Source organism: Pinus tabuliformis, chromosome 4_2 (genome assembly GCF_031772625.1).
Source record: "Pinus tabuliformis cultivar Carrire ecotype Pingquan chromosome 4_2, CPIR1, whole genome shotgun sequence".
In the NCBI taxonomy this organism is placed as follows: domain Eukaryota; kingdom Viridiplantae; phylum Streptophyta; class Pinopsida; order Pinales; family Pinaceae; genus Pinus; species Pinus tabuliformis.
This window is the reverse complement of record NC_142304.1, coordinates 7,660,449-7,804,627: the sequence shown is the minus strand read 5'-3', so window position 1 is coordinate 7,804,627 and position 144,179 is coordinate 7,660,449. Positions and strand designations below refer to the sequence as shown.

Sequence of the window (144,179 nt, the reverse complement as noted above, 5' to 3'; positions counted from 1 at the left end):
TTTTCCTACAAAGACTTCATTGATTCATTTTTCCATCCAGTTATGAATATGCTAACCAGTAGCCATCAGCCTAGAATCAGTCAAGAGATCAAAAGAGTTTTATAGTTGGAAAAGAACAGTAAAGTGGTAGACTGGTATTTATACCAGAACCACACAGAAATAAGGATATATGTATGCCAACTTGCCCCCTACAAACTGCCCAAATACCTCCCTATGAGGATATTTGCACTAGAATACTTTAGGCAGATAATAAACTTTGATGAAGTAAATTTCCTATCAGCTGGGAAGAAGACCTAGTTCAAAATGAAAAATAAATTGGGCCCCTTCATTTGTAATACTAGGGAAGCCGGACCAGAAGTAGATAAGATTCTACAACAGATGAAATTTAAGAACAATTTTATGTGGCAATATGCCCTCAAGGAGTCATAAATAAACTAAGGCTCAAGGTAAAATTGGGTCCTTTCATACATCATCCCAGGCCATACATTGAGAGATTTGCTAACTAGTCTGAGTGGTTGGAAAACACTTTGATAGAAATGGACAATACTATAGTTGATGTAGAGAATACATTAATTGATGTAGAAAAACATATTGATACAAGTTCCTTCTTGCAGGTTCCAGAACTAGGAGAAAAAATGAACATTCCTCCTCTTTTATAGACTCCAACAAATGAAGACAAAAATACAAAGAGAACCAGGGAAGAAGGTTCTAGTTCAGCCATGGAAACCACAAATGAATAGTTTGAGATCAGTTATAGGAAGAGGCCCAAGCTTAATCCTGTAACTGAACAAGAAGACACCATTGACTCAGTGGAAATCACTGACACTGATACAATGGTGGAAAGGAGCAAAGGAACAACAGCCTCAAGAGAAACACACCAGCCCTCAACATCAAACACTCAACTTATTGAGAGACAACTCAGCATGGAGGTCTCTTCATTCACCAGGCCTGTGGATAAAGAGAAGGATATCAAAGATAGATATAAGGAAATTAAGTTGAGGAATGAGAAATTGAAGGCTGAGACTTATGCCCAATACTTCAAGCAGACACCTGCAAATAAAAATAGGTTGATGTCAACCTTTGACATCAAAACAGGAAAAATGTAGATGTCATTCATGCAACCTACAGTCCAGCAACCAAGATCATCAGCTAACTATACGAAAACAAATTTTGAAGTTTTGGATAGGGATGTCCATCCCATTGACCAAATTGAGTTTCACAAGTAGGCAGGTGAGATGATCTATTCCACCTTGACAGGTAAAGCTATGACTGCACACAAGCTGCAAAGTTCATTAGATAATATCACTGCACAGTATAAGCTATAAAAGGCATCCTCATAGGCCAAAGATAACATAATCAAGTCACTAGAAGACTTGGTGATTGAGTTGGGAAATGATCCCAATGATATCAAGGCTGCTAAGAAGTTGATAAAGAAAAAGAATGAGGACATTGCTGCTCTCAAAAATCAACTCAAATTGCCTCATTCAGAGTACCCACAGAGACAAGAGGTCTTAGAAAGCCAAACACATTAGGAGGAAATGATGGACCATGTTTTACAACTTAATGATCAACTGAAGGAAATGGAAAAGGAGTTGGACAACTTGATATAGTAAACAAGCTAGCCTTGAGACTTCCCCAACCACTATTATTCCAACAGTCACCACAACAGTACCATCCACCTTGGCAGCTTCATTGGCTCCTACAACTCCATTAGCTACAAAACTACCAGTTTCCACATCATCTACATCAGCAATAGGTTCGACATCAGCAGTAGCCCATCCAGGTGATGAGGCTAGTAAATTGGTCAAGGCAATGGAAGATATGTCCATTCAGACCACATAGATAAACAACCTTAAGGAAAAGATAACTAGTTTAGAGAATGATAACAAGCTTTCACAGATTATGCACAAAGAAGAAGTACAAAAGTCAACCATGATGAATGAGAAGATGAAGATCTTGGAGAAAGAGATAACGTTAAAGGAGCCACTTGGCCAAGCTAAGGAACAATTATGGGACAATATCATTGACTCTGTCAATGATATTTGGCCATCCATTCAAGTAATTTTTGAAAAAAGTGACTTAGTGAAAGAGGCTACAGAATCCATTCAAAGAGTTAAGTTTGAACTGGGAGACATGCTAGAGGAAGCCACTAGAATAAGTCATTTCCTTAACTCCAAAAAAAAATATGAATTGCAGGAGCTAGACATAGCTAACAGGACAGGCACCAAATTGGAGGTTAAAAAGGTGCCCACCAAGAGGAATTTTATGTTAAACCTTGACGACAAATGCCAAACCATGCATCTGGCTATAGACAGGTTCATGGTAAAGTTTGAGGTTTTAAGGTAGAAAGGTTCACCTAATCCCTTGGTGATAAATGATAAATTGATGCCACAGGAAGACTACAACAGAAGAATCAGAGAGGTGGCCAGAGATCAGGTAAATAATTCTTTTATGAAGGGAATGCTTACTAGAAAGGTTCTATATCGGACCTTTGAGAACTCATTTTACCTCCAGCATGAGGTAAAGCACCTTTTTGTGAACAGACCCACTTTTTCCAAGTATATAAAAGCAGGTGAAATTTACAGGAAGATGGTAAATATTCAATTACCAGATGCAGACACGTGGGAGAATTTGAATGACTTGCTATAAAAATGCACAGTCAAAATGTAAAAATACACAGTAAAGGTGAAAACAACCCAGTGAAAGGAAAGTGACAGATCATCCAGGTGAAAGAATATCAGGTAAAGTGTATCAGTTGAGAAAGGTCAAAGTATAAAGAATAACCAACGTGAATACCAACAGCAAGGCAGAGAATAAATAACAAAATATCAGAGCATAAAGACATCACAATTAAATAAATAGGGAAATCATACAACAGTTGAACATCTGTCTCTATCTTCTTGCATGAAGATGTTTCTTTCTCCTATATTAATTCCCAAGACAGATTGGGATATTTTGTAAACTATTTTTGTATAAATACTTCATAATTCGAAGTATTGAAGGTGGATTGCTATACATTTGTAGAGTTGTATTGATCAGAAACCTGAGGGTTATTGTACCAATTTTTCAAGTCAGTAGACTGGACTAAGTAAAAAAGAGATTGCATTATAGGATTCATGTGTTGAGCTATTACAATGAAGTATTTACTTTGTCAAATTTGTTATTTTCTTATGTATCTCACAAACTTACATGTTATCTAAAGTGAATGAATTAACTAGAAATTTATTTCATAATTTGTTTAAGTACACTCTATCTTGAACAGTTAATCATTTCTATGTTTTCTTCTGATATCCGGATCTGAGAATCCTTAATTTCTCTCCCATCCTGGTTGACCTCTTTCACTTCTTTCAAAATCCGGTCTAAGGAACCCTTAATTTCTCCTTTGATCCGATTGAAAACCACTTCGCCATCCAACCTTAAGATTTGAAATAACTCAGCTACCTTGCCCTGTAAACACTATTTTTAGAACTTGATCTAGTCTTGTTTGCTTGAAATTTGACCCCATAGTCCAATGGTAAAAGACATCCCTCTATCCATCTAAGTAAGTGATCCCACCACCAAATCAAATCAAAATCCAAGTACAATCATAACTAGTCTAAAATCAATTAACTAAACAAAGTTACATCATAAAGAGAGAGCCCTCTCTAAGCATTAGGAAGGATAGATCCTAATCTCCAAAGTAGGTTTGTGGTTACCTCTATCATTTCTTTCTCAAGCAACTCAAAAGAAATTTTGGAGTGATAACATACACTTCATGGTAGTGTCTCAGCTCATGATAATGAAAGCACTTGATCTTTGAAAAGTATTTCCTCCTACTGCCCTGACTAGAATCCCCTTTGGATTGGGATTTATTCCCTTTCCTTTTATTTTCCTTTCCAACCAAGGCACATTTCTCCTCATTGTCATGCTCGGATGAGGTTCCATCTCTAGTACTCCACCTTATCTCTTCTTGTACCAAACCTGACCACAGTCGTTCCCAATTTGGTAGCTTCTCCCTTCCATTTACTGAATCTTGTTTGTTGTGCCAGCTCTTGGGAATGCCTAGAAGTGCTAGGCTTACTATGTCATCTTCTACAACTATAATACCAACACTCCCAAGTTCATCACAACATTGGGTGAACTTGTTTAGGTATTGTAGTATTGTGTCACCCTTTTCCATATTAATCTTATGAAGCTTTCCTTCAGTGCCAGCTTCCTGTGGTCATTGTTGTTCTGAAACAAGTATGTTAAGGTTCGCCACATTTCATATGTAGTCTCTTTACCATGGATATTTGAGACAATAAGATATCGAACTCCCTCCAATATGATCCTCATCACCTTTGCTACACACTTCTTCCATTATGCTAGATCTTGAGCATCAGATTCTTCAGAATATCATTATATATGAATTCCTTAAACCCATTATCTTCCAATGCTACCTCCATCCTATCCTTCCGAGAAATATAATTCGAGATACAATCAAGGGCATACTCGAGTCTTAGTCCATAGAAAGAGATCTTGCTAGCTTTGAAGAATGATCTTGCAAATTCGATTCACCTCCAAATACAACTTCGAATTCTTCTCTCCTATTGTGATTCCTTCTTTGATACCATGTAGAAATTCCTTGTAGATTAAAATTGATTATGTAATTTACTAAAATAAAAGACTTGAATCTACTCTACTCATCGGTAGAAAGCAATTAATCGATCTCGAAATCAAAAAATAATCACGAGACAAGATTCAACTCAGAGATATATCTGGGGGAAAGAAATTTCTCAAAATCCCTTACTATATGTATTGCATTAATCAAAGAATCTAGATGAAAACAATATGCTCTACTCAACCTTAAGCTTAACATGCACAAGTATTTTTTATCCTCTGCTTGACGGAATACATTTGGCCAATACTTAGCCAAATTTCCAAGCCCCTAAGCTCCTATTTCCTTCCGTTGCTTCTCAAGGAATTAGCTAGGAAATTCCTCATCCAAAACTACGCAATCCGTATAGACCCTTCTCTAACTGCATGCATCGCCTGTACAACTTGGATAATTATACAACTCATAGTACACTGCCCTTGAAATCCAGTCTCAATTGGGTATCTCAAATTTTGTACATGCATGAATTAATTTAGGTTGATTGATCAGTTAACTAGTTAAACATTGAAGTTGCACCCCACTGCTAGACCTCCAACTAGTTCCTCCAACCATTGGAACTAGTTTAAGTGACCATACCTCAATTTAACTGAATTAAATTGCTACAACTAAAATTAACTCAACCTAGGCTCCTAAAATTTAGGAATCACTGTACACAACTCAAGTTCTCCCTCTGACTCAAATTAACTAAGCTAAATTACTCATAATAACTCAGTTAACTCATTCAAGTTGTCTGTTGATGTGGAATTTCAATTTCTCCTAATTTCATTAAGTATAAAATTAAATTAGGAATTTCTTTCTGAATTTTCAACATTTACGAATAAGTGATCCATTGTCATACAAACTAAGGAAATGTAAAGGCCCACAATAATCAAAGTGTAGCTAAGATCTAATTGTTTCACTTATTGGTATCCTATCAGTATCCAAATGGGACATATGTCTAATACATTAAACAAAATGTGATTGTGTAATTGTTATACTTGTTGGTAAGATGTCCTCACTACAATTGGGAAAACATGTTCAGTACATTAAACAAAATCTTTGGTTTCCCTAATAAATATTCCAAAACATACAACTTGCAGTCACATTCAATTATATTAATTGTCTTTCATCACTTTAACTATTGTCATGACTCGAGATATGTGCATATATCTGTTGAAATAAGGAATTGTTGGGGAGGGATGAATTAGTAATTAAGAAACTATTATCTTCTTCTTATTATTCTTACAGTCCCTTTTTATATTATTTTACTTGTGAGAGAATTCATTCATAAAAACAATGAACCAACAATATTTCAAACACATGTGTTCAAACAACAATCACATGAGCAACACACATTTGACACAATGTTTTTCACATGGAAACCGAGAGGGAAAAACACCCCAATTTTGTTGTTTGTTTATGATGTAAATCAAGCACCCAATTAATTACATCAATTTGTTTGTGAGCACCCACTCACAGGAGGCATCGACCCCCTTTGGTTAGCAAGCACCAACTTTCCAAGAGGCACTAACCCCTTTAGTATGCAGGAACCAACCTAATATTGCCATTGTTCTACTATTTCATACGATTTTCAAACTGAAAACAGAGGCATACAATCATACAAGTAAAATACGAACAATGACTGCTTGCAGATTCAACTTCTGCACTCTATCTTTTGTGCTCACTTGTAGCAGGTATTTTTTGCTACTCACAACAAGACTTCCCTGCACTCTTCCTTCTCTATCAATGGCTCTCCACTAAATTCTCTTCAGCACTACCTTTTCAATTCTCCATACAACCCTCATGTTTCTCTTGTTGTTTTACACAGTTTCCTCCCAAGTGCTTCAACCTCTCTATCTTGATGCACTTCTCTCACAGATCAACACCCTCAAACATTTGCTCAATTCTCCCATCTTCTCAATTGCAGGAGATGGTTTTGTTTCACTGAGGCACTCTATGCAAGGAAGTCTCTGTTGTATGTACTTTAGCTTCCTACTGTACTTAGGCATGTCTTCCCTTTCCGCTGTTGCATCTCCTGATAGTTTATTGTCATAGAGAAAGATCAGAAATAGACCTTTCATTTCTTTATCATCTGATGGTGTATAGCTCCATGTTGAGAAATTAATTCTCATGTGACCTGCACACTCCTCCGAGAGTCTCATTCTCATTTATCGTTTCGCATATCTTTGATAGTTCATAGAGTTGACTCCTCTACTCTCATTTATCACTACCATTCATGCACGTGAAGCAGTCGATTGATTCCTTCATTATCCCAAATTCATCTCTACCACAAATGTTGTCCTTGATTTCTTGTTACAGAGTCTTCTGTAGGTTTATCCCCTTTCAACTACCAACTCCTCTGTGCCTGCATTCAATTTCACAGCTGCCGACCCATACATCCTTTAACTCTTTGTACTTCCTTATTAGAGAAACTCCATATTGTAACTTCATAGTGGTGCAATGTTACAATACTTCTCAGTCTCGGTGTCTTTAGCTCCTCTGACGCTGAGCTCCTTGAGAATTTCTCCTCCATGGGACTGAGAGTTGTGACCTGCAACTTAGATTTTAGGTGCTAAGGCGTTTTGTTCCTACCGAGGGCCAATCTTCCTTTTCTACTGCTTTGCGCCCTTGGTTCTCTAAATTTTCATGACCAAGAGACAACACAATATCAGAAGCCCCCTCCATCGTAACTTTTCCAAAAACCATATGTTCCAAAGTTACAAGGTCTTAATCCTCCGATATGCCAACCTCCGATATGACGTCATCACTCCATGTGGCATCTTTATAGCGATGACATGTGTCACCCGAATCTGGCACATTAGGGCACCCAATATCGTTGAATCAGCCTGCAATGTGTCCTATCATATTGCAACATCATCCTGACGTCATATGACATTGTAGCTTATCAGAGCCAATCTGATGCCACCATGTGTCCTACTAGAGGAGAGAGAAGAGGGTCTGTCAACCCTTAGTTTTGAAACTAGATTCTTTGTTTATGTTCTTCGACATTCCTCTACAGTTTTAGTACTACCAGAATTGTTGGATATCGTAACTTCTTAGAATACCTCAATTAAGAAGTTATAATATCTGAAAGTCTTGGTACTCTGATATTTTGATATTCCGATACCTCAGTGCTTCTGATATCTCGTTGTTCTGACCTCCGATGTGCCACCTTCTCTAATTCTTTGATGTTCTGGTATCTAATATGTCGATGTCTCGATCTCCTAGGTTCCAATATCCAATATGCCTGATATTTTGATCTCCCATGTCATATTCTCTGATATGTCGATGTGCTGACCTCCGATATCCGGATATTTGATATGCCTGATATTCCTTCCTTCGTAAGGCTTCAAATCCATGAACTTCAGCAAACCATATCTTTTGAACCAGGAATCCATTTTTGAACTTTTGCATATCATTGGAAAACTCTTCTAGAGCAATTTCCATTCGATAGGATCTTATTTAGGCTTTGAGTCCTTTTTCTACCTGGAGATGGTTGCAAATATCTCTTCTCCTTGACTCTTCTACTTTGTGCTAGCACAAATGAACTCTCAACCACCATGGTAATCATTTTATGGCTTCTTCAGTAAGCTTGTTAATGGGATAATTCTCCACATGAAGCTTGTAGATACCATGGAATTCCATTTGGTCCATCATTGTAATCATCATTTTCTTGCTTCTTTAATAAGCCTGCTACTATGATGATTTTCTACAAAGCACTCCAACAATGATGGTATTCCTCCCAAACACCCAATCATCATGTTGACTCTTGTTTTACACCAATGCCAACACTTACACAACCACCCATACACCATCAAATGTCTAACAATCTCCCCCTTTGGCATTGTTGGCAACACAATAAGATCCCCCTCATGCTAGGCATGGTATACTCCGATGACAATCTTCTTCCCCTTTGACATCAGTACCAAATAATACTTCTCGAGCACTCCCCTTGAACCATTGCAGCCTACTCTCCCATGAGTTCCACATGTTGAGTAGCTACCACCACCTACCAAACTGAAGTCATTTGGAGGGAGGAACCACAACTCCTATCTGCTTCCTGAGATATTAAAATGGTTCTCTTGCGAGTGGCTTGGTAAAGATATATTCTAGTTGCTCTTTAGTGGATACATATTCAAGTCTTACAATGCTGGCTGCAACTTATTCCCTCGAGAAATGGAACTTGATATGAATATGCATAGTCTTTGAGTGCATGAATGGACTTTTGGAGAAGTTGATGGCTCTTGTGTTGTCACACATTATTGAAATGGGATCAGTAAGCTCTACTTGTATATCTTTCAAGGTTTTCTTCATCCATAGAATCTGCATACAACAGGTAGCAACAACAATATACTAGGCTTCAGTAGTCGAAAGAAAAATGGAGACTTGTTTCTTGCTAACCCATGACACCATGCATTTTCCTAAGAAGAAGGATACACTAGAAGTACTCTTCCTTTCATCAAGGCTTCCAGACCAATCTACATCCGTGTAGGCCTTCAATTTGAAATTTTCGCTCTTATCATACCACAGTCCATATTATGATGTACCTTGAAGATATTTGAAAATCCTCTTCACATAAACAACATGACTCTCTCGTGGAAAGGCTTGAAATTTGGCCACAATCCCCACTTCTTTCATGATGTCTAGCCTTGATGCTGTCATATACAATAAGCTTCCTATCATTGACCTGCATTAATTTTGATTTACAGGAGTTGCTCCACCTTCTTTGCACAATTTGTAGCCTGTAGTCATGGGTGTGCTAACTGGTTTGAAATCTTCCAAACCAATTTCTTTAGAGTTTCCTTGACATATTTGGATTGGGATATAAACACTCCTTGTGGAGACTGAGTAATTTTCATACCTAGGAATAAGGACAGTTCTCCCATCATAGACATTTCAAACTCATTTTGCATACATTTTTCAAATTGATGCCCCAACTGTTCCATATCGCTACCAAATATTATATCATCCACATACACAACTACTATCAGTAGATGGTCACCCTCATATTTTACATAAAGGTTACTATCATTTGTGAATTTATTAAACCCTTGTTCCTGAAGGTACTTATCTAGCCTTTCGTACCAAGCTCTGGGGACCTCTTTTAATCCATATAGGCCCTTCTTTAGTTTTCAGATGAGCCCTTCATCAGAGGTGAGTAGAAATCCTTATGACTGCTCAGTGTAAACTTCTTCTAAATCTCCATTGAGAAATGCAGACTTCACATCCATCTGATATAACTTTATATTCTTATGGATGGCAAGAGAAAGAAATATCCTCCTTCCATTTGAGCTATGGGTGTAAAGGTTTCTTCAAAATCTACCCCTTCTCTTTGGGAATACCCTTTGCAGACCAAACGAGCTTTGTTCTTAATTACTTGACCCTGTTCATTTAGTTTTTTCTTGAAAACCCATTTGGTTCTAATAACATTTTTCTCTCTCAACCTTAGGACAAGATCCCACGCATCATTCTTTTTAATTTTGTCAAGCTATTCATTCATAGATCTCACCCAGAACGTGTCTTCACTTGCTTGAAAGAGGTTCTTGGGTTCTATCTATGATAACAGGTCAAAATTTGCATAACTTGTACTGCCAACAAGTTTCCTTTTGGTTTGGACACCATGTCTTTGATCTCAAAGAATATGAATCTCAGGATGTTCCTTGTATACATACTTGGAGGGTGTCTTTGGCCTTGGAGTCATGCCTGCTTCCTCACCTTCACTGTCTGAATTTGTTTCATTCGTATTAGTGGACCTCAAATATGAACTTTCTTCATCATCTGAGTTCATATTACTTTTAGAGGATTCAGGTTGTGAACCTACTTCATCTACTATTATGTCGATGCAATCCTCAATATTCTTTGTCCACTTTTTGAAACACTTATATACTTTTCTTCAAATAGGGTACTCGAGCAATGTCCCTTTGTCAATGTGTGAATCAAACTTTACAAGATTATTGCCATTCATTTTAATGGATCACTTGCTTCCAAACACCTTGAGGTGTTTAACTGATGAATGTATTCCCTTCCATAACTCATAGGGATTTTTATCACTATTAGACCTGAGTTGAGTTCTTTTTGAAAGATATATTGTTGCCTATGTTGCTTCTCCCCAAAAGTTGTGAGCCACTCCTGCTTCATCCAACATTGCTCTGGCCATTTCCTAGATTGCTATTTTCTTCCTCTCTACTACTCCAATTTGATGAGGAGTTCTAACTACTAAGTTTTGCCTCCTTATACCATGATCTTTATAGAATTCCTAAAATTCTCTTGAGGTGTACTCTCCCCCTCTGTTTGATCTTAAGCATTTTATCTTTAAGTCTTTCTCATTTTCTACTTGAGCTTTAAACTTCTTGAAATGCTTGAATGCTTCTAATTTTTCTTTTAAGAGGACAATCCAAGTGGCCCTGGTGAAATCATCAATGAGCAACATGAAATACCTCTCTCCTTTTGAGGTTTTTTCTCTAGTTGGGCCACAAATGTCTATGTGAATGAGCTCCAGAGGTCTAGATGAGGAGAACTCTTTTGACTTGAAATGAGTTCTAGTATGCTTGCCAAACTGACATGACTTGCAGATTGTGTTATCAGGCTTCGATAGTCTTGGTAATCCTCTCACTACTCCCATCTTTCTTACTTTTATCAAACTGTCAAAATTCATATGCCCAAGCCTCTTGTGCCACAACCGTGCTTCACTTGTTTTTCTTAAATAGCAGTTAACCCTCAAATCGTCAAACACATATACATTATTGTGGGTTCTGATTGCTTTTCCCACTAATTTTCCATTCTTTATGTTGTGAATCTCATATTCTTTAGATCAAAAGGTTACATCGTAGCCATTATCACACATTTGGCTAACACTAAGCAGATTGTGCTTGAGACCTTCTACATACAACACATTTTGTGCTTCTCTTTTTGCATCAAGACTGACTACACCTTTACCTTTGATTCTTACTGGAGCATTGTTTCCAATGGTGACATTGCTTCCTCTTTCCTTTTCTTTAAGTGACGAAAATTTTCTTTTGTCCCTAGTCATATGTTTGGAACAACTACTATCCACATACCATTTTTTTTTCTTTATTGTGAGTTGATAAGGCGAGTCCACACTGCATGCTCTTTTTAGTATTTTGTTTCCAGCTCTCTTTATCCTTTTGGATAGTTATCTATCTGAAATTTTGGGACTTATATAGATATTCAGATCTACATTTGCACTCACTGGCTTTGTGCCCAAAATTATTACATTTGAAGCATTCTACTTCACTTAGTAAGGGAGAGAAGACATTCTAATTTCTGAGAGATGAGTGTTGAGATTTGGAAATCCGATGCATATTATATCTGATATTTTCATCTCTTTCAACTTTGATCCTTCTACAATCAATATCTTTATGTCCAAAGACATGACACTTATAATAGTGACCATAAAAAATTAGGCATGCCTATTGTTGAAAGCATTATGAGATTGTGCAGGAAAATTCCTTGATCGTTTGATTGATTGGTTTATTCTCCATTGACAATCTCCTATTTTCCCTCCTTCTATTTTTTCTTCATTAATTTGTTCATGAAGCTTCTTCCCATGGCTCTGTGGTTCTTCGAATCCTGCAGAGTTGAAGTTTATCTTCCCCATAGAAGATTCTTGTTTCTTAGAGTATCCCAGGCCATTTTTTATTCATGAAGGCCTTTAACTATTTAGGATTTTATCTAGTCTCCTTGTCCCTTCAGAAAATATTTCATTTAAGCCCTTCTCAATTGTTGTTCTCTCAATATCGGTTCTCAGAGAGACAACCTCCGCTTCAAGACTCTGGCAGTTCTCTTCCCATTCTTGGATCAAATCTTGAAGAACCTCTTCTCTTCATTTAGCCTCCTCCAGTTTACCTTCAAAGACAAAATATCATCTTTGCATGTACGTGAGATCGTTTCCCTTTCTAACTTGAGTGGCTCCTATTTCAACTACGTGTTCTCCTCTTCTAGTCTCTCACAGTTTCCTTGTTTTTCTTCCAGTAGAAGGACTAGACTATCTTTTCTCTTGATAGATTCTTCAAGATTTTCTTTTTGATAGGAAAACTCCTCATTGTTAGAGTTATACATACCTTCCTCTGCACATTGTAACTGTTCCTTCAACTGCTTATTCTTCTTCCTTACTTTCTTTAACTCGTCAAGGGCACTAATGTGTTCCCCTTCAAGGTCCACTACTCCTTCTTCTTCCTCTTCAAAATCCATAATACCTTGTTTCTTGGAGTCTGTTTCGAAGGCCATAAGAAGGTACCTATCTGATTCATTATCTGATGATTTTTCATAGTTTGGCCCTGGTGATGAGTTATCCTCTTTGGAATAGGACCCATTCTCTTATAAACCTTTTTCTTCTGATGTGTCTGATACTTGTTTCCAAATTTTAGATCCTCTTCCCTTTTAGTATTTTCTTTATAAGGGAATTTGGAAGAGAAATGTACAAATCTTCCATAGTCAAAACACTTAAAGGGAAATTTCCCTTTATATTTTCTCAAGCCATGCTTTAGTTTTCTGGTTAGTTGAGCTAGATCCTAATCATATTCACAGTTGGAGCAGTCTTGAAGATAGTTTTTGCTCCTTGCAATTTCTGGATACTTTGAATGCCGCTTCCTTTAGTTTATAATTTTCTATTCCTACTCTCATCTCATAGTTTGTGAGAGTACCATGTAGCTGGTCCATCTTGAGATCATTTAAATTAGCCATCTCTTCAATAGTTGAGACTTTGGCATTAAACCTCATGGATGGATATCTTAATATTTTCTGAACAATTATCTCTTCCTTGACCTCTTCACCAAGTCCTCTATTCATATTATTCACTTCATCAACTCTAAGGAAGTATTCTACTATGCATTCATTCTCAAGCTTTCAAACCTCATTTTGAAGGTCTGAAGTTTTTCTTACTTGAATTTGTCATCTCCTTCATGACTCCGATTAAGCTTTACGCACACTTCCTTAGCAGATTTATAATGCATAACTTTTACAAGTTTTGATTGACTAAGGCCAAAGAGAATGGCAATTTTGGCTTTAGCATTGTTCCCATATAATTTTTTACCATCTGCATCAGTGGGAGGAATATCAGGAACATTGTAGTCTACTAGTACTGAAGTCCAAACATCTACTCCAAGGGACATAAGCTACACTTCCATTCTTACTTTCCAAAAGGAATAACTTGTCCCATCAAAGATTGGTTCTACTGAGTAAGCCTCTTGATCCTCTTTCCTAGACATAATTCCTTATAGATTTACCTTCCAATGATTAGATTGTTGTTGAAGGAACTTGGCTTTGATACCAATTGTTGAATTAAGGAATTGATGGGGGGGGGGGGGGGGGGTGAATCAATAATTAAGAAACTCTTATCGTCTTCTTGTTATGATTAAAGTCCATTCTTATATTCTTTTACGTGTGAGAGCATTCATTCACAAAAAAGCGAACCAACAATATTTCAAACACACATGTTCAAACAACAATCACATTAGAAGAACACATTTGCAACAATTTTTTTCATGTGGAAACCCAGAGGGAAACGAGAACCACTTGTGTTGTTTATTTATGATATAAATTAAGCACCCACTTAATTACATTTGTTTTTTTGTGAGCACCCACTCACAGGAGGCACCGACCCCCTTTGGCTAGCAGGCATTAACTTGCCAAGAGGCACCAACCTCTTCAGTGCATAGGAACCAACCTACTCTTGCCACTGTTCGACTATTTCATACAAATTTCAAACTGAAAACAGAGCATACAATCATACAAGTAAAATACCAACAATGACTGCTTGCAAATTCAAATTTTTTGCTCTCTCTTCTGTGCGCACTTGTAGAAGGTATTTTCTTGTTGCTCACAACAACACTTTCTCTACCACAAATGTTGTCCTCAATTTATTGTTAAAAAGTATTTTGTAGGTTTACCCCTTTCAACTACCAACTCCTCTCTGCCTGCATTTAATTTCAGAGTTTCTGACCCATATCTCCTTTAACTCTCTATACTTCCTTATCGGATAAACTCCATATCGTAACTTCACAGTGGTGCAATGTTACGATACTTCTCAGTCCTGAAGTATTTAGCTCCTCTAACGTTGAGCTCCTTGAGAATTTCTCCTCCATGGGACCGAGAGCTGTGACCTGCAACTTAGATTTTAGGTGCTAAGGCGTTTTGTTCTTGTCGGAGGCCAATCTTCCTTTGCTACTACTCTGCGCCCTTGGTTCTTTGGATTTTCATGATCAAGAGCCAACCCAATATCATAAGCCCCCTCCATCATAACGTTTCCAAAAACCATTTATTCCAAAGTTACGAGGCATTAATCCTTCGATATGCCAACCTCTCATTTGAAGTCATCAATCCACATGGCGTCTTTATAGCAATGACATGTGTCACCTAGATCTGCCACATTAGGGTACCTAATATCGTTGAATCAGCCAACAACATGTCTGTCGTACTACAACATCATGCTGATGTCAGATGACATTGTAGCTTATCGAAGGAAATCTTATGCCGCCATGTGTGCTACTAGAGGAGAGAGAAGAGGGCCCATCAACCCATGGTTTTATAATCGCATTCTTTGTTAATCTTCTTTGGCATTCCTCGACACTTTTAGTACTACCAAAACTTCTCGATCTCTTAGACTACCTTAGTTAAGAAGTTCTAGTATCCCAATGTCCCGATCCTCTAATATTCTGATATTCCGATACCTCAGTGCTTTCAATATCCCGTTGTTCTGACCTCCAATGTGCCACCTGCTCTAATTCTTTGATGTTTCGATATCTAATGTATCGATGTCCCGATCTACAGTGTTCTAATATCCAATATGTCTGATATGTTGATCTCTGACATCCTATTCTTTGATATGCTGATGTGCTGACCTTCAATATCCCGATATCTAATATGCCTGATATTCCTTCCTTACTAAGGCTTCAAATCCTTGAACTTCAGCAAACCATATCTTTTGATCCAGGAATCCATTTTTGAACTTCCACATATCATTGGAAAACTCTTCCAGATAACTTTGTATTGGATAGGGTCTAATGTAGCCTTTGAGTCTATTTTCTATCTCAGATATGGCTGCAAACCTCTCTGCGCCTTGACTCTTCTACTTTGTGCTTGGACAATTGAACTCTCAACCACCATGGTGATAATTTTATGGCTTATTGTGTAAGCCTACTATTTTTATGATTCTCTACATGAAGCCTACAACTACCACGAAATTCCATCTGGTCCATCATTGTAATTATCATTTTCTGGCTTCTTCAGTAAGCCTGCTACTATGATGATTTTCTAGAAAGCACTCCAACAACCATGGGATTCCTCCCAAACACCTAATCATCATGTTGATCCTTATTTTACATCAATTCCAACACTTACACAACCACCCAAACACCATCAAATGTCCAACAATATCGTTCCTTCATCACTTATAGGTGATATTGTAATTCAATTATTGAATGTAACATTTTCTTGATCGCCTTGTTTTTTTTATGTTTTTCCTCTATATGTTCTATATACAAACGTAGAAATAAAGTGTAATAAGTATATCTATACTTTTTATAGTAGAATATACATGATGATGTATGTAAAAAAATGTATTATAGAAATGAGTAATGCAAAACTAATACACATTCTTTCAAATCCATAATGCATTTATTGCGCCAAAATATCTTATGTTGGTTCCACTCCGTATTTTTGTTTCTTACATTTTTAATACACCATGACAAAGCATTGTCCATATAATTAATATAAAGTTTTGTTGTTCCCTTAATTATAATACTAGCAATTGCCCCTAAAGGTGAAAACATACACCTAAAGAATAAAAGATTTTGGAAGATCATGTTCAAAAACTAAATCACTAAATATAATAGAATAACTATTAGATAAAAGATTATTAGAAAAAAATTGAGAAAACTCTATGAGCAACATTCTATTTCAGTTGTTGCTTATTTGTTGATGGAAAATTTGTGGTTACATCATTTTATTATTCCTGGAGTAACATGATTGATGGAAAAATAGGTAGGTAAATAGGTAAATGACCACACAATTTATGCAATTGCTTATTTAATTCTCGGTGTATTGAAAGTTTCCTGGTTTATTATACTACTATGTTGGGCAAGGCAAAGAGGACAAAATGGATTATTTTTTACACTATGTCATTCACCAGTCTAGTCAATACAACTTAAAGGACAACATCAAAGAGCTAGAAAAATAATTGGCGAGGAAAAAATTGCTGGGAATTGCCAACTCATTAGTTTGGCAGAGTCTTTGCCCACCCCAACCTCGTAGAGAGACACCTTCCCTATAATTAGTAAATGTACAACAATATTGACAATAATACATTAAACTAACTTTTTAGATAAAAAATATATACTCAATGAATATGCTTCTAGGACACTCATATTATAATGTTCATATTTAAATATAAATATTTACAATAAATTATATTTATTATATTTATAATAAATATAAATATTATTATATTTATTACTATTGGAATAATAATATTTATTTTAGGTAATATAATTATGGTTTAAACTCTAATTACATGGATGGGCTAAGGATTGTTTCAGATACATTACTTTTTTTTCTTAATATTTAATATAATTAAATATTAGAATTTTATACTTATTCCAATATTTACTTCAATTAATATAATTAAATATTAGAATTTTTATATTTAACTAGAATTTTCTCCTCATTACAAAATTTATGACCTTCGTCATATGAATATAAATGTTTGACGTAGAATTAAACATCATGGTGATGTGATGTAGGAGGAGAGGAGGAGTTGTAATTGTTGTCAGCGGATCATATGGGTAAACAATTTTAGAGTCGGATTGATTGACATGTCAAAGGGGAAGTTAGGTGTCAACTGCATGCTTGAATCAAGGTGTTTCAATTGTCGTCAGCTCTTTCGGGTAAACAAATTTTGAGTTGGGTCAATTGACACGTTGAAGGGGAAACCAGGTGCCAATTGCACACTTGAATCAAGGTGTATCCATTGTCAGCGACTCATCGATGTCTGAGACTTAAAGTATTAAAAAAATCAAAGTTGTATGTTCTTTTTCCTGGATTTAGCCACTCCATTTGTGAATTGTTTGAGTTGTATGTACTTAGGCAATGTTTCACTCATGATTTGATCCCTTTTTGTGATTTTAGTCTAAATTTTTCGACTTGCGAGCAGTCTGGATTTAGATTACGCCGCCTATAATTTTTGGTAGTTTTCCGGAGTCTCATCTTGGTGATATTGTGAAAATCTACAATTTGTTTGGGATCTTGTCTTGCATTTATTTTTTCTTTTGAAAGTATGCATGTTTGAAGTGATCCTTATGTGTTCGAGTGCAATGTAAGGGGTCAGTTTGAAAAATATTTTATTTTTTCAAAGTTTTTTTGTTTTTGTTTTTTAAGGATCGATCAGGAAGCTTGAAGGGCTGTAAATTCTTGTAGATTCATGTTTATTTTTCCGTTTTATCGGGAATTTAGGAAAATATTGAGGCTTGCGAGTGTTTGCGTTAAGAATCGACTAATAAATTATTTTTGAGTTGAGAGAGAGCAAAGTAGCTCTCAAGATTGTCGAGTTTGCGATTCGTTTTCCAATTGTGAAGAAGATTCATAGTATATGAGATTGAAGGAGATATTTGGTTTGATGCTGAAGGAAATTGGAAATTAATTATGCATGAGATATCCACCTAACAACCCCATAGAATTACACAATTACAAAACCTATTTGTTGCCAGGATTCTTCAATTACACAACCTATTTGTTGCCAGGATTCTTCACTTGAAGGAAATTTGTTTATTATTCAGGACAAATGTCAAACAGAGATGAAAGTGTAAAGATTAACAAATCATTATTAATTCATTTTTTTAGAATTTTCATTCTTCTAGAATTATATATGTAGAATCAAAATGGGTGTATATTAATTTAGAGAATATCAATCCAAAATTTTAAAACTATATATATATATATATATCATTTAACAAAAATATATTAATATGGAAAACAACATTACATGTTTATACTTCGATCTTCTTTTTATTAGATTTTATTAGTTATATGAAGCCATGGTGCTACCCCCAATGTGCTCTATTCAACTCAAAATCAATCTTATTCTAAGTGCTTCTTTTCCCAATGCCCCATCCTATCACCTAACTCCTCTAGAGGCAACTGAGATAGAATGCCAAATTGCACAACGACTAACAATGGGTCGTATTAAGCCTTCATCTTCTCCATGTGTATTTCTTGCCTTCATTATTCCCAAAAATGATAATTCCAAAGGCCATCTAGTGATAAGTTACCATGCAACACTAAAAAATGATATCCCCTACTGAGGATTGAGGATTTGTTAACAAAGATAATTCGGCAACCAAGAAACTTGTACCACTTCTTGGTAAACTCATAATGGGGAAGACGACATTTAATAATTTTGTGTTTCTAAAATATGTATTTTTTCTCATTCTAACAAGTTGGGAAACTTGAAAAATGAAGGAAATATCTAAATAACATCTTGTTGTTTCCATGTAAAACAATTTGTAATCAATTTAATAAGAAGGCATCTTGCTTATAAAAATTGGTGTCTCCCTCTTAATAGAATGGTGATATTTTTTCCATGATCTTGTTCTTTATTTTTTTTGTTGTTTCATTCTATCTTGTATGATTATTAATTTTTAGATCTCAGTGGAACATAAACAATACTTCCCAATCTAGTTGGTGTGCATATTGGATATGAAAATCAAATTGATTATTAAATTTTGAAGAACTCCAATTGTACATTTGTATATAAATGCATGCAGAATAGTGTATAAAAAAGGTTAGGATAATGTAATCCCTCATCTTCTTCCTTAAATTGTTAATGTATATGTATATATAATACTTAAATTTATGAGTCAATATGTTTTGGATTTGAGTGAATAAAAGTATTAAACACAAAAAGACAAAGGTTAATAAAATAAAATTAGATATATACATTAATTAATAGAAATATCACAAGAACTACCAGAAATAATTAAAGTTGAGAAAACATATAATTTTTAAACCAAACAATAAATTGATATAAGAAGCCAAACCGATGACTTTCTTATCCCAAATATTTAGGTGGGAAATTTGGTTACATGGCTGCAAAGTGTTAAGGAAAAATATCATGCATACTTAATGTCGGTCGTATAATGGAAATTAAATCAATATTCTACCTAAAGACAAAGGTTAATAAAATAAAATTAGATATATACATTAATTAATAAAAATATCACAATAGTTACCAAAAATAAGGAAACTTGAGCAAACATATAATTTTTAAACCAAACACTAAATTAGTATAAGAGGCCAAACCGATGACTTTCTAATCCCAAATATCCAAGTGGGAAATGTGGTTACATGAATGAAAAGTGTTACGAAAAAAAGATCATACATACTTAATGTCAGGCGTATAATAGAAATTAAATTAGTACTTTACCCTTTCTCACCATGGTTGCCAATCATTTTTCCAGTTCCATGTACCCTACCATCTCACGGCACCGGAGTGGTACCTTGCATCATAATCATTTAACGGTAAACCTTGTTATTGATATTCAACATTTTTCATATGACTATTAGTATAAATTATTAAAATAAAGAAATGATTTCATATATTTGTGCATCAGGGTAATTTCAGAAGACAACAACAGATGTCATCGACATACATTGGGACAGATGTCAAATGGAGATGAAAAGGGTATACAATGCTTAGCCTGACCAATTTCAAAAAGGGACACCTTTGGTGTAACAAGTGAAGTTAAACAAGATAACTATTACAAGTTGTTCAATTAGCCCATAATACTTCTACATATAGTGGCAACCCATACTTAAACTAATGTTAATCAATTATTTGGTTGGATACACTTTGTATGTTAGCACCATTAGATGAAATCAGTGGAAAAGTACAAATTAATTATTTAAATATAAATATCCTAAAAAAAAGAAATCTTAATTAAGGCCAAAAATGTAAGTACTCACAAGCTTTGTGATCAACTATTTTCCTCCTTATCATCTTGTCTTACGTGATTAATGGACTCAATTTCATTCTTTTTTGCTACAAAACATTAAAAATTAGTGTTTCATGTAATGTAACACATCCACCCCACATTTACCCTCTTTGGAAATCCCTCCAAGTAAATGTGAATTGGAGCACCAATATTACAAGACCCGACCACCAAGCTTCAGTTATTCAAGTGGTTCGGACAACTGAGAACTGATAGACATACCATAAGGCTTACAAGACACTAAGGGACCGAAGAACCACCCCAGGTGACTAAACCTTGAGCTAAATTTATTTTTCACTTAACTTGGCCCACAACCACATGCATGAAAAGGCAAGGGTGAAATTTTATGCCTCCAACTGCATGCAAAAGCCTCCTTCCTTGCAGTTATAGCCCAAAATATTCAGTTCAAAGGGTGTAGTTCCAAGATCTAAGCCATCATTTTAGGTCAGCCTCCAAACCACTACTTGGAACTACTTATAACTTCTCAGAATGATAAATGACATAATGACAATGCTACTCATACAAAACTTGAACAATAACTTGACCTAATCAAGCCTAACCATAATAGTCATTTCATCAAGCATATGGTGAACATGTGATATACATGTCATAAATGCATATCTGATCTTAAGAGTTTGTGATCCATCTAATAGTAATTAAGAAGGTATAATTCCCTCTCATATTAGTTGTAATAACACTTGTTAGTATATGCATTAATCAATCATTCATATACTTATCAAATCCTAAACAAGTCATAGCTAGAGCACATTACAAATCCATGCTTGTAACCAACATATAACTAGATTAACCATGACAAAACAACCATCAAATCATCATAATAACAAGTACATGTGCTCGTAGATTAAAATTGGGAAATAGATCTTATTAACTTGTGCAAAATCTAACCAAGTAAGGGACTTCCACATACCACCCGACCATAGATTGTACTGAACCAAATCTTTGTTTCATCTAATCACCCCTTTTCCATACTCAAAGCATGAATGTGGGATCTCAGGACATAAACAACCATGGATTCTCGAATATTAAACCGCCTCCACCCTCAGGCTACCACGATCTCACCAAAATCAGTCAAGAGATCATGAAGCCTAAAAAATCTTAGATGCCTTAAAAAAATCCATCGTTACCTTAAGGAATTTCCGTATCTCCATCCACATTTCAAGGTTTCCTGGAGATTAAACCAACTCCACCCCCAACCCTTGGGAATTTTCTTAAGACCACCTCACCTGGTTCCAAAACCTTCCAGCAATCCAAAGCTCATCCAAAAAAGAATCCCATCAGACCATGGATATCTAGGAAATGGGAAGGCAAGGTTGAAACCATTTTCAAATCAGGGAAAACCCATGTCAATGAAAACAAATGAACCAAATGAAAAAATGCATGTACCATGCATTCACACCTCAGCTAGGAAATCACACTTGCAACCTATTACCTGCAAAATCCTCCTGGTAAAGTTGTTTGATTAAACCTTCTTTGATTCTCCTTTATTTTCCTTGTCCTTCCTTTTCTTTCGTTGCCATTCCATTGCCTTCCTTTACCCAATGCTAGAGTGCTCCAAGAATACTCTGTGTGTGCAAGAGTATGAGAGAATTAGAGAATAAAATAGAGCTCCAAAACTGAATTGACAAAAGTTGTGAACTGATTATCATAAGCCTTTTAATCATTGAGGCCTCTATTTTCTTCATTTTGCTCTATTTTATCTTCAATTTTCCTTCTCATGCAAATATATAACCCTTCATCTCCCTTTTCTCCTATTTCCATTTATTTTCGTAATTAAATGCCAGTTATGCCTCTTTCCTTTTCCAGTGCCTTTGCCAATTTCCTTAGCCATAATAAATAACAAGTGATGCCCACTATAGATTTTTTCCCAACATTCAACTTGGAATACGTGTCCCATGATCTCGGTCTTATTTTTCCTTTATTATCCTTTATTACATGAACTTTTAACCTCAGGATGTTACATATAATAAGTAAATTTGATGTAGATAAAAGAATAAAATAATGATTGCATACCTCTAGTGCACATTGTTTTTATTGTGAAGGTTCCTCCTATGATGTAATTATGTTAATTTCTTTTACCATACCTTTATACACATTTTTGACATCCCTATGGGCATGTATCGTGTTGTCCTGCATTTATCCATTAGAATTTTCATAATCTTTAGGAAAAATGAGAAGTACTATATATTTTTTAATAAATCGACATGAAAGTAAATATAGAAAAATAAAATTATTTTGGTAATTTTTGGAACATATTATAGAAAAACATGTTTAGTAATAAAACTTTTTAGATGATTCTTTTTTTTTTATTGTAAATTTTTTTCTATTGCATGTCTCGTGAGTATCATTAATAATTTATTTGGGAATGATTCATGTGGTTTATGTCAAACCTATTATTGGATGAAGTCGATTGATTTTTTTATGTCTATGTGTTCTTTCCACTATATTCCTCATAGTTTTGTAAAATAATTTACCCCTCTTGTTAATTTCCATCACCGCTTTAGATGAATTGAGGACAAAGGCATCATCATTAATATCCTTCATATTTTTTGTCTTCTTAGGATGGTATTTCATTTTCTTGCTATTGATTCCTGCATAACATTAGAAAAAGGTGAAATTGATTGATTTAAACATATTAGTCATTAATGTTTAGAAATTCATTTTTAGAAAAAATTCAAAGTAAAACTTCACATTGATTACCTTTTGATCCACCTAATTCCTCTCTTTGCAATATTTCTATAAATATTTTAGTCTCTTGTGTACTTAAATTCAAATGATATTATTTCTTCAAATTTTCACTTTTTATGACATGTACTAACCAATACATATAATTAATTCAAGCCTCTAGATAATTCAAATATATTAATTTCTTAATAAAACTTAAAGATCATGCCTTGTTCTTGTGTTGGGATGAGATACTACAGTGCTCGTTACAATAAGTTCTTTTCTTTGAATTTCCATCAATCCTCTTATATTAAAGAAACCCAAGACTCATCATTTATATAATTCATGAAATGTTTTTTTTTTACAGAAAAAGGTTATGGTGTATATAACAAAACTATACACCCCAATGCAATTGAAATATATATACACGTTGTTATATGATTATTTTGTTTTGCGAGATTGAAAACATTTTTTTACATATTTTTAAATTCACGGGGTAATATATAAAGTAGTAGATGTATTGATGCCTCTTTAAAGTATTTGTGCACTGTAACCCAACAAATTTAAAACATAACAGTGTTGGTATTTAAAAACATTATTATTTAAATTTTAAACTAATCCATGTTATTGACATAAACTTGTACATCAATGCTCTATTATTTTATAATAAGCATCACTAATGAAAAAAACTATTTTACAAAAGAATTATGATAGAAATAGGGTTTGGGATCCAATGCTATGAGTGGTCCCATTGTAATGGATACCAAACATCCCATATAGAAGTAAAAAAAACTATATAAAAAAAAAAGTTTCTTGTAAGATCATACTCAGAGGGGGGTGGCTAAATCAATGTGAGAGAAATTTAACCATTTCACAACTTTTAATGAATTAACAGTTATGTATCAATGAATCATCACCATTTTTAGCACTTCAATAAATAAAGAAGTGCATCATGAAGTTACCATATCATCAAATATACAACATCAAAATACCATCACATCAACATAAGAGATAAAATATTTTGTGTGTAATCCCATAAGGGACATAACCACAAATCTTATACTTATTATGCTTCAATTCATTACATATATTTGTAGGAATGGGCCTGCTGGAGGAAACCACCCCCAAGATATGAAAGTTGCTACTTACGGTAGGATACAACCTAATTGAGGAACCAACCTCAAAAATGTGCAAGAAATAACTCAATGTAGACTACAACATGAATGAGGCACCAACATCAATGATGAACAAGCTATGACCTACTCTAGGCTCCAATCTCGTAGGAGGCACCCACCTCCTTCTTCAACCTTTTGTGGACCTCTTTTCAAAATATTTCAAATTGGATCCACCTACCCTTCAATCAAAATAAATATCTAAAGTGAATAATATGTTGTTATCATACTATTATCCATGCCCTATCATACCATATCACATCTCTTCTTCACCATGTTCATCAATCTAGTCACATATGGCTTATCTTGAAACCTACTTATGTCATAAACTCAAAGTCCTGGAAACATGCTCATAAACCCTCAAAACATACATCAAAGATCTTCATCATCAAGAATAAGTCAATAGGGATCTTTATGCCTTCAAGGGTGTCCACCTCCTAATCCTGATCATTGTGCTTCTTCTGGATTACAATTTGGACTTAAAATGAGTCTAGAAACCCCCAAAAAACCTTTCAAAACCATAAATTAAATTAAAGGTTCTACAAATATCCCTTTTTGGTCGCGCTTCTACAAAATGATAAAATATGGTGATCAGTTCTACATAAAGTCCCTTTTCGACCTCTTAAAAATTCTACAAAATGTGAATTATAAAGAACAACAAAGAAAACTTGTTACAAATGGAAAACTTGTTACCACTGTGCTTTGTATGGCACTTAGCTGTCTTCCATGCCTGTGTCTAAAATAATAATTGAATTCTCCTTTTGTGTTAAAGTTTATATGATTTAACAAGGCTAAAATAGATGTTGCAAATCTTGGGTTGTTTATTATTTCACATGTATCCGTTCCTCCCAAACAATTAACATCATTTATTCCATTTTGTGTTTCTTTTTATAGTTGGTATGATTATTTGAATATTGTTAAATACAAACATAGCATTTCCATATATAGTATGTGCATGAACAATTATTCTTTTTTGAAACTTTAATAGCAATAACATGTTATACATCCAAAAAATTTCATGAACTCATGGGAGAATTGTACTATTCATAAATAGTTATAGACCCTTATTGTATAGTGCAACTAGTTTTTTTTAGGAATACTCCATTGACAAAGAGTTCTTTATGAAAATTGAAGGCATCCATATTTGTTGTTGTGCATGCAAACATAGTTTGTCTCATAATGACAAATTTTTAATTAGCTTTAACTTTCATAAACAACCATTGAATCATCAAAAACACATTGCATTAGGTTTATCTTTAGACATCCCCTTAGCTATAAGAAAAATATGATCGAGTAATTGTATTTTTGGATTTTCAATGGAACTAATGTAAATGTATTTCTTAATTCAACATTTATTTTATAAATTGTTGGTTGCATGTTTATTATTGGGGAAAAAATCCATGTTTCTAATAAATGTTTGATATAATGTTTGAATATACTAAATGCATTGTCTTACCAATATTATTGATGTAAAGTTCAATAGTTTTACAATCAATATTTCGATAAGTGACCTATCAATAATTTATCATTGCACCCTACTACGATGTCAAATTAAGAGATTGTGACTAAATAAACACAACTTGCAGAGTAAGTATTAGAAGCATGGCTGAATCAACCACCTATTCAATTCCCAATACCTCTAGAGTCACTAATTCAAACCTCTATAGTAACACTAGTTATTCACATGTTGGGGTAAAAGGCGATGGTATAGTGGTTGGTATGGATGATTTTTTATAGGTTACCCATGCCATGGAGGGAATTTTTCTATATGCATTCCAACAAAATGAACTATGGGATGAGATCGATATCATAAATACCTTCTTTGAAAATCTAAAATCTTCTTCCACCACCCCTTTCTTTGGAAAAGGGTCAAGGCCTACCCAACTATGGATGGAAATGTTACCGTATAACTTGAAACAAATGTATGGTATGCCAAACATATATTTCTTGACACTTTTGAGGTAACTAACCATTAAGTCCCCTAATTTTTCAAGGAATATTGTCACAAAATGAACATTGAAAATGGTTTATTTTATGCATATTTGATGACAATGTACATTTCTATAGCACACTAATCGCAAGTTACTCAAAGATAAGGTAATTATGAATGACATTATAGGAAAATTTAGCCTAAAACTGCCCATGAAATTTTCAAGTAATTTCCCTGTCATAATATGTAAACCAATCAAAATCCTTTAAATTTAAAAAGAGGTACATGTAAATATTTCTAAGGGAAAAGAAGAAAAATACCTTTTTAATTGTATTTTTGGCTTATCTCCTTATAATTTTACTCAAATTTGAATGTAGACACTCATTAGATGCGGAATTAAACTCCACATCCAATGAGTACCCATTATTATGCATAATTTTGAGAATAAAAGTTGAAGATACATTAAAAAAAGTGTTGAATACACTTTTTTAATGTATCTTATTTTGTTATTAATATGTGTCTTCTAAAAAGTATGCATAATGGGCACTCATTGGATGTGGAATTTAATTCTGCATCTTACGAGTGTCTAGACTTGAAATTTGACTAAGCCTATAAGGAGATAAGTCAAAAATACAATTAAAAAAATTAATTTTCTTCTTTTCCCTCCAAAATTCATAACTATTATTTTATTATTTTTCCTGAGGAGGCCACTTTTAGGCTGAAATTTCCTCTACTGTAATGTATTAGTTTTGCAGAGGAAAATAAAATTTTGAAAAGGTTGGGTGTTGAGCACATATCATACCATGCAATGCCCAAATGATTGTATTATATATAGAGACGAATATGTGGATAAAGAGATACATCCAAAATGTGGGCATGACAAGTAGTAGAAATAAAAAATAAAGGTCAAGGCACATGGTACTCCTCATAAGATATTAGGCCACATTTCTATAATCCAAGGATTCAAAGGCCTTTTCATAGAAAAAAATTACGTATGTTGCAAGGATAACATGCCTCACATAGAATTGAACCAGGAGTTATATTAATCCCAGCGGATTCAAAAGCCAGGAAGTAAGATCCGTATCTTGGGGGTGGGCCCCAATATCTAGAAAATTGAAATGCCATAAGAAAAGAGAATAACACACAGTAAAAAAAAAAGCACAAAGAAATGTTTTTCTTAAAACATAGAATAATTGTAAAAAATACATTATGGTGGACAATTTGTCCTTTTACAAAATGTGACTTGTTACTTATAGCCTTTTTTTGTTACAATACCACAGGTAAATTCCACGGGTGGATGTCACTTATAGTACCATGGGTAAATTACATGAGTGGATAAATACTATGAGAGTATGAATACCAAGGGTGGATGCCACTTACAATACCATGGGTAAATTCCATGGGTGGATGAATACCATGGGTCGATGCCACTTACAATACCATGTGTAAATTCCATAGGTGGACACCATTTTCCATTCAAATCATTCCTACCTCCTTAAGAAGAAATGGTCCCCATTGCATGAAGTTCCCTCCTGAGAAGCCTTTGTTGAATATGAAGAGCCACTGAAGAGAAGGGTTCTGTGTGGTTAACCCATAACCATGATGAATGAAGATCCAAGGATAGAGATACCCTATAATGATTGTGACCAACTGTGATACTAGCAGTGTGCGGCCTAGCAAATGGACTTCGATGAAGGGTGGGTTTATAGATGACCCATAACTGTGAATAAATTCTATAAGTAACAAGTCACATTTTTTAAAAGGAGAGATTGTCCACCACAATGTAGCTTTTACAATTATTCTTTGTTTTAATAAATAAAAAATGCGTGGTTTTGTTTATTGTGTGTTCTCCTCTTTTGTTCTGGAATTTCAATTTTCTATATCTTGGGGACCTCATCCCAAGATCCATATCAAAGCATATGGAGAATACATGGCCCTATAAATTCAAGAATGAATTACATAACCTATGGTCAATCATACTCATGCATGGCCTAATCATATTCCCTCCAAAATACTAGATATTATATTTGGCTAGTTGTAATGATCAATAACAATATCCTCCCATGGATCTTTGTGAAGAATGAGCATATTATATTGGCTCTTATAGTCTTGGGTAGAATATAAGTGAAGGGAATTTATGTTTACCTCCAATAATTGATGAATGAATTTATGTAATTATGGGAAGGGATGTCTATATATGATGTATCAATACCCATCCTAGTAGATAAGTCTTTTATGTTGTATTATTTATGTGTGTACATCATGCATGATTATCTAAGAATATGGGTTTTCTCTATTAACCATGTTGATTAATTTTTTTTTATATATCTAATTTTATTTGGCATACTTAATTTGGTGTGACTATATTTTAGACATTGGCATACCCTACATATAATAACATCATGATTATTGTAACAAAATTGTATCATGAATGTAGATTTTATAGACCTTATATAAATCCTAAGTGGTCCACCCACATACAAAATCCAGTGTATGATTTCCCAAGGGTATTCCTCCTTGAATGTCACTCTTATTGAATACTTGCATTTTCTTTCAGTGGTAAACTAGAGAGAACCCAAAGCCCTAAAATAGTTACATCACTATATTAGATTAGGGCATATGACACATTTAAAGAGAAGGAAAGTATGGAACTTTTTGATTCAAATGGGGAACCTATGTTTTATGGCCCTGAATTTTTTGACATCTATGTTGAAAAAATACCCATTGAGATGAAAGAAAATATGAATTTTATGAGATCCCATATAGAAAGCATCTTAATAGTTCCCACTTACTAGATCTCATGCATATATTGAAAAAATGTGATATTATCTATGGATAAGCATATAATTGAGTAAATGTGATACATTGGATACCAGGAGAGATCTTATTTCCTCAAATACCAAAAAGAAACATTAGCCAAGAAAAGAAAGTAGAGGAGAGATTGATCCCTCTTTTTATTTTAAAGAAGGTGGAATCCCATGGATATGAAGAAATATCATATTTCTATGGTGAATGATGTTATATTGGGTGTGAAGACACCTTCTTTATAAGAGCTGACTCTATGACTTTGCTTCACTTTAGAAAATAATTTGTTAGGTTTGAGATCACATGACCATCTAAACCTTATAAGGTATGTAGTTTGATACATGACTATTTTCTATATATTATGGCTAAAATATATTATGCACTCACAATGTTATGGAAAATAACTATGTGTGTGTCTATTTTGTAGTGCCATTATACTCTTCTCATGCATGGTTGTATGAAACATGAATTTCCCCAAACACTTGTGATGTGCAATATAAAATTTATCTACATTTACATGTTGGATCACATCAAATAAGATCGATATGACTACCATTCAACAATGGTGTTAAGAGATAGCTAAGATTGTTTGTATGTTTGAGAAGGAAATTTTCACAAGTTTTATGGACTTGTAAATAAATCTTATAATTCACCTATTTGATGAGGTTGAATTAACCAAGGAGCTCTCATGCCACTAGATGATATTATTAGTGAGGCACATGAAAATTTGAATGGGTTAGTTTGTCAAAGGGAAAAAATAGAGGGCTATATAGTAGAGGGGTACATAGTATATGAGTCATTCTATTATGCTAATGAGTACATCAAGCGAATTGACACAATACCAAGGGTAGTGGTTTTCAGACAACAAACATGATGAGGACAAAAAGGAAGGGAATCTACTCTAAATGAATGGAAAAAGACACATGATAAAAACTAATTCACCTGTATTTGTTCAAATTTGTATAGATCAATTGCTTACATTGAAATTGATAATATATATTTGATCTCATAATATTAATTTTAAATTATTGTGTACTTAAAAACAATTTAGAAATTGACGTCATTAATAAATTCATTCTTTAGAACATGAGTGAAACACAACCATGGGTCACATTGTATCAAGAGAAAATAAAGAAATGGGACAGTGACAAGAAAACACTTAGATGGTTGAATGTTAAAAACATGCCTTGTCCTAATCATTTAAAATAAATTACGCCAAAAATTTGTCTGAAGAGTTGGGTGCCTAACTTGATCATAAATAAATATGGCATGTTTGGTCTTCACCCATTTGGAGAATATCTGAGTTCACTAAACATAGGGATTGGGTGTATCAACTTTGTAATATTCTCTTTGAGTACCACATTCAATTTAAAATGCAACTTTGAATTGTAACATATATTATGTGTTTATTAATGCATGTATTATTAGACACATGACACCACACTTTATTTCATTTCTACAATTGAATTTGTTCTCATATATGTAAGCATATGGATGTCGTTTTGGAAATGATGATGTCAATGATGGTGACATTACAAAATATTTTGGAGTACATGTTGAGTTTGATCATTCTAATCATATTAGCCAGTGTGATCAAAATGTAATAGATGGTAAGTTGGGTTATATCAAAAAGATCCAAAAGGTCATGCAAGTGGAATTACCATCTTTTCAATGTGTTATTTTTAGTTGCAAGTGATGGGATACTTTTGACTGGAGAAACATAAGGAAGATCATGATAGTGGGAGAACATGTGTTAACTCTAAAATGTGAGTTGAAACTAAGGACACTTATATTTTCCAAAAACACTGCAACCAAGTGTTTTTTTACCTAAATGTGTTGGATGGGGATTGATAGTTCATAGTGACACATTATTTGAGATAACGTCATCCTTTTGAGAACAACAATTTTATAATGCCAAGTGAGGAATATAATTAGGGTAATGGTAGTGAAGAGTGATATGTAAATGTTTTATTTTGACATTTATGTTATCAAAAAAAATTGATCATCTAGCCATAATTTACTAGATGGATCGAAGTACACCATGTAAGGCCAATTTTACCATAGTAAAATTGCCTTCACTGGGAGAAATTACTTAATAAATGTAGGAATTTACAGGGTAAGTTCCTCAGACAGAACACCAAAAGGACACCGCTCACAACCAGATTGCAGATCAATACACCAGTATTTTGACGTGGTTAAAACCCTCAAAGAGGGAAACAGTCCACGACCTGAGCCAACGCAGCCACTTCAGGCAATTTATTAATAAAAGAATGAAAATTTACATATGTTTCTCTCATGCACGGATTACGCTACAAATGACCCTCCATGCGCTTTAAATAGAATTCATGGACCAATCGGGTGTCAAGCCACGGATCAAGTGTCGGTAATACCGAGGAGAGAATGAACCGTCGAATCACTACATATCGTGACCGTCGGATTGTAAGTTACAAAATGTACAACGGTAAAGAAACACACTTTACCTAACTCTATACCTAACTCTACACTAGACCAAGTTGTACTTAACTCTTTCCTATGTGTCGGAATATCCTAACATCCCCCCTTAAGAACAACTTGGGATAGGATTGAAGGATTTACAAATATGACACAATAGGAGAAGGAAGGAGGCACTAGAGCCTATCCCCCCTTAGTGACAACTTCCTGAACTCCAACCATAAATCAAAGTTTAGTGAACTTCGCCTCTGTGAGAGCCTTTGTGAAGATGTCTTCAACTTGATCATCTGTTGAACAATATTGCACTTCAAGAACATGGTCATGGATGAGCTTTCTGATGAAGTGCATGTGCAGTTCAATGTGTTTGCTGCACTGATGTTGGACTGGATCTTTGCATAGCTGAATGGCACTTTGATTATCACACCAAAGTGTAGTTGGATGCTGCTGCTGAAAGCCAAACTCTGACAGGATTTGACGAAGCCACAAGGCTTCCTTACTAGCTTCTACGGCACCACGATACTCTACTTCTGCTGATGAAAGAGAAATGGCAGCTTGTTTCTTACAAGCCCATGTAATAGGTCCTGAACCAAGAGTGAACACATAATCGGCAGTAGACTTCCGATCATCAGGGTCACCAGCCCAATCGGAATCAGTGAAACCAACCAATAGAGGAGATGCTTCGGCACTGTAATGAATCCCAAACTAAACTGTACCTCGAACATAACGAAGTATTCTTTTAGCTGCTTTCCACTGACTTTCACGGGGGTTTTGCATGAACCGAGCAACAAGGCCAACAGCAAAGGAAAGGTCAGGACGAGTATGAGTTAGATACAAGAGTTTTCCTACAAGTTGACGGTATAATGTAGCATCAACTTCAGGAGAAGTACAAGTGACTGAAAGTTTGACTCCAGACTGAAAGGGAGAAGGGGCTGGATTACAGTCTTCCATGTGAAAATGACGTAGAATATCACAAGCATACTTGGACTGGGAAAGGGAAATACCCTCCTTGGATTGCATGACTTGAAGACCGAGAAAATAGTGTAAGTTTCCTAAGTCTGTCATTTCAAATTTCCTTTTAAGGCTAGACTTCACATGGTTTATAAGGTTGGGATCACTACCAGTAAGGATAAGATCATCAACATAGAGAACAAGGATGATAAGAGAGTTGCCCACTTTCTTGGTGTAGACAGTATTGTCAGAATGACACCTAGAAAAGCCAGATTCTAAAAGAAAGCTATCCATTTTGGCATACCAAGCCCGAGGAGCTTGCTTGAGACCATAAAGGGATTTCTTAAGTCGACAAACAAGGCTGGAGTCTGTTTGTATGAAGCCAATGGGTTGTTCCATATAGATTTCTTCATGCAAGTCCCCATGCAAGAAGGCAGATTTAACATCCATCTGATGGACTTCCCATTTGAAAGAGGCAGCAAGGGAAAGAACAAGGCGGATAGAGTTCATTTTGGCAACAGGGGAGAAGGTTTCAGTGTAGTCAATGCCTTCAACCTGTGAAAAGCCCTTAGCAACAAGACGAGCTTTATGTTTATCAACTTTCCCATCTGGTCCATACTTGGTTCTGTAAACCCATTTGCATCTAACAAGTTTTCGTCCTTTTGGTAAAGGAACAAGATCCCATGTATCATTTGCCAATAATGAATGATATTCTTCATTCATAGCTGCTTCCCAATCTGGATGGCCTGAAGCTTCTGCAAAGGTGTCAGGATCATAATTTACTGGAGCTTGAGCCAGTAAAGAAGAGGCTCTCTCGAACTGAGAACGTGTACGTCGCTAATCTGTAGGATCACCGGTAAGATCACCTGCTGCATCTCGAGTAGCACGAACCCATTTTGGAAGCTCAGGAGCTGAAGGAGGATCCTGAGATGGTGGGGGAGGATTGTCATCCTCACTTTCATCATCTGAAGAAGAAATGTTTTCAAAAGTAGAAGAGATAGGGAGAGGTGGCACAACCGCCGGACTAGGCTCACAGGCCGATATATTTTCATCAAATTTTACATCTCTTCTAATGATAACATTTTTGGACTTAAATGGAATAAGTCTATAGCCTTTGACATCTTCAGAATATCCAACAAAAGTACATTTTTCACTCTTAGGTTCTAAAGCTTTATGTTTTTCATCTGGAATATGGGCCCACGCTTCACTTCCAAAAACACAAAAGTGACTTACATCTGGTTTGATTGAGCTCCATGCTTCTTCTGGAGTGATATTCTTTAAAGCCTTAGTAGGAGTGTGATTTATTATGTAATTTGCACAGTTAATTGCTTCTGCCCAAAAACTAAGACCAAGTCCTTTAGATTGTAGCATACAATTAGCCATTTCCTTTAAGGTGCGATTCTTCCTTTCAGCTACACCATTTTGTTGTGGAGTATATGGAACAGTATGTTGCATTTGAATTCCATTCTCAGTGCAATAGTTGATGAATGTGTTTTTAACATATTCTCCACCATTATCAGATCTTAACTTAAGAATTTGATGTCCAGATTGTTTTTCAACAAAGGCCTTGAAGGCCAAAAAAGTGTTAAATACTTCACTATTGAGTTTTAAGAAGTATACCCAAGTGCGTCTGGAGAAATCATCAATGAAAGTTAAGAAATACTTGGAGCCAGAGAATGACACAACTGGAAGTGGACCACATAAATCAATATGCACAAGCTGTAAAGGGGCTGAGGTGTGCCAAGAGGCACGTTTTTCAAAACTGTCCCGATGATGTTTTCCGAGTACACATCCGGAACAAACACCATCTCTGCAAGATACCATAGGAAGACCTGTCACCATATTTTCTTTACATAGATGCTGAAGGGAGCGATAGTTTAAGTGACCAAATCGCTCATGCCAAAGTTTGCTCACTTCATCGTTATGAGCAACAAATACTGAGGGAAGATTTGATGACCCAAAGTTGTGAAACTTATACAACCTTGTAGAATCATCAGCAATGCCAGTAGCCAAAATCTGTTTAGGATCTCTTAAGTCCTTGATTACAACATCATGAGGTGAAAATTCAACGATTTTACCTTCACCTGAATGAGTTATCTGATATACAGATAGAAGGTTGCAGGATAAGGTTGGAACACATAATACATCATTAAACTGACCATTGTCTAGATGAACAGTTCCAGTCCCTACAACATTAAGAGATCTATCATCACCAACATATATATTTTTGGTGTTACAATCATTTAAAGAAGAAAACATGGCTTTGTTTTTGGCCATGTGATAAGAAGCTCCAGAATCAATGAGCCACTCATGAGAATGAGAAGAAGAATATACATTTAATGCATAGCCAGACCGAGATGCTTGACAACCACAAGCAGAAAGTGCCATTCCTGAAGATGAAGTTGAAGTTGAAGATTGCCCCAAATGGATGTTATGCTTCTTCATTGCTGCTTCCAAGGCTTCCATCTTCTTAAAGCATTTTGATTCTAAGTGCCCATCCCGATTACAAAAATTGCAATGTCTATCAGTCTTCTTCCCTTTGTTTTTATTTGTCTTATCATTTTGTTGAAATGATTTTTCATTTTGGGGCTGAAATTGCTTAGGACCCTTGTTTGGTTTAGGACCATTCTTTTTAGGATATGACTTTTTAGGATTCTTTGAATTTGGTTGCTGTTGGGCGGCTAACGCTTTCTTGGAAGAGTTTCCAAGATTAAGAAGACCAAGGTGTAAGAGTTTTTCTTGTTCTCTTATTAAAGAATCACAAAAAGAGTCAAAGGAAGGAGGCTTGTAGTCTGTTTCTTGAGAAATGAAGGCTTCTCTTGTAGAATGGAAGGTGGAAACAAACACAGAGTAGGCTAGTCCCAACTTTGTAAGAATGGAATAGATAAGATTACTATCTTCTTTCTTAACTTTAACACCTTCCAAAATATATCTAAGGGTCTTGAACTTGGACAAGAAATCTTCAATGCAAGAAAAATTATTAGGGTCCAATGTAAGCAACTCATTTTCAAGTTGATGGGCTCTAATTTCATTTTTAATTCCAAAAATTTTATTGATTTGTTTCATTGCTTCATCAGGAGAATCAATTTCTGCAATATGGAATCTAAGATCTGGAGAAATAGACATCCCTATCAGTCCACGTGCTTGATCTTGCCTATTTTCCCATTTAGCAGCCTTATCTTCATCCTTCGGTTTTTTTTCTTGGCCTGAGGCTATTCTGAAGAGACCTTTACTTCTAAGTAGATCCTCAATGTAAGCCAACCATTGGAAGTAGTTGGTGCTGTCAAGGGTAACTTGGTATTGACTTTCCATTTCAATGGAAACTGAAGCTAAAGATGCTGAAAATAAGTATTCCAATGGATAGATCTCGAAAAATTAGGCTGGTTTAAAAAAAACGGCTCTGAAAATGGTTTCCGGATGAAGAAGTTATGGCTTTTTGAAAAAAAGTTGTTGAAGTTGCCGACGAAGTGCGGGAATGTGCGGAAATGAAAAAATCCACCCCCACAAAATGGAGACTTGAACCCAAGACCTCTACTCTCTTAAAATAGCTTTGAACCAATTGATCTATACAAAAAATTTGAGAGAGAGAGAGAGAGAGAGAGGGGAGGGGGGGGGGGGGGTGCTTTGGGTTGCATGCTTGCCTTGAGAAAGCTCTTTTTCCCTACAAAACACAAAACACAAAACCCAACACGGACATGCAAAGAAAACGAACCTTATGGCTCGAAGTTAGCTTTAGCCAAAAAACTAAATATTTTAAAAAATGAACCTTGTGGCTCAAAGTTAGCTTTGGCCGGAAACTAAATATTTTTTCTCAATGTTTCTGATTTTCCAAGATCACCCTAAGGCGCAGGGACAAGAGCATACGCATGAGAAAAAATCCTTCCTTTCTGTTTCTGATTTGCCCAGATCGCACAGAGTCACAGGGCAAAGAGCATACGCAGAAATGAAAGGTATAGATCCGGTAATAAAAAAGGCTAAATAAACCGAAACCGAAATAAACAGAGAGAAAATAACAGTAAACTGCAAATAAACACTGTATACCTCCAGATCTTAAAAATGACGCAGCTAGGGCTACCGGAAACTTTTTCGCGTGAAACGAAAGGGGTTCCTCACTGGAACAGATGCTCCGAACGCAACAGAGCAGTCCTCTCGGCTCGAAAGCAGTTAGAAACAGCAGATCTAGGAAACGGCAGTCAGATGCAGTTCTACCGGCTTCAGATTTGGATCACCAACGGACGCGGCCCTCAAATAGCTCTGATACCATGTAGGAATTTACAGGGTAAGTTCCTCAGACAGAACACCAAAAGGACACCGCTCACAACCAGATCGCAGATCAATACACCAGTATTTTGACATGGTTAAAACCCTCAAAGAGGGAAACAGTCCACGGCCTGAGCCAACGCGGCCACTTCAGGCAATTTATTAATAAAAGAATGAAAATTTACATCTGTTTCTCTCATGCACGGATTATGCTACAAATGACCCTCCGTGCGCTTTAAATAGAATTCATGGACCAATCGGGTGTCAAGCCACGGATCAAGTGTCGGTAATACCGAGGAGAGAATGAACCGTCGGATCACTACATATCGTGACCGTCGGATTGTAAGTTACAAAATGTACAACGGTAAGAAACACACTTTACCTAACTCTATACCTAACTCTACACTAGACCAAGTTGTACTTAACTCTTTCCTATGTGTCGGAATATTCTAACAATAAATCACATTTGTTAAGCAATTTATAATTAAACCCATGAAGAATAATTAAATAAATCACTATTTGTTTAATTATCTTCTATGAATAATTAAGTAAACCATTGTTTAATTAATATTCCTTGTCACATTTGACCCAATTATGAGAAATAAATAGATAAATCATTAATTATCTTATTTTTCTCTAGGAATAATTAATTAATCACTAATTAGTTATTATTCCTTGTCAAGTTTGACCAAATCCCTTAGGAATAATTAAATAAATCATTATTTGTTTATTATTCCTTAACCATATTTCTTGAGATGATAAATAAATCATTTATTTATTTATTATTTTTAAATAAAATTTTAAATACCTTTTCCCTCTAACCAAATATAATAAAATATTCCAAATGGTTATTTCTAGAATGGGGTTAATAATATTTTATTATTGCTCATTATTCGAGGATAACCTAATATTTTGTTATAAATAGAAGGGTTTTCCATTCATTATTCACTTTTGATTATTTTCATTGTTGCACTCACTGTTGTAACTCTGATTATTATCACTGTCACACACCATTTTTCTTTTCCATTTGAGTTCTCACTGAACTCAAACATTTTATTTGTTGGGTTTACACATTATAGAGGAGACAAACTCTACAAAATTTGAAGACATTTGAGGATAGCCAAGAACCCATCTCATAGAGGGGGACTGGTAACATTATTTTTTCCCTTCAAAGGTGTTGATTAATAAAATATATTCTTTATATAGCTGGTTTCCATTGGATTATTCGAGTTACTTGCTCTTATTTTACTATTCCATTTTGTTGTTTAACTATGATTGTGGCATTGATTAGGGCTTTAGAAGGTTTTGTTTCTATCATTCACTGTAGATAACCATTTCTATTGTTAGGATTGTTTTTCATCCACAGTCTAAAGTGTTTCCTTTTCATACACATTTGAGAAGAAAACACAATAACAAAATTGGCGACTCCATTGTGTTTTTAATCCTGATCCGAAAACCTAGGCGACATTCAGTTTTCATCTTAGGGTTTTTTATTTTTAGTCTCTTAATGTTGTTTCCTAGCTTTCTAACCTTAGATCAGTCAAATTTCTAACTTTCCTAAGTTTTTTGGTCTTTTCTGTAGGTCATAGGAACCAACCGCGACAGAGACAACAAATTTTTCCAAGACTTGCCGACCGAGAATCAAGGAGTAGAAATCAAACTTTTCTGCCCTAAAAGTGTGATCTAGAGGTTTAGAGTGCACTTTCTTGCGAAAAAAGTGTGATATCCCAGTAATCAGGTCAGTACCTGCGATATTAGGTTTTCTGGGATTTTTTCCGATTTGTTTCTAGGTTTTTCCGGGAGTTGTCTGCTAGGTTGGTTGACCATTGTATCAACTTGCTTAGGCCTTGATCTACTCTATTTTGCTTGTAAAACTGGAATTTAGCCTCTTTAGGGCTTCTAGTATGCTTCCACCTTTATAGGAGGAGTTTAGTTGAGTAAGAAGTTTGAGTTTTTGCAGAGCTTTCAACCATATTTTCCAGATCTGTACCTTCCTGTTTTAGATCTTCAAAGATAGGTTGTTTCCATCCAAAGTTTCATCTTAAACCTTGTTTGTTCATTTTCCTTAGGGTCCCATTGGTTGCCCTAGGTTTCACACCCATCTCCCTATCTTTTTGTAGTGATTTTCCTTTCTGGTTTTTTGTTGTTGCTGCACCACCCTCGAACAGCATAGTGTCATTTGATCCTAGTCACACAAACACTTAGATCTCTTGGCCTTTTTCATTTGTTTTCATTTGATTTCGCCACCAACTAGCACAATTTTTGTAAACCCAATTTGGGTGGGGTTTAGAAAGTTGATTTGTTGTTCATTTTCTGTTTTTAATTTTAGTTTATTTCAACAATATATTTTTTTTTTCAAACACAATCTAGGCTTAATTAATAAACACACTTGTAAACACAAGCACACCTTAAGTGAAGGGCGCTTGGTTTATGCCGCCAAGCCAAGACTTAACTTAATTAACTTATCTCCCCACAAAAATGCAAAAAAATCTTGTTGATATCCCTTCACCATTGCCGTGTCACTTGTGTCTTACCACCATTATGCCACCAAGGCATTTGTCGCGGAGACTCTTAGGCCTTCATCCCAGTTTTTTCTTGGGCATATTACTCCTCCCCGCAGGGTTCGAGTTCATAGTCCCCTGAGTTCCCATACTGACTCTTCTTCTGGTTCATCTGATTCTGAGCCTCCTTCACCGCATATCGTCATCATGTCAGGACCCATTGCAAGTGTAGGAACATAACCTGGTGTTGGCTCTGGTTTTACCCTAATCATCACATCTAGCGGAACCATCTCAGGAATCGTTCTGGCAGCTCCCATGCTACCTTTCATGGCTGGGTTAAGCCTCCCGGATTTTAGCCAGTTGATCAATGACCCCATACACCATGATGCTAGTTGGCCAGCTATGTTGAATAATCTCCCCTATGGCATTCCCAAGCTTGAGGGAAATTCCAATCATGTTCGCTCCTTCCATATGTGGTGTTCATCCAATTCCATCTGTCTTCATTTGTTCCAACACACGCTCACTGAAGATGCTGCAAAGTGGTATGTTGAATAGCCCGCTGCCTCTCATTCCACTTTTGCGACACTTACTAAAGAATTCCTCTCATAATTTTAGTTACCTCTCCGATACGACACCAGGACGAAGCTCTTGACCTCATTCTGTTAGTCCTCTGCCACCTGTCGTTCCAATCATGTCGAGGAGTGGTGTAGAAGGAGGAGCATGTGTCGTGCTTTGCCCTTCAAAGACCGTGTCTACCTTGATTGGTTTCTTAGGACTCTTTTATCGCCTATTGCCAAAGATGTTGTGTCTCATTTTCCTCAAACAGAGGAAGAGGCTCTCCAGAATTCTCTGAGATATGACTTGATTTATGCTCAATCCGGTTATGTCTATATGTTATACTAGACCTACCCCATCATGGTGGTGCCAATGCACCAGGGGCATCTCACGCCGCTGACGGTATCGTTGGAGCTATTTCACATCCTTCACCATATACTTAGCAAATTTATGGCTATCCGTAGGGGGGACCAATTCCTCTAACGCTTATGCCCCTCCTGCCAGTAATGTGTATTCAGGACAAAGCACGTCTTATGCATTTACCCATCCATGTTAGCAGATGTCTGGGACATCTAGTGCTCAATCTGTCTACCAGACTGTTGCCCCTTCACCATCTTATACCTATGCACCGTTGAGCACTCCAACCCCTCAAGCATTAGTGCTGCAACCTCCCATGCATCCTCAACCCTAGTAGCCACTACCCTCTCAAGGTCAAGTGTTTGCACAACAGAGTATGACCAATCCCCAAAATTCGAAGAAAAATAATAAGGGGAAAGGTAAAAAGGGTAACCAGGGTAATGAAGGTAATCAACCTAATGAACCCTAGGGGAACTAGCCTAACACCAACAACTAGCAATAGGGTGACCAACCCAAGCAGAACAAGGTTATTTGTACGAACAAGCCTTGTCCATGTTGTGGTGTACATGGCCATTATACTCATGAGTCTCCCCTCTTACACTAGATGCACCAAATTTGGGAAGCCTGAGTAGATTCTAGAGGTCAACTTCCCATACAACAACTGCCCCAGAATTTTGTGCCATCTCAATCGGTCGTACTCACAAATCCTTTGCCTCAGCGAGGATTTGTTACTGCTCAACCTCAGCTAGGTCAAGAAGCTCACCTTCCCCAACCTTCTAGTCCTGGTGACTATTAGATCCTCATGATGAATTCTAACGAGGTTAATACCTCTGATTTCAACTTGCAAACTCGATCGTGTCAATATGAAAAACCATCGACTTCGTCCGCCACTGAGTCCAAAACCAAAGCATCTACTGAGCCTCTTATGACACTAAATGGTCCCTTACATATCCCTCAACCTAAATTTGAGTCAATTCCTAAGATCCCAAAGGGACCATTACGTCGTAACGCAACTTCTAACCTAGCTTCCCATACATACAGTATAGTAGATGGCTTGGTGCAATCCCCCACTTCCACGTTGACGTTGGAAGTCCTCCAATGATGCCCATCTCAAAAGAAAGCTCTACTAACTTCTTTGGGTGCAATAGATCCTTCAACTGATTTTTTGATTGTCTTCCCTGTTCATACATCAAAACATCCTCCATTACCACCATCCATTTCTTTCCAGATACCAGTTCGAGTTTGTAATTCCATCATCTCCCGATGCATTATTGACAACGGCACATCCACCTGCGTGATGTCCGCTGTTGTTTGGAAGCAACTCAAGTCACCTGAGATATCCCCATCCACCATCACTTTGTGTGCTTGGGACAGTCATTCCTCCTAGCCTCTCGGCATGTATCGCAATTGTCTAGTGACTCTTGCGGGCAAGACTGTTCATGTCAACATTGAGGTTATCGATGCCCCTCTCGATTACAATATTCTCTTGGCTCGTAGTTACACTTATGCTATGTGATTCGTCGCATCTTCGGTTTTCCATAGGATGTGCTTCTCTCATGAAGGGAAGATCATCACTATCAATCAGTTGACATTCTACGAGCCGACATCCCTGACCTCCCCTGAGTCCATTATCTCATCGATGTTCGAAAAATAGTCCTCTACCCCTCTCACTGGTATCTCATCTGGCGTTTACAAAGGTTCCTCATTATTAGGTTCCTTCCTTGGTCCTCCCCATCCTATCTCTGAGCCTAGCTCTTTGAGTGTTTGCATGTTACAAGCATCATGGACTGCTCATAAGAAGTTTTGTACATCTGATCAAAAACTAGCTCCTCAGCACCCTGTTGTTGCCATCTCAACCGAGCCATCGAGATCCACCCCCCCAGGACCTCCTCCGTTTGTGGTTGCCTCTCCTTTTTTCCCACCAGGAACTATTCCTCCAGGTCCTAACCATCGAGGAGTTGTTCCACCAAGACATTTCCCCATAGGACAAATACCTTTCTTGTTTCCTCCTCTAGGAATATTTTTTGTCCCTGTCATGGCTTCGTTGGTCCTCCCTAATATGACTTTGGGGATCCCAGTGTGGTACATTGATCCACCTATAAACATTTCTCTTGGTCAACCTAGACCATATCATGCTTTTACCCTGGTTCAATCGGTCTCTATGACCCTTGTCATTGTTCCAGTTCCACCGCAACCTCAACAAGAACCCACTTCTGTTGTGAAAGCATCTGGATAGTGGGTAAAGCCAAGAAAAAGGAACCTAAGGACAAGGCTCCCCAAGCACCTCTAGCTCCCAAAGCTCAAAAGCCACCCCCTTAGTGCGCTCTGTGTGAGGTTGTTGGCCATGCCACCAATAACTGTCTTGAGCTTCCTTGTCTCAAACCTTTAGTTCATGAAATGTTCCCTGAGTCAAAGATCTCAGAGGTCCAAGTTACCTTAACGAGACCAGCCAAGAAGCTCAGAATGTTGTGCACAAATCACCCTTGTGCCTTCTATGATCATTATGGTCACTATTCCCATTGTTTCCCTCGTCTCGACGAATTTCGTGATTGCCTTCAAGCACTTTGCGAATACAAGGCCACTCGTAGTTGATCATCTACTCCTCTACCTGTCGATTCCAGTACCCTTAATGTACCAAAATAGGGGGACTCTGGTCCCACTATCATGATCCCTTCCCCCGATGTCAAGATGACAGACTCCATGGTCCATATCCTTTACCTGTCATCATCCTTGAGTTCCTCACAGAACAACCTATCTGAGGTTGCTGCGCGCGCTTCTATCGAACCTCATGAATTGAAAGCCTAGGTCTCAACATTGGTAGATTTTTCATCTACTAGCTCGTCATCTACCATTCCAGATGATGCGTATGTGAACCTTATTTCTCAAGAGATGCACTAGGTATTGTCATCGCATCATGTAGTCTCGTTTCCTCTAGTCCTCCCATCTTCCATTTCAATGAGAACATCATGGAAGCCATGACTACCCCTAATTATCCTTGGGACGATATGCACCATCGTGCATACTTCCTTCAATATTTGGAGTACACCACTCTAAATACATCTAGTATGCCCATAGCATATTGGGGGGCACATAGGCCCCTAAATATCCTTATCATCCTTTGGAGGATCTCGTGCCAAGTTGAGACGAGATACTTGAATCCCTTTTTCGAGCACTTGAAACACAATGGCACTCCACAAACTCCTCCTGATAGGGGGCATCATCCCCACCTTTGCATACCAGATCAGTCCCCTCCATCACATATGTTTGCAAGAAGTATCCCATGCTTGGGGGCATGATGGTTTTCCCTTGGCCATCTTCTCAATTGATTAACATAATTCTCGGCCTATATCCCACCAAATCTAGGTATGGTTGATTATCCTCCCATTCCTTAGATAGTTTGTCCTACCGGCCTTTTCGACGAGCCATATTCACATAGCATATCATAGATGTTTGATACCATATTTTCAAATATTCTACTCTATGTCATACCACCTTTACTACAGAGTCCGAATGTTTGACTTAGTGGGTGAGGATGATTCTAGTCCTCCTCTAGTAGTTCATACTCATTTTCCTCTTCCCTTAATTCTTCACCAGGAATCATTGTTCCAAGAAGCATTAAGGCAATCTTGTCTACTTGCCTGAAAGTTGCAGATCCTGATTCTAATGGTCGTTTTGTCTGCTATGATCTTCATAAGATTTAGGGCATTTTCCTCCTCTCCAAATTCCCCATAGCTCACTTAGAAAATGAATTCAAATTGGAGGGAAAACGTCCTTTTAGAGAAAAACCCATAGCTTTTGTTGTCGCCCATTGCGACCAAATAGTAGCTCAATTTGATGAACCATTAGCACCATTGGAAATCTCTCCTTGAGTAATATAATGGGTCTTTCTTAGTTTTTTATTATTTGACATTTCACCCAGAAGCCATTTTTACAAGAAGCGTCACTTCATCACCTCTCAAAATCGAATTTCTTCATATGAAATGCTTGTACTTTGGGTACCACCTTCCCTTGGCATTTTTCATCTCACGTGTCGATTTTCGTCATGAGAAACAATCATTTTCTCATATTTTCATGGTCCCCATCGAGCCTATTCTGTGTGGCAGCATCATCAAGTCACCATTTTTCAGAGCATCCGCGATGAGTCACCTTTTCATCCATGGAGTTTGTTTCGTGTCCCATTGTATCATGTCATAGTACTCCATCCATATTTTCATACCATTCATCCCGTGTTTTCCATTTTGGCCTTCAGTCATACTATCTACCATCCCCTCCAGAGTTGAGTCAGTCGTTGTTAGGTCAACCATGCATTTTATGCTCTGACAAGGGAAGTCATCTATTTTTCCCTTAGTCCCATTTTTACCATCATCCCTGGTGTTAGTCCATCAGTCACATTACTATTTCCCCTCATGCCTTAGTTGAGGATCATCATTGCCTCACCTATAGCGGGCCTAATTCTATCAACATTAGCACATCTGTTCCAGAAGAATGACCTAGAGGGTGGCATATCTTGGTTCTAGCTCCCGCTCTTGTTCTATGCAACGGATCAAGCAAAGGGAATCATCATTTCCCTTTGACTTGATTGTTTCATGCTTGTGATTCACACACTCGATGGTCCAGTGATGCAACAAATTGTACCAATGATTCCTGGGTGTGTGTGAGATGTTTTAGACCTCATGAGGGGGTGGCCCTTGCGGTAGCCCCCCACATGCCTGAATGCCTTCCTATTATACTACATCCTCAGATGCAGTTCCACAAATTTGATGGGTTCGGTTCTTGCCGCTTGCATCGTCCATAGCATGCACATCTCCTTCAGATGATCCATTCACTTTTGCATAGGCCTTTCCTATTCAACAAGGCTTCTTTAGTTGTTCTACCCTCCATCCCACGCATTTCTTGAGGGAAGGGCCATTATATATCATGTAATCAGACATTATTGTATTCAGTCCTAGGTCATGTTTTTCCAAGCACAGCATGTATATGGGACACATTGTATTATCTTCTGGCTCAGTTATGCCAGCATGTCATGTACCATTCAGTATGTATTTTATTGTTTAGTTTCATGTTTCTGAGCGCATCATTATTTTGTACTAAGTTATCTCGGCGGGAATAGGTATGCCTCCCCCGCCTGACTAAGTTCTGGTACCACAACATAAAAGGAGACTTGCATTGGTCTCTCCCCCTCTATCCCTATTCTCTTTTGCTTCAGCTCCGTTGGTATCTCTCTCTTTCTCTTTGACTCCAGTTTTTTGTCTAGTGATTGTGTCCTTACAACGTACTTCGGTCATACGTTTTGCTCCTAACACTCATACGTTAGGGGGCAATCTGTTATCACGAAAAATTGATCATCTAGCCATAATTTATTAGATGGATCGAAGTACACCATGTAAGGCCAATTTTACCATAGTAAATTTTCTTTCACTGTGAGAAATTACTTAATAAACCATATTTGTTAAGAAATTTATAATTAAACCCATGAAGAATAATTAAATAAATCACTATTTGTTTTTATCTTCTAGGAATAATTAATTAAACCATTGTTTAATTAATATTCCTTGTCACATTTGACCCAATTTTGAGAAATAAATGAATAAATCATTAATTAGCTTATTTTTCTCTAGGAATAATTAATTAATTACTAATTAGTTATTATTCCTTGTCAAGTTTGACCAAATCCCTTAGGAATAATTAAAAAAATCATTATTTTTTATTATTCCTTAACCATATTTCTTGAGATGATAAATAAACTATTTATTTATTTATTATTTCTAAATAAAATTTTAAATACTTTTTCCCTCTAACCAAATATAATAAAATATACCAAATGGTTATTTCTAGAATGGGGTTAATAATATTTTATTATTGCTCATTATTCGAGGATAACCTAATATTTTGTTATAAATAGAAGGGTTTTCCATTCATCATTCACTTTCGATTATTTTCATTGTTGCATTCACTATTGTAACTCTGATTATTATCATTGTCACACACCATTTTTCTTTTCCATTTGAGTTTTCACTGAACTCAAACATTTTATTTGCCGGGTTTACACATTATAGAGGAGAGAGACTTTACAAAAGCTTGAGACATTTGAGGATATCCAAGAACCCATCCCATAAAGGAGGACTGGTAACATTATTTGTTCCCTTCACAAGTGTTGTTTAATAAAATATATTCTTTATATATATGGTTTCCATTGGATTATTGGAGTTACTTGCGCTTATTTTACTATTCCATTTTGATGTTTAACTATGATTGTGGCATAAATCAGGGCTTTGGCAGATTTTGTTTCTATCATTCACTACAGATCTACAATGTTTAGAAGCCATTCATATTGTTAGGACTATTTTTCATCCATATTCTAAAGTGTTTCCTTTTCGTACACATTCGAGAAGAAAACAAATAACAATTTATATTGTGGAAGTGTCATTTTATTATGTGTCTTTGTAATTAGCCAATTATATTTTTTTCTCTTTGTTTTATAATGTTCCAACATGAAAAGTTAACAACCATTTACAATCATCATACTAAAAATACATTATTTATTGAAAGAAAAAATTGTGGTTTTGATATACTTTTATTCTCATATTTATTACTTTGTGTTGAAGGCCATGAGTATTGCAATCACTTCAGTCATTTACTTTGCATTAATTATACTTTGACTATAAACATTTTCCTATTTTATAATGCATAACATTAGGAATTTTTGTGAATATTAAGATTTTAGAAACAAAGGGAAATCCAAAAAAAATAGAATTAGAAAGCAGTAAAACTAAAATAGAAAAAATAAAGAATAAAAAATATAACTAATGCAAAAACATTTTTCATTGAAACTAGTTGTCTTGTTTATGAGATAGTACAAAGATATTCAACTATGATGGGTGAATACTTAATTTACAATTAATAATTATTTACATATACTTGTTTCCAAAAGTTTTAAATCACCTTTTACTTTTAGGATTAACCTTTTAGTCCTTTACAGTTATTAGCAATAAATAATATTTTTCTTATTTTAGTTATATTTGACAAAGATAACTTGTTTACATAGTCATATTAAATTTGTCTATTCAACTTCTCAATAAAGAATAAGTTGTCGTGTAGCGCTTGTAGTTTATTATATTAACATATGTTTATGTTAAATTTTGAATTGATAAGAATTAATTGAGTTACAAAGTTGATGACATATTCTTATATTGCAATAATAAATTTATTTATTTTAAAGAATTATAATACATCAATGGATAATTGGACTAAAATCTCTTTTTAATCATCATTAGATGTGTATTTATAATGTGTATAAATGGTATTAATTAACTAAGTTAGATACAATGCATGTAGATGGGAATATATAACAATTCAAAGTTGTTTGATGAACATATGTGTTATTTTTGTGTAATATTATACCCAAAATAATATCCCAAATAATCATAGATTCTAGATTTTATTTTTTAAGCTTAATCACATAATTCAAACATGTAAGATACATTAGAATTTTAAATAATTTTGGAATCAATATAACGATTGCCAAAACCAAACACATTGTTTTTGGTGGTATTTCTTTAGGTAGATATCAAGTATTCAACATATCTTAATGTACATATAGCATTCAAATGGAGCTAAACTATACAAAACCAGAACACAAATTATCAAATCAAACCATGAAATCATTGATTGAATCATTTAATAAATCTTGCAATAATTCTTAATCAACATGATGTATCTTTTTGTACAATGAAGAATTCAACTTGAAGAATAGTTAAACACTATATAGCATTATGGCTATAAGATTTTGAAATCACAATTCAATTAATTAAATGATTTCATAATACTAACATTAAGAATTATATGAAATTTTAAATTTAAATGAGTGATATATCTCAAATTTAAGTTAAATATAGAGAAACATTAATAAGACTAATCATCATATATTGGTAATACATTTTATAAATCCAACAATAACAACATCAACATGATATGAAAAAACATAAAATATATGAGTGATGTGTGTGTGTGTGTGTCAACAAAAATGTCAAACATATATCTCATCAAAATCAATAAACATGTGATATATACATCTCAAGTCAAATATACCACAATCAATATGCATGTCAAGTAAAATTGCTAGCTAGCTCTGCCATTAGTGTAGGGAGCATTACTGCCTCCACTACTAGAGGTAGGAGGTATATCAATATCCATGTTATGTAATATCCCTAACCCAGAATACTCCTCAAACCCCAACAAAAACTCCAACCAAATATGTGCAAATGATATAATAACCCAGAAGTGATAAAATAATAGTGGAACAACATATAATAATGTAAACCAGAAATATAAGCAGATACACAAGAAATGCAGCGAGAAATGCTAAGCCATTTTATTACATTGAGCAATAAAATGAGTACAAAAGGTGATCAGACAGATGGCACCTCGACTTGCACAAGGCAAGTGAAGAAATATTCTCAGAATGACAAGAATGGCCTCTTTGCGTGGATGTTGCGGTTGTGTTGCTGCTGATGCTAGAAAACAAATGATGATTTGGGGCTGCTCCCCTCCTCGGAAAAATCTGAAACTCTGGATTCGGGCTCTAATCAAGAAACCTAGAAAAACCCAGAAAGATTTCCTGGAATGGCCGATCCCTGAAAAACACCCTCTTGGGGTTCTGCGTAGTTCCTCAATGCCCTGTGCTACCACTGAAGAAAACCCCTCTAAACTCTACCTGAAACACTGCTTGAAATCCTGCCAAAAATCCTCCAATGAGACAAGAGCTGGACCCCTGCTCTCCCCCAGCATAACTCCACTTGTAAAACCCCAATCCAGCACTACAACCAAAAAGAATTGCATCCCTCTCCAAGTGCTGCCCAGTCCTCCAAAATGCTGATGAAACTACTGCTGAAATGCTGATAAAACTACTGTTGAAATACCGATGGAAATACCTTGCCCGAGCAGGCACTCGAAGTCCCTCGGGGCTAAGGGTGAGATCTCCAAATGGAGACACTCAATGCACTAAATAGTGCTACAAACCAGCTAAACAACCAGCGTGCTCAGAAGTCGAAACGACTAGCTCAAAATGCACATAACTAAATGATCCAAAATGAGGGGGCTCCTCTCTATTTTATAGCCTCTGCCTCTCACAATCCCTAGGCTCACTTCCTCCTGCGTGATTCCCTCTTGCCATGTGTTCTTCCCTCCTGCGCAGTCCCTCCATGTGTCTGCGTGGGCCCCATTTCTACGTCCCCCTTTGGCTCCTCCTTAAGTCACAACTTTGTGCTACTAGGAGGTGACTTTTTTATTCTTAAAGTGAGTTATGTCGCCCGTCCTCACTTTTTATTTATAAATAACTATAGAAGGAAAAAATTGGGCAAAATCGAATATTCCAATTAGCCATGGCTAATTAGGAATATTACAGCCTTCCCCCGGCAAAATGTTGCTTGTCCTCAAGCAACTGAAGTGATGGATGCTGCAAGATCTTCTCACTCTCCCAAGTGGCATCCTCATCCAGCAAATTCTTCCACCTCACCAAGAATTCCTGGACCGTCCTGCTCCGCAGCTACCTCTCCCTGGTATCAATGATAGCCTCCAGCTGCAATACCAAATGCCCCTCATCATCCATGGGTGGTAGCACATTTTTCATTGTCACCTGCTGCCCTAATTCCTTTTTCAGGCATGATACATGGAAAACGTTATGAATATTGCTGCCTTGGGGCAGCTCCAACTCATATGCAACCTGTCCAATCCTGTGTATCACCCTGTACGGCCCATAAAAGCGGGGCTTAAGCTTCTCAGCCCCCTTCTGTTTTAGTGACGACTGTCGGTATGGTTGTAACTGTAGGTAGACCATGTCCCCTACCTCGAACTGTCTCTCCACCCGACCCCTGTCGGCATACAGCTTCTGCTGGTTCTGTGCTGTAGCGATGTTATCCTTGAGAGCTCGGAGAATATTCTGACTCTCTTGGATCCATATCTTGGCTTTGGGAGCCTTGCTATCACCAAACATCACGTCAGCAAAAGATAAAGGATGATACCCATATAAAGCATAGAATGGTGACATACCAATGGACATGTGATGTGAAGTATTGTAGCAGTACTCCCCTAGATGAAGCCACCTCAACCATGCTCGTTGCTGCCCGCTGACATAGTTACGCAAGTAGCCCTCTAGCCACTTGTTAACTATCTCTGTCTGCCCATCTGTCTGTGGGTGATAACTGGTACTCGGTGTCAACTCCGTCCCCATTAACCGGAAAAGCTCTTGCCAAAACCTGCCCATGAAACAATTGTCCCTATCATTGACGATGGTCTTAAGAAGACCATGTAGCCTGAAGATCTCTCTAAAGAACATCTTGGTCACCTGTGCTGCTGTATAGTGTGCGGATATGGAAAAAAAGTGTGTGTACTTTGTCAGTCGGTCAACGATGACAAAGATGCAATCCTTGCCCTGTACCATGGGCAACCCTGTGATGAAGTCCATCGAAATACTCTCCCATTTCCCCTCTGGAATGGGAAGAGGCTGCAATAATCCCGTGGGATGGCTCATCTCTCCCTTGTTCCTCTGGCAAACATCGCACTCCCAGATGTGCTGGAGTACATCCTCCTTGAGGCCCTTCCATGAGAACCTCTCCCTATTGGCCCTGTAGGTTTTGGTAAACCCCTGATGTCCTGCCAATGGTGAATCATGTGATGCCTGGAGTATCTTCTTCTTGAGCTGAGACCCCTCAGTCAAGAAGATCCGGTCCCTGTAATAGATGATCTCATCGACCACCCTGTACCTGCCCATCCAGAACCTCACATGCAAACCTGTCTTTGGAGTACTCTACTAAGAGTCGAGCCCTCCAGTCTGTATCTAAGCTCATAAGAGACAACGTGGCTGATCTATGTGAAAGGGCATCTGCTACCACGTTGTTCTTACCCTTGACATACTCAATGTCAAAGTCATATGCTTGGATCTTGCTGATTCACTTTTGCTGCCTCTCTTGTAGCTGCTTCTGCTCTAAAAAGAACTTGAGGCTATTGTGATCAGTCCTCACCCTGAACCTGTTACCCACCAGATACTGTCAATACTTAGCCAATGCATGCATGATGGCCAACATCTCCTTGTCGTATATAGAATACAACCTCTCATGCGGAAGGAGCTTCCAACTCTCAAAGGCTATAGGGTGACCTACCTGCATCAACACTGCGCCGATCCCCTCTCCTGATGCATCACACTCCAAAACAAAAGGCTGTGTAAAATCTGGCAACGCAAGCACTGGGCAGCTGCTCATAACCTCCTTGAGCTTGTTAAAGGCTCGCTGCGCTGTATCTGACCAACTGAAAGCCCCCTTCCTTGTCAAATCTGTCAGGGGTGCAGCAAGCTGTGAGAAACCTTTGACAAACTTCCGGTAGTAAGTACAAATACCAATGAATCCTCAAAGTTTCGTCACATTTCTCGGCTCAGGCCATTCTCTGATGGCCCTTATATTCTCCTCGTGGACCCTCACTCCGTCCACCCCTATGATGTGTCCTAGATACAACATCTCCGTCAACCCAAACTTGCACTTGGAGAGTTTGGCATAGAACTGATGCTCCTGTAAGATACGTAATACCGTCTCAATGTGCTGGAGATGCTCCTCCCAAGTCCTGCTGTAAATGAGAATGTCATCAAAGAATACAAACAAAAACTTCCTCAAGTGACTACGGAAGATGTGATTCATACAGGACTGAAATGTAGCTGGGGCGTTGGCTAGCCCAAAAGGCATCACCAAGAACTCAAAGTGCCCATAGTGACACCTGAAGGCGGTCTTGGGAATGTACTGCTCCCTCACGCGAATCTGATGGTACCCAGATCTCAAATCAATCTTTGAGAAGAAATGTGCCCCTATCAACTCGTCCATCAACTCATCGATCCTGGGTATGGGGTACCTGTTCTTCAGGGTCTTCTTATTCAGGGCCCTGTAGTCAATGCACATCCTCAATGTACCATCCTTCTTCTTCACCAACACCACAGAAGAAGCAAAAGGACTTGTGCTTGGTTGGATATGCCCAAGAGCTAGCAACTCCTGGATAGCCCGCTCAATCTCATCCCGATAGGCCTTGGGGTGCCTATAGGGGGTGGTGATCACTGCCTGGATGCCCTGCTCAAGCTCGATAGTGTGCTCAAACCCCCGATCCGGTGGCTATCCTGGTGGAATCTCTCCAAACACTATGGCATACTGATCAAGGATGGACTGGATCTCTGGATGTACTGTCTGCCCTGTAGTCCCTGCCTCTGATGCACGTAGCTCCACTGCCCACTCTATGTCTCCCTTTTGGAAGAGTGCTTCCATCCGATGAGCCGACACAGTCTGAGGCGGATATGTGTGCTATCCCCATATCTTCTCATGCCTCCCTGTCTTCTCATCATCCCACTCCATCTCTAGGGTCTTCCAATCCGTCATGACCTTCCCTAGAGTAATAAGCCACTAAACACCAAGTATCATGTTGGTGTCTGGAATATCGACCACGAAAAAGTGGTCAGTCATTGTGTAGGTGCCCATCGTCACTGAAAGCTTTGGAACATAACGAGCACACGTCATGGTTTGATCTCCTGGGACCAAGACTGAAAACCCATCAAAGCTCTCTGTCTGTATACCTCTCCGCTCAACCATTTGGGCATCGATGAAGTTGTGGGTCACTCCACTATCCACCAAAACTGATACTCGCTGGCCACATACTGTCCCCCATATGCGTAGCGTCAGATACTTGGGAACTCCTCGCAATGCTGTAAGGGCCCCTCTGGTAGGTGCAAAAGATGCACCACCTGCTGCTGGCAGTGGAGGTGGCAAAGGTCACTGTATGGCATGGCTATCTCCTGCCTCCACATCATCCTCATCATCCTCTTCTCCATTGCTCTCGGAGAAGACATCAATAAAATGTGCTTTGCCAGTAGCACATCTATGTCCCGGTGCGCACGGCTCCTAACATGTGAAGCACAACCGCTTCTTCTTCAGCTCCCTCCTGGCATCGTCATCAAGATGTACTTGTCCTGGATTCCCCTTTGGTGGAGGAATCCTCACATCCTTCCCCTTAGACTGAAAAGTCTGTCTCTAGGGGTAAGGTGTCTGGGTCTTGGGTAAGACATCCTGTAAGTCCCGGGTCTTGCTGATATCGTCCTGGAGTGTGGTCGGTTTAGTGGATCAGACTCAACCCCGAAGTGTCTCTGCTAACCCCTCAACATACATATAGACCCTCCATGCCGTGGATAGGTCTGGCACCATCACGGAAACCCTCAAGAAATCTGCAATGTAGGTCTTTGGGCTCCCTGTCTGTTTGAGCCTCATCAGCTCAACAAAATGCTGCTTTGGATCCCTCCGATCAAATTGATCCATCAATCTCCTGGTAAACTCAACATATGTCATCACTGTGGAGTGCCCTAGTGTCCAGCTTCTCCACCCAAGACTTTGCCGAACTGTTTGATGAGCCATCAAACATAGGCAGGTGGAATCTACTCGCTGCACGGTGGGTGTCGCCATCATGGTAATGCCGGTACCCTCTGTGATGGTCGCAGGGTCTGCTATCCTGCTGGAGCTGAACAAAATCTCTGAATGAGAGGGATTCCCTGAACTCCTGCCCATAGGCCTGGTACTCTGCAAAATAATCACCCATATGTCCAAGCTTTGCCTCCTGCTGGGCTACGGCCCTCGTGTCTTCCCCTAAGAAAGTGGGCATGGTAGAGCATGTAGGGGCATGTGAGGCCACTTGCTGCGCAGTATCACGCTGCTCTGGCAAGTGATGGGATGCACTTGATCCCTCACCAATCTGAAAAACTCGTGGGCTCTCACACTGTCTGGCCTCTACTGCTGTCAATCTCTGCCCCATCACCTCAATCTGCCTCGATAGATCTTGAACTGATTTGAGGAGCATATCCATGAATCTCTTCTCGTCCTTGTCGGCCATCTGTTTTGCATCCACTACTAGCTCTCTCTGTTCTGCATCTACCACAGGCTCCACCTATTCTGCGTCCACCACAAGAACATAGTCTCCCTCCCCGTAGGTATTCTCCAACCTATGTCCAGTGTCTCTATACCTCCTACCTCTGTAACAAATGTAGGGTTTTTCCCCCTGGTGACATAGACCGCTAGCTCCATAGGCTAAGCCAGATCTATGCTCTGATACCACTGTAATATCCCTAACCTAGAATATTCCTCAAACCCCAACAAAAAATCCAACCAAATATGTGCAAATGATATAATAACCCAGAAGTGATAAAATAACAGTGGAACAACATATAATAATGTAAACCGGTAATATAAGCAGATACACAAGAAATGCAGTGAGAAATGCTAAGCCATTTTATTATACTGAGTAATAAAATGAGTACAAGAGGTGATAGACAGATGGCACCTCGACTTGCACAAGGCAAGTGAAGAAATACTCTCAGAATGACAAGAATGGCCTCTCTGCGTGGATGCTGCGGCTATGCTGCTAGTGCTGCTAGAAAACAAATGATGATTTGGGGCTGCTCCCTTCCTTGGAAAAAGCTGAAACTCTCGATTTGGGCTCTACTCAAGAAACCCAGAAAGCTTTCCTGGAATGGCACCCCCGAAAAACACCCTTTTGGGGTTCTGCGCAGTTCCTCAATGCCCTGCGCTGCCACTGAAGAAAACCCCTCTAAACTCTACCTGAAACACTGCCTGAAACCCTGCAAAAAATCCTCCAATGAGACAAGAGCTGGACCCCTGCTCAATCTCCCAACATAACTCCACCTGTAAAACCCCAATCCAACACTAAAACCAAAAAAAACTGCATCCCTCTCCAAGTGCTGCGCAATCCTCCAAAATGCTGATGAAACTACTGTTGAAATACCGATGGAAATACCTTGCCCGAGCAGGCACTCGAAGTCCCCCGGGACTAAGGGTGAGATCTCCTAACGGAGACACTCATTGCACTAAACAATGCTGTAGACTAGCTAAACAGCCAGTGTGCTCAAAAGTCGAAATGACTAGCTCAAAATGCACATAACTTGAATGATCCAAAATGAGGGGGCTCCTCTCTATTTTATAGCCTCTGCCTCTCACAATCCCTAGGCTCACTTCCTCCTGCGTGATTCCCTCTTGCCATGTGTTCTTCCCTCCTACGCAGTCCTTCCATGTGTTTACGTGGGCCCCATTTCTGCATCCCCCTTTGGCCCCCTTGGCTCCTCCTTAAGTCACGACGTTGTGCTACTAGGAAGTGACTTTTTTATTCTTAAAGTGAGTTATGTCCCCCGTCCTCACTTTTTATTTATAAATAACTATAGAAGGCAAAAATTGGGCAAAATCAAATATTCCAATTAGCCATGGCTAATTAGGAATATTACATGTTAGATAATGTAAATAATGAAAGTAAATTATATATCTCTCTATCAGATCATATATGTCTCTATCGGTAGGTGTGACCATAGTTTGTAAAATATCATGAATATATATGGTTGGAGATGTAGTCGAGGAGGAGGAGGAGTGGGGAGTAGCTGTTGTATTAGTATAATTTCGTAAAATTGTTTACATATGGGGAGGAGAAGGAGGAGGATAAATGGATGGTTCAATTGGTTACACATGTGGAGGAAGAGGAGGTGGTGGATAGGTGGATGGACCAACTACTAACATATGAGGAGGAGGAGGAGGTTGTGGATCAGTGGATGGTCTAGTTGGTGATGCATGTGGAGGAGGAGGATGTGGTGAACTACTGGATGGTCTAGTTGTTGACATGCAAGGAGGAGGATAAGTATAAGGACAAGTGGATGGAAGTCAATTTAGTGCAGAAATTGGTCAATCTAGTGTAGGTTCAGGTTGTAGAGGAGGGTGTTGTAGTCGATCTAGTGTGGGACCATGTAGTGGAGAATAAAGTGGTGGATGAGGAGGAGTATTATCATCATAGTATGATTTGGATGAATAAAAATGAGCACCATGCCTCATCCTCTCAATAATATTGAGGAAATTAATGGTATGATGCATCAATGACAATATGTCACAAGAAAGAGACACCCATATGTAAGACAACACTAGATCCTATAATATGTGTTGAAAGAGCATGGGTACCACTCCTTATCTAGCAATCAAACCAAATATGTAATATGTCACCTCAATTCAGGCTTTATTATTTTACCTATGTGGCATGCCAAGTCTAAGTACCGGAGGCTACTAGTCTATCTCATCCATCTCCTAATCCTGTTGGGGGGGATCATACCCAACATATGTGTTGATATTTTTAGAACAATAGACAATAATAATATAATTGAGACAAAACGTTACAATAAAATACATCTGCAGTAAATAAGAGAAAAAAATATGCAACCATATTAATGAAAATGTAGCAATAATATTTCTTCAATCATTTGGTGGATCATTCACAATAAGTAGGATGTTATAACATCCTCTCCAATAAATTCCTATGTATGAGTACTAGACAAGATCGAGGACATTATTTTCCTTTGAATTCGAATAGTCAAAAATCTATATACCAACCAATGTACGTGATCATTTTTCCTAAACCATTTTGGGAAACAAATGCCCCCACATGCACATACACACATTAGTCATAGGCCTAAGATGGAAGTGGGGTATTGCTAGTATAGTGGCATGAAACCTCTCAAAAAATAAAGTAAATGAATTTGAAACAAATAGGAATAATTTCCTTCCATAAAAAATAGAGCAACAATGATCTAAAGAAAAACAAAATTGTTGAAAAATACCTCTGACGACCTAAGTAATTGAGGGAACTATACTACACTCTCTATATAGTACATTAAATAGAAACTAAGGAACTACCCATCAAAGGTTAAGTGTGTAGGTGCCATGCTAATAAAGGATAGGGAACTAACCTCCTTTGCACCAAATGCATATATATAGAATTTCCCACTAGTAACCTAGAAGCGTGTAATGTCAACAATGGCATGCCTATAATATCTTTGCACATATGCTAGTTGATTTAATATCTCCTCTAATGTCAATTAATATCTTAGGGAACTATGGAAAAAAATTCCCTTTCTAGATAGCCTAGTGATAAAATAAATATCCTCCTTCATGAGATGATAAGATAGATTGGTACCAACCATAAATTTTTGTATGGTATTGTTCAATTCATAGACCAAATGTTATAAAAATTATGACTTCCACATAAGGGATGCATCCTTGTCATAAAACTTTAGGAGACCAACATTCTTAAAAAAAAATATGTGTCTACTATAAAATAGGGTGAGGGAACCTCTCCCTCTCCCTCTCATGTACAAAGTTTTATATGTTGACTTGGTGTTTCTCATGTTCATGTCATCATCATTCTTGATTCACTCCAATTTTGTTTAGCCCCACACAAACACACACACACACACACATATAAAAGAAGTTGAAATTATAACACACACACACATATATGACCTTTTTATATTGTTAAAAAATGAAAAGAATTTCTATTTTCAAAAATTAATGTGGAAAAGTATGTGACATGTCTTAAGTAGTATATACAAACTAGACACAATGCTCTATATTAAATAACAAGCACTGGAATGCCCATAGTGATTTCTATTATGTGGTGCATTGGTATAGTTATAGTGCTCCATCATATTTGATGCATTGGTACTTTATAATATATGATGAGGTGCACTTGGGTTCTTGAAACAACTAAATGCACCACAATTCAATTTTTTAAAAATAAGTATTTTCTTAGGTAGCCAAATTTTGTCAAAGTGTGGTTCCTTATAGAGAACATGTGCACTAGCAATGGGGCACCACCTTAGACAATAAGCACCATTACTATTTTGGTGATCCATTTAATTTGGTGCACCAATTATATTTCAACCAAGGAAACTTGTTTGGTGAGTGGTGCACATTAAATAGTACATACACACTAGGCATCGTGCTCTATATCATATAATAAGCATTGTGATACCCAAAATGTATATGTTATATGGCACACCAATATAGTTATGGTATTCCTCTATCATGTTTGGTGCATTGGTGCTCTATTACATGACACAATGGGGCTTGATATTATTTGGTGCATTGGGTCTCCTTAAACAATTCAAATTTTTAAACATAAAATAATGTTTTTAAACTGAAATTGCCAATATGTGGCTCCTTATAGAGTCCATGTATCGAAACAAATATTGGAGATAGTAAACTGAGGAAGGAACATTGTAGAGAATAGCAAATGGAACATTGTGGGACCATGGTTAAGTCAACACCGCTAGTGTGCGCATCAACATAGGTTGAAAAAATCAAAGGTCTTGATGTTGACTGGTGGGTAGTGAATAGAGTTTTATCACTTAAGGTTCCATTATGGTCCTGCTCTTTGTTCCCTCACTCATTTAACAACATTTTTGCGTTAATTATGGTTTGTGATAGATCTGTTTTTATGACATTGCATTAGCATTTTACCCTCCCATACCACCAGATATACGAATCCACTTGTTTATTTGAGGGACATATAGCTTGGCACCCATCCAAGCCTCAATGAGGCTATGCACTCTTTTCCACCCCTATATCTTGGATCACAAGATCCAACCAAGTTTCAAGGAAATTTTATTTCATTCCCATCCAATACTTCATTGATGGAATCACCATTGTCCACATACATATCCCTAGATCCTGGATATAATCTTACGCCAATGGGAATCTAGACTAGTTCCAATTTGAGCTTCCACAATATACTTGAACTCATTAACCCCTAGATCATCGGATGTTGTATGTGATTCATGCCTGGAAGAGGAAATATGCCCCATATGTGATTTGTTATAAAGAAGAAACCTAAATGCACACAACACTTGGGAATTGAAGAAGTATCCATCCTAGATACAAACGACATCAAAAGGGCCATCCGGTTTCAAATAAGTCCTAGATTATTGTTGAGGCTTGCAAATAATAAAGCTCAAGAGAATTTACTTGAAATCTCCTGAAGGTTGGAACATCTAATATCATTGATGAAAGAGATAAATGGATCCAAAGGCCATATTCCTCAAGAAAGGTATACACTAGAGTTTGATCAGTGAATCACAAGATATCACAACATTTTACAAGTGTACATATACCATAGAATCATTGCATCATTCTTAAACTAAGTGACCATAAACACTATTTGAATCCCCACTTAACACGCAGTACATAAGTTACCCCATTAACATGTGAAAATACTCTACATTCATAAGTATGACAGTAAACCATCCACTTCATAAGAACATTAGATAACTGAAAACCCTTGTAAAATTAGGTTAACTAAGTGACCTCATACAACCAGTCATATTCATTTAAGTAACCTGCAATTCATGAAGATAATAGCAATCACTTAGTACCAAAATTTCAACATAAGCATAAATACATATAAGACAATTGTCTAGTCAATTTAATGTCTTAAATTGCTCTACATAAATTATCAATCCGGGTATCGTAAACTAATGAAGTGTGGTGCACTATATGTGCTTAGTTAACCTTTCTCTTACTTCGTTGTTTTATAGTTTATGTTGTTTTTGGGGTTTTGTTCTTGTTGGTTTTCTAAAGTGTTTAATGCAACTAGTTCAATCGAAATAAAATGCAATAATCAAATAATGAGAGAATGACTATGAGACCCAGTATCCTTGCTGCTTCAGCAAAAGGACAAGATGATTCTATCACATCATTAGTTCATTAAAAGGCTATATGCATCACTAATCTACAATCAATTTGAAAGCAATTTATGTACAGCTAATATACATGGTGAAATAAAATGAAAAAATAAAATGACAACTATACAAGGCAGGGGCCCCCTACTACCTATGAAATCAAATGCTTAAAGGAAAAATAAAGACATCAAATAAAGGACTAATGACATCGGCCCAGTATCTCTGCTGCTGATTTAAAATGAAAATGAAATCTATATTAAATTCAATTAAAAGTGAGAACAACTATCTAACTCTTCAACTTAATCTAAGCAATGTGAAATCTAAGTGACACTACATAAAGGAGACAAATCACACTACTTTAACCTTTTCTTAACCTTTTTGCCTTTCAGCTAGATTTATCATGTGAGAACAGTTATGAACAAGTCAGCAATGTGAGTCTTAAAGCAAACTGAACCAAGCTGTACTAAGTGATATTTTGGCTCCAATAAAGTTATTTGATTATGGAAAAAGAACCATCAATAGATGAACAACTTGATATCTAAGAGCAGAAAGTAAAGTACAAGTCAAAGAAATGATACTAATGAAAATCAAATTGCAGAAAAATAAAGGTCAGCAACATAGACAAGATGATCACACATGCCACTAGTCATGAAATCAAAGCAAAATTGAACACACTTGCATGAATTAAAATTGCATGAATGAAAAATCTAATCTACCTTACATTCTACAAAGCAATATTTACAAAATGAAATCTACTCTACCTTACATTCTACAAAGCAATATTTACAAAATGAAATCTACTCTACCTTACATCCTAATATGCTCCAAGAAATCTACTTCACATCTCCTTCTATGTTGAGAACATCAAAGCTTTATTCAAATTCTTCAAAAGTACAAAGTACAACAAAGCTCTCCAAAGCTTCCAAAAGCCATCAAGGAAGAACTACAAACTTAAGAACTAGGGACGAAAGACTAAAAAGGACTAAAAAGGACTAACTAATGAAGGAGAGAGATCTCCTATTTATACAAAAAGATGAGAGCCATCTCATTAATGAGAATCCATGAATCTCTCCCTCTACCTCTAGAGTCCTAATCAAAATAGGAACTGATAAGACACATGTCTTCTTAGAGTTACAATACAATTAGGAGATGTGACACATATCCTCATGATCCCATGATTCTTTCCAACCAAATTCGAATTTGGCCTTAGAGTGCCACATAAGGGTCTTCTAGAAGTCTCCTTTCAACCTACACATGTCAACAAACTCAACCCATTTGTTAGGTATAAGCATATGCACATTATTTTCTAATTTTTAACCACAAATTCACTTAAAAGACTTAGAATTAATAAAGATTGGAAAAACATAAAGGTGGCCCAATGATAATGAAAGTGGGATGAATGTGGTGACATAGTAGTGAAATGGAGGTGAAATGGAGGTGATATAATGGACATAATAGTGAAAGTGTAATGGAAATGAATGACATTTTCAAGACTCAACATACCCCCCAACTGAAGCTATTGCATGTCCTCATGCAATATATATTACATTAACTCTTTTGATCCTTGAGCTTTGGCTTAACTTTGCATGATATCATTTGATAACTTCATATTTCTGCAAAGTGTTTCACTTGAATTGCAACATGGTTGGTTCTTGTGTTACAACCATTTTTTTTCTTCTATTTTGATCTTTGAACTTTGCATAATGATATTTTGATTATTGTTGCAAAGTATATCTTTATTGGATTGCATGATGGTTGGTTCTTGTGTGACAACCATGATTTTGTTTGTATCCAATTTATCCTTTAAGAACTTTTTCAAAAGCCATTGTATGCTCATAATAGCAATGTAATAATTAATATATGTTGGAAGTATGTGAGCTCCTGAATATGATATGGACATGGCAAGATATGAATATGAATGTATTCCCCCCCCAACTGATGGTATTGGAAATTTTATGAAATGAGGAAGAGAAATGTTTTTCCAGCAATTATCATTCTAGCTTTTATGGAATTCTATGGTCAAAAGTTAGAAAATGACGTACCTTCACTTACCCTTTGGAATGGATGAGTTGTATGTGTGGTGGCTGAAAAATTCTGATCATATTCTTCTTCAAGTGGCTGAATAAGAGGAGTCATGGATAGAGAGATAAGATGACTTTTTATTGCTTCTACTAAAACTTGTTGAATTTGCTCCAAAATGCTGAAAATAATAGTCTTCATGTCTTCAAAACTCATTGGCACAATTCCTACTATGTGAAAAGATGTTCTGATGTCGAACATAGTAGGAAATTGTTGGCTTAGTGGCCATTAATGGATGCCACTAGTCAACACGAGAACTCTCACCATTGATGACAATGAGAGTCAAGATGCCCAAACACATCTTGCTAGGTACGAATGAATTTGCTGATGTCGAGTCACCTAGAAGATCTAACGAACAAGGGACATTAATGTATTCCCATTGTTTGTCAGCATGAGGACTTGCCATTAAGGCATGCAAGCCTCAAGGTGTTTTTACAAAGAAATTAGACTCAAAGGACTATGGACTCAATAATTTGCATTGAAGTAGGGCTTATTTGCGGAATGAAAATAACAAGAAATGGAAGATGAAAATGGAAGATGGCAATGGAGAACAGAAATGGCAATGGCAATAAGCATATGAATGAGCCTCTTGCTTTTATTTGTGGGTTATGAATGGACAAAAAGAGATGGAAAGTGTATGTGAATGTAAGTGGAAAGTATGGAGTGGAATGAGGTGAATGGTTTATTATGAAGTATGGATGTGATGGATGAATGTGGTGGAGACAATAGTATCTGAAAGTTTTTCAAATGTTTGGATCTGATTTTGCATCAACATATTTCCTCTTTGTTGTTGATCATCCTCTTATGAAACAAATTGGTCTCTTAGAGAGACACCATTCTCTTGTAGTCATTTGTCCTTCCTCCTGGAACCTGCAAAAAAACTAATACTTCTTCTGCAATGGAATGTAAGATTATCAAAGGAGAGAGGTGATCAATTTCTCTAGTTATGATATTTACACACAAAACTAAGAATTTGTATTAATGAAACAAGTTCTCAAAGGAAAAATCAAAAGAATTTATACCTGCTTTGGAATTGGTGCCCAAGTTGAATGTTGCTTCTTTCCAACAATTTATTTCATTATTTGCCATTTCAAAATCTAATGATAGATTTCTCATTGTATAGATCTTGTTGAGATCTTTCCAACGATACTTAAATCATCAAAATCTGATTTTGTATGAGAAAGATAGGCTGATTTGAACAATGAGGTTTTTCTGGCTGCGGAATTGGACTTTAGCTGCGGAATGTGCACAGTTTTGTAGCTAAAAATCTTGGATACAAAGTTAGCCATTCATTTTTCATCATCAATCCAAAATTAATCAATACCTTCAGAAAAGTGAGAAAATAACTTGTTCATTTCATTGATTCAAAATTATTATTTTTTCTTGACATGTAGCGACTCAGTGTGGCGACTTAGTGATAACACACAATTTGACTTCCCTTTGACCGGGGTCTTTTTCATCAAATTTGATCGAATGAATAGGACACCATTCATGTACTGACATTTCCCTAGCTACCCATGTGGCTTGTTTTGCTTGATGACACCTGCAACCTAGAGTTTAACAAAACAGCTGCGGAAAGTTTGGGTTGGCTGCGGAAAGTGCAGTTTGATCAATTTTTTTTATTTTATTTTATTTTATTTTTATTGTCTGCAGAGAAAAATAGTTTTATTGATGAAAAAAAACAGTCTATAACCATTATCATGACTATTTGACCCTTTCATAGACTTAAGCCCTTCCGGTTCTGCCTTTAATTCAGTTTGACCGTATTTGCCTCCTTGTTGACCATGGGTTTTGATGACCGGTTTGGATGAGCTGGAAGGACACACACCATGTCCTTGATCCCACAAACTTGCCCATGTGGCTCTTCTACCCGGAGGACACCTGGAACATAGCATTTAAGAAAACAGCTGCGGAATCCGGGATTGGCTGCGGAAACCGGGATCAGCTGCGGAAACTGGTGCGAGCTGCAGAAACAGTTTTCAGCTGCGGAAACGCTGTGTGACATTAATAGTTTATAGCATCAGCCAAAAGAAAGTTAAGGTGTAAACGAACTGATCTTCCATATGATAGCCTTTTCCATGGAAATAGCAAAGGAACCACCCTTTTTGATTGCAGAAGTGGTGAACCTGAAGGATGTTGTGCTTGACTCAAAGTCCATACACGTGAAGATTGTAAAATGCAATGTTTCTTCTGCTTCAAAACTCACTGCAGTAAAAGACTATTGTAGCAAGAACACAATTGCAAATGATGGGAATTTACACAATTATGTATTGCTGGAGACTACAATGGCAGATGGAAAACTATTCCCATGATTAATGCTACTGACTGCTAATCTTTTGAAACAGTGTAAGTGCCCCCTCAAGACAACTAACTTAACTAATGCAATTCACGGTTCAGCTCTGCCAAGCTTTCCCATTCTCAGCTTTCAACTCCGGCTGAAAATTTTACTGTGTGTGGACATTCAAGGGAAAAACAAACTGATTACGGGATTCTTGAGGCAAGTGGAGTGGCCATAATCGAATTGCAAGGCGTATTGGTGACTGTAATCAAGGTTTGAAGCACAGCCGTGGAGTTTGCAGCGGGAATGGAGAGTAGAAATGGTATGAGTACGAGGGAGTAGAAGATAAACAACGGAAATAAGAGTTATACGGTGGAGAAGAGCCGTAATGAAACTGGTCACTTGGTTCACGCCACGTCTATCAATCGGCTGTGAAGAGCCGTATCCAACCAGTTTATGTAATGGAGCGCCGTCTGGGATTGAAACTGCTGGTTTTAATGAATTGCAACGGGTGGCATATGGGCAAAGGACGTGGTGGCAAAGGGTGGAAGACGTGGTGGTGCCAGCACACAGCCGAATTAAATCACTGTCCGCTCATTTAATTGAAAGCTCTGTTTTTTTTCACGCGCGGTAGTGAAAAATGGGCTCCAAAGAACTGTGAATTTCTCCCAGACCGCCACAAATTTCTTCAAACGGTTTCTGGGTTATCTAATTAACCCACCTTGAAAAAAAACCCATGTTTTAGTTTTTCTAAACTCGACTTTTTTTGGTCAAATCGAACATTTGAAGTTTGACGTTTTTTCTGTGTTTACGTTTTCCCTGAGTTTTACTGTTCTCACTGTTCTGCCTTTTATGAATTTGCATTCGTTTTTCTTGCTTGATCTAATGTTTTGTAGGTGTATTACACAGGTTCAATCATTGTCCCTAGTCATTGGCTTTTCTCCATTGTCGATAGTACCTAGTCGTAGTTACCGTTGGAAGTATTAGCTAGAAGGTAGATGCAGCTAGGCAGTGCATTAAGTTCTTGTCAATCAGGAATTAGGTCCAGTCCATGTAAAGACTTATTGGACACTCAGTTAAGTGCGTGAACCTCTGGTCAACATGAATGAAGCTCTGGTCTGCCCGTGAATGAAAGAATGAAGCTCCTTTCAGTGCAGCAATTAGCTCTTGTCGGTGCAGCTAGAAGTTATTGCCTTGAGACAGAGAACATCATTCCAATAAGAAGAGACAGTATTTGCTATGATCTTAGAGGGTAGGGTATCTAGATAGGACGCATACAGATGACTTATATGAGCTGACCTAGAGCATAGAGAGACAGTGGTTTTTAACTGCTGAAAATGAAGTGCTTATCTATTCCATTGTTGCAATGGTTATGAGCACATTTTAGTGAAACCTCTTCTCTTATTTGCTGAAGATGAATTATTTGATTAATTTGACGCTAAATATCATCTTCCTCACTGTCGGTTTCCTACAATAATCTCATGACCAGGACTACAAGGGATGTGTTAAACACTATATCAATACCATAAGTAAGACAGTACACCATTGTTTGATGGTGGTAGTTTCACACTGTTGATCCTTATCAGAGATCTATGTGGGAGACAAGAAATTCCAATCCAACCATAGGAAAGACACACCAATAAAGAACACACTATTTGAAGAGTCACGAAGCCACAGCGAAAACTAGGAATGGAGATAGCCATAGATTGTTTTTCTTCTCTTTTTTTCCTCTTCTTTTTTCTTGAATCAATTGAAGTGATGAAGTTTATTTTGTCTCCTATTTTTTCTTAACAATTCTTTTTCTGATCCTCCAGATCACACAAAGTGCAAGAGGAGAGCATACTCAAGAATCATTAACTTCTTTTTTTTACATAACAATCATTTTTCTGATCCTCCAGATCACACAAAGTGCAGGAGGAGAGCATACTCAATAATTGTTAATTTTTTTTTTTTTTTAGATGTAAGAAATAAGGTCTCCTAATTACACTTCCCCGGCAACGGCGCCAAAATGTCTAGTCAATTTAATGTCTTAAATTGCTCTACATAAATTATCAATCCGGGTATCGTAAACTGATGAAGTGTGGTGCACTATATGTGCTTAGTTAACCTTTCTCTTACTTCGTTGTTTTATAGTTTATGTTGTTTTTGGGGTTTTGTTCTTGTTGGTTTTCTAAAGTGTTTAATGCAACTAGTTCAATCGAAATAAAATGCAATAATCAAATAATGAGAGAATGACTATGAGACCCAGTATCCTTGCTGCTTCAGCAAAAGGACAAGATGATTCTATCACATCATTAGTTCATTAAAAGGCTATATGCATCACTAATCTACAATCAACTTGAAAGCAATTTATGTACAGCTAATATACATGGTGAAATAAAATGCAAAAATAAAATGACAACTATACAAGGCAGGGGCCCCCTACTACCTATGAAATCAAATGCTTAAAGGAAAAATAAAGACATCAAATAAAGGACTAATGACATCGGCCCAGTATCTCTGCTGCTGATTTAAAATGAAAATGAAATCTATATTAAATTCAATTAAAAGTGAGAACAACTATCTAACTCTTCATCTTAATCTAAGCAATGTGAAATCTAAGTGACACTACATAAAGGAGACAAATCACACTACTTTAACCTTTTCTTAACCTTTTTGCCTTTCAGCTAGATTTATCATGTGAGAACAGTTATGAACAAGTCAGCAATGTGAGTCTTAAAGCAAACTGAACTAAGCTGTACTAAGTGATATTTTGGCTCCAATAAAGTTATTTGATTATGGAAAAAGAACCATCAATAGATGAACAACTTGATATCTAAGAGCAGAAAGTAAAGTACAAGTCAAAGAAATGATACTAATGAAAATCAAATTGCAGAAAAATAAAGGTCAGCAACATAGACAAGATGATCACACATGCCACTAGTCATGAAATCAAAGCAAAATTGAACACACTTGCATGAATTAAAATTGCATGAATGAAAATTCTAATCTACCTTACATCCTACAAAGCAATATTTACAAAATGAAATTTACTCTACCTTACATTCTACAAAGCAATATTTACAAAATGAAATCTACTCTACCTTACATCCTAATATGCTCCATGAAATCTACTTCACATCTCCTTCCATGTTGAGAACATCAAAGCTTTATTCAAATTCTTCAAAAGTACAAAGTACAACAAAGCTCTCCAAAGCTTCCAAAAGCCATCAAGGAAGAACTACAAACTTAAGAACTAGGGACTAAAGACTAAAAAGGACTAAAAAGGACTAACTAATGAAGGAGAGAGATCTCCTATTTATACAAAAAGATGAGAGCCATCTCATTAATGAGAATCCATGAATCTCTCCCTCTACCTCTAGAGTCCTAATCAAAATAGGAACTGATAAGACACATGTCTTCTTAGAGTTACAATACAATTAGGAGATGTGACACATATCCTCATGATCCCATGATTCTTTCCAACCAAATTCGAATTTGGCCTTAGAGTGCCACATAAGGGTCTTCTAGAAGTCTCCTTTCAACCTACACATGTCAACAAACTCAACCCATTTGTTAGGTATAAGCATATGCACATTATTTTCTAATTTTTAACCACAAATTCACTTAAAAGACTTAGAATTAATAAAGATTGGAAAAACATAAAGGTGGCCCAATGATAATGAAAGTGGGATGAATGTGGTGACATAGTAGTGAAATGGAGGTGAAATGGAGGTGATATAATGGACATAATAGTGAAAGTGTAATGGAAATGAATGACATTTTCAAGACTCAACAACAATTTGTCCACCATTAACATGAAATGAATTCAACAACCTATCATGAGTAGTTATGAACCATAAATCTACCAATAACATAATAAGAAATTCCATCATCCTCAGTCCAAATAAATACATGTTGTTATACTTATCTGCATAACTTGAAATAGTTGGAACTTGAGGGACTTCCACTCTCCACCCAACTAGCATAGGCTAGTTACATTGCAATCTCTCTTGTAGCTGACCAACCCTGAGCCAAATCCAAATTCTGAGAGGATGCTTGCACGAGGGAATTTCCCACCAATGGATTGGTAAATTCTCAAGGGATGGAGTCCACTTCCCAAGTGTTTCATCAACTACTCTCTTTTAGTAAATACCCCAGTGACTCGCTTACTCTCTGAATTAAAAACACAGGGATTCACCCAACTCAAGTAAATGGTGTGTTTCTCAATTTTATATGAATGAACCCATTGTGATGGTGGTTTAATAGCCAATTGGAAAGCATCTAGTTTTGTTTTTAATTTCTCGATGGGAACTAAGGGGATTTGTAGATAAAGCAAGAACTTAGTGGTGCAACAACCAAGCCACAAGCACTGAGTGGTTTAACACACAAGCTAAGGACTCAAACAAGGCAAGCACCAAGTAGTTGAATTTTCAACCCTTCAACTGCACACTGACAAAAGAAGCTTCACACTATAATTTTAGTAGCCTCAGAAACAAGAAATGTAGTTAACACCCAAGGTCACAGGGTGCAGGATGAAGGTCACAAAGCCTCGGAAATCATAGGGATAATTGAAATCAAATTCCACATGAGATTTAAACATTAAAAATTTTGGGAATCTAAATTCTATTCCAAGCATCCAACGAATGAATCCCTAAATTCATTTGTTTTGTGCACACACACACACAAACACACACGCACACACACACACACACACACACACACACACACATATATATAAATCATGTCTCATTCCTTCACATAAGCAAGAGAGAGTATCACATTTTCTCTTCTCGTATTTCTCTAGTGTGTCTCTTTGGACCTTAGAGAAAGTCCTATGTTGGCTTCTCTAGAATGTGTTTATGTCTTAGGCCCCAATCTTCTGAAGGGTTGTATCCTCTATTTCAAGAGGAAATGGGAATGGGAATATATTTTCCTTCCACGGCCCTAATCCTATCAAATAATGGCTGGCAATGAATCTTCCAACTCAGTTTAGCCACAATTACATCACATTATAGTTGTCAGACATTGGTTTCTCTTAGCTACAAACAACTTTCCAAACTAGGTGAAAAGAAAGTGGCTTAAAACATTAAAGTGAATTAAGGTAAAATTAGTGAGCAAGCAAGCTTCCCTTAGACCAAGGATCCATAAGGTTGTTCAATTTTCAGTTGTGTTAATTAATTAATTTTAATTAATAATTGTCAGATATCTAATCATAGGTTTGTATAGTCATGGCTCTCTCCAAACTGATGTGGAAATCACAATTATTATTACAATAAGAAAGGATAAAACAAGGGGATGTTACAATATTTTTCTCATTGGTAGCTTTCCAACGATATAAATTTAATCCAAATATGATTGAGGACAAAAATTTAGGCATTTTGAAAATTTTCCACTCGATGTGCCACATCAGCTTCTATACCATTACCACACATCAGATATATGGTAGTCCTCTTTCCCATATTTCATCATTGTACAATTCTACGTCAAAAATACATAGAAAGCATTTGGCATCTCTTTGACCACATGTCACCACTACACGGGCCATGACCTAGAAAACATGACAACAAATCCCCCTTGTATCAAGATCTAAGATTTCCCTTAAGTCACAATTGTAACAAATTATAAATGTCTAGATGTTGGGATGTATCTAGGATTTCCAAACATCTGGATTCATCTAAATCTAGGCTTCCATTTTTCCATTACAATCAACAGTTTGATTCTCTATACATCTAGGTTTAGGATTTTCTAAAAGTCTTGTTCTATTGAATTTCTGGTATTTATAGATAATTTTTATGTTGATCTTCCACACTACATATTTCTTCTAAAAAAATGCCACCTAGCCTCCACCTAAATGCTAAAGTGTCTCTAGTCCACATCACCTTTCCATGTTGCAATATCTAATGTGGGTTAAATCTCCACTTGTTTAGATATCTGGCCTTTTAATTTTCCACCAATATGGATCTAGAAAAAGCAATAAGTCTCATTTTATATTTATCCAAAATTGTGGAATTCCAATATATTCCACATCACCTACCATTGCACACACCACAGGGACCACCACATTGATTCCTCCATACAAATATTACCATGTCACCATGCCACACTAGCTAGTCATGCCAATGACACATCAACATGCCATGTCATCTAAATATTGGTGTATTTTCCACACAAATGTGCTCATCAACGTGCCACATAATTTACCACTTGGATGCCATGTAACCCCCACGTGGTTTGTCCAACTACCATTTGAACCTTTGTTTCTTGTGAAGCACGTTGTTTATTCTTTTCCATATTTCTAGATTCTCGATCTATTGTAACCATGAAATCACATTTCATCAACTCAAGGTTTCATCGCTACAAGTTACTCAATTTGGAATCAAGGTTTTTCATGAAATCCATTTATAAGAAATTTCATATATATATATATAGATATATCTGTGTTGTGTGTCCGTGTGTGTCTGTGCGTGTGTGTGTGTATACACACACACACACATATACATATACATGTATATATACACACATATCCATATACATATACATATACATACATACATACATACATACATACATACATACATACATACATACATACATACATACATACATACATACATACATACATACATATATATATATATATATATATATGCATGTGTCTTTGTGTGTGTGTGTGTTAACAAACCCTAGATCCTTGGTCCCATAACATGATAGATCCCAAAATTTTCTATCTCTAGCTCTTAATAAAATCCATATCTCGATGAATTCTAGATCCCTCATCCTATGACATGGAAGATCCTAAGATTTTGTGTATTTATTAATCAATGGCTTTGTTAACCAGGCCATTGGAACACTAGGATAACTAGAAATTGTATTCAATGAATTCACCTAGTCTGGTTGAGGGACATCAACCAATGCACATATCTATGTCAAAATACAGATCTACTAATAAGCATCAAGCCACCATGTTAGATATTTAAATGTTTGATGAGTTAAGGTTGGTCTGGTGTAACATCTCACTGAGCCATTGGACAAGATAATCAAAATAAAGTTTCCCATAGAGAATTAAGGTTGGTCTAATTAATGGAGCTCATGCTTAAGACCTGGTGCAGTAAGCTCCCACTCACATCCCCCTCTATCCCATGTTAGTAGGGACTAGGGATAAAAGGCCCCAATCCCCAAATTTCCAAGTCACGTAAAAGCAAGGGAATCAATCCTTGAATTTCAAAACTTCGACTAAGAAGCTTTGTATATTTCAAGGGATGTAAACCAAATCTTAAAAGGGAAGATAATTTCTTATAAGACCTCTAAAAATGCAAAAGTCTTCTCTATCTTATGAAGTCATCCAAAACACTACCCACAACCAAGAATTTCCATGAAAGAAATATATAAGATGTCCAATCACTAAATCCTATGTGTATATATATATATATATATATATATATATATATATATATATATATACATGTGTATATATATGTGTATATGTATATATGTGTGTGTGTGTGTGTGTGTGTCAACAAACCCCAGATCCTTGGTCCCATAACATGATAGATCCCAAAATTTTCTATCTCTAGCTCTTAATAGAATCCATATCTTGATAAATTCTAGATCCCTGATCCTATCACATGATAGATCCTAAGATTTTGTATCTTTATTAATCAATAGCTTTGTTAACCAGGTCATTGGAACACTGGGATAACTAGAAATTGTATTCAATGAATTCACCTAGTTTGGTTGAAGGAGATCAACCAATGCACATATCTATGTCAAAATATAGATCTACTAATAAGCATCAAGCCACCAAATTGGATATCTAAATGTTTGATGAGTTAAGGTTGGTCTGGTGTAACATCTCATTGAGTCATTGGAAAAGATAATCAAAACAAAGTTTCCCATAGAGAGTTAAGGTTGGTCCAATTTGTGGAGCTCATGCTTAAGACCTGGTGCAACAAGCTCCCAGTCACATCTCCCTCTCTCCCATGTAAGTAGGGACTAGGGATTAAAGGCCCTAATCCCAAAATTTTCAAGTCACGTAAAAGCAAGGGAATCAATCCTTGAATTTCAAAACTTCTACTAAGCACCTTTGTATATTTCAAGGGATTTAAACTAAATCTTAAAAGGGAAGATACTTTCTTATAGTACCTCTAAAAATGAAAAAGTTTTCCCCAGCTTATGAAGTCATCCAAAACACTACCTACAACCAAGAATTTCCATGAAAGAAATATAGAAGACGTCCAATCACTAAATCCTCCTCTTTACCTAAACTAAGATGATATTATCACATTCTTGGCGACTACAAACTACAAACATCACACTTCAAAATATTCAAACAAAGAAGTCAATTTTTTAGCTTAGCACTCGAGAAAACAAGGTCCCCCAAGTCCTTGAAAAAATATATCCAAACTATCACTTAGGACTATCATTACAAGGACTTAAACACCCAATTTCAAGGTCTCTAATCATGGAAGCCTCCTAATATACTTATTCAATTTAGGGATACTATAAAACCCATGGTCTAGACCCCGGTGAATGATAAAATAAATGTATGTGTAACACTTATATTAGTGAGCCAGAATTATGTTGAGACTTGCATGTCTCTGTATGTATCTATGTTAAACCAATCAGCCAAGGTAATGATATTTTTAAGTTTGGTGTACCTAGGTAATAGGGAAAAGGACTTGTATTATTAAGCTGGTGAGTCGAGTTCCATTGAGGCTTATGTGTTTTTGTAGGTATGATGTATAAGGCCTATGGGATAACATACTTATGAATTCCATGCTCGAGATCCTATGTGATTATTAGTCCAATGAACCTAGATGACATGAAATTTAGCTAATTTATCATTCAGTTACGGACATAGGGATAAAATAGTATGGGGGGGTGAGACTCCATGACAAAAGGGTATCATGATATGAAGTTATATTATAATGTTATAACATAATTATAATATAAAGTAAAAGGGGACATCAAGTCTATAAAAGTATGATTTCCCTATTCATTAAATTATTAATTAGTAAGGGATAGGAGTCCCTAGAGGAGAGCTTGGAGGGTACTTAGAGACTTGTGATGGTAGCAGGACTCCTAGAACCATATTGTCATGAACATCCTTGGTCGATCAAGATAAGGGTTAATGGGGGATGTGAGCCTATTGGTTGAAGGCTACAGTGTTTGGTACCTTTGATACATGAGGTTCTGGAGGGTACCTAGAGACTTATGATGGAAACAAGACTCTTGGAGTTACAATACTATCAGCATCACTAGTTGGCCAAGATAGACACACTAGAGGTGGTAGCAAAGCTAGAGGGGTTGTAGGTGCAGTGAAGGGGTTGCACCACTTGGGTGCAGATTGATGGGGAATGTGAGCTTGTTGATTGGAAGCTATCAAGTTTGGTACTTTTGCCTTGTTATATTTGGTATGAGGTGGCTATCTGGCTTAATAATCTGATGCCAAGTGGATTCATTGTCCTAGATCAAGGGTGACTGGCTACTAAGAGAACTGGAGCAGCACATACTATGGTTGGGAGGAACATCCTAGGTCTAGTGCCGACTTTAAAAATCATTAGATAAGTGCTTGAAACTTGGTTTGTGCATGTTTCATGGATTTTGTTTGCATGTATTTCACTATATTTTTATATGTTTTTGTTTTTTGTTGTTGTTGTTGTTTTTTTTTTCAAATTATGGCTTTACTATGCACACGGTTATATGTTCTTGTTAATTTATGTATATTTTCTTTGGTTATGTCTTGATATTTTCAGTTTCTATGAGAGTGGAATCATCCCAGAATGAGGGTTGGGTATGCTACAAGTGGTATTAGAGCATAGGGTGCAACACTGAGCCTGCATGGGTTAAAGATAAAGGACATAGGTGAAATGGTAGTATTCTTATTAATTGTTTGACTTAAAGCGAAAATAAGATTTAGTTTTAAAAAATTATAAGAATGGATGATATGAAAAAAGTGGAGGTAGTGTTGAAGCTCTCAGGGTATTTTATCAAATGCAATTATCAAACTTACAACATGATAATTTACGAATTCTTAAAGTATATGTGAATTTGGAAATGTTGCAATGGGATTATTTGCAAATTGGGCATGGTGAAGAAGAACTAAGATGTTTTCTTTATAGTGGAATCACTATCTATATTTGCATAATATGTAAATATTGAGGTTACACATCTATTTTTTACAAAATGTATGAAAGAGTTACCAAGGATTGCCACCTTTAATACTTACCAAATGGTAACAGCTAACAAGGTTTTCCACCCTTAAAGCCCACTAAATGATAATAGGCGACGAGGTTCATCACCATTGAAACTCATATGTTGATTAATTACAAGTAAACAAATGACATGCATGGTTACATTTTATCAATGTCCATGAGCATGCAAGCAACATAGGGAATGGTTCAGCTCATCTAAGGTGGTGTTGTTCCTTTGGTTAGCATTCTATGGCCTCCCTAGGATTCTAAGAATGCTCACTCGAGGGTTCAAACTATGAGCTCCACAATGTAAGTTATGTGTGTGTAGAAGAGTCAAGAAAAGGCATACACTTTTCTTTGGAAGAATTACTCCACCGTGAAATATGTGGTAATTGGTAAGAAAATTCTTGGCCACATTTTCAAGTGGATTTGATTCACATTTATCAATTACCAATTCCCTTATAACTATGTATGGGAATGAGGTGAATATAATGGATTCCTACAAAATGTTTGGAAAAATGCCTTGAATAAATGGTGTTTTAGAAAATATTATGGTTTTTATATATGCCCAACAAAGGCTTAGCAAGGAAGCCCTCCAGCTCTTTGGAAAAAATTGTGTTCTAAGCATCAGAGTAAATGAGTTCACTATTTTTAGCCTACTTAGCATATGCATTTCTTAATGGCACTCTTCAATTCCATCTTACGACAGTCAAAGATGAGAGAAATTACATGTAAAAATGATGAGGATGGTTTGAATGAAGGTGAGCATGCAATGAACTTGATGAATAATCAAGACATTAATAGTAACAAGAGAACCGGTAAGAAAATGGAGGAGGAAAATAATCAAAGATCCCACATGATGGCAAAAGTTGTGGGTAGAGGCACCCCAATGTATAAAGAACAAAAAATTGCCCAAACCACTAGGAAATGTGAATGTGATTAACCCTCGTGCACCAAGCTTCTCTTGTAAGACATTCTAGCCATCATCACTTTTCAAATATGATGTTCTTCTCCTTCAAAAGATTTATGGTTTTCTATATTTTATTTACTTATTAACATGGTACTAGTTTCCTTGCTTAAGGCTTGATAATCTATATTTTTGTACTGTTTGATGCTAGAAATGGTGAAAGGCCTTGAAAGTTCATGCAAATAGCATGATTTTCTAGTGGTTTGATGAGAACTTTCAAAGACATAAAACTTTTGTTTATATCACGTGGAAACTAGTAAATGGATGAAATAAGCAACCAACGAAGAAAAATGTGGGAGGACAAGGCAGTGTAGCGGAGACTGTAAGAATAAGGGGGGGGAGGGGGGTTGACCATCCCCTTTACAATTTTTACTTACAAATTTGAAGAAATTCAATGCAAAAGTCAATTTTAACATGAATATAATTGGAGAAAAGGTTATGGCTTCTATGCCCAAGAAGAAGAAGAAGAGAAAATAGCAAGCATCGTACCCACTCTCTAGAAAACTTCATTATACAAGTAATTTGCTAGATGCAAATGGGACAAAACTATAATTTTCTAGTGTACTATCTATTCCACTATGTGGTTGTAAGGAAAAGGTTGTATCCTTATATAGTTTAGAAGATCTACATCCTGCTGCTAGATCTCCTAAAGCAAAAGTGAAATATGATAACCTTGTTATTAGATTATCGGATGCAAATAGTGATAGTGAGGATGAAGAATGCAAAGGGAGAAACATGAATCATTGATGGAAAATACCAGTGGAAATTTTGCAAATAACAACAAGCCCTAGGGATATGTAATTAAATGGCTATGATGCAAAATTAATTAATTACAATTTGTACAACATGTCAAGTGTAGTGCAAGTCTGTGGGGTGGCTACAGAGGGTCCATCTCAGTAGCCATCCTATAATCAAAAGCCTATTGTTGTCCAAAATGGCTTAGTTGGCCAAAAACATGCTCATCTATAACCAAACCTGATGCACTGACTTGGAGAACCTAATAAAGAAAATTGCAACAAAAAAAAGTGTATTGAAGCTCCATAGGCATATTCAATTAGAAAATGGATAGGATACAAGATCAGTTCCAAGTGGAGCATTACATACAACAAGAATTGCAGAGTTAAAAACTATGAGTAGTGGTGGGGAATTTTCTATCAATCCAACATTTTCTAAGTTAACTAAAGGCGCATCTATTATTCAAATTAATGAAGAATAATAGAAAGCACCAGAGGTTACATTCAATAAATTCTTGATCCTAGTGTGAAGGTTACTAAAAGTAGTCTACAAAAGAAAAAATTATAGATTTCAAATGTTGATCTTGATCTTATTTGTACAAAGGATGATTCCAACAGTGGGGTTCCTAGAAAGGATTTGCATGCAACATGTTTCGAAAGACCAGTTGTAGAAGAAACATCATATGAGAGTGTAAAATAATAGGTTCCCTGTTGAATTCAGAATGAGTGTATTTGCAAAAGTATTAATATCATACACTCCTTCAAAGCATGTAATTTTTGGGGGTTTCCATCTTAAAAACAATCATTTCTTAAGAGGAGAGGGAAGCAAGAAACACAAGTTGGAGGATGTGAGTCCAATAGAGGGTAAGTCTCTTTTTGGATATGCATCTCTGGTGCACCAAAAGCATACTCCAAATAGATATTTTGAAAAAAAGGTTTATATTAGAAATTTTTGGGCCATGTCAGGATTTCCAATTCAAGAAAGTGAATATTTTTTCTTAGCAAAAGCACACATGGAGTTTCAAGAGATTAGGAGAAAACCTTTGAATAAAAGAGTTAATATTTCACATATTGAAGATTGTCACAAAATGCAAAGTCATATTTTAAGAAAACACTTGTGAACTACTTGAAGGATGCTAAAGAAGGCATTGCTAGAACTCGTGGTTATCCACTCACTAAATAATTTAGCTTCAATATTTCTCATAGCATGTAGCTAACTCCTATGGAATGGTTTGTTAAAATAAAACTATTTTGGAAACTTTTATTGATGATCCTTGCAAAGGGCCAAAGTAAGAAAAAAAGAGTACAACTAATAGCATTTTCCCATCAAATGATGTTTTCAAATCATAGGATGGAATAGGTCCACTAAGAAACAACTAAATATTATAGGAAGGCATAGGGAGTTGTTCATGATGCTAATCAAGGGTGCATTTATCTTTGCCAAAAGAGGGAAATTTTTTCTACTCAAATTCATGCTCTTGGAATGAGAGACTACTTTCTAGAAGTATCTCCAAAGAGAATTCATCAAAGCAAGGAATGATTATCTTCTCCATTATGCTTTAGAGGTCATAAGGACCTGAGTAATTTCACCTATGGCAGCTTCGTTCCTCTGAATACCACTTAGAGGATTTAAAATATAAATGTTACAAGATCAATGATCATGGATTGAGTGTCGATTATATTGTTGCATTTTTAAGTAGTGATAGCTTTCTTTCCATTGAATAGAACTACAATGGTATGTTCTCAATTTCTTATATGATTCCTAACACCACAAGGCAATTATGCATTGTTGAAAAAAAAAGTTTATCAAATCAAAATTGACGTCTTTGAATTTCATGTTGTAGTTGAGCAAGACCAATTCATTGTTTCATGTGAATCTGAAGTATTTTGGATGAGGAATGGACAACAAAAGAAAATGGAAGAGGATCAAGTTGTCAACATGGAATTGAAGTTGGAGATCGTTGATTCCTGTCTCAAATTTCAAACTTGTTGCATTTCCCTACAAATTCCTCCCAGTCATGAGACTTCCTTAAGACTACAAAAAAAGGAATCATAGTTCAAAGAAAAAGGGAGTCACTTATTGGACAGTGTGAAAGGCACTTCGGTAGAAAGTGATCGTAACTATGGACTTTTACAAAGATTTCCTTTTAGCCCTAAATTGTTTTTAGATAAGAAAATATCAAATCTAGTTCAATGTTCTAATCTTGATAACATGAATATATTTCTACCTAAATGATTACCTCAAAGGAGAGAACTTGTTAACCAATTTCCATATTCTGTGTTTGGTGTTGATGGTGCAGTAGAGTCAAATGAGCATCTGGTTTCATAATATTTATCTCCAACTAAAAAAAACAATGGAAAGGACTCTAAAGCCTAGGTGCAACAACAAATACAGACTCATTTCATAGTCAGAATGATGATCATGAGGAATAAGGTGTTAAACTAATAGGAAAAGATCAACTATCTAACTGTCATCATTCTCAATCCCTTGAAAGGATTTGTGAAATTCTCTGAGAGGTTGTGGAGAAAACTAATGTTCAATACTTGGGTAACACAATTGGAAATGATATGTAGGAATACAATGTCGATACTTCCCATAGTGAAAAATATCTTGATAGTAGCATAGAGTGCCAAAAGGTCAATCACGAGATTTTCGACGACTTTGTCCATTATGATGTATAATGAGGATAAGATTGAAGAAATGAATGAGAAGAGATGTCATTGAGGGAGTAGTTTGGATGAAATTTGTGCAATATAAAAAAAAATGCAATGGTATGGATAAATTCTGATGAAGAACATGCAACACCTGACAAATTTGGTGGAAAGACAAAATCTGAATAGCTTGAGCTATTTGATTTCGTAGTTATTGCAAATTTAACTGGTCTATTTATATCATATTGTATTTCTAATATGGAAGATAAATACCATACAATAGTTTGTACACACCTTTAGGATTATAAGGGCAAGGTTTTGGATAAAAGACCCTCAAGGAAAACTCCCCTAAGACAAAGATGAAGCTAGTGAGAAAAAATTGTTGTGAAGAATCTAGAAGTCAACTATCCAAGGGTGATTTTTGGATGCCCTTGTTAGAAATAAAGTTTGTATCCAACTATCCAAAGGATATTCACTCAAATACGCATGGTATGCTAATAAATTCTTTTGTGAAAAAGGCACAACCCATTTTGCATATTTCATCAAATTATGTACCAAGGTTTATACTTTACAAGATTCCTTTAGATATGTTTAAGTCACATAGGATCTACTTTGGTCTCATTACAGTAAATTGAGTGGTTGAAAAATTAATTACTTGCAGTCATGTTATTACTCCCTTCTGGCTACTTTGTAATTTTTAGCATTGTGGGAAATTAAATAACAAGGACTACTCATGGTAGCATGCTAAATACTACAACTTAAATCCTTCTCAAGTTTTGGAACAACTAAATAAGTATAATAATGATGATATGGAGGGTTCATTTGTACATGAAGAGCTAAGAAAGCATGGCAATAAAGGTTTTCAAATATATAGTGAGGTATTAACAAAGGAGGCAATTTGGTCCTCAAAAATTCTTTTTAAAGTTACCTTAGAACAATCTACAGTGTCACAGAGCTTGTTGCATCATAACACCGAAACTATGGACTGAAAATCCAGTCTATCTAATTGGGCCACATATTTTAAAAGAAAATGGTCCTATCATGGGTACATTGATAGCTTACGACACTTGTCATTTTCAGAAATTGGGTTTCTACTAGTACTTCTCTATTGCACTTGTAGTTGAGATACTTCTACCTTTAGAAATGCCATGTTCAAACAAAAAAACAATTAAGGAGTGGATGCTTCACAATAATAATCGACTACCTACTTATTTATATACTTCATGTACTCATTGGGAACCTAGATGATACACAAGTATGATGGTGATCATGTCAAGTTGCACCCCATTAGTTTTGGGGCACGATGAGGACATGTAGATCTTATTCGATGCATAGGGGGTTGAGGGTGTCCTAAAGCAAAGCTATCAGTGTAGCATATGAACAATGAACCTATAGATGGAAACTGTGAACATGAGGAGACTGTGTAGTAGTAGTACTTACAATTCCAACTATACATATGTTAAATGCATTGAGGACAATGCACAAATAAAGGGGAGTAAAATGTAGCCCTCGACCTTGCGAATGATAATATAAATGTACATGTAACACTTAGGCTCGTGATCCAGAATTCTATTAAGGCTTGCATGCCTCTAGATGTATAGATATGTTAGGCCAGTGGGTGTGGTTTTGATATGTTTATGATTGGTGTGCTTATGTAATGGGTTAGAGGACCTGTATTATTAGGCTAGTGAGTCAGGATCCATTGAGGTCTGCATTCTTATATATGTATGATGTATTAGGCTAATGGGCCAACATATTTATGAGTTCTAAGCTATTGATCCTGCGTGGTGATCATGTCAGTGAGCCTAGTTGACATGCCATTTAGTTGACTTGCTATTTTACTATAGATCGAGGGATAAAAGAGTATGGGGGGGAGAGACTCCATGAAAAAAAAGTATCATGATATAAAGTTATATTATAATGTTATAATATAATATTATAATATAAAGTAAAAGGGGACATTAAGTGTATAAAAATGTTGTTTCCCTATTTAGTGAATTATTAGTCAATAAGGGATAGGGTTCCCTAGAGGAGAGCCTAGAGGGTACCTAAAGACCCGTGAGGGAAATAGAACCCCTGGAACTGCAGTGTCATGAGCATCCCAGGCAAACTAAGATAAGGGTTAATGGGGGATGTGAGCCTATTGGTTGGAGGTTTTTTATTTTAGTACCTTGGCTACATGAGGGCTTGGAGGGTACCTAAGGACATCTAACAGTAGTAGGACTATTAGATTCGTAGTGTTATGAGTATCCCTAACTGGCCAAGATAGATGCTCTAGAGATAGTGGCATAGCCTAAGGGACTCTAGGCGTAGTGAAGGGGGTGCATCATTTGGGTGTAGGTTGATGGGGGATATGATACTATTAGTTGAAGGTTATAAAGTTTGGTTACCTTAGGCCTGATATGTTTAGTACAAGGTGTGTACCTTTCTCAAGAAGCCAGTATTGAGTGGAGTCATGGGCCCAGCTTGAGGGTGACCAATTGTTGAGAGAATTGGAGCAAAAAGATCTATGTCTGGGAGGAACATATGAGGTTTGCATCTAGTTGGAAAATTCATTAGATAAGTACTTGAAACCTATTATGTGCACGTTTCATGAATTTGGTTGACACATATTTGATTTTGATGTTATATGTTTTTTTTTTCCTTTCCGGTATGGCTTTATTGTGCACATGGTCATATGTTTTGTTTAAGTTATGTATATTTTATTTGGCTATATCTTCCTATTGTCAGGCTTTTGTGAGAGTAGTACCACCTCAATAAGAGGGTTTGGCATGTTACAAATATAGCACAATTGATCAATCCTATAGATGTCCTGGTAAGCTTCATTCACATAGAAGAATACTTTGAAGAACCTTGAAGCTCAATTCAACTTATACATTCTAATACATATTACTATACCTCTCATGTTCATCACAAGAAACATATTTCAAAGGAAACTTATGTACTTATAATTGATGCATAAAATAAATAAGAGGTAGTAACTAAACACATTTACACATTTTTCATCTCATTGTTATAATATTTCTTAGTAAATCAACATAGTAACTTTCATGAAAAATAAGAATAATATTTCGCTTTCATTAAAAGATAAATAGTTACATTTATATAATACACTTAATATCTACTAGAAACTAAAGAAGGGAAAGCCATTGTCCATCACACCATAGGCTCAGTTGCAATATAGTTCTCTTACAGATGGTGACCCCTAAGATAAATTTCATGCCTTGAGAATAAGCTTCACTCGGGATTCAATAGATTCACTTCATGGTAGGGGACATGAATCCCACTCTCCTTCAGATACAGGAAATTAGTGTTCAACCAGTCAACTATTGATCCTCGACCTAGTGAAAATCATAGTCTGGACACTATGAGATTGCATAGCACAAAGGGAGTCTTTCACTAATATAGCAATCCCTAAGTCCTTCCCTTTTCTCAGTGCCATATGTAATAAATTAACTAACTCGTATTGAAATCTTTCACACTATTTTCCCTATCAAATTTAAATAAGTTCATAAACTCAACATAGGTTTGTTGTGACTTAGAGAGTTATTTGTAACCCCCCATTAGAGTCACACTTTCGGCCCCACATGTGATTTATTTTTATGTTCACAAGTTCCACTATTTCACTGCACACACTTCTTTGTCTCTGTCTCACACACATTTTCACCCTAATTGTTATTTATTATTGTCTCCTCAACCACATGCATACTCCTAACATGAAAATTTAGGGTCCCTCCTTGGGTTGGATGGATAATCAAATGTCTCCAAATGTTTATGTAGCACATACTCTTAGAGCATTTTAGTACCACCCTCAATCCTTCCCATAGTTATTGGAAATTGGGTGGTTCAACTACCAAATTAGAGATTGGAACATTCAATTCAAGTAAGATAGTAAACTTCCCAAATCCTCCCTTATAACTTCCTTTAGGAATCAAGATTTATGTTGGCTACTTTCTTTTTTGGTTTCTTTGGCAATTAATATATATGTATAAATCAAGTGTACATTACATCAATTAAAGTTTGTCAAGATGTTTGTGCTAACTATTCCAACATTATCAATATTTTTTATAAATTACAAAACTAGGGGTTTAAAAAGGGGTGTTACAACTAGGTTGTTTGTTAGTTAAACTCACCAATCAAGTTTTATAGTTTTTAAATTAATTTTTTAATTGAATATTGAGAAAAAATTCTATCCTAATCCAACGTGTTCTTGTATAATGCATTGGTTCTTTTAGTTTACATTGGAGCACTCTTACGTAATTCTATATTTTTAGAATAAAAAAATAATATTTTAATATTATATAAATATAGCAACTATCAGTTCTCCTTATTATTTAAGCATTATGTCTTTTAAAGCTTTTAAATAGAACTACGACATTCTTACTATGAAGGTGAATTGATTAAAAAACCTTTAGCTACATGCATCCACTATACACAGACAATATATTTAGAGAATGGATGAATTTCCATGGGACGTTTTGAAAAAACCTCCACTACAAGGTGTTCTCCTTATAGTGAATAGAATTTCCCCATCTAGGAATCACCGTTAATAATGAGGTCCAAGTATAGGATGTGTTACAATGAGCTCAATTGTTAAGGGCGCATGAGATGAAGCATGTCACAAGTTTTTAATAAGGCTCTACCCTCAAAAATGTATTCCTTAGGGTTGTAGCATAACTCGTTGGTTTATAGATTTTTGGAAACAAAAAAAAAATTTAAACTATTTCTTTCTTCTAAGTATTACAGGGACATAATTTAGGAGTTGACCACCTCATTAATATAGGTGTGCAATTGGGTAAAGGAATACTTTGAATCAAATGAAGAGCACCTCATCCCATTTCCTTCCCATGATATTAATTCTCGTTAATTTTGTGATAGAAATGGTGTACAAGTTGGTGGACATAAAGGCTTGGAAGGACAAGCATTTATCCTGCCCACTCTTTCTCCAATATATTGCACTACATTGTTAATGTCCATGATTATAAAGATATTTGAGATCTTTTATTTTCATGTGTGTTCCCCTCTTATTCTATTTATATGGATTTCGAATGCATATCCACTCCTCCTATTGGTCCACCCTTCTTAAAATAAAAGTCTATTGACATGTAGGATTGAGGTAGGGGTGTACATTATTGTTTAATAAAAGAGAATTTATTCTTAGTGGAATCAAATTTTGGTATAGGTATTATTCAGCATGGAGGTTTAGAGTAATCAAATATTTGTGTTGAGTAAGTTTCTCAAAGTTAAGTGGTATGTAAAGAGGTGTGAACAAGTTTCATAAGTTCAGAGGGAAGTGGGAAATTTGACATTTCAATGAATTCAATGTCAAGAGAGGTGGAATTAATTTGATCTGTAAAATTTGTGGATATTCAAATGGATAGTTTGTCACAACATATCTGATAATACTTAAAAATACGAAATCTATGTGGGCATATTTCTCTTTATATTTCTGGAACTGTAAATTATTGTTTCTTGTGTATGCATGCAAATTATAATTATGCATAAAATAGAGAATAGAAAATTAAAAACTCACAAACCATGATTGACATAAGATATAACCTGGGAAACCCTTTTGCGAGAAACCTAGCTGGAAGGTGAGGTCACTCTACTCTCTTTCTTTGAATAGAAATGGTTGTGAGTACAAAGAAGGCCTATGGAACAAGGACTACTATATTGCGCAAATCCTCTTTATGTGCTCTCTCACTATCCATGTCAGCTACTCTGCTCATCTATGGAATAAAATCACATGGAAAGAATGGAACCCCTTTTCATCATAGTGGTTTGTTTATAAAATAGCCCAATAGCCTACTATAGGTTAGAATTAACTCATTCAACCCTTAGCTAGAGTTAAAATATTGAATCTTATTCATCATGATCACGTGGCTATCCCGTTTCCACTAATAATGGGTGATACTGTGGCATCCTCTCAAATTATGGTGGTCAATTTTGATAGGTCAACTTCTAGGAGGCATAACTTTCTCATATAAGCCCTAATTAAGGTGATTCTTGCACCACTGGAAAGGTATCGAAATGTAGATTATGGAATCCCTATTAAGTTCAAGACCACAAAACCTATTCATTTAAGTCATCAAAAGGGATCCTAAAATTTTTGACACAAAATAAAAATGGTATTATGAATTGATTCCTCTACTTTTTCCACTTTGAAAGCATTGATATGGATGACAAAAAAATACAATGATCCAATCTAGATCACACATCCTCATTCTGGGATGCTTTTGGTTCCCAAAATGTTCTACTTAATGAGGTGAGGAAACGTTTCCTCCACATTATCTCAGGTGTACCATTTAGCCTTGCCTAGAAGTTGTCCTTTCAACCCAATTTTCCAAAGGTCACACTACCCCTGTCTCATAGTTTTGGACCTATTCCATAAAATTGTATCTTTTTTTAACTCTACCTAAGAATATGGTTCAAAATCCTCTAAAGAAGGCAATATTTATTCCTCTTCCTATCTAGAATGGAAGGTTCATAGAGTTTCATATTCTCTACATTCACAACAAAGTAAATGTGCATGTATGGGGATAGATTGAGTCTATAGGCATTATATCCACATGTTCCAGTATCACAAAGGGGCCATTTTGCAAATCCTTGATTTTATTACCAAGACCAGATAGCCTATCCTTGTTCAACTGTAACCATATTCTATCTCCAACCTTGAACGACTTCTCTATTTTATGTTGATCATTTTTAGCCTTATATTTTTCCTATGACTTTTGCACTGTCTAATGTACCTGTATGTGGATTTTCCTAATCTTTTCTGCAAATAATTTTTCCCGTAATGTGTCCCCTATAAGATCCTCCTTCACTCCTCCTTGCTACCCATATGAAATATTCAAATGTGAAGGTGGAAAATATCCAAAACAAGTTTCAAATGGAAACTTAACAGTAGAAATGTGGACAACTTTATTATAAGAATTTTGTATATACACCATATTTTCATCCTAGGTTTTTAGATGATTTTGATTGTAACCCCTCAAAAGTTGTACCAAATTCATGTTGACTACTTCTATATGCTCATATATCTAAGGATGGAATGTTGTATACCTCTTTAACTTTTTGTCCATCTTATCCCATAATGTAGTAAAAAATGTGTTGATAAATCTTGTGTCCTTGTCTGAAATGATGCTCCTTGGTATTCAAAAGTGCACCCAGACTAGTTCAAATATTAAGTTTGTTGCATCTTTCCCATTGATGGTATTTTTACAAGGCATCATAATGAACATCTTATTGAACCGAGCAACTACCAAGAATAGGTAATTATGCCCTTCCTAGTTGTTTGTAAACCTCCCATAAATTCCAAAATGGTTTCCCAAGGATGAGTGGGTATAGGAGAGGGATGATATAGACCCTATTTCCTATTACTAGGATTGTTGATACAACAAAGAATTCATCCTCTTATGAACCTATTCACATGTTCTTTCATCCTAGTCTAATACACATACCTTTATAATTTGGCCACTGTCTACCCTATACCAAAGTTCCTTGCAACCTTGGAAGTGTGAGCCTCTCTAATCAACTAAAATTTCCCACCTTTAGGAACATATAAACTATCTATCATGTAGAGTAACCCAACCTAGATATGGTAGTCAATGGTGTTTTCACCATCGTACACATGACTTTGGCTTTGCAACGATTGAAAAACCTCCTCAAAGTCCTCATCCTATAAATATGCCTCTTTGTATGCTTCATGGGTGAAATGATCCATGTCCATTATAGTTACCAAATTTTTTATCTTTAATGTGGGTGCCCTTGGAATCATGTCATCCAACGTGTTTGTGTTTCCCTTCATATACTTGATCACTAAATGAAAATGTTGTAGAAAATCCATCCACTTTAATGCTTGGTTTGTTGTAGCTTACTCTGGGCCTACACTTACCGTAGTGGCCACTGATATGTGTGGATCACTATCACCTTTCCCATCAGATAATGTTTCCACTTCTTCATAACTTGCACTAGGGCATAGAGTTCCTTGTTGTAGGTAGGGTAGTGTTGAAGCCCCGAAAATCGGGTCTACAACAAGGGGGATACCCGCCCGGTCCAGACCTTGGTTGGCAGCTCCTTATCCGTTTGGTATAGCGGGTCTGACTGGGAATATGGGACCAGTTTCCCAATCTATGAGTGTGTGTGTGTAGAATTTGATGTTTTTGATCTAGCAATTCCTAATTAAGATATTCTAATTCTAATTTTAATCTAATTCTATGCTATTGTAATCTAATAAGCAGTAACATCTAAGTCTATACTAACCCGGGATGTAATTCTTCTATTATGTGATCTAAAAAGATTTCAAATAACAACTGGTAATAAAGATCATTAAGCTATTATAAGAAAAGAAATCAATAAGGATGAACCACTTCGCTTAAAAAGTTAAACGAAACAGTTGTGAAAAACATATCTCATAATGAGCTATTCATACATTAAGCATAAATAAATAGCTATCACCGTACAAAAGTGCCAAATGATAACTCAGGCATTCATGCAATAATACATAAACAACTAAAAACTGTATATCACTTTAACATATAAGCAGAAATGGTCAAGAGATAAAAGTACCATTTATGACTAGTCCTACTCATAAGCTTCAAGCGACAATGATTTATCTCTCCTTGCTCTAACATCCACTAAGAGTACAGAAGTGCAACATCAGTAGCATATATCAAATGCAAACATCAACAAATCTTGTTCCATTCATTCACCAAAACCTCCTCTAAGGGTGCAAAAGTGCATGTTCTGAGGACAAGTTTTTGATAAATTTCTGGACCCTTATCTAAATGCATGAGAAGGGTTTAAATACTACTAACTAAATAACTTAATTACACAGATTCAGGATACGGTTTAAATGACTGCCCTTTTTCTAAGAAAAAATAAAACAAAACTATTTCTAAAAATTAAATCTAATATCTAACTATTTCTGCATTTGCTCCTTAACGTTGCAAGCATTCAATATTTTCCTGGGTAGAGTTGGCTGGCTGTCTTCCGCTTTTGGTTGAGCTAAGCAAATAGAATTGGTAAGAGCTGGCACCATCTTCTCAGCAAAATCGATGATATACTCGAGAGTCATCTTCTGACTATGTGGCTTTACTGCGTATGCCCAGTAATAATCTCAGTTCAACTTGGTTAACCCTTTGGATTGCTTCTGCCTTTTCTTTAGCTTTCTATTTCCAGTTTGTTTTTTACCATTACTTCTTGCACTTTTCGGGCTTACAGGTGACTGAGAAGTTAGAGGCTTTCCTTCTCGAACAATTTTCTCAGCGATGCGCGATTAGCACTAGGCGCTAATCGCGCATCGGAAACTGCCTCCGTTCTTTGATCCGGGCTTCTCTGATGCGTTTTTCGCCTTTTGCGCCTCTTCATCTTTATCGAGTATAAAGCTTCAAAATTTGTAAAAATAATGACCTCATGAGCTCTTGACCCTGAGCATTAAACTGCCTGTTGATATCAGCATCGTTCAGTACTCATTCAACCATGGTTATATATGAAAGATCTGTAATGGATGGCTCAACAGCATTCTGTGAATTTGTGGTTCTGTTGCATGCGGTATCTATTTATGAGGGCGTCTTTTCTCTGTCTTTGAACATTGGAGCTTTACCCTTTTTCCTCATAGCTTCCTGCACATTGCTTTGTGTAACTTTTGTTTTTCATTCCTGCAGTTCACAAGTGAGGGGAGAGTAATGATAATAAATAACGACAGGAAAGCTTTAAATGCTACGGATATGCAAAAACACGCCACCTGACGTGAACTGGCTCTTCGAACAACACAAAACCATATTTTATTAACAACTAGCATATAATACATTAATTATCATTAAAGCGCGTAACCAGTTCTTAGTTTATGGAAAACTTTTTCTTGAATACTGAGCCAGGAAAATCTGTGATGGAATGTTTCTGCGATCTGCATCGCAGTATCGCATTTTGCTGTATCACATTACCGCAATTTCGTCATGCTGTGCTATCGCAAGGTTGCTTGATTGCGCTATCACAAGATCGCGGATCGCAGTATCGCAAGATCGCAGATCGCTTAATCGTTAAATTGTTATGTGTCTTTCATGCAATTTTGCGAGATGCGATATGCGATATCGCATATCGGCGTTTTTAAGGTTTTCTAACGTGAGCTTTTCTTAATGCATGCGATGCAATGGAGTTCACGTCACGATCTCACATTTTACCATTTTGACTCACAAGAAAATACCCTATCATTCTTTGCGCGATGCGATGTTTCTTAAGGAGTAACATATATGAGCACTAATTAATTTTTGAATTTTTTGACTAAGGGTCCCCACTTACATAGTCTTATTGCTAATACTAAATAAGGAGGGGGGTTGTTGGTGGCCACAACAATTGGTGATTCACTTGGAAGAACCAGTTATCTCTGTTTTTCTATTGAATTTTCTTAACTTCCAAAACAGAAAATTTTTCAGAAAATTAAACTTTATTATGGAGAGATAAAGTACATTATGCTCTATCCTGTCAATGATATTTTGTTTCAACTATTTTCCAGTTTGATTATTTGCTTCCTCAGGCTAGTCCTTGTATTTACATCAGTGATTACTTGGTCTTGTAAGGGTAAAACAAAGTCTTCTCTGTAAACCAGTTTTAAATATGCTCATTTGTCGTAGGTAGAGCCTCTGCTGCCAGCAGGCGTTTATAGCCTCGACAGGGTTACCTGTTACCCAGCAATGATCCTGTATCCTACTTAAGGCAGCCTGCAACTTTTCAAAGAAAACTCCATATCCACACTTATTTCTTTGATTTTCTTTTTTATTCTTAAAGAACAATGTCTTGGTTTGGTAGCCAAATTATGACACAATCATTCACTTGATTTATGACTTTGCTGAACAAGCTGGCTCATGATGAGACCCCTTGTCTTTTGATTGCAATAATCTTGAGTCATTTCCCTGTTGTGGTGTACAGTATTGGCAAAGTCAGCAAGTTATAATATCTGTGATTATGATAAGCTGGCTCATGATGAGACCTCTTATTCTTCAAGATAAAGTGTATCCTTGGGTTGTTCCTCTGAAATTTGTGATTTCCTTAGTAGGGAGGAAGTCATTGTTTCCTTAAGATAGCTCTGGACGAAAATAATAAAGTTTTTGGAAACCGCTGTTCTACAAAGAATCTTTATTTTGTTATTGATACTTTTCATTGTATTGAGATAAAACAACTTCTTCACTAAAGGTTGTTTTCATCAAACTTTTTGAAGTTGAAACTAGTATCATCTCTAAGCTAGAGTCTTTAACTGTATCTATCAATAATAAATATCAATTTTCCAAAAGATTTGCTATTTATACAAGCGAAAAGTTCAAAATCTGAAAGAGAATTGGTGTCTTTTTCGTAAATTCCTAATGTAACTACTCACAACTGGTTTTATTATGAAAAGAAAAATAACTATTCTACAAAAAATAGAAGAATAATCTTCTATGGAAAATATTTCTTGAGAATTTGTCTGTTAACAGGCAAAGAGTCTCTTTTACCTGCTAAATCCTGTAACACAAACGTTGATGGATCTATGACTTCTACAATTTGAAAAGGACCAAGCCACATTCTTTGAAATTTTGTATGTTTGCCTGTCTCTTCATGAGCCTTGTCCCACTTTAAAACTAAGTCTCCCATCTGAAAATCTTTTTTGGTCATTATGTTTGAATCAAAAGAGGATTTTACTAGTGCTTGATGATGAGCATGCGTTTTCTTAGCCTATTCTCGTTGTTCTTCTAATTTGATTATTTCCATTTGTCTTAGCTGTAAGGAGGAAGTAGGTACTTCATCAATGTATTGAACTAGAGACAAAGATGGAATTGCTAAATGAGTCGGAAGAACAACTTCTTTCCCATAAACTAAATTAAAGGGAGAAGTGTCGATCGAAGCTTTTTGTGTTATTCGGTCTGCCCATAAAGCATATATCAAAGCCTTATGCCAATTTTTATGATTTTGGTCAACTGTTCTTTTGATAATCTTGATTAGGTTTTTATTTGTGGACTCAGCTAACCCATTGCCTTGTGGGTAATAATTGGCCGAATATTTAAGTTTGAATCCTCTTTTAAGTGCAAATTCAGTCATTGCATTTCTAGAAAAGTATGATGCATTATCAAACATTAAAGCAGAAGGCAATCCAAACCTGGTGATTATAAATTGATCTATGAACTCAATGATATTTTCAGCATTAGCCGTCTTGAGTGGAACTGCTTCTACCCACTTAGTAAAATAATCCGTTGCTGTGAGGATGTATCTATGCTGCTTAGAAGAGTGAGGAACGATCTCACCTATTATGTCCAATCCCCACTGACTGAAAGGTTGGTCAATGTTAATCGACTGTAGTGGCAAGGATGGCTTCTTTTGTCTTCCAGCAGTAGTTTGGCAGACCTAACGTTTCCTCACGTAACTGTGCGAGTCTTTAAATAACGTGGGCCAGTAATATCGTGTGCGCAAGATTTTATGTGCAGTAGCATCTCCAACATAGTGTCCGCCTGCTGGCCCATCGTGGAGTTCCTGCAAAACTTTTTCAGCTTCAGATTTCTCAAGACACCTAAGAAGAACAGAATCATAATTTGTTCTAAAAAGAATATCATTTATGAGCTGATATTGTTTGGCTTTCAACCTTAGAGCTCTTTTCTTAGTATGATCAAGGTGTGAAGGAGCATACCCATTCTTAAGATAATAAATGATATTAGCGTATAATGACTCTACATCATTTAGGCTTACCTCGCACATTTTTACCTCTACAGATGGAATTTCAGAAATTTGCGACGATCCAGCTAGCATTTTGCAAAAGCCTTGACCTCTTACAATGTTTGTTGGTTTAATCTCAATGTCATATTCCTATAAGGCAGTAACCCAATTGGCCCTTTTCTCACCCACATCCTTCTGTACTAGAAGGTTCCTTACCGCTGGAAACAGTACTATAATTTTAGTATGGGTTTTGAGTAAGAAAGGTCTGAAGTATTTGACTGCTTTGAAAACAGCATAAGCCTGTTTCTCCACGTCTGAATAATTTAATTCAGCACCTTGTAAATTTGAACTAAAAAAAGCAATTGGGGCTTCCGCTTTTTCTTGATTTGCTTGAGTGAGAATCGCAGCATATGACCTATCTGAGGCAAATGTATATAAAATAAAAGGCTCTGAAAAATTCGGAGTTGCTAACGATGGAGCATTGATAATAGCTTGTTTGATTAGGTTGAATGCTTCGTGTTCATCTTGGCCCCATTTAAAATTTGAGTTCTTTTTAATCATGGCTTGCAAAGGAGAGACGATTCGTGAAAAATCTGGAACGAATCTCTTTACAAAGTTGATCTGACCAAGGAAAGATTGCATGGCTTTTTTGTTATGAGGTAAGGATATTTCAGAAATCTCTTTGATTCTGTCGGAATCGATGTGAATACCAGATTTTGACACTATGAATCCTAGAAGTTTCCCTTCACTTAATGCGAAAAAGATTTCTTTGGGTTAAGTGAAATTCCATACCTTAAACACCGTTGGAAGATTTGTTTCAAGTCTTTAAGATGGTCGCTTCGTTTCTTGGAATACACTGTTATATCATCCAAATAAATTACTATAGATTTATTCACTAAACCTTTGAATGCGATGTCCATGGCTCTCTTAAATGTGGCACCAACATTAATCAAACCAAATGGAATCTTTCGATATGCGTATGTGCCCCATTTAGTTCTGAATGTGGTTTTCATTTGATCATCAGGATGTACCAACACTTGATTGTATCCTGAAAATCCATCCAAGAAAGACACTAATTCTGAGTCCACCACTGCCTGCAATATCTGTTCCATAGGTGGTAAAGGAAAATTATCTTTTTGAAAGGCCTTGTTAAGGTTTCGAAAGTCAATGCAAATCCTAATATCTCCGTTTTTCTTTCTAACAGGTACCATATTGGAGACCCATTTGGAATGTCTGATGGGAAAGATTATTCTGGCTTTTAATAACTTATTAAGCTCAGTTTTTATCTGATTTTCTAAATTGGGATGGATCTTTCTCAGCTTTTGTTGGACAGGTTTTTCATTATCGATCATGGGAATAGTGTGTTGGATGATGGAAGTGTCATATGTTTTCAGTTCATCATAATTCCAGGAAAAAACATTTTTATATTGTCTCAAAAGACGAATATACGCTAGTTTTTCTTCAGAGGCTAGGCCGAGACCTAGATTAATGTTTTTTAGTTTGGCATCGGTTCTTAGGTTTACTAATTCGTAGTTCAAGGTTGAAATTTGGAGTTTTGAATTGGTAGAACTTTTAAACCGATCCTTCAAATCGTACAAGTCTTCTAACTTGACTATCGACTTAGGTATAGCATTGTTAGTGCTATCTTATTGCAATTGTCGATCATGTTGGTCTTCGTCAATTATTTGATTGGAGTAGGATCCTTCAGATGTGAGAAAATTTACAATATCAGGATTGTCATTGAATACTCTCCAATTTGTGATGTTATCAGGAATGGATGGTCTAAAGATTAATTCTATTGAGAATCTATCTGGACTAAAATCTTCTGAAGGAATAAGCTTAGAAGCTAGGTTAGCCAAAAGGTCTGCACTTGCATTTTGGAGTCTGGGAATTGAAGAGATATTAAATGCTATGAAATGCTTAGTCAGATCTTGAACTAAGGATTGATAATGTTTTAAATGACCTAATAAGCAATGTATAGTGTTACGTACCTGTTTAACCACAATCTCAGAGTCTCCGAAAACTTGAAGATACTTGATGTCTAACCCGATTGCTTTGTACAACCCTTGGACCAAAGCCTCATATTCTGCTGTATTGTTGGTGCAATCAAATTCGAGTCTGCATGTTAGCATGATTTTATCTCCTTCTGAACTAATCAGAACGCATCCTACTCCTGCTCCTTCGTTAGATCTAGAACCATCAAAAAATAATTTCCAAAACAAAGATTTATTTACAGGTTTATCTAAAAAATTGATACATTTCGAACTATCAGTTCAAGAAAAATTTTCAACTTGGGACAAAACAGAGTGTTCTAAATAGGGTGACGCATGAGCATTGAAATTGCCGAGGAAAGAATCTACTGAGTAATTGCCAATAATGCTACTGTTATATGCTATTGGTTCATTTTCCCCTTCTAGCTCCGTTACTATGCATTTCTGGTGTAATTCTCGTTCAAATTTTATTTGATTCGGTTTCCCATTGTAGGGCAGCCACATGTGCGACCAGTCAGTTGCGAAGTATCCATGAAGTTTTTCTGACCAATCCCTGCTAAGAATTAAGCCATAGAATTATGGAATATCAGCAACTAGAATGTCAATAACTTGACATACCTTTGGGTTGGATGACAGCCTTATGGTTACTTGATTTAGTTCGCCAATCACTTCGACTTGAGATCGATCTAGCTGAACTATGCGCACAGTGGATTTCTATGGTTGAACGTTTAACTTGGCACATATGGACTTTGGTAAAATATTAGATGAAGCACCAGAATCTACCAAACAATTGTGCACATTTTTATTGAAAATTTCATAAGTAAGGAGAAACGGGGGAGTATGAGATCTCGATCTTCCTCCAATTAGAGTGATGTCATTTGGATCAATCTTATTGATCGCGTTAATTGGAGGTCTTCCCATGTTATGAGAAGCTTGAGAAAGTACAACAACCGACAAAGGTGCAATTGGCACAACATGTAATTCTTTCATCATTATCTTCTGTTGATGCTTTAACTTGCTCAGTTCGTAAAGGGTGATGTTGGCCCTAGTCTTTTTCATATCTTCTATAATATTGTACTCCATTTCATCCGACACGATCAGTGTTTTAGATGGAGTTGATTCATCTGTTTGGACTGGGCTGGTTTGAGTTGCTTTAGATGTCGTTTTCTTTGTTGCGACTTTATCCTTTATTGCAGAGCTTGCGCTCTTTGGCTTAGGGATAGTTTGGGGAGGATCAAGCTGACTTTTGCTTCGTGTGCTAACTGGGAATACTTATTGATCTTCTTCTTGTGGGAGGATGAAATCCCACATTCCTTGTAATTCCACAACCTCTTCTTCATCAGTTTTCCCTTCAGTGGTGATTTCTTCTTCCTCTTCTTCAGATTCAGCATTTGAAATAGCATTGGGTGGCTTTGAATCCATTGAAGGGCCTCTTTTAAAAGCTCTGTAGGGCTTTTTTGAAGAAGTTTCTGCTACTTGATTTTTTATGTCGACCATTTCATTGGACATGGTCTTTAGAACTTTCTCCAATCCTTCCAAATCGAATGGATCTTTTGCTTGTTTCTTCTTGGAGTCTTCCTTGAAGGTGACTTTCTTGGATTTACGTTCCTCTATCATGGATTTATTTTCCAGGGCTATTATACGTTTCTCTACTGCTATTGCTTCTTTCATGTTTTTGGCTAAGTTTGTTTTATTAGCCCTGTCCACAAAGATTGCTATATTTGATGGTAGAGTGGTGATATACCATTCACTTCGTACTTCTTCGCTGGGCTGGGAAGCAGTAGGAATTTTGTTTAGGATTTTATTGAAACGTAAATTGAAATCTTGGATAGGCTCTCTAGATTCGGCCCTAAGGTTGGATAGGTCATTGATTAACGTAGCCGTAGACCTGTCATCACCAAGCTTGGTCAGGAATTGCTCCTGGAAGATATCCAAACTAGTGATAGATCCGGAGGGTAATGAAAAATACCATGATCAGGCTGTTCCTTGCAGAGTATAAGGAAAGAGTCAGACAACAACATCTTCATTAGTAACCCCATTGAGATTAATGGATAGCATAAAGTTGTTTATGTGCTCTTCTGCTAGCATGCCTACCTCGGGATTAAATTTAGGCGGCCATTTCTCAGGATGGGCCGATATTTGACTCAAGGGTGCAGGCATTAAGACTGCCCCAGGGTTATTCCATGGAGACTGGGCCATTGCTGAACTGCTAACAGAGGAAAGTGCAGAAGATGATCCCTGTGGCTGGGAAGATGATGATACTACAATTGTAGATGATTGAGGAAGAGTTGTGGGGGTTCCAGTGGATGGATGGACGATGATTTGAAGTGGTAGAGTGGATGGTTGACTTCGCGGTGAAGAGGTTGAGATGGATGATGTTGACGAAAGAGTCTCGATGTCGGACTCTTTAGGTGATTTCCTTGCTCTTTTTCTGGTGGGAAGAGGTAATTCGGTTGGCTGAACGCTAAACTTTTCACTCTTTAGCCTGGTCAGGGGATGAGCAGGGTTATATTGCGAAGTCACACTGCCTTGAGATTTATCAGACCTTTGAGGAGAAATGGAAAATCGCTGAAGTTTGTGAATCAGAGATTTGACTTCAGGAAGTTCAATGGTAGATTGTTCTGAAATGTCAGGGTTTATAGAAGCGGTTGATACTCGAGCGACTTCTAACTCTGGATTTAAGTGTAATGGGGAAGTTGGGGGAGATGGTGAGGGCGATTTACTTTCAGAATGGTATTCAGATTTAGATTTACTTTCCATTCATAGTTCAGGCCCTCCTTCTAGCGCCAAATATGTTGAAGCCCCAAAAATCAGGTCTACAACAAGGGGGATACCCACCCGGTCCGGACCTTGGTTGGCAGCTCCTTATCCGTTTGGTATAGCGGGTCCGACTGGGGATATGGGACCAGTTTCCCAATCTATGAGTGTGTGTGTGTAGAATTTGATGTTCTTGATCTAGCAATTCCTAATTAAGATATTCTAATTCTAATTTTAATCTAATTCTATGCTATTGTAATCTAATAAGTAGCAACATCTAAGTCTATACTAACCCAGGATGTGTTGAAAATAATACTGAGAGGGGGGGTGAATCAGTATTATCAGATCAGATAAAACTTTTCAATTTCATACTCAGAAACATATACGCGACTTCAGTTAAGTGAACCCGCGTGTACACGCGACTGTGTCTAAAGCAACTAGCGTATATGCAGAGATCTTATGATTCAGTTAATCTTATCTTCAGTAAATGCATCAGGATATTATTAAGCATATTAACAGTAAACAGATGCAGTATAACAGAATAGATCATCACACAAAAGCCACACACATGAACACCATGATATAAGGTGGAAACCCAATGTGGGTGAAAACCACCTGCTGCAATTTGTCTCTTTCTTCTTTAATGAGAAACTTCTTTTACAATGTACTGGTGCAGTCCTTTACCAGCACGCAGGCTACAACCTGCAGAGGGCTACAACCCTCTCTCGTTTTCCAACTACTTTTGGAGGGGAGCTACAACCCCCTCAGCTCTTGTACTAGCTGATCCATTCACTAGTACGTAGGTGCTGACCCTACAACTTTCAGGGACCACGTTTCATCAATTTTCAGACTGGATCCAAGAGTACAAAGCAAACATTACCGCAATACAATCATCAACTTATACTTGCATCATAATTCATTAAACAACCCAATACCGAATCAATGAAACCCTGTCATCAAGAACACAGAACCCAAACCAGAATCTAGAACTCTGCAACAACCACCAGAATCAGCAGCAACCTGAAATATTAACACTTATCATGCATACGCTACTTCACTGTACCAAAACCGCGTGTATACGCGCTTTCTCCAAAGGCAACCCGCGTGCAGATCTAGAAATGATTACTTCTGCCTTTGCTGTCAGATCCGACCCTTGCCAAGCGTCCCGAACAGATAACCAGCAATACCAGATCTTCTCACTGCGTCAGACACCCACAATCCATGCTCCTTTGCCTAGTGATCTTCTCCTTATATAGCCTTAGGCCTTGTTCAATACCAAGAGCCAAAACCATAGAAACACAATACCATCAACCTCGAAACTAGGGATCAACACGTCCGTCGAGACATAATGGTCCGAAACCATAGGCACAACTTCCAAGGACTAACCGCCATGGACCAAAGGTACTTTTCCACATACACGCGCTTTTTCTGAAGCCAACCTGCGTGTACACGCGACTTGGTCTTAACAAACCTGCGTGTATGAACTTCCTTGGCAAGCTGTACTAGGATCTGTCTTCTGATTAAGTTGCCATCTCCTGTATCAACTTCTGAGCATCTGTACCAACCTCTGAGTGAGTTGCCATCAAGGACAACACTTGAATCATAATGCCAACAATCTCCCCCTTTGGACTTGATGGCAACCACCACACCAAGTCACTCTCCCCCTTTGACATCAAGGGCAAAGGGTGGACCAAGATATTCTCTTCTTTGGTATACCCTCTCCTGTCCATACTGCTGTCCATACTCCCCCTGAGTACATGCTGAAATCTCCAAATGTGCTCCCCCTTTGTGTATGCCAAAGTGTACCTGCTCTTGCTGAATTGTGCTGTTCATGCTCCCCTTGACTGTAGGCAAGATCTGCAAAAGATGTTCTTCAAGAAGAACAAAGACTTATACATCATAGAAGACCTTCCTATCACCAAAAGACTCAACATACATTCATCACCCAACCTAGTGGGGATATACCAATATTGACTCATCCACCTAACCATGTGAAGATACATGATAATACATGAACATTTCATCATTCATCCCAGGCATAGTGGGGAAACCAACATAGGCCGTTACATGACCTTGACATCATAAAAGAGATACATGACATAGTGATGAAATATCTAGACAAAGACTTATGAAAGCCACCAACAACATCATGATCTGTACCATAAGCATCAGCCTGCAATACCATTCCTAAACAGTAAGATGTATCATTTAGCTTCATAGACTTTATCAACACCTTCTAACCATAATGCCAACAATGCATTATTTGAAGAATATTCTCCCCCTGAGTGTAAGCCAACCATGTCTGAACCATTTCCTGAGTCTGTTCTGCTCCCCCTGAGCCTGAGCCAACCATGACTGAACCTGGGTCTGTTCTGCTGCCCTTTCTCCATATACGCGACTTTGCAGCCTGTAACTCGCGTATATACGCGACTTGTCTTCATTATATCAGCGTATGCAGGATGGAATAATGAATTTCATCACTTTCAGATTCCCCTGTGTCTGTTATGTCAGCTGACTGAGTTATCCCACACCTTTCTGTCTCTGTCTTCTTCAATTCCTGCAACTGTGATGATGTATGGTCCCCTTGTCTTGAATTTTGAAATCTGCTCCTGCATTCCCTTGCTTTATGCCCATAGTTGTTGCATGTATAACACCTTATATTTTTCATGTTCCTTCTATCACAATCAATTGCTTTGTGTCCATATGCATTACAGGCAAAGCAATACCCTCTGAAATACCTGGGATGCGATGATCTTTCTTGAACCATTCTACTTCTGCATCTGGCTGCAACATGTCCAAGATTATGACATACATAACATTCAACATTATTCAGCGGAGGAAATAATCGTCTATCACGTCCATAGTTAGGAGTAAAGGATCTTCCTTGAGGAATTTCTTTCCTTGGTTGTTCCTTGAGCATTTCAGATTTCTCATTAGAGTTTCTTGTCTCACCTTGTGAACTAGATTCACCTTCAACATATTCATGAAAACCAAGACCAGTCTTGATAGCAGGAGATCTTTGACTATTAAGAATATCATCCAAGACTTTAGAACTATCTTGAAATCGTAAAAGCTTATCCTTTTCTTCTAGTTTACCTTTCAAGATATTTACCTCAACTTGATGTTGTTCTTCCTTTTTCAGATACTTCTTCCTTAGGTCTTCTTCAACTTTTCTCCCTTCTTCCACTTGTCGCTTTAGTTTGATCACTTCATGTTCTTGATCTTCAAGATCTTCTTTTAGAGAGAGGATCTTTGATTCAAGTCTCTGAATAGTTGTGCTCTGATCTTTTGCTATATCCTGCAATTTCTCCCTTACCCTGGTTTCTGTCTCCAATAGTTCTTTTAGTTTGGCAACTTCTTCAGTTTCTGCATTCGTCTCTTCATGTGCCATGAGACTTTTAATATCCTCGCTATTATTGGATGAAGCATTCTTCTTCTTATGTGCCATGAGACTTCTAATATCCTCACTATCATTTAATGAACTTTTAATATGGGTATAATAGCTTCTACCATCTTCTTCATATATCTTTTCTTTGTTATGAGGACATCTAGCAGCATAGTGACCAACTCTACCACATAGAAAACATTTGAAAGGTAGCTTATCTTTGAACCGTCCAGATCCCCGTTCAAGATTCTTGACAAAATTTACCTCATCTTCTTCCTCTGACACTTCGAATGCGGCCTCTGGTGGTACCTCTTGTCGCATTTCAAAAGCAGTTAAGATCCCGTGAAGCTGTGACATGGTAATTTTCCGCACATTCTCCTTTTCTTCTATGGCAGATACTTTAGAATCAAATTTAGTAGACAGAGATCTCAAAACCTTTTGAACTAAGACAACTTCCTCAAATTCTTCACCCAGATCCCTCATACAATTCACAATCTCATCCATACGCAGGAAATAATTAGCTACGCTTTCATTACTTCGCATCTTAAGAGTTTCATATCGGATTCTGAGAGTTTGAAGCTTTGCTATTTTTACCTGATCATCTCCTTCGTAGCTTGTAACGATTTTGTCCCATATTTCCTTAGCTGATTTGAGATGCATGATCTTCATAAATTCTGATTGAGTCAAAGTACTCAATAGGACAGTAACTACTTTGGCATTGAGCTCATATTGCTTTTTCTCTGCTGGATCTGTAGGAGTTGCTGATGGGAATTTGTATCCTCCTTCTACGATTCCCCAAACTTCTGCTCCAAGCGACTGTAGATATGCAGTGGTTCTTATCTTCCAGTGAGTAAAATTGTTCCCGTCAAAGACTGGTGGCCTGATGTGTGCCTCTCTTTCTGGATTAGCCATTTGATGGATCTTTTCCTTCAAGCGATCAAGCTTTCTTTGAAGGACCTGCTCCGATACCAATTGTTGAAAATAATACTGAGAGGGGGGGTGAATCAGTATTATCAGATCAGATAAAACTTTTCAATTTCATACTCAGAAACATATACGCGACTTCAGTTAAGTGAACCCGCGTGTACACGCGACTGTGTCTAAAGCAACTAGCGTATATGCAGAGATCTTATGATTCAGTTAATCTTATCTTTAGTAAATGCATCAGGATATTATTAAGCATATTAACAGTAAACAGATGCAGTATAACAGAATAGATCATCACACAAAAGCCACACACATGAACACCATGATATAAGGTGGAAACCCAATGTGGGTGAAAACCACCTGCTGCAATTTGTCTCTTTCTTCTTTAATGAGAAACTTCTTTTACAATGTACTGGTGCAGTCCTTTACCAGCACGCAGGCTACAACCTGCAGAGGGCTACAACCCTCTCTCGTTTTCCAACTACTTTTGGAGGGGAGCTACAACCCCCTCAGCTCTTGTACTAGCTGATCCATTCACTAGTACGTAGGTGCTGACCCTACAACTTTCAGGGACCACGTTTCATCAATTTTCAGACTGGATCCAAGAGTACAAAGCAAACATTACCGCAATACAATCATCAACTTATACTTGCATCATAATTCATTAAACAACCCAATACCGAATCAATGAAACCCTGTCATCAAGAACACAGAACCCAAACCAGAATCTAGAACTCTGCAACAACCACCAGAATCAGCAGCAACCTGAAATATTAACACTTATCATGCATACGCTACTTCACTGTACCAAAACCGCGTGTATACGCGCTTTCTCCAAAGGCAACCCGCGTGCAGATCTAGAAATGATTACTTCTGCCTTTGCTGTCAGATCCGACCCTTGCCAAGCGTCCCGAACATATAACCAGCAATACCAGATCTTCTCACTGCGTCAGACACCCACAATCCATGCTCCTTTGCCTAGTGATCTTCTCCTTATATAGCCTTAGGCCTTGTTCAATACCAAGAGCCAAAACCATAGAAACACAATACCATCAACCTCGAAACTAGGGATCAACACGTCCGTCGAGACATAATGGTCCGAAACCATAGGCACAACTTCCAAGGACTAACCGCCATGGACCAAAGGTACTTTTCCACATACACGCGCTTTTTTTGAAGCCAACCTGCGTGTACACGCGACTTGGTCTTAACAAACCTGCGTGTATGAACTTCCTTGGCAAGCTGTACTAGGATCTGTCTTCTGATTAAGTTGCCATCTCCTGTATCAACTTCTGAGCATCTGTACCAACCTCTGAGTGAGTTGCCATCAAGGACAACACTTGAATCATAATGCCAACAGGATGTAATTCTTCTGTTATGCGATCTAAAAAGATTTCAAATAACAACTGGTAATAAAGATCATTCAGCTATTATAAGAAAGGAAATCAATAAGGATGAACCACTTCGCATAAAAAGTTAGACGAAACAGTTGTGAAAAACATATCGCATAATGAGTTATTCATACATTAAGCATAAATAAATAGCTATCACCGTACAAAAGTGCCAAATGATAACTCAGGCATTCATGCAATAATACATAAACAACTAAAAACTGTATATCACTTTAACATATAAGTAGAAATGGTCAAGAGATAAAAGTACCATTTATGACTAGTCCTACTCATAAGCTTCAAGCGACAATGATTTATCTCTCCTTGCTCTAACATCCACTAAGAGTACAGAAGTGCAACATCAGTAGCAGATATCAAATGCAAACATCAACAAATCTTGTTCCATTCATTCACTAAAACCTCCTCTGAGGGTGCAAAAGTGCATGTTCTGAGGACAAGTTTTTGATAAATTTCTGGACCCTTCTCTAAATGCATGAGAATGGTTTAAATATTACTAACTAAATAACTTAATTACACAGATTCAGGATATGGTTTAAATGACCGCCCTTTTTCTAAGCAAAAATAAAACAAAACTATTTCTAAAAATTAAATCTAATATCTAACTATTTCTGCATTTGCTCCTTAATGTTGCAAGCATTCAGTATTTTCTTGGGTAGAGTCGGCTGGCTGTCTTCCGCTTTTGGTTGAGCTAAGCAAAAATAATTGGTAAGAGCTGGCACCATCTTCTCAGCAAAATCGATGATATACTCGAGAGTCATCTTCTGACTATGTGGCTTTACTGCGTATGCCTAGTAATAATCTCAGTTCAACTTGGTTAACCCTTTGGATTGCTTCTGCCTCTTCTTTAGCTTTCTATTTCCAGTTTGTTTTTAATCATTGCTTCTTGCACTTTTCAGGCTTACAGGTGACTGAGCAGTTAGAGGCTTTCCTTCTCAAACAATTTTCTCAGCGATGCGCGATTAGCGCTAGGCGCTAATCGCGCATCGGAAACTGCCTCCGTTCTTTGATCCGGGCTTCTTTGATGCGTTTTTCGCCTTTTGTGCCTCTTCATCTTTATCAGGTATAAAGCTTCAAAATTTGTAAAAATAATGACCTCGTGAGCTCTTGACCTTGAGCATTAAACTGCCTGTTGATATTAGCATCGTTCAATACTCATTTAACCATGGCTGTATATGAAAGATCTGTAATGGATGGTTCATCAGCATTCTGTGAATCTGTGGTTCTGTTGGATGCGGTATTTGTTTATGAGGGCGTCTTTTCTCTGTCTTTGAACATTGGAGCTTTACCCTTTTTCCTCATAGCTTCCTGCACATTGCTTTGTGTAACTTTTGTTTTTCGTTCCTGCAGTTTACAAGTGAGGGGAGAGTAATGATAATAAATAACGATAGGAAAGCTTTAAATGCTACGGATATGCAAAAACACGCCACCTGACATGAACTGGCTCTTCAAACAACACAAAACCATATTTTATTAACAATTGGCATATAATAAATTAATTATCATTAAAGCGTGTAACCAGTTCTTAGTTTATGGAAAACTTTTTCTTGAATACTGAGCCAGGAAAATCTGTGATAGAATGTTTCTGCGATCTGTATCGCAGTATCGCATTTCATTGTATCGTATTACTGCAATTTCGTCGTGCTGTGCAATTGCAAGGTTGCTTGATCACGCTATCGCAAGATCATGGATCGCAGTATCGCAAGATCACAGATCGCTTAATCGTTAAATCGTTATGTGTCTTTCATGCAATTTTGCGAGATGTGATATGTGATATCGTATATCGGCATTTTTTTAAGTTTTCTAACATGAGCTTTTCTTAACGCATGTGATGCGATGGAGTTCGCGTCATGATCTCGCATTTTACGATTTTGACTCACAAGAAAATACCCTATCATTCTTTGCGCGATGCGATGTTTCTTAAGGAGTAACATATATGAGCACTAATTATTTTTTGAATTTTTTGACTAAGGGTCCCCACTTACATAGTCTTATTGCTAATACTAAATAAGGAAGGGGGTTGTTGGTGGCCACAACAGGTAGTTAGGAACTACCCCATGAAATATTTCTGAATGGTAGCATATATACCTTCCTCCCTGTGTCAAGACCATTATCATAGCATACCCACTTACATATATCTCCACTTTGAAGGGATGCTACAATTTTGGTAATTCCAGAACTGGTGCTTGACTGATCTTCTTATTTAGCTTCTCAAAGGCGCCCCGCTTACCCTTTCCCCATTATAAACGATTTCCACTTTCTAATATGGAGTGGAGTGATGTTTCTACCACTGAAAATGAGGCTATGAATTTCCTCAAGTACCGGGTTTTCCCAATGAAACTACTAACTTCAAAAAAAATAGTAGGAACTGGACATTTCATGATGGCCTCCATCTTGGAAGGATCTATTTTTATCTCTCTTCCACCAATCACATAACCTAGATGCACTAAATATTATTGTGCAAACCCACACTTCTTGAGATTTTCTAGTAGTTGGTGCTTCTTTAGTGTCTCTAGCACATGTGTCAAATGTGAGATGTCCTCCACATAGGTAGCATTGTGTATCAATATATAATATAAATAGACAATAAAAAATGAATCTATGAAAGGGTGCAATATATCATTCATTAGCCTCGTAAACATAGATGGTGGATTGCATAGGCCAAATGGCATGACTAACCACTCATAAAAACCTTGCTTGGTTTTGAAGGTAGTCTTCCAGGTATCTTCTTCTCTAACTTGAAGCTATTGATATCTAGACTTTAAATCTAGCTTGGTGAATTATTTCACTTGCTACGACTGATCCAGTAGAAAATCTATTATGGACATGGGTTACCTATTATTAAGTATGATTTTATTCAACACCCTATAATCTATACACATTTTCTAAGTCCCATCCTTCTTTGGAAAAATTTTGATGAGTGACCCACATGGTGATGTACATGGTTGAATGACACCGTGTTCCAGTAGTTGTTGCAAGTGTTTCTTCACCTCACTTTTTCTTATAACAGAATGCCTGTACAACCCAATGTTTGGAAATGGGGAGTGTGAAAATAGTTGGATCTCATGCTCCACTTCCATTTTGGGTGGTAGCCCTTTAGGCTCCTAAAACACATCCCTATATGCCTATAGAAAATCTTCTAATTGTTTTGTTTGGTTCTTAGTACACCCTTCTAGGGATTCCTTTGCTCTTACTGACTCTTTTATAAACCGATTTTCTGTTAAAAATAGAAAAACATACTTCTTTCTAGAACTGATCAATTTCTTAGCTTGGTTGGCACTTACTAATGAAATTTTCGACTTTCTTTTATGTGTGTTGATGGTGAATGATTTTCCATCCTTGACAAGGTGGTATTGATTGGCTCTCTACATGAATATTGCATCTTGCGTGTACATGTAGAGACTTCCAAACACCACTCCACATACATCAAGGGGAATTACATCTAGTTCTACTTCATCAATAAATTGAGCACTGATAAAAAATCTAATTTTACATTGTTTGGTTACCTTTATTTCTACATCCTAATTTACCCAGCCCAATTGATATGGGCCTAGATGATTACAAACTTCCAATCCCGATTCGTTGACCAACTCTATTGCAGTGAGATTCACGTGCAATATTGAATCAAACAAAGCATCAATCCTAGTCTTTTTAACCTATATCTTTATATAGAATATCTTGGTATGTTTGTTTTTTTCCTTTTGTTTAAGGCTACTTAGATTCACCTCCTTTTGAATTGATGTATAGATGATATTCTCATCCATGTTTGAGCTACTTTCAACCTTGTTTCTTAAATCAGTGGCCATGAGATTCTTCTTCTTATTATCTTTCTTTCTTTCTTCAGGTTAAGATCTGGATTCAACTTCTAGCACTTCTCCTCTATATGATCGTCAATGTTATAATGGTTGTACTGTTTGTTGGGATCTTTTCATTGGTGTTTTCTTGTTTTCATCTTTTTATCTTTTCCCCCTTTCCACTTCTTCCCCCCCTCCTTAGAAATGTCCCAATGCTCCTTTTTCTTCGATCCACTTGATTTCCCTTTCTTCAGACCTATGTTATATAGGCATTGTGCCTGTACACAAGCCTCATCCACCAATTTAGGATTGAAAAACATAACTTTCTTCCATAAATGGTTGTGTAGACCCTTCGTATACTTGAGGAGTGCATGTGGGTTCTTTGGGGAGATATCTAGTACTATGGCCATCTTTCTAAATTTTGTGGTGTGCTCTTGTACACTCTTCCCCTACTTCTTCTTGAAGTAATGCCACTAAATCGATTGGCCCTCTACATGCTCAATGGGGTAAAATTGTGAATTTATGAGGGTTTTAAAGTCCTCCAACTTAGTCACTGGAGGACCTCCCTCCAAATTCAAGGTCTCCTTGTGCCTTTCCCACCAGGTCAAGGCATGGCCCTCTAATGTTATTTGTGCAAATGAAATATCTTTTTCTTCCTCGATATGATGAACACTAAAATAAAATTTTAATTACTACAACCAATAATTTAGCTTAAGATCATTGATATCATCTTGGTAGAACTTGATATCAACATTCACTTAAATTTTGAATAGGGATATTGAAAGGTTCACAACACTCTATCCAGGTTGATCTTTCTTCAGCTCATTCTTTGTTTCTTTCTGAACTCCTAATCTCCCCTCTGATTCGACCTTTGCATTAGAACCCCAATATTCTTTGGATAGCCTAAGATGATTAGTCAGAGCTAATATGATGATATTCACATTATCTATAACTTATGATTTCAACCATGAAAATCTCTCCTCTGCAAGGTCACAAAGGTTATTCAAAAATTTGTTGGCCATTATTAGGGTTTTATGAATTTTGGATTAGCTAATCTAGATCCCCTACAAATATCCACAATATACCCAATAAAAACTACTCTGATACCAATATTATTATTAAATTATATTAGATATTCCCACTAGAGAGTTCATCACAACATATATGATAAAATTATGCTTAAAAATTGAAATCTACACCATGAGGATTTATTTCTCTTTAGATTTTTGGATATGTAAATTATTGTTTATTGTGTATACATGCAAATTATAGTTATCCAAGAAATAGAGAATAGAGAAATTAAAATTCACAAACCATGATTGGCACAAGATATAACCTAGGAAACCCTTTTGGGAAAAAACGTAGTTGGAAGGTGAGGCTACTTTGCTATCTTTCTTTGAATAGAAAATGGATGCAAGGAAAAAAAGTAATGCTTGTGTCCCATGGGCTACTACAGTGGAAAAATCATCTTTGTGTGCTCTCTCCCTATCCCTCTTGGATACTCTACTCATATATGGAACAAAATGCACTCGAAAATAATGGAACTTCTTTTCCTCCTAGTGGCTCAATTATAAAACAACCTGATAGCCTACTAGTGGTTAAGTTTGACTCCTTCAACCCTTAAATGTTACAATATTGAAACTTATATAGTATTATTTAGCATGATAACGTGGCTAGCCCCTTTTCCGCTAATAACAGGGGTTGATGTGGCACCCTCTCATATTATGGTGGTCAATTTTGATAAGTTAATTTTCGAGAGGTGTAACTTTCTCATACGAGCTCTGATTGAGGTGATTCTTGTGCTATTAGAAAGGTATTGATGTATAAATTATGGAATGAAGGTCCAAAATATGTTTGGGACTAAAAAAAGTGTTCATTTAAGGCCTCAAAATGGATCCTAAATCTTTTGACCTAAAATTTTCCAAATTGGGACAACTAGTAAAAATGGTCTCGGGAGCTAATTCCTCCACTTTTTCTATTATGAAAGGATTGAGATGGATGAAAAAAAATATAATGATCTTATTCAGATCATAATTTTATGTTAAAAAATCAAGATCACGATAGATATGTTATGGAGACTACAACTTAGTTGAGGACTTTGAGAGAAATGGAAAAAAAAATTATAGTTTTCATGCTTTTAAAGAAGAATGAGAATTTGGAATTAGAATTGAATCTAGATATAGTGGTCTATTTGGTTGCTCATATTTTTTTTTTCTAAACCTCCCCAAATAGGTAACTTAACTGCCAACCCCACCCTCGCCCCCCGCCCCTCCTTCACTACTAGTCCAATTTGTAAAATGTCTTTGTATGACTCTTTGGGACTAAAGGTTACGAAAATGGTGGTCCAAGGTTCTTCCTTCTTGAAGTTAGAGTAATTTAAGGATGTTTCTTCCTCTAGGGATCTCTCAAGCATGGAAAATCATAAAAAGGAGTCTATTAACCATCTCTACAAGACATAGGGCACCATTTATGGACTTGAATTCTACTTTTTCCTTTGTATGGAATGCAATATAAGGTTTTGTTAATTTTGGGTCATGTCATTAAATAGTGTGCCTAGCATGCCTATCAGTTTAGGCATTAGTTATATATCTATAAAATTTTTTGGAACAAATCCTTGGTAATTTTGATATTAGGTTGCATCCATCTCTCTATATGTTTTTATTACAATGTCAATTAACCAGGCCATGACTTTTTCCAATGCAATGGTATCCACTAATTTTTTTTTTTACTAGCGGAATTGGCGACTAAGTTGGTCTTGTACTCGCATGGCATGGGGTCAATTTAAAATGTTGCAACTATAAACTCTAAGCGCATACATATTCCCCTTTCGCACACATAGGTGAATAGGGGGGATTTGAACACTCGAACTCCTGACACATAATACTTCATTTACATGGTCATCACTAATTGAGTTTCCTTTGGGGGCTATGCAATGATGGTCGCTATTATTTTAAAACATTATGGAATTAAGACTTATTTCCTTGAATAGGTTTTCACATGAATCGTGTTGTATTGTTTACCTTCCAATGGTAGGTTTATATAACATAGATCCACTTGTAAGGTGGGGATTAACACGCGACAAGGGAAAATACTCTTTCTTTTCCAACCCCAAATAATCTAATGAGTGAAAATTAATTAACACATATAATAAGCCCTTATTGTCTAAAATGGGTCAATCAATTATACAAGAGAGAGGATATTAACTAAGTCTAACCACAATATCAATATGTCCTAACTCAATTAATGTACATGCAACCCAACTTACCCATCATATTAAGAACTCTCTACTGACATAGGCTGAAAATTCTCTTTATTAGTAATAATTACAACTCCCCATAAATATCAAGACTAGTGTCTATCATGCCAATGATGTTTCTTACTTCTTTTCCTTGTCAATCATCCTTCACAAATAATAAAATCCAATAACTCACAAAAATATTAAAACTAATTAGACACTGAAAATAAACTCTACAATTTTATAACTTAAACAACTTATTGACATAATAATATATATTACATAAATTAAACATGAACATCATTAATTTATTATAACAAAAATATATAATCCATAAAATAATTATCACCACATAAACGCATTTTAAATTTACACTTAAAAACCTTAAAATAAAAATATTTTTTTATTCTCTTAACCTATCTATAACATCACATAATTAAATATACTCAATTTATCTAACTCAAAAATATAATATAGGTCCTAGCTATAAAAACCTTCTTAAAAAAATAAAATCCCTAAATAAGAATACATCTTGATTATCTCAACATATCCATAACATCACATAATTAAATATACTCAATATAACACATGGACTAATTACATCCTTTATCCATGATAAGCTTATGACATTCCAATGTCTCACAAGAAAATGTTCAACCTAACACATTTTACTTTATATAACCCTTTCTCAATCATATGAAAATCCCTTAAGTCACTTTACAACTCAATCATTTTTAATTCTAAAATTATTAAAACATTCATTTTCTATATTATTATATTAAAAACCAAGTCAAACTTAAACACTTAAACACTCAATAAAAAAACTCTTTCCACAAAACTAAAACTTGGTCACATGTGAAATAGCATTATTTTCCATGTTTTTAAAAGTTACTTTCCTTTTCAATTTTACTATTCATTGAATTTATGTTTCATCATTTTTCAAAACACTAAATTTATTTATACATTAAAAAACACAATCTCATTAAAATTTATATTATCCCATTAAAAAATAAAAAATAAAATAAAATATTAAATTACTCTTTTTATTAAATAAAATCCTAAATTTATTTATACATTAAAAAACACAATCTCATTAAAATTTATATTATCCAATTAAAAAAATAAAAAATAAAATAAAATATTAAATTACTCTTTTTATTAAATAAAATCCTACCCTACTTATCCGTTAGTGTCTTATATACCATAGGATTTTTTTCTTGCTCTATGGAATAACCATAATCAGTAAAGCTTTAACGAAGGAGTATATATCATTCCAAATACAAAAATAAAAAGTAAGTAGAGATAGTTTAGCTATTTAAGTATGTAGATAATATGGTTATTTAGTTAAACAAAATCTTTAATTTAAGATGGGATATTATAAAATAGGTATAATAACTTAAATTTTATGTTAATAAATTTGTTAAGTGTTGGATTGTGTGTGAGATGAAACTTATATGCACACACATTGTATAATGTGGTGTATTAATTAATATTTTAACTCATAATTGTGGATATGGGTAGAATTATGGCTATGGTGTGTGATGAAGGGATGTTTTTAATATTTTAGTAATATTTTTTTAAATGTAATTGGAATTATTTTATAATTTATTTTTATTTATTTTTTAAAGATTTTCTATTTGGATTTTAGTTTGACCATATTTTTAAAACTGATTTTCCAATACGTTCAAATAGAGGTGTATGTTTATAATATATTAATTCAAGGGTTCAAGAGTGTGTAATGGTGGTGGGGTTAGATGTAAAGTTGAAGGGATTCTTGTTTTTTGTTTTGTTTTTTTGGGAAGGAATATGGGGTAGTGGTTTGTCAACTTTATTTTTCTTAGTAGGTGTGATTGAATATTTCTTGGTGTGAAATTGATAGTGTTGTTAATCTAATTAAGGTGTTTCACTTTAATGATGGTTACATTGGGATTAATTTTTTTTAATAATTTGTTAAGTTTGAGAGTGGAAGGATGCAAACCTGAATAAGTTTTAGGTTTTAAAATAGAAATGCTAATGACACATGGGTACACTAGCCATTATCTATATGTGAGACGATGGAAATTAAATGGGTACTTAAATGTCATTAGATACATATGAAAGGTAATAAAGTTGTAATCTCCTTTATTGTAGACCAAGTGCAAACGCCAAAAATGAAATAAAGATGGTGAAGTATCTTTCTTGATGTAAACCTTGCAAGTTGAGTGTGTTACCTTCATTCAAATGGTCAACAATATAAATCATATTGATACCATAAGATTCCTAATGGCTAGGATATATTTTTTTAAATACGAAAAAAAAGATAATTCAACAAATATGAATATTAGATTTATAAATCAAAATTTAACCAACAATGAAGTAAAATAAATCACATAAATAACTAAACATTCTCTCCAACAATATATTGTATTTAAAAAATCCATTTATTACTAACCCTTTTTATTATTATATAAAATATAATTTAAAATATCTTTAACAGAAAAATTATATAAACATAAACAATTAATTGGTACTTAACCATATTTATGATATTTTTGTTTGCTAATTATATTACATATATTTTTATGCTCAATAATATAATTATTATATTTTTTAGAGTAAAATATATATGGTTTTTGAATAAAATAAATATATTTAAATAAAAAACAATATTTTTGTTTGCTAATTATATTACATATATTTTTATGCTCAATAATATAATTATTATATTTTTTATAGTAAAATATATATGGTTTTTAAATAAAATAAATATATTTAAATAAAAAACAAAATTCATATATATAGGGTTTTAACATACCATCAAAACAATTACTTTATTTTTTATATTTTATTTTTAAATAATATTCCAAAAGATATAGGGAACTTTATTAGGTCCATAAATGAATCTTTATGTTTTTTAAGTAATAATATCTTGTGATTGCTATTAATATCTATTGGTTAATTTTCATACATACATTTTAGCCAATTTCTTAAGCAACTTTTATATTTTGATACTCTTTTAAAAAAATTTAAATGTTTAATTAGGTATAATATTCTAAGTCTTATGGTTAAAAAAAAAACAATTTTTATCCTTAACCAAAGTTTTAAATTGATCTCCTATTACCCAGAATTTTTAAGAGTTTACAATTTAAAAACAAAATTAGGTATGCACATACAATATCAAATAAAATTTTAATTTTAATGAACTAATGCTAATTCTCAATTAACATTAGTTCCTTAACATGTTATTGAAATTTTATAACTGGATACATAGTATTGCACTTAAAATTACTCACTTGTTTGGCAACTTAGTTACGATAGGCTTTCCCATTGTTTTGTGAAAAAAAAAGTAGTAAGAATAATTATTATCGATTAGTATTTGATAATATAGTTTAATTCGTTATTATGATTTAAAGGCTCTTACACTATAAATCATTTGCATGCGGTATATAAAGGGAAAACTTTTGCTCCTTTTTAATTCTTAAATCATTAACTTATTTTATTTAAAAATATAGAATTATTGTTTAACATTTATTATAATAATTTTTTCTTTCTAGATTCAACCTAGGATAGGCCAAGCCCTATTGTTGGATGGAAGAAAGATATATCCAAATAAATGTATATATTAACATAGATATTTTACCCTAGAAATGTAAACTCGGAAAACTAAAAATATTTTTTAGTATATTATTATTTACATTATTACAATACAATATATATATTCATGAAACCCATTAAACACCAATCCATTTACCTTGGATTAGAATTGTTGGGTTCCCATTTTTCACTACTCTCAGTGCCTTATTTACCCTTTTTACCACTCATACCCTACACTCCTAATTGCATATTACCTGTCTTATCATACACTTTCACTCCTTTGAACCCCAACCCTTAAACACACATATTGAGGTAAAAGTTGTGTATTTTATCAATTCTTAAGTCTCTAATGAATTAGTTGAGTTTTGAGTTTTTTGATAATGATGAATTGTTATCCTAGTTCACATACCAATAGCTCGCTTTTGATACCCGAACATGTTTAACATATTTGCGCCCTTCTAGAAGAAATTCCACCACATGGGTTTTGAAGGAAAACAAATTAATATAGTTATAGGTTGACTAGATTGTACACAAGTCATCCATGTGAAGCTTGGACTCCAAAACAATGTTGTAGACCAAAGTTTCCAAAAAGTTTGAGCACAATTTTCAAGGTGAAGGAAAATCTAAAAAAATTAGCATATACGATTTTTTTCCCAATGTGGAAAATTGGTTACTACTCATGGATTTTTCCAAAATACTAAACGGTTTGAGAGATATCATTGACTTTTTTTAACACCAATCTACCAAAAATATACATATTTTCAAAGATTAGTAAACAATGCCTGGAGTAGTAAGAAAAATTTGGTCATGGAGTATCCCTAAAATTATTTTTTCTCGGCTAAGAGGTTACCTTTCTTGGTCGTAAGGAAATGGATTGGCCCAAGACCTAGAGGCATCTAGCAGGAGTGAAATTTCCCCCCCTTACGGGCCACCAGTGGGTAATTCTAGGTGGCGGGGTTTTTCTTGAATAACAGTGATGAGTCAACCTGCATCTGCAAATATCAGCCAATGATGGTTGTCTCCACTCTTGGTTTGAGAACCGAGTTATGATAGGTTTTCCTACTATTTTGTGAAATAAAAGTAGTAAGAATACTTATTATCGATTGGTGTTTGGTAATATAGTATAATTCACTATTATTTAAAGAAAATTACATTATAAATCATTTGCATGTGGTAATATAAGGGGCAAACTTTCACTCCTTTTTAATTTTTAAGTCATTAACTTATTTTATTCAAAAATATAAAATTATTGTTTAACATTTATTATTATAATTTTTCATTCTAGATTCAACCTAGGTTAGGCAAAGCTCTAACATTGGATGGAATAATGATATATCCAAATAAATGTACATATTAACATAGATGCTTTATCCTAGCAACGTAAATTGGGAAAACTAAAAATATTTTTCAATATATTCTTCTTTACAATATTACAATACAATATATATATAGCCACGAAATTCATTAACCAACAATCCATTTACCTTGAATTAGAATTGTTGGGTCCCCATTTTGTCACCACTCTAAATGTCTTATTTCATCTTTTTACCACTCATACCCTACACTTGTAATTGCATATTACCTTTCTTATCATACACGTTCACTCCTTTGAACCCCAACCCTTTGACACACATATTGAATTAAAAGTTGCTTATTTTATCAATTCCTAAGTCTCTAATTAACTCATTGAGTTTTAAATTCATTTTACTAATGTTGAATTGTTTAGCCGAGTTCTTGTACCAACAGTTCAAACTTGAGCATGTTTAGCATATTTTCATCCTTCTAGAAGAAATTCCACCACATGGATTTTGAAGGCAGAGGAATTAATATAATTCTAGCTTAATTAGATTGCACTCAAATCATATGTGTGAAGCTCCAACTCCAAAACAATGTTTTAAGCTAAAGTTTCCAGAAAGTCAACTTCAAGCACAATTTTCAAGGTGTTGAAGGAAAATATAAAAAATTTAGAATATGGGTTTTGTTCTCAGTGTGGTAAATTGGTTACTACACATGGTGTTTTCCAAAATACTAAATAGTTTGAGAGATATCATTGGTTTTTTTAACATCAATCTGGCCAAAATGCACAAATTCGCCTAGAATTGTTAACAATGCCTAGATGTGAGGAAAGCATCATATCAATTGTCTAAACTACAAGAGGAGTGAATCTTAGATACTTTCAAAACATGGAAACATTTTTTATGATATACTTGTATATATGGGAGGCAAATGACCCAATTTTACCTTGGGTGTTATCATTTGTTGATTTGTTTTATCTCATAGTTAGGAAAATATAAGACTAGGGGATTAAGTCTAATCCACCCCAATGCTCCTTTCATAGAACTACTTAGGCAGATAATAAGAGTTGGGGTTTTGATAATTCATTCTATAAAAAACTTGGGAAATTCTTGTTGATTAGGAGGTTTATTGTATAAACAAACTTATATTTTCCTTCTTTTAAACAAAGTTGATTTTCCTTCAATGAATGTTGCTTAATTCTTGATATTTTGTGCATTACTTCATTCTAATATAATTTCCCTTGGAAGCATTGATCATGTTGGGAAGGACCCCTCAATCCTGGGTAATGATCTAACTCTTTACTTTTCTAGTTTAAGTTAATTAGATTATCTTTATTGCCATTTCATTGTTTTATGTTTTAATGCCTTGCCTTTAATTTCAACATTTAATTTTGAGATACTATCCACTAGAGCTAGAATCCCTTTTTCCTTTAAATCTAACATGTTATTGAATGCATCAAACACCACTTTATAGAGTGAAGGAATGAGTTTTTAAGTTTTGGTAGGGGATATAAGACAGGGACTGGAAAACAATGTTTAGTTTCAGTGTGTTTATTTGCATTCAGTCTTTTCTTACATGAACATGTTATTTAATAGTTAAATTTATCAATAGTTGCTGACAGCAGATTAAGATAGATTAGGAACTTAATATTGTATAAAATTTTCTTACATCTCTAGGTCTATGAATCTGGTTCGATAATTAAATCTTTGAAATATAAACATATATTTTTCCCAATATTTTCGGCATTGTTGTGGAGGAAATGCTAAAAATAGGTTAGAGCAGTAGTAGTTTAGTTATTTTCTTATTTCTTCCAAGACTTCTGACTTGGGGGAGGAGAAATAGTAAGACACAAAGACACCCTTGTTTCAAAATATTTGAAAAGGGTTCTAGCTTGTTGCATTCACTTTAGTGGGTTTCTCCAAAGCCTTGTCGTGTTGGTTTAGTGCATTTTTATGGAATTATGATTTCTTTTAAGTTGATTCACGGAAAGGAAGAAGCTAACTCATGATAAATAGATAACTAGTGACAACAAGCCTTAGTAGCATGAGAGAATCCAAGTACATGAAAACTCTTTCTTTGAAACTATTTTCCTTTAGCATGCTTCATTTATTTATTTAAGAAAAAAATAATTTGGGTGTTGTAAGAACACCCCACGTACTAATTTATGTGATAAACATGGATTAACAACCAGAAAAGTAGTGTTAAAGAATGTTCAAGGATCCTTTGGGTGAAGAAAAATGATACTCCAATAATTTTCTAAAATTCTAGTAGCAATTGGTGTCTTTGCCTCTTAGGAAGAGCAAATTATTACCACCATCAAGGGCATACCTGAAGTCCAAGAAGTGATAGAATAACAAAAGACCCATCAGGCATATCTACAAGAAGACCCATAAGCCTTCTATAATCACCCTTTCCAATTTGTCGAGTGTTAGCAATCAGTAGTTTTCTGAGGTTGCAAAAGAAAATCACCGAGGTAACCACAAACCAACTTTGGAAGCTGGGATCTAGCCCTACCAGCTTCACAAAGGGCTCTCTCTGTAAGATTTAACTTTGTTGGATTGAATATTATGCTAGTTATGAAGTTTGGGGTTTGATTTTTATTTGAAAGTTTGGTTGATAACTAGATTACCATTGGGATATGGAGTTTGTTACATAAAATACAAATTGGCAGTAGTGTCTACAGATAGATCTCACAGGGCAGAGTAGCCAAACTGTTTGGATTCTTTAAGGTCTATGAAATGGAGACGAAAGAACAGATTTAAGGTTCACTTTAAATATAGAGCATTGTTACCTAAATTTTATATTTAAATATCAGAGGAAAACATTGAAATTATTCGTAGCTGGGTAAAGAGTGTAGATTTAAACAAATTTTGCCCTTTATTTATCTATTGAATAATTCAGATTTGGAAAACAAATATGTGCTATAAACAGAGAAATATAAACACATAAGACATATAGATGCACTTCACCAACAACTTGACACAAGAATCCTGTGAAAGAGCTTCTGTATTACTGGTAATACACTGATGCTTTAGAAAATATACAATAATGTTCTTCGTACAAAAACCAACCTCTCTTACTTCAAATGACGAAGTATTTATAAAAATTCTAAACTAGAATATCTTGACAAAATATCAAGATTTGTTACAAATATCTCAAACTCTATTACACAAATAGAACTGAAATATAGGAAATTCAAGACTAATGAATCTACTTGGCACTATCTTTATGGATTTATGGTGACAAATAAGAGAAATTCGAATTTGATAACAACTCTTATTTGATGAGGTGGCCTCTAAGTCACTAACTGTCTTTGAGATTTTTCCTCCCGAAATTCTGAAAAATAGGGTCTTGTAATCCCTTTGTATATCCCAAACCATGATAGCTGTTAGAACACTGAGAGAGGTTTCTGTAAATGATGATGTTGGAAACAAAAACCTCTTTCATTTTTTGAAAATTCATTTCCACTTGCTCGGAAATCACATTTAAAAACACTGAATGAAAATAGGAAAATTTGGGAAAATATACCTGCAAAGCTTCATCCAAATATCCTAAACCATAATAGTTGTTACAAAAATGAGAGAGGTTTTTGTGCATGAGGATCTCAGCAACAAAAACCTCTTTCCGAGTTTGAAAATTAATTCTCATTTGTTTGTAAACCATATTTGAAATTATTGTGCTATATAGGGGAAAACACATAGTTTTAACTAATCATGAAACGAACATATGACGTGGATGTGGGAGGTGACATGGAGGTGGGGGATGATGTGGAGGCACATGGTTGGAGGAAAGGAAGTGGGATCTGTATGGGTGATGTGGAGAAATGACGTGCAAGTGACTAGGGACATGAGTCCAAGTGGTAGGCAGTGAGTGGTGCGGGAGTGTGAAAGAGGTCAAATGTTAATTACATAATGGACATGGCCAGGTGTCAGGATAGGAGTGGAGGGGAGCATGCGAGAAGAGCTAGCGGGAAAGGGGGAGAAGGTTGGTGGATTTCAGAGGGGGGTAGGAGCGGTTAATGGTATGCAAGAGGGGGGGGTTCGAAATCACGAGGGAAGGACACGTAGTGACTGGGAAAACTATTTTTCAGACCACCCTCCCACCTCGCCATTAAAGAGAATCATAGTAGGGGGGAGTCCAAAAAGGCGCTAGAGCTGTTCGATGAAAAAGGAGATGTGATCGGGAGCAATGAAAATTTGTGCTATTTAACCACATACGACAAATCTCCATTTGTCGTTTTCAACTCTACACTAAAATCAAAGCTATAGTACCAAGGCCTTATTACAATTCATTTAATCACATTTAAATGATGTGATTAATTTAATCTAAACATACTTAATTATCCTCTAATGCTGCATTTTGACTTGCAAGCATAGTTTTTTAATTTTTCTTAAGGTTTTGACCTTTTTTTTTGGAAATAATTTACAACATGGAATATTATTTACAACATTTCAAACATAATAATGATCAGCTATAATCAAACGATCCTATAAAAATTATAGGACCCTAACATAGGCTCCAGCTGGGGATGGCACTCTCCTTGTGAGGTTTCAAGAACACTGTAGACTAGTAGCCTGATCCATTGGGCCGATCCCAAATCTGCAACCTGCTCTGTCATAAAAACCTTTGTGACTGAAAATCTTCAAACTAGAATCAAAACCATTCTATACACTAAAAATTGTACTGCTATCTGAAACTGAAACTGGAAAGAATGCTTGAAAAAATGCTCAGGGGATTGAGCTTATTTTCACACTTCTACCTACTCTATACTACTGGAAATCATGCTGAATCAAATAATACAAAAATGAAAATGAAGCCAGTCAAGTAGCTTCTGATAGAAGTGGACTGCTTGATTACTTGTTAGTACAATCAAAAGGACAACTTGATTTTTTGTCCATAAAATCAAAGCTGTAGAGTGCAATGACAACTACTATTAGATCTGGTCATGAAAACATGATTGAACACTTGAGTTGAAAAGAACCTCCATGTAGTTTTCTATAGGATCAATAAAGGCATGATTAATTAGTTTACCTTGCAGGCCTTGATTGACCAATTGAGCATGGAATATTTCATCAGTTGTATTCTAAAGGTTAAACCTTGATTCCAACTGTTCAGTTTCAGCCTTATGTTAAAAAACAAAGCTCTCATCAATCTGCAAATCAAAAGTCAATACAATCTCCTCTTGTTTTGGAGAAGGAAGATTTTCTAAGAATTGTTTAGGATCTCGGAAATTATATGACTGAATCTAAAAATCCAAAAGTTCTATACCCTTCTTAAATTTTCAGCAATTAACTCAAGAAAACAAATTTTACCTTCACAAGATTTTTTTCCTCTTTTCAAACATTGAAACACAGCCATTGAAAAAGCTTCATTAATTTGAAAATCTATTAATGTATCCCTAAATTCTTTTAAAACTTCACCATATCTAGGGTTTACCACATACCCTGTCATGTTGTTTAGCAAGAAATATGATCAATAAGAAATAGAGTCCCCATGAGTTTTCTGCAATTCTAGGTTCTTTAACAGTGGAGTCACCCTGAAAACTTTGAAGCTCTAGATGCTTGAGCATGGAGTCGCTAGGTGAATGATACAACCTTCTTGTGTCTGATCATTGTTCACGATCAGTAAACAGATCTGGAACTTCATATTCTTTTATGAGGAATCTAAAATGTTCATCCCCAGTATGGATGCCAGAATGTTAGCACTCAGTAATTTTCTGAGGTTGCAGAAGAAAATCACCAAGGTAACTACAAACCAACTTTGGAAGTTGGGATCTAGCCCTACCAGCTTCACAGAGGGCTCTCTCTATAAGATTTAACTTTTTTGAATTGAATATTAGGCTAGTGATGAAGTTTAGGGTTTGATTTATATTTGAATGGTTGGTTGATAACTATATTACCATTGGGATATGGAGTTTGTTACATAAAATATAGATTGACAGCAGTGTCTACAGATAGATCTCACAGGGAAGGGCAACCAAACTAACTAGATTCTTTAAGGTCTGTGAAATGGAGAAGCAAGAACAAATTTAAGGTTCGCTTTAAATCTAGAGTATTGTTACATGAATTCTATATTTAAAGATCAGAGGAAAACATTGAAATTATTCGTAGTCGGGTGCAGAGTGTAGATTTCAACAAATTCTTCCCTTTATTTATCTATTGAATAATTCATATTTGGAAAACAAATATTTTCTATAAACAGAGAAATATAAACACATAAGATAGATAGATGCACTTCACCAACAACTTGACACAAGAATCCAGTGAAAGAGTTTCTATATTATTGGTAATCTTTTGATGCTTCATAAAATATACAATAGTGTTCTTCGTACAAAAACCAACATCTCTTACTTCAAATGATGAAGTATTTATAAAAATTCTAAACTAAAATATCTTGAAAAAATATCAAGATTTGTTACAAATATCTCAAATTGTATTACACAAATAGAATTGAAATATAGGACATTCAAAACTAATGAATCTACTTGGCACTATCTTTATGGATTTCTGGTGACAAAGAAGAGAAATTCGAATTTGATAGCAACTCTTATTTGATGAGGTGGCATCCAAGTCACTAACTGTCTTTGAGCTTTTTCCTCCCGAAATTATGAAAAATAGGGTCCTGTAATCCCTTTTTATGTCCCAAACCATAATAGATGTTAGAAAACTGAGAGAGGTTTTTGTAAATTAGGATGTCTTAAACAAAAGCCTCTTTGCGTTTTGAAAATTCAGTTCCACCGGCTCGAAACCCGGATTTGAAAACACTGGCTGAAAACATGAAAATTCAGGAAAATATACCTACAAAGCTTCATCCGAATATCTCAAACAATAATAGTTGTTACAAAATGGAGAAAGGTTTCTATTCATGAAAATGTTAGCAACAAAAACCTCTTTGCGATTTTGAAAATTCATTCTTACTTGTTTCTAAACCATGTTTGAAATTATTGTTCTGTACAGGGAAAATAACATAGTTTTAACTGATCATGAAACGAACATATGACATGGAGGCGGGAGGTGACATGGAGGTGGGGGATGATGTGGAGGCACATGGTTGAAGGATAGGAAGTGGGGTCCGCAAGGGTGATGTGGAGAAATGACGTGGAGGTGAATGGGGACAACTGTCCAAGTGGCAGGTAGTGAGTGGTGCGGGAGTGATAGCGAGGTCAAATGTTAATTATGTAACAAACATGGCCAAGTGTCGGGATAGGAGTGGAGGGGAGCATACGGGAAGAACTAGCAAGAAAGGGGGAGAAGGTTGGTGGATTTCAAAGGGGGGTAGGATCAATTAACGGTATGTGGGGGGGTCCAAAATCATGAGGGAAGGAGATGTAGTGGTGGGGAAAACTGCTTTTCAGAACACCCCCCCGCCCCTCTCCGTTAAAGAGAATCATAGCGGGGATCCAGAAAGGCGCTGGATCCGTCTTATGAAAAAGGAGATGTGATCGGGAGCAGGGAAAATGTGCGCTATTTAACCACATATGATAAATCTCCATTTGTGGTTTTCAAATGTACACTGAAATGAAAGCTATAGGACCAAGGCCTTATTACAATTCATTTAATCACATTTAAATGATGTGATTAATTTAATATAAACATAGTTAATTATCCTCTAATGCTGCATTTTGACTTGCAAGCATATTTTTTTATTTTTCTTAAGGTTTTGACCTTTTCTTTTGGAAATAATTTACAACATGGAATATTATTTACAACATTTCAAACATAATAATGATCAGCTATAATCAAACGATCCTATAAAAACCATAGGACCCTAACAACGAGGAGACTAAAGAATCATGAAACGAATCTAATGGGAAGCATCCAATAGAACCAAATCGAGGAGTTCTCAACATGCGTAACATCATATCTCTCATGCACTCAAGATACCAACCATCCGACAACAAAATATTTGTATGGAATGGTAGAGGAGGACATACAGAGCGGTCCAAATAAGCAAGTAGACTAGGAACACCATGCCTACCAAATGAATATTAGATCCAAACACCACTCTCTTCTTCAACAAATATTCCCATCATATCATCTGAAGTAGTTGGTCTCTCATGCTCCTATATACATTGAATCGTATTTCTCAAACCTGAGTATGAGTATATTTTTAATTATGTTACACACACGGATTCACTAAAAGTACTCCTATACTTCAAGGGGAATGTTCTTTCTCAAGTAGGATAGTTTACTATAATGAATAAATGAATTAAATATTAAAGATAAAAATATTTTTAGTCATAAAAATTCGGAAATTGGTGCAACTAGACATGGATTATTCTTGAAAACCAGACCTCTTAGTAGGAAAGATTCTTAATAAGCTATGTAAGTTCATGTTGGTTCTAATGCTTCTTCAAAATATTTTTGGTTTTATGCTCAATTTGGTTGATGTGGGATTCCTTAAGGCCCACCTTCCAACATATCTTGTCCTATCAACTCCAACGCATTATCTAGGACCAAGATTAGATATCCTTTTTGAGTGCCTTGGATTTTGCATACATAAATGGTAAACTTCCTCGCTAACAACAAGGGAAGCTCTTGATTTGAAAATCCTACAAGTGAATTGACTTCAACACATCCATTTGTACATGTTTGAATACACTCTTGCATCTTGACACTCATTAACATCAATCGTGAGTTGTGTCGCATTGGTTAATGAAATCCATCAATGGTTGGTAATCCAATTATTTCTTTCTATATACGACCTCAACAAAATTCATTCGCAGGTAGAATTGCGGTAAATATGTGGGCTTATGATGAATACTTCTTGGTTTGTGATTATAACATTAGTTTGTATTAGCATACCAAGAAAAACAAAATAGTGGATCTAACTTGCAACATCAACTTACAATCTCTCGGTTTTAGATTGATTTCAACGTTTCTAGAATCTTCAAGCATGTATACAACAATTCAGGAAAATAGCAATGAGGAAAACAACAACAAAAAAATTATCAGCATTCCCTTCATTACCACAAACTTCCCTAACCACAACATGGGTTTCAAATATTTCTTCCTTTGTACAATTTATATTTGATCTTCGCATGTTTAGATCAACAGTCATCTCAATGAGTACTAGCAGCTAAATAATTTTGAGGTTAGATGCTTTTAATTAATTTTATTTATTAGGGATAAGGGACAATTATTAGAAACTTCCCATGTGCTTGTTATTTCTTACTTGATTTCATTCACTACCCATTATTATTCTATACCATGACTATCATATAAATCTTTCTTATCCATCTTTCCATTGTCTCCCAAATTCCTCATATTTTGAATTCCATGAAGAAATCTCAGTTCAAGGTCACAAGGTTTGGATGGCGTAATGTAAATGGCAATGACAATGCCTTCAACAGTGCTAGAGGAAATGCTAGTGGAGACAGTGAATCCTTTTTTTTATTCATATTGAAAATTTTGGTTTGATCACAATGGTAGAATAGTGTCTAGCAACCCAGTGGATAAATTTTCTTCTAATTTCAATTCAAGTCCTAATATAAAGTAATGAAATACATACAAACTACAAGTAGGGGATAGACTGTATTTCTCTTGAATTCAGTGTTGATTAGAACAATTTACATAATTGTTTTGATTAAGTATTCCTTATAAAGCTTGATGATTTGTTGAAATTTGCTTAAGGAATATCATGACATGGAGGGCAACCGAAGAAGACTCAAAGGGAGAATACTAGGTGAAAGTAGAGAATAAAACAACTGCCTAAGAAGAGGAATTTTGGTTGAGGTGGACTTATTCACCTAGTCAAGCTCATTCACTAGTTGTATTCCTTTACCTAATTAATATGGAATTCTTCACTATGTGAAATCCTGGTTTTTCTCCTTCACCAGTAGAATTCCAGTTTATCTCCTTTACCTAGGAAAGAGGGATTCCTTTCCCAAGTGGAATAAAAAAAATTCTCCTTCATTAGGTGAAAACAATCACTTCTCTATAAAAATATTGTCTCTTTTCACCACTAACTGATTAATTGACAATTGCAGGAATATTAGATAAATTAAACTCAAGTTGGGGTCGACTAACTGAATAACTTAGTGGATGAAAAGGAGGGAAAGTAAAGAAAATAAACAATGGAGGAAATATTGAAACAGATTTGAGGATTAAGATTGGATTTTTGTTTTACAATTGGAGTCCTTCATGTCACTTTTCTCCTAGTTATCTTCACTATAGGACTCTTAAGGTGCAAGAAAGAAAATACTATTTTGTTGGTAGGATTAAGTGGTGCAGGAAAGACTATACTTTTCTATCAGTTGTTGGATGGTTTGACACACCAAGGGAATATGATGTCAATGGAACAAAATGAAGATTCTTTTTTACTGCATTCAGAATCTTCAAAGAAGGGAAATACAAATCCAGTTCATGTAGTGAATGTGTTGGGTCATTAAAAATTTAGAACTAAGTTGAATGAGTTTTTATCTCAGGTTGTTGGGATTTTGTTCGTTGTTGACGATTTGGACCTTTTTCCAAACAATTGAGCAATAGTGATATGTTAATACAGGAAGTTGTAGTGAATAAGAAAATCTCAATGATTATAGTCTGCAACAAGGTGGACAAAGTCACAACCCACTCCATGGATTTTATAAGGAAGTAGTTGGAAAAGGTAATAGACAAGTTGTGTGCATAAATAACATCTATATAAGATGTAGATATTTCCAATGAAGTTACACTAGGTGTCAGGGAAAACCTTTCACTTTCACATAGTGCATCAAAAACGTTACTAGCATTGAAGCATCTGCCATTTTAGGAAAAATATCTGAGGTTGAGCACTTTATCAAAGAAAAGGTAAAAAATTAATTGTTGTATCCTTATGGAATTGTTTGTACCAGGGGGAGATTTTTCCTTTGCAAGAAAATCTCCATGCTTTCTATAGTTCTCACTTAGTGATGCATGTAAAGTTTCAGAATGGACAAGCTTGTCTCAAGCAAGTTTAAGCCACCTTTCATCTAATTTTTTCACTATTGAGAGAACTACCAATCTAGGTCATGTTCATCTGTTCCAATATATGAAAATTCTTCAAATGAGCCTAAATTTGAAGATTCATTTTGTAGTGATTACTAGTAGATATTGTGAGGTATTGAAAATTATTGTGAGGTCATTGATTATTCCATTATTTTAGAGTGCATGTTGCTCTTCACACCAATCCTTATTATGGAAATATGTCACACGAGGGATTGGTGTTATATTTCATAAGTTTGTTTTTAATGGGTCCAACCATCATAGTTAATGTCCTTTGTAGAAAAAGACGATACATTCCTCCATTAGTAACAAAGAAACTTGCAAAAGTGTTAAAGAATGTGTATGAGATGACCGTGTTAATGATTACAGGGATAATGATATAGTTTTCTAGAGTGGAAATGATTATTGATGTCATGATGTAATACAGGACTATGGAGCTAGAGGTATCAACTATGTTACAAGTGGCCTAATTCCAGGTGGGATGCACAATCTTGTGTTTAATTTTAAGGAATTGTCTGGGAAAAGGGTATGTTTTTAAAAAGAATAGATAAGCCTAGAATTGTTTTGCACACACATGAAAGTGTTGAGATGTTATAAAGCCTTATCATTTTGTATAAAGCTTCTTAGATTGGAAAAAATCAAAGTGAAGTATTGATTTAATGAGAAACATGGCAACACGACAATTTAGTGAGAATTGCAGGGTTTCCGAGGATGAGTTTCTTTTGCATGAGAACATGCAAATACATTGATGTGGGGTAGATGTTGGGATTCTTTTTGTCACCTTTCTCAATACTTTATTTGATATTTTTACCACTCATACCCTACACTCATAACCACATATTATTTGTATTATCATACACTTTCACTCCTTTGAACTCAAAACCCTTCAACACACACATTAAGGTAAAATTTTCTTCTTTTATCAAAGCTGGAGTCTTTAATTAATTAATTGAGTTTTACGTTCATTTTTCTATAATGAATCGTTTAGTCTAGTTCTTGTACCAACAGTTCACTTTTAGTAACCGAGAATGTTTAGAATATTTTCACCCTTCTAGAAGAAATTCCACCACATGAGTTTTGAAAGCAGAGGTATTAAAATAATTCTAGCATGATTAGATCACACCTAGCTTGCACGTGAGAAGCTCCAACTCCAAAACAACATTACAGGTCAACGTTTCTAGACAGTTAACATTGGGCACAATTTTCAAGGCAATGTGGGAAAATATGAAAATTTTGGAACATGTGTTTTTTCTTGAGTATGGGAAATTATTTAAATCACGAGATGTTTTCCAAAATACTAAATGGTTTGAGAAATATCTTTAGTTCTTTAACACGAATCTTCCCAAAATGCACAAATTCACCCAAATTTGTAAATAGTGCACATATTTGAGGAAAATATCAGATCAGTTGTCTAAACATTAAGAGGAATGAATATCAACTACTTTCAAAGCATGGAATTTTATTTATATATATATATACTGGTATTATGGGAGGAAAAGTACCCGATTTTGCCTTGGGAGTTATCATTTGTTGATTTTTTTATCTCATAGTTAGGAAAATATGAGATTGGAGGATTGGTGATCCAGGTGGATATTGGTGGCCACCCACCTATTCCACTTGGACCCCCACCATTTTTTATTTTAGTTTTTTAGTTTCCTTATTTGTAGCGCAATTTACTATTTTTGGCATTTTTTCAGGTCCTAAACTTCCGGAGCCGTTTTGAGGCCCTAAACAACATTTTTTTGGGAAAATCGAGAGTAACAAGGGTTGTGGCCCAGTGTTGCTCACTCAAAAGTTGCAGTCCTTGGATAGATATTTCTAACAAGGTATTTTGCGCGTCAAATGGAGATCGTTTGCCAAAGTTATGACCCTGGGAAGTTGATGTACCAATTTACCCAAATGGGGCCCATAGTTTGGCACTTCATCTCCTAGGGTTAGGTTTTTGGATGTTTAGGGTTTTCCATTGTCTCTCAATAATAAATAGGCCTTGGAGCCTCATTGTAACACAGTTCAGAGGCATGTAGCTGCCACATCTCTTCTCAGAGATAAGTTACCATCGCCTGAGCTAGTCTTATTTAAATTCTGTTTGTAAGCATATTTCAGTATTTGATATTAATGAAATGAAGTGTTATTTCTACTGCATCTTTGTATTTATGGTTATAACTGTAATTTGTTGAGTTCCAGTTTAAATTTGGATCAGTGGTATCAAAATGGTCTGCTCTTTCTCTATTTTTATTTGCATGTCCCCAACGAGGTCGGGATGTAAGGAGTTAGGGCTTGAACTGCTTGAACCTTTGCAACACCAACCTTGCAAATCCCGACGACCTCCCATGGCAGATGAAAAGAAAGACGAGGGGGCAGGAGATCCTATCAAAATATTGCTCGAAGAAGCCCTCGAGCGACAAAGGAATGCGATGATGGACAACTTTGCCTAGATCTTTCAGCGGCTACCCAAGGGTGACGCATCTACTTCTGGAAGCTACTCTGGAAGCGCTGCACCCTTTAAGGTACAAGTTAACTTTGACATTCCCATATTTGAGGGTTAGATAGATGCAGATGTTGTAGATAAATGGTTAAATCTACTAGAAGGATATTTTTCCATTCATGATTTTTCCAGTTGGGAAAAGATCACTTTTGCACTTCTCAAAGCAGCCCCCCACGTCAAGGACTGGTGGGAAACCTACTGTGAGCATAAGGATGAAAGTACAAACTCACTATTTTCAACCACACCCACTTGGAACTCATTCTAGGATGCCATCAAGGAGTAGTACTACCCTGTCGGGAGCTATGATGATAAATACATAAAGTGAACAACGTTGCGACAGGGAAGAGACCAAGATGTGCTAAAGTTTACAAATTTTTTTCATACCCTTCGCAAAAAGTTGGGTATCAAGGATTCTAAGAATCATTTGGTTCTCAAGTACCGCAACTGCCTACACAGGTACATCCAGGATGAGATGGAGTTCCTGGACATCTCCTCGCTTGGCACGACATACCGATATGCCGTTAAGATTGAGCAAAAGTTTAAATAGAAGATGCGAGACTTTGGATTTGCGAATTCGAAGCAAGGGAAAGGTGCCCCCAAACCGAAGAACAAAGGACAAAGCCAAGGCGAGGCAGCCCAGGACAAACCACCAAAGCCAAAAGCAAAGAACAACACCGTAAAGCCGAAGAAGGACACGGGAAAGTGGTGTGAGTTCCATAAGAGCTCCTCTCATAACACAAGTGGGTGTCGGGCCAAGCAGTCACTGGTGGCCAACTAAAGGCTTCAGAATTAGATGCATGTTCCGACTTTGAGTCAAAACTCGACAAGGGAAATGACAAAGGGAAGCAAATTATCGATGTAGAGCCTAATGCCATGGTTGCCACCATGGAGATCCAGAAGGATGAACTTGAAGATCCAGAGGAGAAGGAGTGCCTCTTCCACTCCCAGATGTGGGTAAAGAGTTCCCCGCTATAGTTCATTGTCGACAGCGGGAGCCAAAAGAACCTCATTTCGGTAGAGGTCGTGAAGCGGCTAGGTTTACCGACCATAGCACATCCACAACTGTACACCATCGGGTGGCTTCACCAAGGACGGATCTTCGCGTGAGCCAGCATTTTCGCCTTCCATACAACATCAAGCCCTTCATGGATGAGGTATTATGTGATGTTTCTCCCCTTGATGTTTGTGGTGTATTATTAGGTCAACCATACTTATGGAAGCGACATGTTGTGTATTAGTCAAGGCCTCATGTTGTTATTGTTACTTTGGGAAATAAGTTGTATAGGATACCGGAGGTAGCACCGCCTACCGCCATCTCTTTGGTTACTACAAAATAATGCAGTAAGCTCATTTCCAAAACCGGGAAATTCATTTTCTTGTTGATACACCCTTGGAGAAAGAAGAAGACAGTGGCCACGACCTCCAGACAGGGCCCCTCCACACGACAACAACAGATGTACAAGGTCATGAAGGAGTACGAGGACATCTTCACCTACCCCGCAGGGGTGCCTCTACACTGTTAGGTCAAGCACTCCATCGATTTGAACCCAAGTGCATTACTGCCCAATGGACCAATCTATCAGCTCTCCGTTCTAGAGAACGACGAAATCAAGAGGTAGATTCAGGAGCTACTATAGAAAGGTCACATCCGGTCGAGTTCATCACCTTGCGGAAGCCCGATCATATTGGTACAGAAGAACGATGGGACTTGGAGACTCTGTATTCACTATCGGGTGCTGCACAATATCACTGTCCAGAATAGGTACCCGATCCCATGGATTGATGACCTTATGGACCAACTGAAGGGGCAAAATATTTCAGCAAGATCGACTTCTGATTGGCCACTTCTCTACAAAAGCGACCCAGAAATTGGCCACACATACCAGACGCTCTTGGAGGGTTAGCAAGTTCTAGATTTTCACCTCCAGGATGCCCTATTATGCCACCTGGGACACCTTTGTGTTCCAACAAGTGAGCGTGCCAAGATGATTTGAGAAGAACACTACAGTCGGGCCGCTGGGAATTTCGGGGTTGAGAAAACGATGGCAGTACTGCAGAAGTATTTCTATTGGCTGAATCTTCAACAGGATGTTGGGAAGTACATCAGATCCTACACTGCCTACGCCATTGCCAAACCGACCATCAAGAAGCAAGGCCTCTATACTCCGCTGCCTACCCCTAGTCAACCTTGGGAATCCATCTCCATGTATTACATGTTGGTCCTTCCTTCTACTAAGCATGGCAACGACTTTTTTTTTTGTAGTCATTGACATATTCTCGAAGATGGCCATTATGGAGGCCTGCAAGAAGAATATCATAGCAGAAGCCACTGCTAAACTCTTCTTTGAATGAGTGTGGGTACACTTTGGGATCCCACAGTCTATCACCTCAAATTGGGATAACAAGTTCCTCAGTACATTTTCCAGTCTCTGGTTGATGCTGGACACCAAGCTCACTAAGTCCACAACTTTCCATCCCCAAACTGATGGCCAAATAGAGGTCGTCAACAGGATGATCATACACATTCTGTGCATGTACAACTCAAAGCATCCACACACATGGGATGAGATCCTCCCTTATGTCCAGCACAACTATAACCAAGCTCTCCATAGCTCGACTGGCCACATCCCTTTTAAGGTGGGCTTGGGATTCCAGCCACTATGTCCCATTGATGTGGCCATGCCATTTGCAGCTACTCTGGCAGATTCGGCTCATGTCCAGTCCGAAACTAATAAGGCAAACAACTTCATTAAGCACATCCAACATATCCGCTAGTAGGTCCATGACATTTTGGAGAAATCAAATGCCAAGCACAAGCAGCGACATGATCAACATCGGGTGCCACACAAGTTTTAGGTGGGTGACAAAGTTTGGTTGCATTTGCAAAAGGAATGCCTTACCGGAGCCTATCAGAAACTCAGACCACTCTGATATGGTCCTTACACCATTACCAACGCTATGGGAGACAATGCATTTGAGCTCAACATTCCCCCATTCCTTGGCCCGTACCTAGTGTTCAATGTGGACAGGCTTCGTCCATACTTCCCACCATTGCTAAACACATTAGACATTGCAGAACAGCTCACACCTACATATTTAAATCCAGATGGCATGGAACAAGCCATAACTGATCGGATCATGGACACACAGATCAAGAACACCCAAAAACAAAGGATCAAATTATATCGAGTTGTCAAAGCAGGCCAAATCCTTCACTAGGGCAAGTGGCTCACTAGGGACTAAGTTCAGCAGAAGTTTCCTCATCTCATGCAGGAACTCAACGCAATGGGGACCATTTCTTCCTAAGAGGGGAGGAATGATCCATGTGGATATTAGTGGCCACCCGCCTATTCCACTTGCACCCCCACCATTGTTTCTTTCGGTTTTTCAATTTCTTGATTTGTAGCACAACTTACTATTTTTGGCAGTTTTTCGTGTCTTGAACTTTCATAGCCGTTTTGAGGCCCTAAACAACGTTTTTTGGGAAACCCGGGAGCAACATTTGACATAGACCAATTTTTCTCACTCAAAAATTGTAGTCCTTGGATAGATCTTTCTAATGAGGTATTGTACGCGTCAAACGGAGACCATATGCCAAAGTTACGACCCCGGGAAGTTGATGTACCAGTTTACCCAAATGAGGCCCATAGTTTGGCGCTTCATCTCCTAGGGTTAGGTTTTTGGATGTTTAGGGTTTTCCATTGTTTCTCAATGATAAATAGGCCTTGGAGCCTCATTTTAACATGATTCAGAGGCATGTAGTTGCCACATCTCTTCTCAGAGATAAGCTACCATCGCCCGAGCTAGTCTTATTTCCATTCTGTTTGTAAGCATATTTCAGTATTTGATATTAATGAAATGAAGTGTTATTTCTACTACATCTTTGTATTTATGGTTATATTTGTAATTTGTTGTGTTCCTGTTTAAATCTGGATCAGTGGTATCAGAGCGGTCTGCTCTTTCTCTATTTTTCTTTGCATGTCCCCAACGAGGTCGGGATATAAGGAGTTAGGGCTTGAACTGGTTGAACCTTTGCAAGACCAGCCTCGCAAATCCTGACGGCCTCCCTTGGCGGATGAAAAGAAAGACAAGGGGATAGGAGATCCTATCAAAATATTTCTTGAAGAAGCCCTCGAGCGACAAACGAACGCGATGATTGACAACATAGCCCAGATCCTTCGACGGCTACCCAAGGGTGATGCATCTACTCCTCGCAGCTACACTAGAAGCACCACACCCTTTAAGGTACAAGTAACTCTGACATTCCCATATTTGAGGGTCAGATAGATGCAGACGTTGTATATAAATGGTTAAATCTGCTAGAAGGATATTTTTCCGCTCATGATTTTTCTAATCGAGAAAAGATCACTTTTGCACTTCTCAAAGAAGCCCCCCACATTAAGGATTGGTGGGAAACCTACTGTGAGCATAAGGATGAAAGTACGAACTCATTGTTTTTAGCTGCACCCACTTGGAACTTGTTCCGGGATGCCATCAAGGAGTAGTACTACCTTGTCAGGAGCTATGACGATAAATACATATAGTGGACAAGGCTGCGACAGGGAAGGGACCAAGATGTGCCAAAGTTTACAATTTTTTTCATACCCTTTGCACAAAGTTGGGTATCAAGGATTTTGAGAATCATTTGGTTCTCAAGTATTGTGGCTGCCTACACAGGTACATCCAAGACAAGGTGGAGTTCTAGGACATGTCCTCGCTTGGCACAACATACCGATATGCCATTAAGATCAAGCAAAAGTTTAAACAGAAGAAGCGAGACTTTGGATATGTGAATCCGAATCAAGGGAAATGTGCCCCCAAACCGCAGAGAAAAGGACAAAGCCAAGGCGGGGCAGCCTAGGACAACCTACCAAATTTGCAAGCAAAGAACAACACTGCAAAGCCGAAGAAGGACATGGGAAAGTGGTGTGAGTTCCATAAGGGCTCCACTCACAACATAATTGAGTGTTGGGCGAAGAAGCCATTGGTGGCTAAACTAAAGGCTTCAGAATCAGATGCATGTGTCTGACTCTGAGTCAGAACCTGACAAGGGGAATGAAAAAGGCAAGCAGATTATCGATGCGGAGCCCAACACTACTGTTGCCACCATGAAGATCCAGAAGGAGGAACCTAAAGATCCAGAGGAGGAGGAGCGCCTCTTCCACTCCCAGATGTGAGTAAAGAGTTCCCCACTATAGTTCATTGTCAACAATGGGAGCCAAAAGAACCTCGTTTCGGCAGAGGTCGTGAAGCGACTGGGCTTACCGACCATAGCACATCCACAACCGTACACCATCAGGTGGCTTCGCCAAGGACGGGATCTTCGCGTGAGCCAGCAGTGCTGCCTTTCATACATCATCAAGCCCTTCACGGATGAGGTATTATGTGACGTTACTCCACTTAATGTTTGTGATGTATTATTAGGCCAACCATACTTATGGAAGCGGCATGATGTGTATGAGTCAAGTCCTGTGTTGTTATTGTTTCTTTGGGAAAAGTTGTACATGATACCGTAGGTAGCACCGCCTACCGCCATCTCTTTGGTTACTGCAAAACAATGCAGTAAGCTCATTTCCAAAATTGGGAAACTCATTTTCCTAATGATACGCCCTCCGGGAAAGAAGAAGACAGTGACCACGACCTCCAGATAGGGCCCCTCCACACGACAACAACAGATGGACAAGGTCATGGAGGTGTACGAGGACATCTTCACCTCCCCCGCAGGGGTGCCTCTGCACTGTCAGGTCAAGCACTCCATCGATCTAACCCTAGGTGCGTCACTGTCCAATGGACCAATATATCGGCGCTCCGTTCGGGAGAATGACGAAATCAAGAGGGAGATTCAGGAGCTGCTACAGAAAGGTCACATCCGGTTGAGTTCATCGCCCTGTGGGAGCTCGATCGTGTTGGTACAGAAGAAGGATGGGACTTGGAGACTCTGTATTCACTATCAGGTGTTGAACAAGATCATTGTCTAGAATAGGTACCCGATCCCATGGATTGATGACCTTCTAGACCAACTGAAGGGGGAAAAATATTTCAGCAAGATCAACTTCTGATTGGCCACTTCTCTACAAAAGCAACCTAGAATTCAGCCACACATACCAAATGCTCTTTGAGGGTCAGCAAGTTCCATATTTTCACCTCCAAGATGCCCTATTATACCACCTAAGACACCTTTGTGTTCCTTCAAGCGAGCATGCCAATATGATTTAGGAAGCACACTACAGTCAGGCTGCTGGGCATTTCGAGTGCGAGAAAATGGTGGTAGTACTGCAGAAGTATTTCTATTGGCCGAATCTTTGACGGATATCGGGAAGTGCATCAGATCCTCCACTCCCTGCACCATTGCCAAACTGACCATCAAGAAGCAAGGCCTCTATACTCCACTGCCTACCCCTAGTCGACCTTGGGAATCCATCTCCATGGATTACATGTTGGGCCTTCCTTCTATTAAGCATGGCAATGACTGTGTTTTTTTAATCGTTGACAGATTCTCGAAGATGGCCATTATGGAGGCCTGCAAGAAGAATATCACAGCGGAAGCCATTGCTAAACTCTTCTTTGAACGAGTGTGGGTGCACTTTGGGATCCCACAGTCTATCATCTCAGATTAGGACAGTAGGTTCCTCAGTACATTTTGGTCTAGTCTCTGGTTAATGCTGGACACCAAGCTCACTAAGTCCATAGCTTTCCATCCCCAAACTGATGGCCAGACAGAGGTCGTCAACAGGATGATCATACACATTCTGTGTATGTACAACTCAAAGCATCCACACACATGGTATGAGATCCTCCCCTATGTCCAGTACGACTATAATCGGGCTCTCCACAGCTCGACTAGACACAACCCTTTTAAGGTGGGCTTGGGATTCTAGCCACTATGTCCCATTGATGTGGCCATGCCATTTGCAGCTACTCTGGCAGATTCAGCTCATGTCCAGTCTAAAACCAATAAGGAAAACAACTTCATTGAGCACATCCAACATATCAGCCAGTAAGTCCACGACATTATAGAGAAATCAAAAGCCAAGTACAAGCAGCGACATGGTCAACATCGGGTTCCACACAAGTTTTAGGTGGGTGACAAAGTCTGGTTGCATTTGAAAAAGGAATTCCTTACCGGAGCCTATCGGAAACTCAGACCACTCTGATATGGCCTTACACCATTACCAAGGCTGTGGGAGACAATGCATTTGAGTTCAACATTCCCCCATTCCTTGGCCTGCACCTAGTGTTCAATGTGGACCGCCTTCGACCATACTTCCCACCATTGCTAGAAACATCAGACATTGCAAAACATCTCACACCTACAGAGTTAAATCCAGATTGCATGGAACAAGCCACGACTAATTGGATCATGGACACACAGATCAAGAACAACCGACAACAAAGGATCAAATTATATCAAGTTATCAAAGCAGGCCAACTCCTTCACCAGGGCAAGTGGCTCATAAGGGACCAAGTTTAGCAGAAGTTTCCTCATCTCATGGAGGAACTCAATGCAATGTGGGCCATTGCTTCCTAAGGGGGGAGGAATGATCTAGGTGGATATTGGTGTCCACCCAACTATTCCATTGGACCCCACCATTTTTTCTTTCAGTTTTTTAGTCTCGTGATTTGTAGCATAATTACTATTTTTGGCAGTTTTTCGGGTCCTGAACTTTCGGAGGCGTTTTGAGGCCCTAAACAACGTTTTTTGGGAAAAATGAGAGCAACATGGGTTGTCAACTAATGTTTCTCAGTCAAAATTTGTAGTCCTCAGATATGTCTTTATAACAAGGTATTGTGTGTGTTAAACGAAGATCGTATGCCAAAGTTACGACACGAGGAAGTTGATGTACCAATTTACCCAAATGGGGCCCATAGTTTGGCGCTTCATCTCCTAGGGTTAGGTTTTTGGATGTTGAGGTTTTTCTATTGTTTCTAAATAATAAATAGGCCTTGGACCCTCATTTTAACACATTTCAGAGGCATTTAGCCACCACATCCCTTCTCAGAGATAAGCTACCATCGCCCGAGTTAGTCTTATTTCCATTATGTTTGTAAGCATATTTCAATATTTGATATTAATGAAATGAAGTGTTATTTCTACTGCATCTTTGTATTTATGGTTATATCTGTAATTTGTTGCGTTGCTATTTAAATCTAGATCAATTGGGTTTCATCCACCCCAATGCTCCTCTTGTACAAATACTTAGGAAGCGAATAGAGTTTAGATTATGATTATTAATTTTGTAATATACTTTGGAAATGGTGGTTGATTAGGAGGTTTATTTTAGCAGCAATATTGTAGTTGCCATCTTGTAAATAGAGTTGATTTTCCTTCAATGAATGTTGATTAAGTCATGATATTTGGTACATTATTTTAGTCTATTCTTCTTTCTCTTGGAACCATTAGTCAGGTTGGGAAGGACCTCTTAATCCTGGGTAATGATCTACCTATTTATTTTGCTAATTTAGGTTAATCAGTTGTCATTATTTCCTTTAGATTTGAAATTCATCTTCTAGATCCATCATAATGAGATTATTCTTGCCAACGTTTCAAACCAACCAGTGTGGTTCATCACTAGTGTTAATTCCTTGCCTTTAATTTTAGCATTTGATTTTGAGAAACTAACCCCCAAAACTAGAATCCCTTTTCCTTTAAATACAAACTATTATTGAATGCATTAACACTACATTATAGAGTGAAATATCGTTATGGGGTTGTGCCAGGGTATTTAAGACAAGGACTAGAAAACGCTCCTTAGTTTCAACTTTTTATTCACATTTAGTATTTTCTTTCATGAACATGTTATTTAATAGTTATTTTTCTCAATAGTTTCAGCAATAGATTATGATAGACTAGGGATTTAATCTCGCATAAAATTCTCTTTCATTTCTAAGTGTACGAATCTTGTCGATAATAAGATGTTGGAAATATAAAAAAATATTTTTCCCAACATGAATATAATTGTAGTTCCTTAACCAAAACTACAAAAACATGGGCTAAACCATGATGCACCACAAAACCTCTAAAGGTGAAAATTGTGTGCCAAAAACAAGCAAAACAGAATGCAAAAAACCACCAAAAGAAATATGGGGGCACTACCTCTGACCCCCCTATGACCTCTACATTATACCCAACATAGTGTACAATGCATGGTATTAGTCGTGCAAAGGATATAACACATACCCAACATTGTCCCACTTATTTTTTTATTTACACATAATGGGTTGTAGGAGCACATGATCAATAATCTAGGGTAATAATGAATATTGATTCTCTACAAGAAGATAAATTATTAGTGCTCATATATTTTTTTACTGAATTTACAACATTATTCAAAGTACCCACCTTCACCAGCAAAGCCTTTTTTCTTCAATCATATATCTCAAAAAGTGATACTAAATATCAATATCCTTTGTTTTATAATGATTCATTGGGTTATTTTCTATGAAAAGTGCACTCTTACTATCACAATTTATCCACATAGCTAGCTCTCCCAACCCATACCTAAACACAATCTCTATAACCATACCACTTCCTTGCGTGTATGAGTGGTTTCTATGTATTCAACTTATGTAGTTGAGAGTGCCACTACATATTGTCTCTTGCTCATGCAACTAATTTCTCCTTGAAAATGGTTAAACACATACCCACCTTTAGATAATTTTCAATCCAAATCTCTAACCCAACCCACAATAACAAATCCATGTATGTCCAACACTTTGTCCAATCTTGATCTTCCTTTATAGCAAAATCCATATCCAATATTTCCATGTAAATATCTAAAACCCTCCTTCCTTGGTTTTGATATATACCTACTCGATACTCACGCTCCATGTGCAATTTTCAGTCTAGTACAATAAATAGCATACATCAAACTCCCAACTACACTAGAATATGTAAAATGAAACATGTCCACTTCCTATTCCTATGTCTTATGAAATTGATATGCAAATAAATTTACATTTATGGAAATATATACCTTTACCAGTTTACTCTCCTACATAATAAACCTTTACAATATTATCTAAATACAATTCTTCTTATTTAACTAGAGTTTCTTGTTTTCCCACTCTCTTCTAATTTATATGCCCAAAATTAAATTTGTAGCATTGAGATCCTTCATGTAAAATTTAGAGGACAATTGATTATTCACTTCTTGAATGATTTCCATATCATTTCTATTTAGAAATATAGCATCCACATACAAGACCAAATATAATATGATCACCTACTAATTTGAAAGTGATCCACTTTACTTCTCGTGAGGCCAAATCCCAATACATAAGTATCAAATTTTTGATATCACGTCCTTGGTGATTTCTTTAACCCATATAAGGAATTTTTTAGCTTGCACACTAGCTATTGCTTTCGCTTCATCGCAAAGCCTTCTAGATACTTCTTGTAGATTTCTTAACCCATATCCCTATGTAGGAATGTTGTCTTTGCATCAATATGTTTTCCTTCAAAATAAAAAGAAGCATCAGTAAAGGTTTTAAGCATGTACAGAAATTGCCTACAATTGAATTCTTTAAAAAATAGTAAGTATACAATGGTGAGAACATAAAATATACACAAAGATTTTTCTCCTATAACCCATAATTGGGAAAACAATATTGAGTTTTCATTATATTCATTTCAATGTTACAATACAGTATATACATTTCAAGGCATTAATAAACCCCCAATCCATTAATCATGGATTAGAACATAACATAGTTCCCTTGGTCGTATCTACAAAATACCATGGCCAAAATCATCATGCATAAAACCATGTGTGTGTCCACCCCACCATCAGTGGATCTGCCTAACCATGAGTGGGATTTCCTAAAAAAAATAAAAAAAATTGGGCGCTACATTGAACCCCGTGCAGGGGGTGACCAACCCCCTACAACCCCCCCACATCTTATAAATAATGTTTGCTACTAACCAAGCTTTTGTTTCTCCACTCTTCCTTTTGTATTCAACTTCTTCTTAAACACCCATTTCCTACCAATGGGCTTCTTCTTTCCTGAAACTCCACTATATCCCAAACCGTATTCTTCTCCAAGGATGCCATTTCTACCACCATGGCCTTTTTCCAGCTTTTTCCATCCCTTAAATCCACTTCCACCCTAATAGTTTTAGGATCATAATTAGTGATAAACAAGGAAAATTTTGAAGGGAAATCAGGTGTAATATACCTTTTTAGCTGCCTCCTTTTTGGAATCAATCTCATCAATATTTGAGTATGCATTCCTTTTTCTTCTTATTCTTAGTAAGACTTCTTATTTGATAAGATCTTTGATTTCTATAAATAATACATATCTAGTATACGCAACCTTCTTAGTTTATCAATTCCAAATATCATAACCTTTTAAACCTTTTTTTATATCTAATAATGATACACTTTTCAACTTTCTTATCCAGCTTACTCCTAATCTCCTTTGGAACAGGTACATAAGAATCACAACAAGATACCCTGATATGTTTATGCTATGAAACTAAAAATTATAGTCCTATTCAAGGGGGAAACCTCCTTTTACAATTAATACAATTCACAAGACAATATTTTATGATTCTAAGACTAGGTCTCCGTAGTATATATATATATATATATATATATATATATATATATATATATATATATATATATATATATGAGACTGTTGGTATCTAGGTATGAACAATCTATTCACCCTTTTCCTACATTAATTTATCAATCCAGGTGCGTATCCTTTCAAGGCAATGCACAAGGTATATGTAGGGGCAAGAGTACAATCTGTTCTGACCAAGGGTTCGCGATTAAGATTCAAAACATTGCTGTAAAACTAAACTAGATACAGAACTCCATAAAAGAAATTACAAGGATTAACGAACTGTAACAGCAAGCATGAAATAACAAATAACACACACAGAAATACGCAGCACCTGATCAGGAGAGCGGGCCCAGTTCCCTGATCAGGGTTGCGTTAATCACAACGAAGAATGGAGTAGCAAAAGAGATGATATTTTATTAATCTGTAAAAGGACTATTACAATATTAATGGGGAGTCTCCCAATTACAGGAATAACCTCTCTTTTATACACAACGAGGGAGAACAACATCTTTCCCCAAAACCTGGTAACCGTATACCCAGAAATGTACATTAGTTTGGAACGGCACCAACACCAGATAGACAAGATCAGTGAAAGGTCCAAGAATGGTTCAAGGATCTGCGACTCCAGTTGCACGGCCTCCTTATGGTTGGTCATTGCTGTGAATTTTGGATCTACTGTGAGATGCTGAAGCATTGGTTCCTGTTCTCCAGAAGCTGCGGTCAAACATACGTTTTAGTGCTGCGAATAGGCAAACCCCATGACTTTACTTCATTAATAAAATATTCCAATAGATAGAAAAAAGGGGTAATTACCTTGTAGATTTAGCATAGTAAACATAGGTAAACAAGTGCAAAGAGGTCAAAAAGGGTGATAGAAATGCAACAGAAAGATAGCCTAATTTGGTGCCCAACATCTCCCCCCAACTAGCCTTTTGCATGCCCTCATGCAGTTCACCACCTCCGCAGGTCTAGGTTTTGCAAACTGTTGGCCTCCTAGAGCTGGGCAAGATCGTACTCTTCGACCATCTCTATCCCTGGAACTTTAAAACCATATGAGAGGAGGACTTCCTTCCACTAATCTCCCAGAACATTATATGCTGGAGTGTAATTTTCTACTGGTAACCAGATAGTGGGGAACTGAAACTGGATCCCCATCCACTGGACCCCACATGTTCGGACACATTCCACATAATTGGGCACTTTGGGAAGCGCTCGTGCAAAATTTGATGCCCTAAAAGGTTCCCTATTTCGGACAGCTGTAGGTGACATCATCCACCTTTTTTGACAACAATCAAGGGCCTCATCTTGAAATGTGACTAATTGCTTGACACAAAGATCAAGGCACCATTTTTGTGTCCTCAGCATTCTTTCTTTGTTCCCCTCAATTCCCAAAAAGGTGTTGTGTTTAGTGAACATGGTGATTGACCTTTCATGTTCTCCTCTTACTATAAATGGCTTTGTGACTTGATTGGACTCAAATGTGTTAAAGGCCTTCTGCCAGCTGATCTGATTAAAAGTATAAGAGGTGAGGGCCCTTAAATGAATGTCCCCCACATATGGGATTGGGTTAAATTCTTTATCCATGTGTAGTAGATACCCATGCAGGTAAAACTCACACATCAAATGCTGGGTTGGCACGTCATGGCTCCTCATTATGCGGAGGAATTGTACACCGTCCTCTATTTCATGACTAATTTCATTCTTAATGCTCTCCATGCAGAATAATGAGGAGCCATGACGTGCCATCACCTCTTACACTAAGTTAAATATCTGCTCCTTATTAGTTTTCAGCTCTTCCACTTGCTTTTCCAGCTGCTCCATCTTGAGCTGCTGCTTCACATGCCTTAATTTCATGACATCTATGCGCTCCACATATTCAAAAATGGTTGTGGGGGCTCGTTCCTGAGTTCTTCTGACCTCATTTTGATACCGAGCTACAATAGATTTCCAAGTTTGCACTTTGGCCATTAAGGCATACTCACCGCAGGGGGATGACATGCCATCACCTCTTGCACTAAGTTAAACATATGCTCCTTATCAGTTTTCAGCTCTGCCACTTGCTTTTCCAGCTGCTCCATCTTGAGCTGCTACTTCGCATGCCTCAATTTCATGACATCTATGTGCTCCACATATTTGAAAATGGTTGTGGAGGCTTGTTCCTAAGTTCTTTTGACCTCATTTTGATACTGAGCTGTAGTAGACTTCCAAGTCTACACTTTGGCCGTTAAGGCATACTCACGGTCTTCAAACAATCACTTGACCAGGTCTGTTTGAGTAGCAACAAAATTTGTGGCTATCTGGTCCACCTGAGTCTCTGCTTCTACTACTGTGGCCTTGGACTTTTTGGCCTACCACTTGTATTTCTTCATCTCCTTCTGCATTTTGTGTACCTGATTCCTTAGTTTCCTGACCTCCATCTTAAGCCGCATTGTTTCTTTAAATTGCAACTGGTATTTTGGCTTGACAGGGAGTCTTCATTGTTCACATAGCTCTACCCATTCCTGCTTAACCAAAACTTCCTCAGTTACAGCAACTGGAGGTAAATCCCCCGGGACAGCTTCTGCCATGCCAATTGTCGAGTTTTCCTCCAATGCCCATTCTTCTTTGATTACTTCTTTCTTCACAGCCTTCTTGCCTGGTTTTACCATTGGCTCATTCATCGAGACCGCTTCGCTTGGTCCCTCCTCTTCACTAACGACTACTCCCCCTTATTGTGTGCTCACCATGACCGGTGGTGCTCTTGCAAGATGCTCTCCTGTTAATGTGTCTGTTGGAACCCCTCCCGGTTCCCCAACCTTAGGGACCTCTACTTCTTCTCTCCTTTCAGGCTCCGAAGTGCCTGTCACCTGAGCAGCATCTACCCCATCCAGTTGTGGTCTTCGTGATAAATTCAAGGCAAGAGGAATGGCGAGATCTTCTTCTGTGCACAAAGGGGGATGAGATACCCTTGCTCCTCTTGGGATGGAGGAGAAAAAGGAAAACTGGTAGGGATTTTCAGTGTTCGGTCCCGAGGTTGATGCTGGTTCTTGTGGATCAGTGCCAGCCTCATGCCCTAGTTCTCCCAGAGCTTCCTCCACAGGTTCCATGGTTTTCCCAGCTCCGAGCCCTTCTTGTCCTAGTTCCTCCTCTTCCATTGGTTCTATGGTCGGGGTGGTCACGACCTCTTCTTCATTCGGGTTGTCTTCCTCCATCAACTCCATGGTGGCAAGGAGTCCTTGTGGGTTCCCTTCGGTCACAATATCGACCGATTCTCCTGTCCTTGCTTGTTGTGGCACTGCCTCTATGGTTTTCATGCTATCAATTTGCTCTACTAGCTCCATATTCGAGGTTGGTTCTTGTGGATCAGCCTCCGCCACGGTACTAGTGGGAATTTCTGTGTTGACTCCTGCATCTTCCATTGGTTCCACAATTTCGGCTTGATCTTGGGGAGTAGCCTCTTCTTCAAATTCTTCAACATCCATGTCCATCTCTTCTGACTCCTCTTGGTCAACATAATCATCTTCTTCTGCATTTTCTTCCTCCATGGCTTCTGGTTCATCTTCTCTTCCTCTGTGGAATCTTGAAACAGTTCCCACAGGATTAGGATTCATTTGATGGCATTCATTACCAACAGCTGGATCAACCCATGGTGGGTAATGATCGCCAACACCTATTGCAACCTCTGAGCCGAATGCACCATCAGCTGAAGACTTCTTAGTAAGAAATAAGGTAAATTTAGTGAAAAAGCCTCTGCTTGGGGGAATCGGAGGTGAGCTAATATTCAGAGATGATATTTGAATATAGTGGAGTATCTCCCCTCACAAGTTACATATTTTATGACAAACTCTGCTACCCCTCCCCATGGATGCGGTAGCGAGTGTTGGTCATATCCTCGACCCTTCTGCGCAATGCTTTCTCCTGCCTGCAAAAAGGCTTCGGGAAACTTCGGGAGGGAATTCCTTCTTGAAAACCACTGCTATCCATTTTGAGGGAGCCCGCTAACTTCTGCAATGGCTTCCTCCATAACAGGGACTTCTATCCCGCGGACTCGAGAGCTTTCTTCTCCCAAGTTGAGGCGAACTCTGCCGCAATTTCTTCGTTCGATCCTCTCAACATGTCAAAGTAGACATTCCAACCTGCGTTCTCAAAGACTTGCCATACCTCCTGACTGTTCCGAACTCTCATTGTATCTTCTGGCTCATGCCACACAGACCGTCCACCCATCGCTGTAGAGGTGGGATCAACATGACGAATGCAGTTAGCTGGTAGGGGAAAATGACAGGGATCCAAATTGTTGGAAACTGTAATAACATCATGGTCGCTTTGGGGAAACGGATGAAAACAATACTGGTACGTTTGAGAATGATGGCAGGTTATGGTGGTACTATTGGATATTTTAGTGGTTTAATGCAGTGTGTTGGTGAGGTGACTGGTTATGACTCTTTGCGTACGAATACGCATTCCAAGGCGTCGAGGTCGTGATTACGAAGTACCATAATCATTAGATTTAGTTTGGTATGAATCATGTGTCATGAATGCATTTTTGTGGTACGCCGTCGTTTCTTATGATGGTTCCCCCCAAACTTAATTACGGCCGTCTGTGGCACGTATTAATGTCTTTTTGGAATATTTTAATTAAATCCGTAAAAGTCATCGGAGACATACCTGGGGACCTACCTTGTGGTGGAGTAACAACAAAATGTCTGACGGAGTAACAACAACACAGAGTGACAGCAGCAGGGAGTAACAACAACAGGGAGTAACGGTAATGGTGGAGTAATGACAGTTATGGAGTAACAGCATCACCGGAGTAACGATAGTTACGGAGTAACAACACTGGCAAAGTAACAATAGTTATAGAGTAACAACACTGGCAGAGTAACAACAGTTGCAGAGTAACAACAGTTATGGAGTAACGGCACCAGCGGAGTAACAGTAGTTACGGAGTAACGACATTGGTGGAGTAACAACAGTTACGGAGTAACAACATTGACATAGTAACATCATCGAGGGAGTAACAGTACCGATGGAGTAACAGTAGTTGCGGAGTAACAGAACCGGCGGAGTAACAACAACAGCTTAATAGCAGCACCGGTGGAGTAACAGCGCCGAGTGTTACGTTTCTCCTGGCCATATTCCTTTGTTATTCCTACAAAATACAAACAAGTAATAACAATATATATATATATATATATTTAAAGCAGAGTGAGAGTGTCCTTTATTCCAACAACCATTAAATTAGAAAGGTGTTTGACAAAGGCATCTCTAGAGGCTGGACGGTGGCATATTTTTAGAAGATGTCCATTTATTAAGAATGAGGTATGATTCCCATCTATTGTAATTAATCTAACTGTTCCATTGTCGAACACTGTGTCCACTTCATAAGTTCCCATCTAGCGAGTG

General features: G+C 36.7%; 1 pseudogene; it reads left to right on the top strand.

The window, feature by feature from the left end:
• The first annotated feature begins 103,047 nt into the window (after positions 1-103,047).
• Positions 103,048-124,579, top strand: LOC149168120 (uncharacterized; annotated as a pseudogene).
• Positions 124,580-144,179: the final 19,600 nt, after the last annotated feature.